A 144,179-nucleotide genomic window follows, 5' to 3' on the forward strand; every position below is an offset into this window, starting at 1 on the left:
TCTCGACCTCTAAAGGACAATCCAACATGCCCGAAGACTCAGGGAACCTCTTGCTAAGCGCAAGAGAGACAAATGATCGGGTAGCACCCGAATCAAACAACACCCAAACTGGGATACCGTTCACATGGAACGATCCTAAAGAAAACGTATAACATGGCACATCAATATCATAAACAACATATAATATAAGCTAGGGAGAAGAAATCATACCCGTCACCACATCAGGTGCGGCGTGTGCCTACTCGGTAGTCAACTAGAAGGCTCGGCTCCTCACCACTGGAGCCTCCGTCTTGCCCTGTCGACCATCAGTGATCTGCAAGGTCGCTGGAGCTGACGCCGCTACCGGCGCTGCTGCTGCTGTCAATCTCAGGCAATTGGCCTTTTTATGGCCCTTCTGATTGTAATGAAAGCAAATCAAGTATGATGTCTGAAAGGTGGGGGTAGGGGTAGTGCAATCCCTACCAAAGTGCCCAGTCTTGCGGCACTTATAGCAATCTGATGATCCCAGTCTACAAGCTCCCTCATGCGGCCTGCCGCATTTCCTGCAGTGGCTCTGGCCCGGCTGGCCCTTCGACCTAGAGTCGAATCCCTTGGGCTTCTTCCCTGAAGCCCCAGTAACCTGTCCCTCCTATTCCTTCCCCTTCCTGAGGTACTCCAAGTCAACATCCCTCTCTCTCGCCCTGGCAATCATAGAATCCAGGGTCGGGCACGCTGAGTAGCTGACGTTCTCCCGAAAGTCCGCTCTCAACATGTCATGATAGCGAGTCTTCCGCATCTCCTCATCCCCCGCATACTGAGGAACCATTAAGGCCCTCTCCCAAAACTTGGTGGTAATCTACTGTCTCTGTAGTCTGTCTCATGTCGAGGAACTCCCTGGCTAGCTGCTGAAGCTCCATTGTCGGCGCAAACTCAGCCCTGAACTTGGTCACAAAGTCCGACCAGGTCATAGCCTCAACGACTGAGGCTCCCAAGGAATTACCAACTGACTCCCACCAATCCCTAGCCCTGTCCCTCAAACAACCTGCAACATATCGAACCTTTGACCCCTCAGGGCAGAAGCTCGTCAACTGTGCAGACTCAATCTCTGTGATTTATCTCCTGGCCACGATGGGGACCTTCGCCCCATGGAAATCCGGTGCACCACTCCCCCTGAAGTCCTTAAAGGACAGTGTGGGCGCCCCTAACTGGCTAGCCGCCCATTCACTCCTAAACGCCCTGAGCCGATCCTCCATCAGCTCAATAATCCCTTCCTTGATCGACTCGAAAATCACCAGGGTCGAATCAAGGATTCCTCTAGTGATCTCAGAAGTAATGAACTCGCGTAGTCCCTCATCGACTGGCTCGGCACCTGATCCTGAACCTGATCCTAAGCCTAATCCTGACGCTGAACCTCCTCCTCCTCTATGTCGCGTAATCATCACCATTCTGAAACAAAACACAGAACCATTAAGGCCCTCTCCCAAAACTTGGTGGTAATCTGCTGTCTCTGTAGTCTGTCTCATGTCGAGGAACTCCCTGGCTAGCTGCTGAAGCTCCATTGTCGGCGCAAACTCAGCCCTGAACTTGGTCACAAAGTCCGACCAGGTCATAGCCTCAACGACTGAGGCTCCCAAGGAATCACCAACTGACTCCCACCAATCCCTAGCCCTGTCCCTCAAACAACCTGCAACATATCGAACCTTTGACCCCTCAGGGCAGAAGCTCGTCAACTTTGCAGACTCAATCTCTGCGATTTATCTCCTGGCCACGATGGGGACCTTCGCCCCATGGAAATCTGGTGCACCACTCCCCCTGAAGTCCTTAAAGGACAGTGTGCGCGCCCCTAACTGGCTAGCCGCCCATTCACTCCTAAACGCCCTGAGCCGATCCTCAATCAGCTCAATAATCCCTTCCTTGATAGACTCGAAAATCACCAGGGTCGAATCAAGGATGCCTCTAGTGATCTCAGAAGCAATGAACTCGCGTAGTCCCTCATCGACTGGCTCGGCACCTGATCCTGAACCTGATCCTAAGCCTAATCCTGACCCTGAACCTCCTCCTCCTCCATGTCGCGTAATCATCACCATTCTGAAACAAAACACATAATCATCAGGGTCATACATAGCCTCACGAGGTCTCACATACTACAAGTTTCCTGGTTCCATATCGGCCATCCTTGACTTGAGTACGGATCCTCTGCTTTCAGTAGTACGGGCCCATACTACCTTCCACATCTATCCGCACTTTCCTCAAGGATTTCCCTGACTTTACCAAATCTCTTCCACTACTACTGCTCTCTGCACTATTCTCATTCTAGGCTCTCCCTAGAGTAACTCTCCGACCTACTATCCGCCATCAGCTGCATAAGGAATCCCTGCTACCTTTACCTAACTAGCTTGCGAATACCATTACATATTACTAAGACCAGATAATTCTTTGAATGAGAGGTCTTACCCTACAACGGTTGGACTCAAATAAGAGCTGCGCAGTAGGGCTAGACCGGACCTTCTGAAATTATTCCGTCCTCGCAATATGTAACTTAACATATTCATTTAATAGTTAGCTAAAGATAACTAGAACTCCTAAAATCACAAAGCAAGCAGCATTCGAGCATTAAGTAACCATACTAAACATATCCTATTCAGGCCATCATATTACTGATTAATCAGCTCTAGCATATAATTCAATAGGCACATATAGCAGGCACATAAGGCATCTTCCTAGATCCTTAGCCCTAATCTAGCATGCAGTTCTCATATAAGGGCAACAAGCATATAAGGCATCATTCCTAGACCCTTAGCCCTAATCTAGCATGCGATTCTCATAATCATATCACATCATAACATAACATGTATGGGTATCTTGGGGAAAACTTACTTGACCTCGGCCGGTCGCACGCATCACACACACCTTGTTCTTTCTCAAAACTCCTTATTTTAAATCTTGGAAAAATTATTTCGTTTTAAAAATATTTCATACGCTCGATTTGAGTTCAGACACCCCCAAAAGTGTGTCCGAATCCCTCAAACCAGGGCTCTGATACCAACTTGTAACATCCCAAAAATCATGACCAAAAATTTTTGTTTTAAAATATAATACTTATAAAACCATTTACTGAAAAGCAACATCATCATCATTTCAAGTCATCAACCATAACCACATGTCTCAAAATCATAACAGAAAGTAGTAATAATGTTAGAGTACAAATCCCATGGATCTCAAAATGCGGAAATCATGTGTGTGCGATGTACTCCTACCGTGCCGGCTCCTTCCCCTTCGACGAAGAGATACCTGAAACCAAAACTAAAACCGTAAGCACAAAGCTTAGTGAGTTCCCCCATCATACCACATACCAACAACAGACATACTATCGGGCAGTTCTGGGGTGCCCGACCTACCCATGTCAGCCATTCTGGGGTGCTGACCTACCCATGTCAAGCCATTCTTGGTGCTGACCTACCCGTTTCAGGCCATTCTGGGGTGCCTGCCTACCCTCCGGTCTATCTCACCCGGTCAGGGAGACTATTTCACCCCTACTACTATCACATAACAACATATCATAATCATGCTGTCAAATATATCTGGGGTGTCCGACCTATCCTTCGGCCCTAACGACTGAACCGGGGACTATTCCCCCCCCCCCCCCCCCCCCCGCCTACTACCACTATCATATAGAACATATCATACTGAAACATAGAACACATCAAGTAATAGAAAACCAGACAATTATCACAAAGACAATCATCTTAACTGTAACCAACTACTAGTGGGTCGGCCTTGGTGCCTTAGACCCACTTCTACTGGAAGGTAACTCACCTCAATGTCGTGTAGTGTCTGCGCTGCCCTCAGTATGGAAATCAACTCTTCTCGAATCCTAAATCCCTACACAACATCCTTTCTACATTACCAATTCATACTCATAACCCCTACAAGGGTTAACTCAAGTCCAAGTCAAAGTCAAGGTCAGAACCTTGGTCAAAGTCAACATCTGGTTGACTCGACTCACCGAGTTGGTCCCACCAACTCGCCGAGTCCCCATGTCCACAAAATTCTACCATCTCGTCCCTACTCGTCGAGTCTAGTAAGAGCTCGACGAGTTTGCCTTCAACAACACATCAGACTATCTTCAACCGACTCGCCGAGTTCGTCCATGAACTCGTCGAGTTCATCTTCATCCATATGAAGGTGTTCAGTCTATGACTCGCCGAGTTCATCCTTGAACTTGTCGAGTCCGTCTTCATGTGGTTAGGACATTGCCTTGAACTCGCCAAGTTTTTTCTTTAACTCGTCGAGTCCTTTGATCTTCAAGTCCATCACAAACCCCTAACAGGCTGAGTGTTCCTTCCACTCAACCAAAGACCATTTCAAGAAAACATTTGGGAGAAAACGCGACCCGACTCGCCGAGTCACCCAAGCGACTCGCCGGGTCTCCCGACTCGTCGAGTAGATCATTAAATTCCCGGTAAATATCGAGTCTACTCGACGAGTTGAGCCTCCAACTCGCCGAGTCCCAGAGCGAAACATGAACTTACTTGAATTAAATACGTACCATGAATCAGGTGTTACAAATGAACTTCGTCGCTCTTGGTTTCTTAGTTCTTCTCCATTCCTCTCAAGGCTTCATCTGCCACCTTATCCGGCTTCAAGACTTCTAGCTGAGCCTCCTTGATTTGTGTGGACAGATGTGAATGGATTGTCATGGTTAGCGCCTTCACCCGACGACCTGAGTACTCCTTTCGACTAAGGGCATCCACTACCACATTGGCTTTACTGGGATGATAGCGAATTTCGCATTCGTAATCATTGAGCAGCTCTACCCATTGTCTTTGTCTCATGTTAAGTTCTTTCTGGTCAAAGATATGCTGAAGGCTTTTGTGGTCGGTGAAGATAGTGCACTTGGTACCATAACGGTAATGTCTCCAGATTTTTAGTGCAAATACCACTGCTCCCAACTCAAGATCGTGAGTAGTATTATTGACTTCATGTGTCTTTATCTGTCTCGAGGCATAGGCAATAACTTTTCCTCGTTGCATAAGTACACAGCCTAGCCCCTGATTGGATGCATCGCAGTAAACTACAATGTCTTCTGTCCCTTCTGGAAGAGACAAGATAGGTGCGCTACACAGGGCTTGCTTCAGAGTCTGGAACGCAATTTCTTGTTGTTCTCCCCAACTAAAGTTTACACCCTTCTGAGTCAGGGTAGTAAGCAGTTTAGCGATTCTGGAGAAATTATGTATAAATCTTCGATAGTAGCCAACAAGACCAAAGAATTGACGGATTTCTGTGGGTGTTCTCGGTGCTGACCAATTCTCGATTGCCTTCATTTTGGAAGGGTCCATATCTATGAATATATTGTTAGTGCTCTCTTTCTTCCCATTATCCATCTCGATGGTGAATGTTTCATTTAGTGATTGTGGTTTGTGTTTGAGCAGTTGTTTGATTTTATGGCTAACGAAACTCCTCTCCACACCACTATCAAATAGAATGCATGCATAAGAGTTATCGAGTAGGAACGTACCCGTGACTATGGTAGGATCAGCTACTGCTTCCTCCTGACCCATTGTCAGCACCCTCCCCGTGTTACCAGCAAATTTTTGCCTTCAGGAAATTCCTTTTGTAGTGCCCGGTTTCACCACACCCATTGCAGGCTTGGCCTACTCCAGCCCCGGGGGTCTGGTTGGTCGACTGTGCTGGTGTCTTGCATAAACGGATTGTGTGCCCCTTTTTGTTGCAATTACTGCATTGCATCTCACGGCAAGGCCCGTGATGATGGTGATTGCATTTGTCACACTTCGGCAGATTCCCAACATATAGACTGGGAGGTGTTTGAGTAGTAGGGACGACAACAGGGATAGTAGCAGCATGGACAGCCACTGTTTGCTGTTTCTTCGAGGGCTCTTGCGAAGATTGCCCCTTTCTTTTGTTCCAGAACATCTTCTTGCTGCCACCCTCCTTGGGTTGTTCAGGAATGATAGTCACGGAGTCTTGGCTATCTCTGTGATCTATCAGAGTTTGTGCCAGACGCTTGGCACTGTCGAAGGTAAGTGGTTTGGCAGGTAAAACATTCCCTTGAGTTGGGGGAGTTAGTCCCCAAATGTACCTCTCCACTTTCTTGCTCTCCGGGGTGACCATCTCGGGACAAAGTAGAGTCAGGTCACTGAACCTTGCAGTGTAAGCAGCGATGTCGAAACCCTTCATCTTCAGGTTCCAAATCTCCTGCTCCAGTTTCTGTATCTCATCCCTCGGGCAGTATTCAACCAACATTAACTCTTTCAAATCGTCCCAACTCATAACATTGGCTACCGGAAGAGTTAGGGACTTGACTTGGCTGTTCCACCAAGTGAGAGCTTTGTCTGTGAATGTGCATGCTGCAAACTTCACTTTTCTTGTCTCGGGGCACGCATAGGTCTTGAATATTGATTCGGTTTTCTCGAACCAACGGGTTAAAGCAATGACACCTTCGGTGTCATCGAAGGACTTGGGCTTCGCATTCGTAAAGTCCTTGTATCAACACTCCCTCGGGTGTCCATGACTGTCTCCTTGAGTAGAAGGGTTGGCACCACTACCCAACCCTCTATTGTCACTTCCATTGATTTGTGACATAGCGGCAGCCACTGCGGCTGTCACTGTTGCTTGGAAGACAGCAGGGTCGTACTGAGGAGGTGGCAGCGGTGGGGGATTTGTTGAAGTGTTGTTTTTCTTCCTGTTAGACTTCTTTGGAGCCTTCTTTCTCTAAAATAATTTAAGAGAAAATGATGATAAGTCCTATATAGTGGTCATGAGTCAGGTGCTAACGAACGAGATATATCTAATCCTGACAGTTATAGTGTTCTATTAAGCGATTTACAAAGGAAGTCTACTAATACAAGCAAACAATCGCCATGAATTTAATAGCAACACTTGGAATGAGTTTTTATAATGTGATTTGTACTTGATACCCCTATAATCACATAGTGTACACAAACTATATATAACTAAAATCAAATAGACCTTCGACTAAGTGTTCCTACTCTAAGTCCACAACCAAACAAGGAACAGGAAGTAAAGTTAAACCACCTATTCTTAGTCTATGAAATCTTACTTATATATAACTTTGATTTATACACTTAGAAATTATAGATCTATTAGTAAGGGTTCTTTATTTTCACGTGTTTGGCTCTAGTATCGTAGTTCTATAAAATACTCCTATAGTATTTTTAATTTCATGTTTTGGTTCTAAGGTTTCTCTTGTATGTATTGTTGGTAAGTTTTAGACTTGTTGCAACACCACAATCACTCCCAAACACATGTTGGTCGTATCTCAAATAAATATAGTTGATAAGGCTATATTTATTCCAGATATGATTACATAACTGTGTAGGTTTAACCACGGTGTCCAACATCTAAATACTTTAGTTTTGTTCTCCATGTGATACTGTTTCTGGTATGTATTATACTTGTATACTTCGTATAAAATACTTAGATTTTAAAAGTATACTTTTAGTCAGAGGACTCCGGCCCCATTGTGTTTATAGTTGTATATTTTGTAAGGTTTGATATACTTAGTTCACTATAAACAATGCTTTGATACCAATCTGTCACACCCCCAAACCAGAACGGCGGAAACGTTCGGGGGCGGAGGACGTCATGTACAGTATCACAACAATCGCATAATAGTAATCAAAGCAAACACAACCATTACATTGATAGAATATAGTATTTACATCTGTTCAATACATAGTTTGTATGACATCAAAAATGTATAACAAAATGTATAAAGACGTGACTCTAGAAGCTCTGTCTGCTCAAAACCTGCGGATGTACCTGTCTACCAGTTCCCTAAGAATACAAGTGATTTTGAAAGTGTATCAACATTTAACTTGGTGAGTTCATAAGTATGTTTTTGTAATGGAAACTTGTCTTTGATCTTTGAAAAATGTTCATATGTTCCTCAAGAAAATCCAATATTTTCTTTAGTAACCTTAAGACCAAAATGTATGTTTGTTACTGTATTCTGTAATTGTATATGAATATCTTTGTATGTATGCCTGGATACCACCAGCTGTTTTGTATGAAAACTCTTGTATGAAATACCTGGATACCACTAGTAGTTATGTGTAGTAATGTACCGTATGAAAACCTTTGTATGAAATCTCTAGATACCACCAGTAATGTATAGTATTGTTCTGTATGAAAACCCTGGAATCCTCCAGTTGTAGTGTATAGTAGCTCTATTAATTAAAATAAAACTAACTGAAGAGTTGAAATCCCGTAAACAAATGTTTTAGTTTATATTATTGTGAGTTTCGTATAACCATGCTTGATATGAGCTAGTGACCTCTACGACGTTCTTCAGGCGTCAGAATGTTATGACATTTGTCACCCCAGGCATGCCTGCCTAACTGTAGCTAGCAGTTCAGGTGTGGGATTGTCAGTCCCGTATAGATCTATACATAAATCTCACGCTCTCCCTCCATGAGACTCTAGTTATATTGTATAGGATTTAGTTCCGTACCATGATGGGTACAATTGAAGTAGTGCCTCACAACCCTGTATTAACTAGTTTACGTGTAGTGTTGTAGTGTTCTCTTGTACTTGAAAATGTATGTATAACCTTGTAGTAATGTACTTTGTAAAGTAAAATAATTATACTTAAATAATTATTTAGTAATGCATCCTTGTATTAGGAAATATAGTGTAGTGTGCCATAAACTATATCTACCATAGTTTACAGATTGTTTCTGAATTGTTAAAATAGTGTATTGTATCCCAAACTATACCTATTATAGTTTGTATGTATGTTCATGTTTCGTGTATTGTACTAGGTAAAAGTAGTGTAGTGTTCCCAAACTATACCCATTGTAGTTTAATTGTATGAATAGTATTGTACTGAAAACTTTGCAATTATGGTTGTATGTTGAAAACTACCCTTATGCTCAGCATGTTACAAAGGGGATAAAAATATCTGAATATTCTTATACAATGTAGTGATTTCTCGGTTTGTATCAATTGCAAAAGTTTTTAATCTGTTTGAAATCATTTGTATATAAAAACACAGAAATCATTGTGTTTTACTTGTATCCCCCCCTAAAAACATTGAAAACAGTGAAAAAGTAGGGGTATGAACTCACTTTTAGTATGTGCTCGTAACTGGGCAGCGGACTGTAGAGATGACCCTCGAGTTGGCGTACGCAGAACTAACGGTATCCTAATAATATTTAAACACATAATTGTATTTAAATTTGCGAAACCATTAAGTAAAGTGTTAGAAAACACATGTTTTGTGTTGAGGGTAATTACCGAAAATTGCACAAGTGTTGAAGGGTTTTCGGTTCCAATGAGTGTTCGGTTCAAGGGGGTTCTCGGCCGAAAACGGTTTGCGGTCCTGAGCTGTTTTCGGTCACTTGAAGATTTGAATGTTGTTCTTGGTGTGCTTGGTGAAAAATATGAAGATTCAAAGGATTGTTCTTGAAGATATGAATGTTCTTGGATGATCCTTGGGAGCAAAATGAGAGAGTTTTCAAGTGAAAGGAGTGAGAAATGATCTAGTTTTCGAGGGCAAAACCTTTATACCGGTTGAGATTTTGGCCGGAAAGGAGTTTCGGCCGAAATCACGTTTTCGGTCCGAAGGTTTTCGGCCGAAAACAGTTTGTTGTCACGAGGTTTGCGGTTTTGAGGGAAAAATCTTGGTTTTTCGAGTGTTTTTGATTCCGAAAAATTATATAAACTTTATTTATATAATTTAAATTATTTTCTAATCTTTATGAACTTAACGAAATAAATAAAGACTCGAATTTTATTTATCGGCTTTGACTTTTGTTGACTCGGAAAGTAACGGGTTGTTACAAGGCATGTGGAGTTCAGGATCGATCTGATCCCTGGTATGACCCCGATTGATAAGGAGTCGTATCGCCTCGCACCACCAGAGATGCAGGAGTTGTCCTCTTTGCTCCAGGAGCTATTGGGCAAGCAGTTTATTAGACCGAGCAGTTCACCCCGGGGAGCACCGATTATGTTTGTGAAGAAGGATGGGTCTCATGGTATGTGCATAGATTATCTATAGTTGATCAAGTTGACAGTAAAGAACCATTACCCACTCCCCAAGATTGATGATCTCTTCGATCAGCTGTAGGGTGCATCGTGGATCTCCATGATCGATTTGAGGACGGGTTACCACCAGATGAGAGTCAGGGAGGAGGATGTGGAGAGGACAACGTACTACACTCGATATGGTCATTACGAGTTCGTGATGATGCCGTTTGGGCTCACCAATGCACCTACGACATTTATAGATCTGATGAATTGGGTATGCATGGATGCTTGACCGGTCAGTTATTGTTTTCATTGATGATATTCTAATCTACTCCAAGACCAGGGAGCAGCATGAGGAGCACCTTAAGGAGCGACTTGGAGTATTGAGACTAGAGAGGCATTATGTCAAGTTCTCCAAGTGTCAGTTCTAGTTACAAGAGGTTTAGTTTCTGGGACACCTCGTCAATCAGAATGAGATTCTAGTTGATTCGGACAAGATTGAGGCAGTAATCCAGTGGGAGGTCCTGAAGTTCCCATCTCAGATTCGGTGTTTTTTGGGATTGGCTGGTTATTATCGAAGGTTTATTTAGGATTTCTCCAAGATTGTTATTCCCCTGACCCGCCTGTCGAAGAAGGGTGTGGATTTCTGTTGGCGGCTTGAGCAGCAGGCCGCATTTGAGACTCTAAAGAGGAGGTTATGCGAGGCTCCAGTGTTGACCCTCCCTGAGGGTATTGAGGGTTTTGTGGTATTTTGTGATGCATCGATCATAGGTTTGGAGTTAGTTCTCATGCAGAGAGGTAGATTCGTTGCTTATGCATTTGGACAGTTAAAGCGTGATGAGGTTAGGTATCCGACTCATGATTTGGAGTTGGGGATGGTGGTTTTTTCCCTCAAGATTTAGCGACATTATCTCTATAGGGTTCCGTTGTATTGTCTACATGGATCACAAGAGTTTGAGATACCTTATGGATCAACTGAATCTGAACATGAGGCAGTGCAGGTGGCTTGACGTGGTCAAGGATTATGATTGTAAGATTCTCTATCATCCGGGGAAGGCCAATGTGGTCATCGAAGCCTTGAGCTGCAAGGCAGCTGGTACTCCTTCCCAAGAGCACTGTTTCAGGATGACCATCGACTCCCCACTTTTGGATTTAATTAGGGAGGCTGTCACACGCCCAAACCAGAATGGCGGAAACATTCAGGGGCGAAGGACGTCATGTATAGTATCATAACAATGCATAATAGTAAAACAAGCAACAACATCATCAATTGCATTATTCATATAATTGAATACAAGTGTGTTATGTATAGTTTGAAAGACAATGTAACGACCCAAATTTTACAAAGAAAATTTTCATTTTTAATTAGTCAACCATTTTCATAAAACATAAAGATTACAATAATCGTTTTCAAAACCATCAACATTACAACATTATTATTTTCAAAACATCAGAGTGTCCCCCAAACCAGATCGGAAAAGAGAGATAGAGTGCATGCCGCATCATCACGCCTTGCCTTTACCCTTGGACTCCGATGTACCTTAAACAAATCCACAAACGGTAAGCTGAAATCTTAGCGAGTCCCCCAGAGCATACCCCACACAAACCACATATCGTATTAGCTATAAAGCTACCTCTACCACATATCACATGTCAATTAGCCATGAAGCTATCTCTACCGTTAGCCACAAAGGCTATCTCTACCATCAACCATAAAGGTTGTCTCTACCATTGGCCATAAGGCCGTCTCTACCATTAGCCATACGGCTATCTCTACCGTTAGCCACAAAGGCTATCTCTACCATATATCATGCACAAATACATATCACACCTCTACATAACAAGCAAACCAACTATCGCAAAATGGGCCGGCCTTGGTGCCTTAGACCCATTCGTATGGTGGGAAGACTCACCTCTCAAAGGCTGAACTGGCAAACTTGATTCAGGTATGCCTGTGCTACTCTTCCTAAACTGTTTATAATAAATGAGTAAATATCTCAGCATAGTCCCATAAATACCCCCAGGGTCAACCCTAGTCAAAGTCAAAGTCTATAGTCAAGGTCAACAGTCCATATTGACCTTGACTCGTCGAGTACAATCATTCACGAGTCGGGTTCCTTGCTTAACTCATCGACTTGACGAGTCACCCGAGGGACTCGTCGAGTTCCTTGGTGTTTATGGCCGTAAACCACCAACCGTACACCTTTAACAGTAAACCCTTGGCCGAACACCCTTGGCCGTACACCCTTAGTCGTACACCCTTGGCCGTAAACCCTTGGTCGTAAACCCTTGGCCGTAAACGAGAAAACCCTCTCGACTCGTCGAGTCATTTGCACGACTCGTCGAGTCCCCCAAAGTTCATCATGATTACGGTTTTTTCCAGTGGGACTTAAGGTCCCAAACTTTAGATCCATCATCTCCTATCGTAGATTTCACGTAAAGTTACAAACTTTATGTGCATGCAAGGCCTTTCATAACCGTAAACACCAATACTAATCCTCCAACAAGGTTTTCATTCATGGGGAGGGAATAAGCTTATAAAGCATGCAACTTTATGATATTTGGGACCTAGTGAGGTTCAGATCTGGAACCATACCCTTGTGATAGGTCCAGGTCTAGGCTTGCTTCCATTTCCTCAAAGTTGGGTCATGAACTCCCAATTAGAATATAGGCTTAAGGTAACAAATTCATACCTCAAATTGATGCCCAAGACGAACTAGATGCTAGATCCAATGTTTTCCCCTTGATTCTTCTTCTCCAAGCTTGGATTCCTTCCCAAATTCACAAAGTCAAGCTCTCAAATGCATACACTTCACACACCAGAGAGTTTGTGGCCGTACACAGTCTCTTATGATGTTAAGGGAGGCTACAAGAGCATTTAATGAGGCTTATATAGGGGCAAACCCCAAAATTAGGGTTTTTCATTAAACAGCCCTGACTTGTCGAGTTAGCCTTCTGACTCGCCGAGTAATTTCCGATTCGTGCCCCTGAAATACGACCCTACTCGACGAGTTGAGGTCCCAACTCGCCGAGTCCATGCTCAAATCCTTTCCAATTCAAACCAGGTGTTACAATTCTCCTCCACTTGAACTAGACTTCGTCCTCGAAGTTTGCTGACTCAAAAAAATTGGGGTAATGATCTCGCATATCCTCTTCCGGTTCCCAAGTCCATTCGGAGCCCTTCCGATGTTGCCATTGCACTTTCACTAGTCTTACTTCCTTATTCCGAAGAGCCTTCGTCTTCCTATCCAAGATGGAAACAGGCTTCACGATGTAGTTCAGGCTCTCATCCACCTGGATATCACCCAATGAGACAACCGTAGCCTCGTCTGTGACACACTTCCGAAGTTGCGACACATGAAAACGTGTTGTGAATCTGGCTAAGCTCCTCTGGCAGATTCAAGTGATATGCTACTTTGCCCACCCGGGCCGTGATCCTGAACAGGCCCATATACCGAGGCCCCAGCTTGCCCCTTTTCCGAAACCTGATGATCCCTTTCAAGGGTGACACCTTCAGCAACACGAAATCCCCCACCTAAAACTCAAGATCTGATCGCCATCGGTCGGCATAGCTTTTCTGACGGCTCTGCGCGACCCGGAAACCGGTCGCGCACCTGCTGAATTAACCCAGTAGTCTTGAGCACTACTTTAGTGCTTCCCATGACCGAGTGTCCAACCTCATCCCAATAAATGGGGTCCTACACCTCCGACCATATAACATCTCAAACGGAGCTCGATCGATACTGGCATGATAACTGTTATTCTACGAATACTCTACCAGTGGGAGATACATATCCCAACTCCCTCCAAAATCCAATACACATGCCCGCATCATATCCTCTAGTGTCTGGATCATTCTCTCACTCTGACCGTGGGTCTGGGGTGGACCTTACCATGCCGTTGATGCTCGGCCTTGACCAAACATCACGATCAGAGACTACCGACACAGGAACCCCATGTCTAGCCACTAGCACACACACGTAAATATCCGCCAACTTCTCAACGGATATACTTTCTGATATCGGAATGAAATGGACAATCTTTGTTAGTCTATCCACAATCACCCATATGGCATCCACACCCCTAGACGTTCTTGGCAACTTCGTAATGAAGTCCATCGTGATCTCCTCCCACTTACACATGGGAATGGGTAGCGGTTGGACCTTACCATGCCGCTGATACTCGGCCTTGACCTTCCTACAGGTCAAGAACCGCTCTACAAACCATGCAATTTCCCGCTGCATGCATGGCCACCAATAACTCAGCCTCAAGTCCCTATACATTTTTGTAGCTCCTGGATGTAATGAGAACCTGGCTTATACGCTTCCTCTAATATCTTTTGTCTCACTCCCCCAGTCGTCGGTACCCACACCCGACCACACTGCGTCAATAGGCCTCGACTATCCTTAACAAACAAAGGATACTGCCCTCGGATCCTTTCTACCTTCCAATTCTCTTTCTTTACTCCCTCAACCTGAGCCTCTTTGATCATCTCCAACAATGGAGAGATCATTGTCATCCTCAAACACACATTCCCAATCGGGGAACCTGTCGTCTTACGGCTCAAAGCGTCGGCCACTACGTTGGCCTTCCCTGGGTGGTATAGAATCTCGCAATCATAGTCTTTTAGCACGTCTAACCACCTTCTCTGTCGCATGTCGAGGTTCTGTTGGTCCATCAAATACTTCAGACTCTTGTGGTCGGTGTAAATGGTGCACCGCACTCCATACAAGTAATGCCTCCAAATCTTGAGGGAAAACACCACTGCCCTAGTTCCAGATCGTGAGTATGGTAATTTGCCTCATGAGGCTTCAATTTTCGCGAGGCGTATGCTATCACGTGCCCTCTTTGCATCAGTACCGCACCTAACCCTGAAATCGATAAATCATAGTACACCACCAGATAATCTAATCCCTCAGGTAAAACAAGGATCAGAGCCTCGCATAATCTCTGCCTCAAGGTCTCGAAGGCCAACTACTGATCCGTACCCTACCGAAACGTCACATTCTTCTTGGTTAGTCGTGTCAATGGCACAACAATCTTAGAGAAGTCCTGAATAAATCTCTGATAATAACCCGCTAAACCCAAGAAGCTACGAATCTCTGATGCATTCTTCGGTACTTCCCACCGCATCACAACCTCAACCTTGGCTGGATCAACCGAAATACCCTCCTGATTGATGATATGCCCCAAGAATTGTACCTCTCGCAGCCATAAATCACACTTGGAGAACTTGACATACAACTTCTCCTCCCTTAGGGTCTCCAGCACCTCCCTTAAGTGCGGTTCGTGCTGCTCCCTGGTCTTAGAATAGACCAAGATATCATCAATGAAAACGATCACCGACCGATCCAGCATCGGTCTACACACCCTATTCATAAGGTCCAGGAACGTTGCTGGGGCATTGGTGAGCCCAAACGACATCACTACAAACTCATAATGCCCATAACGAGTCCTGAAAGCCGTCTTCGGTATATCCTCATCCCGAATCCTCATCTGATGGTATCCCGACCGAAGATCAATCTTGGAAAACCAAGACGCACCCTGCAACTGATCGAACAAATCATCGATCCTTGGCAACGGATAACGGTTCTTCACCGTTAGCTTGTTTAGCTCTCTATAATCGATACACATCCTGTTGGATCCATCCTTATTTTTCACGAAAAGGATTGGTGCCCCTCACGGGGAACTACTCGGACGAATGAACCCTCGGTCTAACAACTCCTGAAGCTGTGTAGAAAACTCTTGCATCTCACGTGGTGCCAACCGACATGGTGCCTTTGCTATCGGAGCGGCACCCGGCACCAAATCTATGCGAAATTCCACCTGCCTCTCTGGAGGCACCCCTGGTAACTCTTAGGGGAAAACATCCCGAAAGTCCTGAACAACGGGCACACTGCCTACATCCTTCGTGATCTCTACCCTTGTATCCGAGATATATGCCAGAAATCCCGTATAACCCTGCTGTAGGAACCTCCTAACCCTTGCAGCCGAACATAGGGTCGGTCCCTGCAATGCCCTATCACCATGTATCACCAGTTCTCCCCCACTTGGGGTTCGAACTGTGACAACCTGATATTTCGAGTCAATGTAATGTTCAAAAAGTCAAATAATATTAAACTATTCTTGATGTAATAAAATGGCGTCAAAAATGAAGTGTTCTAAAAGTCTCATTTGTGTTGCATAAAATGTTAGATATATTGTCAAGGTTTCCAAATATATAAAGAACACTCAAATCCGAGTTATAACGAAAAAGTTATGACCAATCAAAAATCCGCAACACAACCGGTAAAACACTGTTAAGCGTAAAAAGTGAAACTTCAATAAAATACTTTTTAGCCTTAGGTATCTAAACGAAAGTCATAGATTATGTTAAACCGTGAGCATACATAAAAAGAACGCCCAAATCTGACTTCGTATGAGGAAGTTATGATTTTTCTAAATTTCGGAACAACAGTAGACAGCAAAAAACTCGAAATAAAGATCGAGCGATTTTTAGCCGACACAACCTAAACGAGAATTGAAGGTCTCGACAATAGTAGTACAACGGTAAAACGACAGACGAAAGCGGACGCCAGATGAAGAAGTTATGGATTTTTAGCGGAATTATCCTGTCCCGACCTATTAAATAAAATACAATTAAAAATAAATTCAAAATTAGCCGACGGAGTCAAAATGAAAGTTGTCGAGTATATTCTCACCTAAGCGTGGATATAAAGAACGTCAAAAACGGAGCTCGTTTGCGAAAGTTACGCATTTATGAAGTTTTTGGCACACATATCGAGGCTTATCGGAAGGGAACGCCCTGCGTTCCGAGGGAACGCGCCGCGTTCGTGCTCGCAGACCTGACTCTTCTCCGTCCCATCCGAGGTTCGTAAGCGATGACGTAATTTAGCTTCGGAACGCGCTGCGTTCAGGGGAACGCCTTGTGTACCCAGCAGGAACGCCCCGCGTTCGCACCATGACCACCCCCTATATAAAGGGTGCGAGGGTTCCGACTTTCCTTGCTCATTTCCCTCTTCTCTCTCACTTCTACTCTACGTTTAGCATCCCGAGACGACCCCGACACCCCGGTTACGTATCCAAGTTCCGACGAAGGTCCGAAGCTCCGAGAATCCCAAGAAACTTACCACTTTCCGATCGAAGTGCCGCCCGAGAAAATCTCGTTTTCTTCAAATCATCACACTTTCCAGGTGAGTTCATACCCCTACATTTTTACGTCTTTTTCATGTTTTAAGGAGGAAAAATACAAGTGAAATACGAGAAAAACTTATGTTTTAAGATATGCATCGGTTTATATAGATTCAAATACTTTATCTACATTTTTATAAATGTTAAATAGCATTGATACCAATGTTACACTTTACATGCAAAGTTGGTATTACATCTAGTTTTTATCACCAAACGGAACACACTTTCGAAAAACTATAATGGGTATAGTTTACGAGTTATTCATTACATCTTTACATAAACACTGTAAAATGAAATACTTTCGTCTACAAGAAATATAGACTTTTCTTTTCGTAAATCTATTAATACTAAGTCTTGTGAGACATTCAGCTTCAACGTACTCTCAAGTACGCATTTCAAGTCCTGTATTATAAACCATAATCTCTTGGAGGGAAAGCGTGATACTTGTGTATAGATCTATACGAGATTGACAATCTCGCACCTAAACTGTTAGCTACAGTTAGACCAGCAGGTCTGGGGTGACAAACGTCATAACACTGCAACGCCTGAAGAACGTTGTTACAGGCAGTCTGGGTCAATAGCATGGTTATAAAACTCACACGGAGTAATAAAATAAGTTTGATTTACGAGACTCTTAAATGCATTCAGTAATTACATTATATGGGTATAAATCCACTTTCACCATTTTAGCACGAAAGATACTATTGCATTCCAGTCTTTGGAACTTTTTCAAACTATCACACATACATAGAAAATATCGGATTTTCTGGAAAACACGTTCAACTATTTTTTTTACTAAAGGACATACAAATTTCAGTACAAAAACGCTTATGAACTCACCAACTTAATTGTTGACACTTTTTCAAAACTACTTGTATTTCTCAGGGAACCAGTAATACAGGTAACCATCAGTTTTTGGCGAAGGAACGCTAAGGCGTCTATTCTCAAAACATTTTAAATCATCATATTTGTAATATTCTTTTGAAACATGTATTATATGCAACAATGTAACTTTTTTTTATTATATTTATGATGGTTGTGTTACTTTCTTTACAATATTCAACTGTTATGATACTACGTGAAGTCATCCACCCCCGAATGTTTCCGCCATTCTGGTTTGGGGGTGTGACACGAACCCTCACCAATTGATGCTCGCAGTCAATCATGGCCCCGTTGGCCCCCAATCAATTCATTCCGATAATCACCTTCAGCCCTCGCAACGTTATCGGGACTAGGTCGACTCGAAATCTCTCACCAAGTACATTCAGGACACAGTCCCGATACACCCTCGTAGCACTAACGGTGCGGTCATCCGCAATCTCCACCTCGAGCGGGGAATCCAAAGTTCCCGGCGCTTCCCGGAACTTCTTGCTAAGTGTAAGAGATACGAACGATCGGGTTGCACCCGAATCAAACAAGACATGAGCAGACATACCATTGACCAAAAAGGTCCATATACAAGCATATAATACACATAAGCAAAACAGATACATAGAGCAGGGAAGAATAATCACGTACCAGCCACAACATCTGGCGCTGCGCGTGCCTCTTCGGTAGTCAGCTGAAATGCACGGCTCTTCACTGCTGGAGCTTCTGCCTTAGCAGGGTGTCCATCGGTAATCCTCATTGTGGCGGGCGCAAGCACCGCCACCGCTCCTCCTCCTCCCTGCAACTTCAGACAATTGACCCGCTTATGGTCGGTCTGGTTGCAATGAAAACAGATTAAGCCCTTCACGGGGCAATCCCTGCTCATATGGCCCTGTTGGCCACGTGCATAGCATCCCAAACCTGCGATATGGCAAGCTCCATTGTGTACCCCGGCTACACTTGGCACATCGGCCCCAACCCTGCTGACCCTTGCTGGAAGTGTCTAACGTCTTAGGCTTCTTAGCCTGTCCTACGGCTGCCTGAGCCTGCTCAGGCTTCCGTTTCGTGCGGGATTCCAGCTCCATTTCTCGTTCCCGGGCCTTCTCCACCATTTCATTTAGGGTCTTACACCCCGTAAAGCTCACAAACTCCCGAATATCGTTCCTCAGCATGGAATGATATCGGGTCTGCCTCATTTCCTCATCGGTAGCATATTGCGGAATCAACAAAGCTCGTTCCCGAAACTTGGAGGTGATTTCCGCCACAATCTCGGTGGTCTGCTGCAAATAATGAAACTCTCGCACTAAATGTTGCACCTCAATGGGTGGTACAAACTCCAGATCAAATCGCCGAACAAACTCGGCCCACGTCATCTCAGCCACTCCAGCTGGTCCCACCTGTCTGGTAACCTCGCCCCACCAATCCCGGGCTCTGTCTCTCAGCATGCAAGAAGCAAACCCAACCTTTGCCACATCCGAGCAAGAACTCGTGCGTTGGGCGTTTTCGATATCCGCCACCTAGCGGCGACTGATAATGGGGTCCCTGACCCTGAAAAACTCTGGTGCTCCACACGCCTTGAACTCCCGAAACGAGGGAGTTCGGGCCCCCAACTGGCCTGTAGCAATCTCAGTCCTGAATGATCTGTGTCTCTCCTCCATTATGCCCTCCTCGACCGTCCCAAAAATGATCGGGGTAGCGTCAAGGATGCCCCTGGTAACCTCGGCTGCAATAAGCTCGCGCAGCCTCTCATCTATGCCGTCTGTGGTGTCACCCGATCCATTCCCGGATTCAGATCCCGATCCTGATCCTCCTGCCCCGAAACGTGTCACTACCATGCTGAACTGGAATATCATAAATCATAACGATCAGGATTTTCATAAAACGGATCTCTCCACACCGGCCCTCCTTGAAGTTGTCAGATCTAACATTGGCTTGGGTACAGGTCCTATGCTTCCAGTAGTATGGGCCCAATACTACCTTTCACACCTACTTGTACCTTTCCCCAAGGCTCGACCTGATAATTCCAATTCGTCCCAAATAAACCATATACTACCAACCACCTCGTAACCCACATCCTAGACTGTTCTAAGATTTTCTCTACCCACATCAACAGACCAATGATCACAGGTTGCCTTTATGCATGCAAATTATACACAGAAGAGGATCAAATAGACTTTCGAATAAAAGATTCTACCCTAGGACCACAACCAAACAAGGAACAGGAGGTAAGGCCAAATCGATCATTCTAAGGCTATAAGCTCCTAACCATATATAATTTTAAAAGCATACACATAGCAAATTCCATACGATCATCCAAGTTCAAATATCAAAATAGCATGACTAGCATATTGGGGATATACTTACTTGGCTCGGCTGATCACGCGCGTTGCACTCTCATCTTTTCCTTCTTTACAAAAGCTTTTTATGTTATTTTTGAAAACAAATTTACCCTTTCCTTAGTTTGATTCCTGACACACCAGAGAGTATGCCCGAATCCCTCAAACCAAGGCTCTGATACCAACTTGTAACGACCCAAATTTTACAAAGAAATTTTTTATTTTTAATTAGTCAACCATTTTCATAAAACATAAAGATTCCAATAATCGTTTTCAAAACCATCAACATTACAACATTATTATTTTCAAAACATCAGAGTGTCCCCCAAACCAGATCGGAAAAGAGAGATAGAGTGCACGCCGCATCATCACGCCTTGCCTTTACCCTTGGACTCCGATGTACCTGAAACAAATCCACAAACGGTAAGCTGAAAGCTTAGTGAGTCCCCCAGAGCAAACCCTACACAAACCACATATGATATTAGCTATAAAGCTACCTCTACCACATATCACATGTCAATTAGCCATGAAGCTATCTCTACAGTTAGCCACAAAGGCTATCTCTACCATCAGCCATAAAGGTTGTCTCTACCATTGGCCATAAGGTCGTCTCTACCATTAGCCATACGGCTATCTCTACCGTTAGCCACAAAGGCTATCTCTACCACATATCATGCATAAATACATATCACACCTCTACATAACAAGTAAACCAACTATCGCAAAATGGGCCGGCCTTGGTGCCTTAGACCCATTGGTATGATGAGAAGACTCACCTCTCAAAGGCCGAACTGGCAAACTGGATTCAGGTATGCATGTGCTGCTCTTCCCAAACTGTTTATAATCAATGAGTAAATATCTCAGCATAGTCCCATAAATACCCCCAGGGTCAACCCTGGTCAAAGTCAAAGTCTATAGTCAAGGTCAACAGTCCATATTGACCTTGACTCGTCGAGTACAATCATTCACTCATCGGGTTCCCTGCTTAACTCGTTGACTCGCCGAGTCACCCGAGGGACTCGTCGAGTTCCTTGGTGTTTACGGCCGTAAACCACCAACCGTACACCTTTGACCGTAAACCCTTAGCCAAACACCCTTGGCCGTACACCCTTGGCCGTAAACCCTTGGTCGTAAACCTTGGCCGTAAACGAGAAAACCCTCTCGACTCGCCGAGTCACTCGCACGACTCGTCGAGTCCCCCAAAGTTCATCATGATTGCGGTCCTTTCCAGTGGGACTTAAGGTCCCAAACTTTAGATCCATCATCTCCTATCTTAGATTTCATGTAAAGTTACAAACTTTACGTGCATGCAGGGCCTTTCATAACCGTAAACGCCAAAACTAATCCTCCAACAAGGTTTTCATTCATGGGGAGGGAATAAGCTTATAAAGCATGCAACTTTATGATATTTGGGACCTAGTGAGGTTCAGATCTGGAACCATACCCTTGTGATAGGTCCAGGTCTTGCTTCCATTTCCTCAAAGTTGGGTCATGAACTCCCAATTAGAATATAGGCTTAAGGTAACAGATTCATACCTCAAATTGATGCCCAAGACGAACTAGATGCTAGATCCAGTGTTTTCCCCTTGATTCTTCTTCTCCAAGCTTGGATTCCTTCCCAAATTCACAAAGTCAAGCTCTCAAATGCACACACTTCACACACCAGGGAGTTTGCGGCCGTACACAGTCTCTTATGATGTTAAGGGAGGCTACAAGAGCGTTTAATGAGGCTTATATAGGGGAAACCCCAAAATTGGGGTTTTTCATTAAACATCCCTAACTCATCGAGTCAGCCTTCTGATTCGCGAGTCATTTCCGATTCGTGCCCTTGAAATATGACCCTACTCGACGAGTTGAGCTCCCAACTCGCCGAGTCCATGCTCAAATCCTTTCCAATTCAAACCAGGTGTTACAGACACCAAAATATGAATCATAATAAAAGACGAGTCTTGAACGTGCTCCGTCTTCTCAAAACTTGGTCATCTGTACCAGTCTATTGGTGACCTGAGAATACAAGTTATTTTGAAAGTGTAGATCAACATTTAAGCTGGTGAGTTCATAAGTATTTTAGTGTCAATGTTTGTATAAGTTTGATGAAAGTGTTTGTATGTATTTGATGTAAAGTTTGTAAGTGTTTGATGGAAATGTTTGTATACTTCCTAGAAAATCCTATATTTCCTACTAAAGTAGTCTTCTACCAAGACCCAACTATTCTTTGTGTTTGTTCTTTTGTAAAAGTGAGTGTTTTTCCCAAAAATGACTATTATTATCAGATTATAGTTTACATTACCGTTTATGTGAGAAGATCACTATATGAATGTAATAGGAAAATGACGATGTATAGTAGTATTGTATATAGTAACTACAGATGTATTAACTACCTTAAACCAATTGTTTAATTAAGGTCAAATGTAATGACATTAAAACCATACTCGATTGACTAGTGAAACATGATGTTCGAAGACGTCGAAATGGTATGGCATTCGTCACCCGTAGACCTGCAGGTCCCACTGTAGCTAGCAGCAAGGTGTAGGATGCTCAATCCCGTATAGATCTATACACAAACTCACGCTCTCCCTCCAGGAGACTCTGGTTACAAAACGTGACACAGCAGTATATTGCCATGCCATGAAGTAGTGGCTCACATTAATGTTATATTGTTCTTGTATTTGTATAATATGTTCTCTCTGTTTTAGTGTATAGTATGTTCTCTCTGTTCTAGTATATAGTATGTTCTCTCTATTCTAGTGTATAATATGAATTGTTTCTCGTTATAGTATGTTTGATCTGACTCATGTATGAACTGACTCTTGTATGTTTCATTGTTCTAGAAATAGTGAGTAGTAATCCTCTAAACTATACCTATTATAGTTTACTAGTACTGTTGTTTGAATGACTGATCATCTTTGTACACCTTTGCTACCCAAAGGTATTGAACTGATTGGAAGAACTTTTATATCTACATACATATACATAATATATAACTAAGATTCAAACGACACTCGGACCAACAACCGATACCCTAAGTCCACAACCAAACAAGGAACAGGAAATAAAGCGAGTTATCAGTCCTAAGCCCTTTCAACCTTATTTATATAACTATATCTATATAGACATGATTTTAACAATATATTAGTTTAAAAGAGTTTGATAAAGAATTTAGCATATAAAAGAGTTTATAAAATGATTTGAAACAGTTTGTTTGATAACACAACTTTGAAGTATAAGAAATCCTCTTGTTTGATAGTTATAAATCACATGTGATTGATACAATAACTATAATGTTTTCTACTTGTATCCTCCCATAAAAGCATTTAAAATCATTTAAAAGATAAGTTAGGGGTATGAACTCACCTGTAGTGAGTGATTCGAATGTAAGATCGATACAGGATGCTAAGTGTCAAGTGAAGTCTCGAGCACAAACGGATCCTATTAAGCATATAATGACACATATATATGTATATAATTAGTGTATATAACAACTAATCATGCTAGGGAACAACATTAGGGACTAGGAAAGACTTGGAATGAAGTGTTACAATCACATATGATTGTTCTAAAGGTTTTCACGGCCACACAATTATGTGTTCACGGCCTAGATGTGTTCACGGCCAAGTGTTTATGGCCAACACATGAACTAGCTAGGAGTTTACGGCCTAGACTTGAAAGGGTTTACGGCCATGCAATAAATCAAGAAGGGTTTACGACCGTAAACTCTTGATGTTCTTTCTAACATGGTTGTTTCTTGTATGTGAAACATGAGCTTGTAATGAATATCAAGTATTTGTAAAGGATACTTACGATTTGGAAGCTTGAAGGGGTGATTACGGCCCAAAGAAACTAGTGTGTATTCTTGGTGTTCTTGAAGATCTAACCCAAAAGAGATGAATTCACAGATGAATTCATAGGGTTTTACTAGATTATGAAAGATATCAACTTATAAATGGAAGAATCACTTACAAATTTGATGAGAAATGGAAGTGTTCTTGATGATACTTGAGAGATAATTGCGTGTTCTTGACTTGGAAGTGTGAGAAGTGAAGAAAAATGAAGGTATATCATACTTAAGAGGCTAGTTCACGACCAAACAAGATCTTACGACCGTAAGCTCTAGTTTACGGCTGTAAACTCCAAGTGATGGAGTTTTCCGGCTTGAATGTTGCACAACAAACTCTAGTAGATACTTCCTAACACTTAATCCTTGAAGGTACTAGGCTTAGAACACTCAAATAGACCCTTAACAGAGCTAAAAGATAGCAGAAACAAGTCTGACTTTTGATTAAATTGAATGGCTTTACAAGATAGAAATTTCGGGTTGTCACAGAGGCTTAAGCTGAGGAAGTCAAGAGGGATAATTGGAAGCAGGAGAGGATCAGAGGTGAGATTGACAGATTTTCTACAAATAGTCATGAACTTTTGTTCCGATGCGGTACGGTGCGGATGCCTTTTTCTGGAGGTGTTCGGCAGATAGTGTTGGAGGAGGCTCATAAGTCTAGGTTCTTGATCCATCCTGGAGCCACAAGATGTATCAGGATTTGAGACTTAGTTATTGGTGGCCCTACATGAAGTGGGAGATAACATGGTATGTGGAGAGATGCTTGACCTATTTGTCATACCCCGCTAAAGCGGAAACACGGGGCATGACAATATAAAAGGTTTCATAGCAAAAGATAAAGACAACACCAACCATAGTATTAAAAAGCATTACAAATTTACAATAACTTTTGAACAACTTTTAAAGAAGTTACAATACATTTGAAAAAAACACATGCGTAATGCTTCTACAAGTGATGTGTCTCTATGTGCCACTTACTAAATGATCCCTAAAAAAGCATGTAAAATGAGGGTCAACTATGGAAATAGTTGGTGAGTTCACAGGTTTTTAAAAATAGTAATATATGAGTTTTAATATAAGTTTCCATGAATGGAAGTTCATTGCAGAAATGAGTAAACAAGTTTGCATAAACAACTTGTTACATAACAATTTTTCTGTGAAATTTAGATTCCCAAGCTTATGACAAACATTTTTCTGTGAAATTTAGATTCCCATGAATCAATTTGTTACATAACAATTTAAGTGGAAAAATTCCCATTTTTGAAATGTCAAAATTTAACATTTTAGGAGGTGTTTCAAAGAAAATTGGTGAAACTTCATGGAAGATGTTTATTTACTTTATGGGCCATCCACGAATTTATCCATGATTTATAGACCTCAATAAATATTTTATTTGACTTATTGCCCTATTTCCTTGCAAAAATTACAATAATTCGAGAAAAATAATTTATTTTCTAAAAATTTCCATATCATCTTATTTTGTTGTTGAGATTCTAGGAAAAATCGTTTTTGGATAGAAAAAGAGTTTTATATATTTGCTTGTGAATAAATCCTTTACGAACATATTTGAAAGCTTTCTAGCAGTGAAATATGAACATCTAGCATCTAATCTTGAAGATTATCACATGCATGTTGGTTTGAAGTATATGCATGGCTTTGTTTTTTTAAAATGATGATTGTAAAAAGAAAATTAAGATGTGTGTGGTTTTTGATCTTTAAAACATATAAAAACTCAAGTTTTTGGGTTTGACATAGGTTTTGGTCCTTAGATTTCACCATCAAGCAACATGCATGAGGTTTTAGGGTGAAATCTTACCACCATCATCATCAAACTCGAAGTTCATGAACATGCACATGAAAAATCATGAAGAAATGTGTAGAAGGAGAAGAAATGCAAGAAAATTTTATGAAAACTTGAAGGGAAATGAAAGAAATTCGGTTTTACCTTGAAGATTAACTATTGATGACAAAGATATTTGAGTAACAACGGAGTTCTTTGGCTTCCAAATTCATGGGTGAAAGGAAGAGAATGAATGGAGCTTTTTGAGAGAAGAAAACAGATAAAAGAGAGATTATGTCTCTCTAAATACCCAATCTTCTCGTCATCTTTATCAGGTTTCTCTCCACCAAAATCGGTCACCAAAATACAAAAATGTATGTACACTTATGAATAATCGAATGGAAAATATCTCGTACTGATTTTTCTTCTAAGTTCATATTTTTCTAAAGAGAAGGAAGAGTGAAAGTTTTAGAGAGAAAAGTGGAGAGATGAAGTGTATAGGAGGGTAAACTGATTAGTGTTTTGGGATGAGTGATCTTCGGGGGGATGAGGCCGTAATTTTGAAGTTATGAGGGAGGTTCCCTCTCTATTACTTCTTTTAAAAATAAACCTATTAAATTTTTATAAATTTTTCCAAGCTTTTATAAAGTATGCATTTGTCTAGTTTTATTTTCATAAAATCATTGGTTTTTTTATCTTATAAATTTGGGATAGATATTGTCGATTTAAATTATATTTTCCTTGATTATATTCCCTAATATAAATATTTTAATTGGTATAATAAAGTCCATAATAATTTAATAGAATTCTTGATGTAAACCTTATAAATTTGAGTTTTTAAGGTTTGTAGGGTTTTACGGAGTGTGTAATCTTTGGATATCGGAATAATTTGAATTATTGAGACTTCAAATTATTTTAGAGTCTTATAACTATTTTATAGTTATAAATGATGCTTGAAACTTGTTTTTTTCGGTTTATTAGCATTTCTACGTAGTGGTTCCGAGATTCAAGTGAAATTGAAGAATCAAGTATACTAGTCCTAGTTTTAAATTTTGACTTAAGTTCCTATGAGACTCTGACCTAATTTCTACTACTAGGTCAAGTGCATGATGTGTCTATATGATTCATGCAAAGATTTTCAAGTCAAGGAATGACCCAAATTTGGATAGTTGTTACAGTTAAAGTAGCTATAGAAGTCACGTATCAATGTGAAATCTAAGTACACTATCCATCGTTTGTAATTGTTTCCAGTTTCTAGTAAGTTATAACTTAGCTTCTAGTTATGAAGTATATAATGTTTCATGCCTACACGTGAAACTAAGTTTATTTAAAATCTAGAACTGACTCGAATTTTGACGGTTGTCACAGTCTCCCCCAATTGAAAGAATTTCGTCCCGAAATTCAACTAGTGTCGTATTCGATTAGAACTTATTCATATACACGTATTGTTAGGGACATGATCCTCAATCCTATCCAGGATCCCAAATCTCAAAGATATCTAAGGATCCTTGAACTATCCAGGATCCCAGATCTTAAAGGAGTCTTAGGATCCCCAAACATACATCAGGATCCTGAACATTGCCATTATTATTTCCGAGTAAGTTTAATTGCTATATTTCTTTTTTATTTCTCACATGTGCAGAAATGGTCAACATAAGACTCATTCACAACGAAAAAACATTTCAACCAGGCTTAAAACCCAAGTCAAAGCACGTTGCAAATACCAGTTCAGCAGGATCCCATAAATATCAAACTTTTAGTTATTTAACCTAGAATATATATACACACTTGTAAAACACACAAAACGGGCACAATCTTTATACACCTTAGACACCTTAAGCTACTGAAACACTTGTATTCGTATCTTCATCATCTTTCTGTAATTTTCATCCAAATCAAGACAATCAAACAAGGCATTTGATTATTATCACCTCCTAAGGTTTTATGACGGAGATCCTATCAAGGATCAAGGGCTTTCCTTGTAAACCACTTGTGCAACATTGTTCTAGTTTTGTTAAACAATTCAACAATAACACCACATCCTCTCATACAATTTGGTTGATTTTCATTTGGTTGAGTTTTGACCAAAATAATTTGGTGCCCATCGTGGGGTCGTGGTGTTCATAATTCTCGAAAGTTCATGTCATTGTAATCGACCTTATCTTCTTACTCTATTCCTCATATTTCTTCTAAAATCTTCCACCATCTCCAAGTGGATCTCCCAGTCAGAGGAAAACTCTAGCTACGTCTAAAAAGAACACCTCTCCATCAGCCATGGGAATCCAGGATCCATGGGATTCCAGGATCCTCCTGTTCCGATCTTTAACAACAAACTCTTCTGTGTGGTGAAGATGGTAAAGCAACAAAGGAATCAAAAATAGTAGGACAACAAAACATTTCTCAAAGAAATGGAAAGAAGAAGAGTTGAGATCCACGAACCGCATGAAACAACACCTTCGATTTTGCAACCTAGCATCCTCTATTTTGACAACGCACGATCCTTAGGGAATCGTCAAGATACTACAAAATCGGAACCTGTTGTTGCTTCAACTTGGGGAGCAATCCCAAATTATCAATCCCCTATGATGCAGGATCCTAACAAAGACTTTACTACCCTTAAGAACCAAGACACTGGTAACTTACTAAATAATAATGCATTTAATACTAACTCTGAGGATCTTAATGCAGGTATAAGTCCTATCATGGTTAGGGAACTTCAACAACTGAGACTGATGATCTTGAAGTGTACCAGGAATAGTGCAACTTATACCAGAAGCATCCCTTGTAAGCCACAAGATCTCAAGATTTTCTCCCGCAATACCCGATATTTAAGTTACAAAACACTTCTAGACTCCCAACATGAAGCCTTATGACAGAACTACGGATCCTGAGGAACACATAACCCAATTACACTTAAAATAAACTTGTTTATGCAAGGGTTTTGGTTCAACCCTCACAAGATCATCCTTGAAATGGCTTCTAAATGTTCACCCTTATTCCGTTACTTCTTTTGATCATTTAGTTAACCTTTTTAATAATAAGTTCTCTTGTAATAGGACATTCGAAGGGATCACTAGTGATCTATCAAGTAGTCCAGGATCCTAAGGAATCCTTTAGAGATTTTGTAAACATGTTTGGTAGGGAAGTGTTGAACATTCCCAATATTGACATGGCCACTGCCGGGGAAGCTTTTAAAATGAGCCTAAAGAAGGATTCTCCATTCTATGAGGATCATGTGATGACCCCGTACTAATAGGAAGTCTGAGTCCTCAACCCAAAGATCCTACAAATCAAAACCGTACTCCAAATCGGGTCATCATAGGGTTAATGCCCTAGAAGATGAACGGGAAGAAGATGAATTCCCATAATCACTGACTATTGTTTTTCAGTGGATATTTCAGGTCTAATCTTTGCCATACATGATCTTGGCAAGAAAGCAAGGTGGCCAAGGAAAGGAGAGAAATCGAGTGGCTGGAAAGACTAATCTAAATGGTGTGCATATCGTAAACGTTTCGGCTACATCACTGAGGATTGCATAGCCCTCAGAAAGGAGATTAGTTATCTCTTGAGCAAAGGACATCTCAAAGAAATCCTAGGAAGACGAAAAGAAAGATTGAAAGAGAAGGAGCTGGATCATGCCAAGATCCTAGAAAAACTAGGATCCCCTCCTAATGACGCTAAGGTAATCAATATTATCTCTGGGGGTTGTGTATTTGTGGAACTTCTTACTCTACAACAAAAAACACGCTAAGATATCCAAGGCGGAGAAAGAAGAAAGTCCCCAGAATAACACATCGATTACAAGCAAGAAAGAAATCACCTTCAATGAACAGCACAGAGAGAACATTCAAGATCCTCACCGTGATGGATCGGTAATAACTCTCTACATCGCCAATCACTTCGTCAGAAGCATCCTGGTAGACAGAGGATCCTCAATGAACATCATACTCTTATATGCTCTGACCTGGATGAACATCCCAAAATCCGAGACAATAAAAAAATCCTCAGTGTTGATAGGATTCAACGCTGAAATGAAGCATATGGATCTTAACCAGGCATGTCCTAAGGATCCTTTCCATTTGCCATATAAAGACTCTATGATAGATGCCACAGCAGGTCATGAACTATTAACATTCATGGATGCCTCAGCAGGGTTCCAACAAATGGAACGATCTGATAAAGAGGATTTCGCCTTCATAACTCCCACATGTATATATTGTTATACTGCTATGCCATTTGCTCTTAAAAATGTAGGTGCAACATACCAAAGACTGGTGAATCGAATGTTCAAGGACAAACTGGGGGACACCATGGAAGTCTAAATTGATGACATGGTGGTCAAATCCAAAAGAAATGAAGATCACCTTAAGGATCTTGAAGAAGTCTTCGATATATTAGATGAATACAACATCAAGCCAAACCCGTCCAAATCTCACTTTGGAATGAACGCAAGCAAGTTCCTTGGTTACATGGTCACCAAGATGGGAATAGAAGCGAGTCCTGACCAAGGATATTCGAATGGGGAACCACTCCTCCTACATCTTTCAGTATCTTCGGATGCTGTAAGTGTTGTTCTGGCCAAGGATCTTGATGGCCAACAACAATCCATTTATTATATAAGTAAGAGTCCACTGGCTCTTGAAGCCAGGTACTCTCATCTCGAAAAAAATACTTATACTAGTTATAGCTTCTAAAAAACTAATACACTACTTCAAAACTCATAATATACATGTTCAAACTAACTATCCTATCAAGAATGTTATGAGAAAACCTGAGAGAACATGAAAAAGTGATCCTTATGTAATCAGAAGTGGAGAAAAGTCTGAGATGATGAGTTTCGAAATACAGACTATTCTCAAGAAGAAGACAAGTCCGATATGCATCTTGGTGATAGAATGTTTCTAAGTCTGTAATGAGTATTTATTGTTCCAAGTACTACTTTTTTTGTTCTTATTGTTTAATAGTATAGTACATGATACAAGATCAACAGAAGCGGCTGTGTCAGTTTGTTGATCTTCGGATGTTTGATAGTCCACACTTACTTTTTCATTTTGCCTTTTAGTTACTCCTCGGCTATTTAAGGAGTAGTCACTTTTGTACTAAAAAAAGTGTGGAACATACACCTTTTTCACATCAATCAAGAATTATCCACTCAATCATTATCTCTAACATTCTTATTGTTCTTGAATAGCTTTACATTGTCCATACATAATCCTTTTATACTTTTGAGCACTTTGTTGATTCACTTAATTCCGAAAAAAGACTGGTTTACGAGACTTGACTGGATCCTCATTATTAGCAGACATTGATATTAAGTTAATTCAAGGTTTGAGTTTTCAAACCTTATCTGCACACCCCGTTTAGCATTTACAATTAGTATCAGAGCCTAAGTGGTTGTCCTTTGAATCCATAAGAACATATTATAGTTGGTTGAATGTTACCTTGGTATCTCAATAATTTTTGTGTTCAGGATACTAGTTCTTCTATATACCACTTCAACTCTGATAACTTAACTTCAATTGCTGCTTCTAATCAATCTCAACAAATGTACTCAATGCAAAGCAGTTGGTCTCAGAAGTGAGTTTCTGAAGACAGTTGCTCGTCCCCTAAAGGAACTTCAAAACTTAACGTTCATGGAAGATATTTTCAAACACACTTATTCAGATACCCATGTCTCACCATTGTCGTCCCTTCATGAGACCTCGAATAAATATCAATATTTGATTTGTGAGTTCAAACCAATCACTATAAATGTCCTGATTCCATGCAACTTCCGCCTCTGATATCCCTGGACCTGAATCAGTCTTCAGAATCCTTACATAACACAGGCAGTACTAGAGTTTGTGCTCTGAACTCTAGTCCTCCGAACAATTGTGTTATCGAGGAAATCATTCTTGAGACAAATGGACATTACTCTGATCCATTCAACTCCTTTTGGGCTTCCCTTGATAGTGATGTAGAACTTAAGACTGATAACGAAACCTCGATCGATTCCCGTGTCTCAAACCCTAATGTAGTCTCAAAATCGACTCTAGTGCCAATTAAGCCTCATTTCAACAATCCATTAGTTGGAAAAACTTCTAAGTCATCATTTGAATCTTGGAAGAAACCTTAGTTGAACAAGAAGGACATTGTTCATCTAAAAATCGAAGCTAGGAAAGCTCTTGAAAAAGAAACCATGTCTAGGCAATGCTCTAGGTTCCTTGAAAAATCTGAAAAGAAAATGTCTCGAAAACTCAGTCCACTTACTAGGAATCATAATACCTTCATGCTTGTGAAGATTCATAAAAGAGCATCTGTTTATGTTAACTCGTACATTCGCAATACATCTATCACAAATGTGAAAAATGTTACAGTTGAGACATTATCCAAGAAAACTGACTCTCCTCGGAAAACATCCTCTTCTGTTTTTATTGCTACCTTGGAATAATTTTTTTTAAATCGCAAGAATTTCCAAAATCAAATGTGCCTACGAATGTAATGAACAGAGAAAAAGATGTTCGGAACACTAATGTTCAGAAAACTTCTAATGGTTCAAAACAAAAGTTTGTATGGAAAGTGAAAAATTCTGAAAATTCAACTGAAACACCTCTGAACATAGTTTTTCCAGCAATATCTCGGACAAATGTTCTTCCGAAGAAAGTTGTGCCTAAACAACCAATGGTTGAATATGACTTTTGGATAAATGAAAGGACTCTGACATTTTGCATCTTTCTAAATTAATCTCGGAAAAAGCATTCCGAGATACCAACTATTCAGAAATCTCAAACCAAGTCCAAAGCCCTTGATAAAGTCCTTAAATCTAACTCGGAGCCTAAAAACTCCAAAACTCACTGACTTTTGAAGGCTTTATGTGCTTCGGAACAAGATATAATATGGTATACTGATAGTGCTTGTTCCATGCACATGACTGGGCAGAAAAATTTTCCACGTGATCTCAAACTTTCTCCAAATGTTGGTTACGTTACTTATGGAAATAATTCAAACTCTCACATTCGAGGTTATGGCACCCTGACCAACGATAATTTTTCTATCTCCAATATGGCCTGTGTATCTGATATCAAGCATAATCTGATCAGTGTGGCTTAACTTACTGATGCAAATCAGTGAGTTGAATTCTGCAAGATGCATAACTACGTTATGACAGAAGATCGAAAAGAATGTCTCATCAAGTCTGATCGCATTAAAAACATTTATCCTTTGGACATCAACATGATCATCAAAAAGCATCAACGATGTCTTCTATCAATAGTCATTCCTGACGTCAGTTGGCTATGGCATCGGAGGCTCGCACATCTTAACTTCCGATACATGAGTGATCTGGTGTCTGGTGAAATGGTCCGAGGTTTGCCTCTCCTCAAATGTGAAAACGATCATCTATATGTTGTGTGAGAATATGGGAAGCAATGAAAGAAAGGTCATCCTGTAATAATTGAAAAATCTATTTCGGAATCACTTGAAATTATTCATATTGATCTTTGTGGACCATCTCCTGCAGAAAGTCTGCATCACAAAAAGTGCATTCTTGTGATTGTTGATGACTACATAAGGTTTACATGGGTCTTCTTCCTAAAGCTAAAGTCAGAAACCGCCTCCGAACTCATAAATTTCATCAATGGAATTGAAGTTCTGGTTAAACTTGCTTTTCGAAGAATCCGAGGTGACAATGGATCTGAATTCATAAAGGCCATAATTGAGAAGTTTCTTATCGACAAAAGTATTGAACACAATTTCTCTACTCCCTATATTCCTCAGCAAAATGGTGTTGTTGAAAGAAGAAATCAAACTCTTGTTGAAGCCGGTCGATCAATGTTGAACTTTGCAAACCTTCCTCTATATCTTTGTGTTGAGGCCATCTCTATAGCCTTCTCTACTCAAAATAGAAGCATCATCAATTGTCGTCTCAACATGACACCATATGAAGAAATGAATGATCGAAAGTCGAGTATCTCGTTCTTACACTTTTTGGTTGTAGATGCTTTATCAAAAACAACTGTGATCAACTCACCAAGTTTCAAAACAAAATCCGATGAAGCCATCTTTTTGGGATACCCAGCCAAGTCAAAAGCTAACAGGGTTCTAAATTGTCGGACTCGTGTAATTGAAGAAAGCTTTGATATTACTTTTAAAGATAATTTTGTTCGAAACTCAGAGCCCACTCATGTTACAACACATATCATGGAGTCCGATGCTCCACCTCCTGGGTCTCCAAATCATCAAATTATCTATGCAGTTGACTTCAAAAGCTTATTCGGACCAATAAAAAATGCTCTTCATTCAGAATCTCGATCAAGACCATCCTCATATGACGCTTCGGTTTCTCAAAATGTTTCTAGTCCGACCCCAACAATTCCTCAATTTAATTCTGATATGTTTCAACCTTCTCAGGTTGAGGGGGAGAATAGCAACCTAACCCTTGAATCAAATGTAGATGGATTTCAAGATGCAGCAGATCAATTCACCTATCCATGTCTGAACATCAATAAATATGATGTAAATTTCTTTAACTTTCCAGACACTGACGATGCTGACATATCTGGTTCAGAAGTTCAGGAGGAGCATCATCGTCAAATTCAAGTTTTTCAGGGGAGCAATACAACCTAGTGTTGACATCATATCATCTGCTGCTCATGAACTTTCGAGATTGCATATCTGGACAAAGGATCATTCTCCAAATCAAGTCACTGGAAATGTCAATACTGGAGTTCAAACTCACTCTGCTACTAACATTCAAAATGAGTGTCACTTCTCGGAATTCATCTCAATGGTTGAACTCAAATCCATCAAAGAAGTTTTAGAACATCCTGATTGGATTACAACCATGCAAGAAGAGTTAGTAGAGGTTGACAGAAATCAAGTGTGGACTCTTGTACCTCCTCCTCAGAATCACCCTATTGTAGGTATGAGATGGGTATTCCGAAACAAACTTGATGACGCCAGTTATAATCCAAAATAAAGCAAGATTGGTGGCTAAAGGATTTACTAAATTGAAGGACTTGACTACGACGAGACCTTTGCTCATGGTGCACGCCTTGAAGCTATCCGAATCATTCTTGCTAATACTGCTTACAAAGGCTTTAAAGTTTACCGAATGGACGTCAAGAGTGCTTTTCTCAATTGTGAACTCGATAATGAAGTATATTTTTCAACACCTTCATGGGTTTGTAAATCTTTCATATCCGAACTACTGCTACAAACTTCAAAAAGCTGTCTATGGCCTCAAGCAAGCTATCTGCGCCAGGTACGAGACTCTTACTGATTTTCTAAAGTGTTCTGGTTTTCAAAGAGGAGATCTCGATCTTACGTTATTCCAAAGAACAAATGGGAAACATATCATGCTAGTTCAAATATATTTCGATAATATCATTTTTTGGGTCAACTAATTCAACGATGGTTGCAGACTTTTCAAAACTGATGGTTAGTCGATTCCAAGTGAGTATGAATCGTAAATTAAGCTTCTTACTAGGACTGCAAGTCAAATAGACCAACAGAGGAATCTTCATTCATCAAGAAAAATATATTTCCAAACTTCTAAAAAGAAATATTCTATGGACTGTTCCTCTGCAAAAGTTCCAATGGGTTTCAGATAAAAAATCTTCTTGGATCCATCTGGTGTTACTGTAGATGAGAAGAAGTATAGGGGAATGATTGGATCGCTACTCTACCTTACTACAAGTCGTCCCGACATCATCTTCTCAATGTGACTGTGTGCTAGATTCCAGGTTAATCCGAAGATGTCTCATCATTTGGCAGTTAAGCAAATCTTTCAATATCTCAAAGGAACAAAGAACCTTAGAATTTGGTATCCTGCAAATGATAGTTTCCTTCTTCAAGCCTATTTCGAATCAAACTATGGAGGACTTCAACTTGATACAAAAAGTACATTTGGTGGTTTCAATTTTTGGGTGGAAGATTGGTTAGTTGGTCATCCAAGAAACAGAACTGCATTGCTCTTTCAACAGCCGAAGCAGAATACATCGTTGCCGCAAGCTACACCTCGCAATTTCTATCGATGAAATCTCAGCTTCTGAACTATGGTTACTAATTTCAACAAATTCATATATATTGTAACTCTCAAAGTGCAATAGCGATCTCTCATAATCCATTTCAGCACTCCATCACCAAGCATATTGATATTCTGCACCACTTTATTCAAGATCATGTTCTAAAAGTTAACATTGAGCTCATTTTTGTTCCATTTGAAGATGAAATTACTGATATCTTTACTAAGGCATTGGACGAAACCAAATTCAATGGGTTTCTGAACAAAATGGGAATAATGATGCATGCTCCTCAATTCTTCCAAGAAGTTTGTACTCTCTAATGGAAACATTAGAAAGTCAAATACTTATGAATTAAAACTTTTCTTCCTTAGAATTGTTTCTTCTCGGAATATAAAGGATCATTATATGTCTTTTTTGTCTGACCTTTTCTTATAGTCTTAAGATTCACAGGATATTGCCTTACTTGAAGTTTCATCCGATATTGTCACATCGGATGACTTGAGCGACATGCCTCAGAATGTTTTTTCTCTAAAGTACACCTCGGAATTCAAATCCGACATGGTAACATGATTTTTTCAATTATCTCCTTCCGAGCACTGTTCCTTCAGCTCTCGAAATTTCAAATATTTTTTCCTAAAAACTTGTCCTCTAAGATCTTCATGCATTGCTGCCTTTGATATTCATTTAGATATTATGCCATCTCCAAATCTATATCATGTACCAATGATGAGTTTCATTTCTTTCCAAATCACCTTATGACATTCTGTGACAACCCGAAATTTTTTGCCTCGTAAGTCCAACCATTCAATTCAACCGTGAGTCAGACTCGTTTCTGCCATCAATTAGCATTGTTTAGAGTATGTTTAACGATTCTAAGCTCAGTACATTCAAGCATTGGGTATAGGATTGAATTGCTAAAGTTATTCACATTAAAATCGAGCCGAACACTCCATCCAAGGGAGTGTACGGCCGTACACATGGGTGTACGGCCGTACAACCATGATGACCATACACTCATCATGACCGTACACCCACCCACATATATAAAGTATTTCTTCATTTCTAGTCATTTCCCACACTCCTCACTCAAGAAATCGGATTTTCTCTCAAGTATCATCGAGTTCTTCATCCTAGATATTCAAAAACGTAAGTGATTCTTACATCCTTTTGTTGATATCCTTCTTAATCATGTATCATCCTTTGATTTCATCCATGGAAATCATCTTTTTGAATAGATCTTCAAGATCTTCATCTTTCACCAAGAACACCAAGAACACACACTTGTTCTTAGTGGTTGTGAACACCCTTTTGAGCCTCCATAGTGTAAGTACTATTTTCCTATGCTTAATACATGTTAGGAACACTTGTTTAACACCTTAAATCGGTCCAGAACTCAAGAACATCAAGAGTGTACGGCCGTACACTCTAACTGTGGTCGTACATCCTTGTAAAGGCCATGATTTAGGGCTTTAAACTCTTGCTAGGTGCTAGTTACCCATTAGAACTCTTGAAACCTTGAACCCCTTTGATTAAAGACCCAAAAATACATCCATTTTGGAGAGTGTATGGCCGTACACTCTTGGTGTGGCCGTACACACCTCAAAACACCCCTAAAGGGCCTCCAAAGTGAGAATCTAGCTTCAATACTTGATGAGCAATAGTCCCACAAGCTTCCCTATCATTCAAGCAAACTTTTGTGCACTCTTTACCATGAGTGTACGGCCGTACACTCCATGTCCATACACCCATGGCCGCACACTCCGTTTTGTGGCCATACACTCCCCTTAGATGAATCACATGTGATTCTAACACTTGGTCCAAGTGTTTCTTAGTCCCTAAAGGTGTTTCCTTACATGTAGTTGCTTCTAAACCTTATATTCATGCCAATATATGCCATTATATGTCATTTAGGATTCGTTTGTGTCTCGAGACTTCATTCGTGGAACTTCTCATCCTTACAATTAGCTGCAATTGAATCACCCACATAAGGTGAGTTCATGTCACACCCCCAAACCGGAACGGCAGAAACGTTCGGGGGCGGAGGACGTCATGCTCAGTATCATAACCATAGTGCTCACAAAGGCTTTAAAGTTTACCGAATGGATGTCAAGAGTGCTTTTCTCAATTGTGAACTCGATAATGAAGTATATTTTTCAACAGCTTCATGGGTTTGTAAATCTTTCATATCCGAACTACTGCTACAAACTTCAAAAAGCTGTCTATGGCCTCAAACAAGCTATCTGCGCCTAATACGAGACTCTTACTGATTTTCTAAAGTGTTCTGGTTTTCAAAGAGGAGATCTCGATCTTACGTTATTCCAAAGAACAAATGAGAAACATATCATGCTAGTTCAAATGTATTTCGATAATATCATTTTTTGGGTCAACTAATTCAACGATGGTTGCAGACTTTTCAAAACTGATGCTCAGTATCATAACCATAGTGAAGAAAGTAAACACAACCATCATAAATATAATTTAAAAGGTTACATCGTTGCAAAAATACATGTTTCCAAATAAATTACATATGATGTCAAAATAGTTCAAAAGAAATCTGCGCCTTAGTGTCTTGCCTTCAAAAATCTTGTGGTTACCTGTATTACTGAATAACTGAGAATACAAGTTGTTTTTGAAAGAGTATCAGCATTAAAGCTGGTGAGTTCATAAGCAATTTACGAATGAAAATTGGATGTTGTTCCTTAAAGTTTGTTACAAGTTTGTTTCCAGAAAATCCAATATTTTCTAAAAGGTTTGTTGTAGTCTTAACTGAACCAAGACTTAGTATATGTAAGTAAATCGTCATACTTATGTGTGGTTTTATATTTAAATAAAACTCTTTTTTTGTGAAATCCTTAAATTCCCGTGAACTGTGTGTTTTGTTAATTCCCCATGTGAGTTGTTATAACCATGCTAAGACTCGAAGACCTCGTACTCGACGTTCTTCAAGCGTCGGAATGTTATGACACTTGTCACCCCAGACCTGCCGTTCTAGCTGTTGCAAGCAGCTTAGGTGCGGGTTTGTCGGACCTAATATAGATCTATACACAACTATCACGCTCTCCCTACAAGAGATTCTGGCTATAACTACATGAATTTTCTGTTGTACTTAAGAGTACCCTGAAGGTGAATGTCTTACAAATTTATTCATTAGCATGTTCACGTAGTTTGTAATGAAATACCCGTTTTGTAAATCGATTGTATTACAGTTTCTTTGTTAAATGAGGTGTCCAAACTATACCTATTATAGTTTATCAAGGGTGTTTTATGTTTTAAATGAAACCTTGTTATGCATGGCTTTATATTTCAATAAAATGACATTGAAAATACTAAGTATAAAATCTTACACACCTTGCTCAGCATGTTACAAGGTGTGAATAACTCTTAAACTTGTTTTGACAGTTTTACCCTTAACTGTTACTGTTTTAGAATATTTATAGAAAAATCATCGTAAGTCAAAAGCTGAATCCGTAAACTCGGAGAGTTTTGAAAAATAGTCTACTATGTTCATAAATTTTCCTATAATTTTTGGTGGTCTCAAACCAGTGTGAAAATGTTCATCTTCACAACCTGGTCCGATTTTGTTGCTGCAGTGATAGGCAGTTTTGTAAAAATCACCATAAATTGTAGAAAAATCGTATGGAAATGTGCAAGTAGTCATTTTAAAGGTATGAACCTGATCTATTTTCATAGTAAACAGTTTTGAAAAATATTAAGTTTAAGATTGGTAAAACAGTTCGTGAATAGGTCACAACTTTTCTGTTGTAAGCTGTCAAGTTAAGTTTCAAATATGTTTTGGTATTTTAACTTGTATTCCCCCCCTGAAAACTAAAGAAACCTGGAAAATGTAGGGTTATGAACTCACCTTGAGTGATTTCTTGAAGAGTGGAAGGTCGAAGACGAGGAGTATCAAGTCAAGAACACTTGATGAACACGTGACGTGTTGGATGATCCTAAAGGCGATTTTTGATGTTAAAATGTGTGTAGATGATTCAAGGATGTTATGAAAACATGGAATAAAACTTGAGTTTAGATGGAATACTTACCAAAAAGTGAAGTAATAGCTCAAGAACTCCTTCAAAAAGTGGCTGGAAGTAGAGAGAAAAAGAGGCTCTCTTGATGGTTTGAGAAGTGTATAAGTGTTTGAAAGTGATCAAAGTAAGCCAAGAAATCCTCTAGGGATTTCTTTATATAGATGTTGTTCGAGAAAATTGCTAAATTGAAAGGATGTTTGCCTTGGTTTGTGTGATGTGGATAGGGTTGCACTAATGAGAAGATGAGACATGGAGACAAGTGGGCACACTTGACCCACTTGTGGTGTAGAATACTCTTCTTAATGTAAAATAATGATTTGTAATTAATAAATCCTTGAGATATGAATAAAATATGAGTTTAGAGAGTTTAAAATGATAAAAATATGAATTTGGTGAAAAACCCCCGTCAAAAACGGGCTTAACAGGCGAAAGTTGTCGAAAACCGGACAACAGGAGCGAACCTGCGAGGGTTCGGTTCCTATAGATGAGGACCGAGAGAGGCAAAAAGGGAATCGAAGGAAGGGCTCGGGCCCGAAGGGAGGAAGGAAGGCGAGCTCGGGTCCGAAGGCAGGAGGGAAGCGAGGCTCGGATCCGAAAGTGATGGGAAGCGAAATGGACCGAGGGCTCGGTTCATTTCGGTTGCAGAGGTTTCGGTCCTGACAGCTTCGGTCCTGAAAGGAGGTTCGGTCTTGAGGAGATGAGTTCGGTTCTGATAAGCTTCGGTCCTCTTAAGGTGTTTCGCTTCTTAGGGTTTTGCTTCCAAGAGGTTCGGTCTTTAAGAAGGGTTTCGGTCCCAAAGGGCTATTTTTCAAGCAAACTTCCCGTTTTGAGTGATTTTTGGCCAAGTTAAGGGTCGGGATGACCCGGATGACTATAAAAAGTTGAGAGAGATTTTGAGAGAGATTTGGGAGAGATTTGGGAGATATTCATTTTTAGTCAATATTATCGTATTTACTCGCAATGCAAGGTTCGTGAACCTCGTTATACTTCGTTTATGATCATTTTAATTCCCCAAAAGGGTCCATAGTCGTGTTTTGATGCGTTTAACTCCCTTCTTAGGGTTTCACATTGATAAACACATAGATTCTCCGAGACACTTGGATTCTTGACATACAAATGCACATTTTTATACATAGAATGACTTTTAACATAGAAGTACTAGTTAAGTTTGACCGGTTTGACTTGTTGACTTTGACTTTGACTTTGACTTTGACTTTGACTTGAATTTGACGGTTGTCACAGTTCATACCCCTATAATCAATCTTTTAAACTGTTTTAAATGCTTTTAAGGGGGAATACAAGTTGAACACAATGATAATTGTGTAAATGTTTTGTTATAAACATCATTTTAAAGGATTGCTTATGTTTCAGGAGTAATCAAAATATTTCAAAAACTCTTTATAAGTTATGTTACTTTATAGTTTATAAAACTCCGTTTTTAAAAGTACAAACATAACTTAGTAGATAAATGATACTTTTATTCAAGTCAGTAACAGTTCAAGTAAACATACTAGTAAGCTATAATAGGTATGGTTTAGAGGTTCAGTTCATACTAGATACTAGAACATACTATAACTATAACAGAAGGAACATACTATAACTATAACAGAAGGAACATACTATAACTATAACAGAAGGAACATATTATAACTATCACAAAAGGAACATACTATAACTATCACAGAAGAAGAAATCATGAAATTACTCAGGAATACCGTATTTGCATAAACCAAAGTATGAATACCACGTACATGGGTAAGCAAACACGAGGTACAACGTCATACCGGATTTCAATAACAACGGTACAAATACAACGTACCAGGGTTAGCAAACTTGAAGAATGACGCTTACGTCATACCGGGTTTCAATAACAAAGGTACAAATACAACGTACCAGGGTTAGCAAACTTGAAGAATGACACTTACATCATACTGCGTTTCAATAACAAAGGTACGAATACCACGTACCAAGGTTAGCAAACACGAAGTATGATACAAGAAACACATAAATATATGTAAAATTCAAGTTAACAAATACGAAGTGATAGCATATCATTCCGGGTTTGCACAAACAACGGTACAAATACAACGTACCAGGGTTAGCAAACACGAGGTACAACGTCATACCGGGTTTCAATAACAAAGGTACAAATACAACGTACCAGGGTTAGCAAACACAATGTATGATATAGGAAAAACATTAAACGTAAGTAAATTGTGTAACATAAACATTCAGTTAGAAGGTGACTTATAATGCTAACTTTATAATTTCTCGGTAGATACATTTACGATATATATTAATTGAGTCCAGCAGATAGTAGAAATGTGTGCTTTCCGCTTGGTTTCCTGTTCCTTGTTTGGTTGTGGGTGTAGAGCAGATGCACCCAGTCTACTATCTATTCGATCTTGACTATATATATATATATATATATATATATATATATATATATATATATATATATATATATATATATATATATATATATATATTTCATATACACCAAGTAATCATAAGGAGTACCAGGTATAGGTCAGGTCATAATAGATAAATTCAATACATCGTTTTCTAGTACAAAAACATACTCTCAGATAGAACATTGAGTAAACTAAACTAGAAACTTAAAAGGTTTAATCCATTTTATTAAACCAATACAACTTAAAGGACCTTAATTTGTTAATTATGTAATACCTTAGTTTACACATCACGGTTATATATATGTAATATCCGACAAATAGTTAGATGTGTGCTTTCCGCCTTACTTCCTGTTCCTTGTTTGGTTGTGGGCTTAGGGCAGATTCACACAGTTAACTATCTGTTCGATATTAGATTATATATAACTAGTGTAAACTAAATGATTATAGAAGGAACTATTGTGGTTACTATTTTTAACTAAAGGAACTATTACAGTTAACTCCGTGAGTACCAAATGAATGCACCAGAGTTATATACAATGAAGGTCTAACAAACAATGGGATGTGTGACTTCCGCCTCATTCCCTGTTCCTTGTTTGGTTGTGGGATTAGGGCAGATTCATATAACTGATTGTTTGTTTGATCTGCATTCTATATAACTTATATTCATTTAGTACTCATAGAAAGGATTGTAGAGTCATTTATACTTATCTTTAAGCACATCAAAAGGTATAGGATCTTCTGAGGAACAGGCGAACTTTTCTAAAAAAGAGCTTTCAAGTTACTAATACATCACTTAAATACTTATGAACTCACCAGCTTAAATGCTGATCTACTCTTTCAAAATAACTTGTATTCTCAGGTAACTCCTGGTGAATATATAGCTTCTGCATCAAATCGGTATATGATCATGGTAAACGACATGACGGCACATGGAGTAGTCCGAACTCCATTTGAGTATAACCTCATGTTCATCAACAACCTAGAAAAAGGATGGCAAAATGTCAAGTCATGTATTCAGAGTAATGTATCTCTAAAGAAACTGAAGCTTTATCAGTTGTTTGACAAACTGAAAGGTCATGAATCCAACATTGCTTAAACGTTGAGAGAACTTTCAGAAGGTCCTATTGCCTTAGTTAGTTCATTCATTCCACTGATTCTGAACCCATCTGTTTCAGATCCTTTTGGAGTCACCCCACCTATTGCACCCGTTCAACCTACACCACCTGTTGCACCAACCTATTCGGTTCTGAACTATCCACTTGAAGAAAACCTTGATCCAAACTATGCTGGTTCCGAACTTCGTTTCCATCATGAGCTTGCACTTCTATCTGTGAAGTACAGACGTCCATGGAATCCCAATCAAAAACCTTTTCAAAACCGATTTCAAGCTCCTCATCAAAGCAATCCTCAACCCTACCCTAAACCCATCGAAAATCTACCTGCATACCGACCCAAAATCCACCTAGAACCTCAGGAAGTTACGAACTCAATCAAACCTAAGGTTACATGTCACAAATATGGTCTCGAACGCCACTATTCTAAGGAATGCTTGGCTGAAATTCCTCAAAAATCAAAACTGAAAGATTCTGCCTATTATGCTCAGCGAGCACAAGAACTTGCAAAAAGTGAAAAGGCATTTGTCACTATGGTTTCAAGAAATATTGATGGGTATTTGTCTTCTGGGGATGAAGGTGATGATAAGTCTTCAGGGAACTTGTGTCTTATGGCTAGACAATCAATTAAGTGTGAAGAGGGTTACTAGTCTTCTAGTTCAGAAGATGATGATGCTGATGTTGAGCCAAACTTTTGCTACATGGCTACAAAATGATCCACCTGGACGAACCATCATCCAGCTGGTAAAATCTATGATTACTGATAATAATTTTGATTTATCTATTTGTGAACCTTATCTAGCTCAAATTCAATTAGATATGTCAGTTATCTATAAATCTTATGAATCTGCCAAAGAAGTTAGTGAGAAGTTGGATAGTTAATTGACTAGACTTAGATTACGTTTTGAAGACTGAAAGCTTAAGATTAAATCATTAGAGAGAGATATTGTAATGGATAAGGATGAATGTATTATTTTGAATGAAAAATGTGAAATTACTCTTAGTGAAAGAAACATCTTGGTTACTGATAATAAACATCTTAATGCAAAAATTGATGCTATATATAATTCGATTGATGTTCTTGAAGCTAATGAAAGAATGGCTCAAAATTTTCGTCATCCCTGGTCCAAAGCACTTGGTCTCAGAAGTGAGTTTCTGAAGACAGTTACTCGTCCCCTAAAGGAACTTCAAAACTTAACGTTCATGGAAGATATTTTCAAACACACTTATTCAGATACCCATGTCTCACCATTGTCGTCCCTTCATGAGACCTCGAATAAATATCAATATTTGATTTGTGAGTTCAAACCAATCACTATAAATGTCCTGATTCCATGCAACTTCCGCCTCTGATATCCCTGGACCTGAATCAGTCTTCAGAATCCTTACATAACACAGGCAGTACTAGAGTTTGTGCTCTGAACTCTAGTCCTCCGAACAATTGTGTTATCGAGGAAATCATTCTTGAGACAAATGGACATTAATCTGATCCATTCAACTCCTTTTGGGCTTCCCTTGATAGTGATGTAGAACTTAAGACTGATAACGAAACCTCGATCGATTCCCGTGTCTCCAACCCTAATGTAGTCTCAAAATCGACTCTAATACCAATTAAGCCTCATTTCAACAATCCATTAGTTGGAAAAACTTCTAAGTCATCATTTGAATCTTGGAAGAAACCTTAGTTGAACAAGAAGGACATTGTTCATCTAAAAATCGAAGCTAGGAAAGCTCTTGAAAAAGAAACCATGTCTAGGCAATGCTCTAGGTTCCTTGAAAAATCTGAAAAGAAAATGTCTCGAAAACTCAGTCCACTTACTAGGAATCATAATACCTTCATGCTTGTGAAGATTCATAAAAGAGCATCTGTTTATGTTAACTCGTACATTCGCAATACATCTATCACAAATGTGAAAAATGTTACAATTGAGACATTATCCAAGAAAACTGACTCTCCTCGGAAAACATCCTCTTCTGTAAACATTTTAATACAATTGTTGTTTATTACTTTGATTACTATGATGCATGTCTTGTGATACTAAACATGACGTCCTCCGCCCCCAATTGTTTCCGTCGTTCCAGTTTGGGGGTGTGACACATTCCATCTTGGAATCTGATTATTCTGAAATTCTCAATAATAAATGAATTTTAAGGTTATCATTAAAGTTTTAATTCCGAAATTTTTTCTCATGATTAACCTAACAGTAATTTCTTTTATGATTATCCTCTTAATTCTCAATAACCACATCTTTTACACACGTTCCAATACAGTACTGAGTATTCTGAACTGAATACTAAACTTTCCCAAATTGAAGAAACAAACATCTACTCCAATGGATAATAACTGTCACATAGGAAGTCCTTTTGGGTTGTGCATGAAATGCAACCTGTTTCGGCTTTCGGGTGTCATCATTCCACTTTTCGACCCGACCCAGAACTTCCAACGTATATAAGGACTTTGAATCCTAACTGTTCGCACTTTTCACTTAGTTTATCGTCTTCTTAGATCATTTATCTTTCGTACTCTGTTCTTCATGCTTTCTCTCACTTCCTACAATGGCTTCTAAATCATCTTATGTGGCTCCCAAATCTTCAAAACATGCAACCAAGGAGAAATCCTCAAAAGGGTCTGCTTCATCTTCCTCTACTTAGATCATTCTTAGAGAAACAACCCAATTGTTCTCTCTTGACCCCATGGATTATGATGAGTCTGTGAGAATCGTGATTGAGTTCATCTCCCGCCATCCCATTGTTGTTCCTCTCATAACCCTAATTTTCGTCTCAGACTTCTTTATAAATCCTTCGAAGGAGTGAAGATTGAATATGGTGTTCATGAAGTGATAATTATTGATGATAGGATTGTGCCGGTTCACAAGTCTACCTTTCTTATAGCGATTGAAATTATAGAAAACCCCAAAGGTTTTCCATTGCAGGAACCAACGTCTGAAGAGTTCCAATTGTTGTTGACTCAAGTCGGCTATAATGGCCAGTTTAAGGCTAAGGAGTTCAAGAAGTCAGATGTTCCTGGTTGAGGTACTATCTTAATGCATTTCATTCTTAGGGTTTTGTTAGGTAAACATGGTGGTACATATATCATGAGCAAAGACTGGTTTTACGTGGTGTACAACATCTTCACCGGAAAAGCCAACGTCGTTGATCTACCGGAAGTGATGTGGCAAGATTTCAGAAAGTTTGTTGTAAAGAGGAAACATAAATAGATCCCAAGTGTGAGATTATGGGCTCTGAATCTGAAACAACTTTACTTCGAGAGAAATGAAGCCATTCCACTAAAATCCGATATCTGAGAGGTATACAGTTCTTTCAAGAATATCAAAACTTATAGGTTGCCTAGTTAAAATGCTTTCGGGTGTGTAAGGTGTTTACCTGAACATATGTTATGCACTATTCCTTCTGACTCGCCTCATATCAAAAACCATCTTGAGACCTCGTTTGTGTTCGAACCAACACAACCTGCCCTGTTCTCGGATGATACGTCTCAGAAGAGAATAGACTTGCTGCCTCAGAAGGCAGAGTGTAATAGATTGCCAAGCGAAAAGCATCCCCCTCCAAAGTCAAAGCCAGAAAGAGAACGAAAGCTGGTGAATCCTCTCAAAAGTATTCACAAATCGGAATTCGACCTGACTTTGGGTCTCAGCCTACCCCACCCGTCCATTCTTTCGAAGTACCTTTCAGAGTTTCAAAATCACTTGCACACACATGGGGAGTCTACACATAATCTATCCCCATCTTCTCAAAAAGGTGGTGTTGGTATTGAACAAAGTCCCTTGAAGCCCACTGGGATACACTCACGAGTCAACTTGAACATCCCTTTCTCTTCAACACAAGCACAATCAGTGACCCCTGTCACTGATTCCAAGCTTTCTAAAGCAGGAGTTGTCCATCCAATTTTGAAAGCCACACTGGTGTGATACCTAGATCAGGTAAAGGACGATCGAGTATTTTTGACAAGGATTGGGCAGATTTTGTTGACAAGTCTCATACAATGCATGTAGAGCTCTCAAGAGAAAAAGTGGAATACACGCTCATCTCGATGCACCAACGAGCAATCAGCAGCCGCATCCCCTTCGTGTATCCATTAAATGAAGAAATTCATCAAGAACTTCAACCTTATATCGATGCAATCAAGGCGATCTAGAGTTTCGAAGTTCACGTTCCTAACGTTTCTCCACAAGCCAATGATGATGTAATAGGAGATGTTCCCATGCAAACCAATGTCTCGGATGATCCTTTTCCAAAGGTTGTGAGTGTTGAAGATGTTTCTGCTCCTGATAACAATGATGAAGTCTCGCAAGAAATTCTTTTTGAAGATGACAATACATCTGTTGGTGTTCTTCTTGTTCGCACCTCGCTCAACATTTTTCAGAAGCCTTCCTCCTCCAAAGCTCATTTCCATTTCGGACTCACTTCGTCCTCGGAAGCTTCCGATGAAAATGCTGCACCTGGGCACAATAATGTTGTTCCTCCTCCTCTAGAAATCACACCTGAAGGTCATAAAAATTCTCCTACTCAACAAGCTCCACAAGATGATGACAAGAGTAAAGAAGATGTTGATCACAAGTCAGAAAGTTCCACCTCAGATACTGGTTCCTATGACGAAAACATTGAAAACCCATTTGCATTATTGGAACTCCAAGATAATGTTGCTACAACAAACTCTAAGCTCGACACAGTCACTAAACAAGTTGCAGGCCTTGAGTCAAAACTTGACGTGGTGCTTAAATCACTTTCTGAGATCCAAGCTGCCACTCCTTCCGAAATTGATCATGCAAATCAACTGGATCAGCTTATCTCACTTCGTCTAAGTCTCACTCTTGAAGATGTCGAAGCACATTATAAGGAAAACATGGATCATCACATCTCCACAGTCACCACTATGCTCAAAGTACACGATGAAATGCTTTTTGCTACTAACACTCTGATAAAGTAAACTCACGTCCGATATGAAAAACAAATTCAGAGGTTGGAGAAAGAAATTATTCACAAATACGCCATGAACATGGTTATGCAAGAAGTGCTTATCAAGGTCATTCGTATAGCTCAACATCATATGGATGTTCCGAACTACATGTTCGATGAAATGCTTCATATCATGGATGAAACCTTCAATCACCTCAAAGCTCAAGCTCCTACTGTCGAAGCCTATGATTCGCTTTCCAAGCAAACCAACACTAACTTTCAACGAGTTTTTGAACGCCTAAGTAAGCTCAAGTCTGCTCCAATGCTTGCATCAGAGGCAGGGCCGTCCTACGCAAGAGGGGGAGCAACAAGAACAACGTGTGGGAGAACAACGAACGGTACAATAGAGATCAATCTCGGAATTTGCTCTCCGAGATGAAGATGCTGACAAAGAAGTTGTGGAATTAAACACTTTTGAAGTTGTTGATGATGATGATGATGTGGATGATCTTGTTGATGATGCAGTTCTTGGATTACAAGCCATCAGAGAACCTCCAACCAAAGTCCTTTCCAAAGCAGAGAAAATGAAATGGTCCCCAGTCTCTTGGCCATCAACCTTGTCTGAAATGTTTAAAAGGAGATGAGACATGTCAAAGGTTAAAAAAAGCTGACAATTGATGCCTTCCAAGCCACTCAATCAATGTCTCCTCTGATTCCTACTACAAAGATTGTCCAGATTGACCAAGGTTCTCCAATCAGAAAACGGATGAGATTCCTAATGAGTGTTTGCTTCCTCCTCCATCCGAGTTGTTCGTTACTGAATCCGAACAAAAAATCATCTCCTTCATCTCATGTCAAGCTGATCTATCAACAGACAAAGGAAAACGAATAGTCACTGATTCTGATAGCCCAATAAAGTCGTTCAAAAAGCCTGAGGGCTGGTCAAAAGAACCATTACAACAAGCATTGGTAGAAATCATTTTGATTCAAGCTCTCAAGGATAATCCAAATCCGATGTTGGGTTTTTCTCCTCTTTTTTGATAAATGATTCTTCATGATATACATTTTGTGCACTTCGTGTATTTCGATCTTCCAACTCAAGATGTTGATCAACTGGACATACCAATCTCTCCACATGGATGCTATTATATCAAGTTCGCACCCCTGCATCCATCTGATGATCCTCAAATCATCATCTGAACTGAGCGTGAGAGATTGAGAACCTTTTACTATACCAATGCACGTCCTCAAAAGGAAGTGTGGTCCTGGAAGCGAATTACCAATATATTTGGTCATGGTAGAAAGGTCCAAAGAAAATTTGATCTAGACTGTCTTTTGTACAAATACTACATATCTCAGAACAAAGAATCCACCATTACCATTACTAATGAAGACTTCCCTTAAGTGAATCCAAATGACATTTTTTTCATACCTGCTCACCTCTTAGATCGTCAAACAAACAAATCGATCATCGGAGCTTACAACTCAACTATCTGCTTTCTGAAGGACTATATCGTTGAATTTTGTCGATCCGATGTGGAGTTCACTCATCTCTTCAGAACGGAAAACATTTTGGCCATGATCTCTACCGAACTTCCTGAAGCCCAGATCTTAGCAGAAGGACCAATTCAAGAACCAGAACTTGGTTACGTCTACCTAAAGAAGAAGACCATTCAAAAGGAGTTTTTCAGAGAGCTTGACAAACATCTCATTCCTAATAATATCCTTCAAAAAGTTCATTTCAAATGCTGCCAAGAGTGATTCTTCCAAGCACATCAAGAAGAAATTTATTGAGCATCTCCATTGGTAAATCGAAGTTCGAAGTAGGCTCCAGAGTGCCTACTTGTTTGTGTTTGACGAAGGGAAGTGATAAGTTGGATGATTGTAAAGGTCACTTAGGGGAGATTGATAGAACATGAAAAGTGATCATTATACAATCCTAAGTGGAGAAAAGTATGAGATGATAAGTTCCAAAATACAGACTATTCCGAAGAAGATGACAAGTCCGAGATGCATCTTAGTGATAGAATGTTTCTAAGTATGTAATGCGCATGTATTGTTCACATTACTATTTTGTTTTGTTCTTATTGTTTGATAGTATAGTACATGATATAAGATCAACAGAAGCGGTTGTGTCAGTCTGTTGATCTTCAAATGTCTGATAGTCCACACTTGCTTTTTCAATTTGTCTTTTAGTTACTCCTTGGCTATTTGGGGAGTAGTCATCTTTGTACTAAAAAAGTATGGAACATACACCTTTTTCACATCAATCAAGGATTATTCAGTCAATCATTCTCTCTAACATTCTTATTGTTCTTGAATAGCTTTATGTTGGTCATACTTAATCTTTTTATAGTTTTGAGCACTTTGTTGATTCACTTAATTCTGAGACAAGAATGGTTTAGCAGACTTGACTGGATCCTCATTATTAGCAGATATTGATCTTAAGTTAATTCAAGGTTTGAGATTTCAAACTTTGTCTGTGCACTCCGTTTAGCATTTACAAAACCTGAGATGTGAGGAAGGATAGAAAAATGGATTGTGAAGCTAAGCACTTATGACATCAAGTATGAACCAAAATCGACAATAAAGTCAGAAGCATTAGCAGACTTTGTGCCTTACTTTAGTGATGATCTACAACCAGAAGTAGAACTAGAAACTCGAGATCTCCTAGAAGAAGAAGATCAAGGAAAATGAACTCTATTCATAGATAGAGCATCAAACCAAAGGGGAACTAGCCTAGGGATCATACTAAAATCGCTATAGGGGGACATCCCACCCCAAGAAATTAGTTGTGAATTCAATGAAACTAAGAACGAAGCAAAGTATAAAGCACCAATCATTAGGCTACATCTAGCCAAGGATCTTTAGATCAATGATCTTCAGGTATATATCGATTCTTTATTAGTAACTAACCACTTTAATGGATTCTATGCAGTTAAAGCCGAAAGACTACCACTATACCTTCAAATTCTTAAAAAATTAGCCTCTGAATTTGAAGCTTTTAGTCTGAATCAAGTTCTTAAAAAAGATAACATCGAGGCAGACACATTAGCCAACTTAGAATCCTGTCATAGACCAGGATCCCAATAACCCTTCTAATGATCCTAGCAATAGAAGATCCCTCTAGGAGACTAGACGACCCCAGCGAACATGATCAGATGGCCAACAGAGCAGCAATCGGAGCCCCAATTCCTTAATCCTCCGACCAAGATCCCGCTGTTCATGATCCCGATCCAAACAGTCAAGATCCTTAGAGACATTTGAGATCCTGGACACAGCCCATCATAGAATAGCTCCATAATGGTACAATCCCAAAAGAAGAAAAAAGCGATAAAGTGTTCAAGATGAGGTTCTCACGCTTTGTAATGATCCATGGAGTATTATACAAGAAGTCCATGACAATTCCATATCTAAGATGAAGAAGCCATGGAAGTTCTAAAAGACATACATGAAGGGGATTGTGGCAACCACATTGGGGGCATATCCTTGTGTTATAAATATGTTTTGGGTAGATATTTGTAAGGATATCATGTTGGATTTCAAGAAAACATGATTAAGCAAAGTAAATACCTATATGAGAAAGTGGTCAAAAAGAGTCAAAGAAAAAGTTGTTTGAAAGGCCCAATAAAGCTTTTACACATAACATGAACATCGATGTCCTATATTTTTTATTTATCGCATAGAGTCTAAACACTTTTATAAAAGAAAATGTTTTTAAGTTTTCGAAAATGTGAAAAAATGGTAACAATGTTTAAAATTACTTATATGTCCTTAGAAAGCACATCTAGAATAGATTTGAAACGAATTTGTAAGGACAAGGTAAAAATCAACATAGGTTAAAGTAAGTTTTGAAGAAAAGTACTAAGTTAAAGTAAGTTAGCAAAAATATAGTTGGTTGTTTTTAGCGAGAAATATGGGATACATGGTTAGGAAAGGACTAGTAAACTATATGAAATGGTTATAAAGCATTGTATCGATGATAAATAAAACCGATGAAGCGAAATAAGTTTTTGATGAAAGGTTAAGAAGTAAGGAATAAGTGGATTTGTGTAGCTATTCGTAACTAAGTACTAATGCGAGTGCAAGGCGAGTACTAGTGACTTTTCCCCAAAATAAAGGACAAGAAAATTTGTTTGTAAAACGTTTTATGGTGTTGATGCAGTTTTGCACCTTTTATAGGGGGTCAAAGGTTAATATATGGGGTTGGTGTGTGGCGTAAAAGGATGTAATCCTTTATAACGATATGAATGTCAGTAATGTCGATAAGGACTCAAACAAATGTATGAAATCAATAAGGGTCGAAAGAGGATTCAAAATTATAGGAAATATTCGTACAACGAGGTAGCGCGATGTTTGATCGGGCATGAAAATTTAAGGTTGAAGTTTGGGTATGAAATATGTTAGTAATTTGGAAAGTGTAAGGTGATTGTATACTTGAGATGATCACTAGTGCATATGGGGGCCTCGAACTAAAACTTGTAAAATTTTCCATTAGGGTGATGGTTTGTGCTTGAATTAAGATATGCGAAGTAATGATGGTAGGGTAAGAACTAGCTAAAGAAAAGGTTTTAGGTCAAAGAGATATCCTAGGTTAAGTTTTAAGCTCAAGGTGGAAACAACCTAAAGCTAAAATCGTAGCGTAGAAGGAAGGTCTCACATATCGGTAACAATGGGTTAAACCATCATGTCTCCTCGTGAGTCATATCAAGGATGCTCGTCAATGGTATCCAAGTGATTTACTCGTGGTGACTCGTCTTCCTCCTAACGTGGTGCTCCTATTGTCACCCTTGTCGGTATCGAAACGCTTTTCCTAGTCGTAACTCTAGTACGTAGATGATAAAGAGGTATTGAGGTAATATTGATATTAGTGTCGACTTAGGATTATCTCTAGTGGCTCTCTAGCTACTAATCCTTATGTCGAGAATTAGTATCTATGGATGTATCCTCTTTCTTACTACTAGCTGGGTTGTTCCTATAGCGGCTAGGAATATAACCTAGCTGGTTAGCCTAGCATTTGATAAAGGGATAAAATTTATCTAAATACAGTTATTGTGATAAAAGTGTACTTAATTTCTAAGTGTACCTAAATGAATGCCTATCATATGCAATGCCTATACACACACCGAAAATTTTTGCTTTTCAAAAGTTTAAGTTGGAAATTGTTTTTAACATAACTCTGATATAACTGTTTCAAGTCTCAAATTACTTTTCCTTAACTTAGCATAGGTGGCCAGGATATACCAAATTAATGTCCAATAATGTATAATTAACTTAGTTATACCAGTAGTATGTTCAGTATTTTGAAAATTTTTAGCTATAGCTTGGGTTCTCCAAAGGAAAACTGATATTCTCTATAACCTTCGGCTCTGATACCATTCTCTGTCACACCCCGTTAAAGTGGAAACACGGGACATGTCAATACAGAGGGTTTCATAGCACATGAAAAAGTATGTAAAATAACACATGCATAATGCTTCTATAAGTGATGTGTCTCTATGTGCCACTTAATAAATGATCCCTGAAAAAGCATGTAAAATTAGGGTCAACTGTAGAAATAGTTGGTGAGTTCACAGGTTTACAAAAATAGTAATATATGAGTCATAATCTGAGTTTTAATATAAGTTTTCATCAATGGAAGTTCGTTGCTGAAACGAGTAAACAAGCTTGCATAAACAGTAGTTCGTTGCAAAAATGAGTAAACGAGTGTGTGTATGTATAATGAACAAACAATGAGTTCTCAACCAAGCCTATGATAGACGCCTTATCAAGATCTATGCTTATTGTTCCATAGATGGACATGGTAAAATGCACTCCACAATCGGGTAAGTGAGGAATTGTCAAGTTCCTAATTGTGCTATCCATAATGACCATTGGCTCAAAGAGTTAATGGTTGAAGTTAAGTGTAAGGGAGTTAGACGATAAGGCCTCATGTTTCACAAGCGTATACACATACATGAAGATTTAGCAACCAAATTGATACAAGTTAAATTACATACAACAAACATAAATAAATATTGGACATGCTTTTCCACCCCAAAACAAAAAACCGAAAAGAGGGGCTTCGCGATGATGTTAAAGATGCCTTGAACTAAGTTCCACTTATACCACTACTGATTCCAACACTGACATTACACACTAGTGAGTCTCTAGTTTAACTCTAACACTAGTATACTTAACTTCTACAATACAGCAATGCCAATATTGTGTCAAAATTTTGATATTGTTAAGTTACAAACATTTTTCTATGAAATTTAGATTCTCATGAATCAATTTGTTACATAACAATTTAAGTGGAAAAATTCCCATTTTTGAAATGTTAAAATTTAGCATTTTTAGAGGTGTTCCAAAGATTAGATATTCAAAATCCCAATCAAAGCTGATCTAAAAATCTCTAAACTTTATATTTATGTGTTTACTGTAATTAAGAATCTTCATGTAATTTTTCATGAATTTTTGATATGCCAAAGAATTTTTCACCAATTTAATTCCTTTAATAATTATAAAATCTTGGAAAAATAGTAAATGATCATGAAAACTTCTTAGACTTTTTGTGACACTTTTATACAGTGTCTAGAAGCTAGAAAAATTATTAAATGTTATTTTTAAATAGTAGAACTTGATTTTATAGTTTATGTGCATTAATTGACATAACAATTGATATATATATATATATATGTATATATATATATATATATATATATATATATATATATATGTTTAGATTCTATGGAAAACAAAAAACCCTAAAAATCAAAAAAAATGCATAAAAAAATACTTAGAGATTACAAAACTTTTTTTTGAATTTTTTTTATAAAAAATCGCAGCTTTTTCTTAAAATTCGCTGAAAAATAGTAAATGATCATGAAAACTTCTTCGACTTTTTGTGACACTTTTATACAGTGTCTAGAAGCTAGAAAAATTATTAAATGTTATTTTTAAATAGTAGAACTTGATTTTATAATTTATGTGCATTAATTGACATAACAATCGATATATATATATATATATATATATATATATATATATATATATATATATATATATATATATATATATATATATATATATATATATATATGTTCTATGGAAAACAAAAAACCCTAAAAATCAAAACAATGCATAAAAAAAATACTTAGAGATCACAAAACTTATTTTTGAATTTTTTTTATAAAAAATCGCAGCTTTTTCTTAAAATTCGCTGGAAAAAAAAATCAATTTTTTTTTATAAAAAAAAAATTTCAAAATTTTTTTCAGTGAATTTGTATAGAAAGCTGCGATTTTTTATAAAAAAATTCAAAAAAAAGTTTTGTGATCTCTATGTATTTTTTTATGCATTTTTATGACTTTTAGGGTTTTTTGTTTTCCAAATAACCTTTCCCTATATATATATATATATATATATATATATATATATATATATATATATATATATATATATATATATATATATATATATATGGTCAACAGTAAGGAACATTCACTAAACTTTTTATTCTTGGGTCTACACTAAGTTAAAATTACTTGGTAAGTTTTCTTGAATTTTAGACAAGTTTGACTATTATTCTTTCATTAAATCTCTTGAAATAACCAAAAAATCAAGTAAAAATACTAAAAAAGTTAAGAAAAATAGGCAATATCTTTTTTCAACTGATATATAATGCATATAAGATGGGAAAAATATCAAAAGTGATTTTCAAACAGTGGAGTCCGATTTTCGGATTTATGGGTGTTTAATCTTAGGAAAATAGAAAACAAATAGTAAACAGTAGAGAAAAATCACTAAATGTTTTTTTTGGCATCCTACTATACTATAAAATGTTTTGGAAAATGTTCATGAATTATGGATAAGTGTAACTATTTTCCGTGATTTAATCTATTAAATACACAAAAATCATGGAAAAATAGAAATAAGTTATGAAAACTTCTCAAAATATTTATCTGAGTTTTACGTAAGGTCTAGAAGCTGGGAAAATTCTTAGATGTTTATTTAATATTTGAGAACCTGGATTTATGATTTATTTGAGTTAAACACAAAAGCAAAAATAAAAATTATAGCAAAAAGTAACAGAAATTAGTGAAACTTCATGGAAGACGTTTATTTAGTTTATGGGCCATCCACAAATTTATCCAAGATTTATTGACCTCAATAAGTATTTTATTTGACTTATTGACCTATTTCCTTGAAAACTTTCCAATAATTCGAGAAAAATGATTTATTTTCTAAAAATTTCTATATCATCTTATTTTTTTGTTGGGATTAAGGGAAAAATCGTTTTTGGATAGAAAATGAGTTGTAGATATTTGTTTATGAATAAATCCTTTATGAACAAATTAGAAAGCTTTCTAGCAATGAACTTTGAACATCTAGAATCTAATCTTGAACATTATCATATGAATGTTGGTTTGAAGTAAATGCATGGCTTTGTTTGTTCAAAATGATGACTGTAAGAAGAAAAATCGGATGCATGTGGTTTTTTATCTTTAAAACATGTAAAAACTCAAGTTTTTGGGTTTGACATAGGGTTTGGTCCTTGGATTTTACTATCAAGAAACATGCATGAGGTTTTGGGTGAAATACTACCACCATCATCATCAAACTCGAAGTGCAGGAACATGCACATGAAAAATCATGAAGAAAAGTGTGGAAGGAGAAGAGATGCCAGAAAATTTTATGAAAACTTAAAGGAAAATGAAGAAAATTATGTTTTACCTTGAAGATTAACTCTTAATGATAAATATTTTTGATTAAAAATGGAGTTCTTTTGCTTTCAAATTCGTGGGTGAAAGGAAGAGAAAGAATGAGGGGTTTTAGAGACAAGAAAATAGAGATTTTGTCTCTCTGGATACACAATCTCTCTCGTCATCTATTTGGGGTTTCTCTCCACCAAAATCGCTCACCAAAATACAAAAATATATGCCGACTTATGAATAATCGAATGAAAAAATCTCTCCTGCTGATTTTGCTTCTAAGTTTGTATGTTTCTAGAGAGAAGGAAGAGTGAAAGTTTTAGAGAGAAAACTGGAGAGATGAAGTGTGTAAGAGAGTAAAATTATTAGTGTTTTGGGAGTGGTTGGTCTTGGGGGGATAAGGCCGAAATTTTGAATTTATGAGGGAGGTTCCCTCTCTCTTACTTTTTTTGAAAAAATTAACCATTTAAATTTTCATAAATTTTTCCATGCTTTTATAAAGTATGCATTTGTCTAGTTTTATTTTCATAAAATCCTTGGTTTTTTTAGCATATAAATTTAGGATAGATGTAGTTGGTTTAAATTATATTTTCTTTGATTATATTCCCTAATTTAAATATTTTAATTGGTATAATAAAGTACATAATAATTTTATAGAATTATTGATGTTAAACCTTATAAATCTAAGTTTTTTAAGGTTTATAGGGTTTTAAGGAGTTTGTAATCTTTGGATATCAAAATAATTTGAATTTTATAGACTTCAAATTATTTTAGAGTCTTATTACTCTTTTATAGTTATAAATAATGCTTGAAACTTGTTTTTGTCTGTTTATTGGCATTTCTACGTAGTGGTTCCGAGATTCAAGTGAAATTGAAGAATCAAGTATACTAGTCCTAGTTTTAAATTTTGACTTAAGTTCCTATGAGACTCTGACCTAATTTCTACTACTATGTCAAGTGCATGATGTATCCACATGATTCATGGAAAGATGTTCAAATTGAGGAATGACCCGAATTTGGATAGTTGTTACAGTTCAAGTAGCTATAAAAGTCACGTATCAATGTGAAATCTAAGTACACTATCCCTCATTTCTAGTTGTTTCCAAGTTTCTAGTAGGTTATAACTTAGCTTCTAGTTAGTAAGTCTACAATGTGTCGTGCCTACACGTGCAACTAAGTTTATTCAAAATCTAGAACTGACTCGAATTTTGACGGTTCTTACATTGTCGGATGGTTAAGGCAAAGCACCAGAGGCCGCATGGAATATAGTGGTTGGGATCCATAAATTTGCCAACTTTATGGATCTCCAGTGTCCCTTTGATGAAATAAGTGTTGGATTTGAAGTATGGTTAGGTTTTGAGAATCTTGCATGAGCTTCTAATGTTATTTATTTCTTTTATGCCCTAGCTTGTGTTTGGGACATGCATTGGACATGCATGTCCAAACAGCCATGGTTTTTATGATGTTCTAGAGTAAATAAGACGTTCTGTAAGTTTTGGTTGGTTGTCTAAAAGGATTAAGAGCTTATTGCATCAAGCTGTTCAAAGCGCTTGTCACGACGTGAGCATTTATAGATCAGGACATGAGAATGGAATATCCCCTCTATCTTGTCTTATTAGGTCACAACGTGACCACTAGATGGTCATGACGTGACGAGTCGTTGGGTGACTTTTTAGTGTCGATTTTGACCATTGACCGTTGACTTTTGACCATTGACCAAGTTTGACTTTAGGTTAAATAGAGTGATTTGCGTAGTCGAGTGAGGCTTGGTCCCTATTTGTGATATAGGTTGTTGGATTAGATGTCTAAGCCCATAACTATTATTGGTATGTACTCGACCTGAGAGTAGCCTGGTCCATTTCGGTTGCATAACATAAGGACAATTTGTTAGGATGGACTTTTGAGAAGAGGTTATATATGATTTACTAATATATTATAAGTTCTAATATATTAATATGAAATCATATGATTTAATTCGTATTGATCAAGAATTAGTTTGGAATTAATTAGGTGATCAAAAGAGACTAATTAAATCTATGGGGACTAATTATGGTAATTGGTTATATTTATATGTGTTGGGCTTATGATCCATATTGGACTAAGTTTATGTATGGATACATAAAGAGTTGGGCCACATGAACCATGGGTCATAAAACCCATGGGTATGGATTTGGGTTATACACATGACTCTTGGAATCCTATGTCACACCCCACAACCGGAACGGCGGAAACGTTCGGGGGTGGAGGATGTCATGTACAGTATCACAACAATGCATACTAGTAAACAAGCAACAACATCATCCATTGCATTAATAATATAATTTAATACAAGTGTGTTCTGTTAAGTTTAATAGACACTAAAAATATGAAACAAAATAAAAGATGAGTCTTAAACGAGCTCCATCTTCTCAAAACCTGGCACCGGTACCTGTCTACTGGTGACCTGAGAATACAAGTTATTTTGAAAGAGTTTATCAGCTTTAAGCTGGTGAGATCATAAGTATTTTAGTGTCATTGCTTGTATGAAAGTGTTTGTATGTACTTGATGTATAAGTTTGTAAATGTTTGTATCTCCTAGAAAATCCTATATTTTCTACTAAACGTAGCCTTCTACCAAGGCATCAAATGAAATGTATGTTTGTTTCTTGTAAAAGTGTGTATTTTCCCAAGTATGACTATCATTAACCAAAAATATAGTTTTTACATTACCGTTCATTGTGTGAAGATCACAAAGTGAATGCAATGGGGAAATAATAAAGTACTGTAGTGTTGTATTAAGTAACTACTACTGTACTAATTACCTTAAACCAATTTGTTATTTAAAGTAACATGTGATATGCCTGTACCATACTACCGACTATAAACACGACGATGAAAGACGTCGGAAGAAATGACATTTGGCACCCTTAGACTTGCAAGTCCCACTATAGCGAGCAACAAGGTGTAGGATAGTCAATCCAGTATAGATCTATACACAAACTCAACGCTCTCCACTTAAGGAGATTCTGGATACAAAACGAGCCATGACAGGTGATGCCATGCCCCGTTACGTGGCTCACATACATGTTGTAATGTTCTTGTATATGTATTGTATGTACTAGCTGTATTATATGTTCTCTCTCTTTCTAGTATGTATGTATGTTCTCTCTGTTTCTCATAATAGTATGTTCTCTCTCTCTGTCTAGTATGTATGTATGTATGTTCTCTCTGTATGTTATCGTTTGTCTCTCGTTATAGTATTCTCTATCTGTTTCTCGTTATAGTATGTGTTGACTCATGTATGAACTGACTCATGGTATGTTTCATTGTTCTAGTAATAGTATTAGTAACTTCCTAAACTATACCTATTATAGTTTACTAGTAATGTTGTTTGTATGTATGAACATGTTTGTATACCTTTGCTACCCAAAGGTATTGAAATGAAAGAAGTAACTTTTATATCTATATACATATACATAATATATAACTAGGATTCAAACGACCTTCGGACAAATAACCGATACCCTAAGTCCACAACCAAACAAGGAACAGGAAGCAAGGCGAGCTATCAGTCCTAAGTCCTTTCAATCCTACTTATATAACTATATCTATACAGATACACATTTGACAAAGTATAAGTTTAAAAGAGTTTGAATAGAAAGTATTTAACATGTAAAAGAGTTTGCAAAACAGTTTGAAGTAGTTTGATTGATAACATAGTTTGAAAAGTAAGAAATCCATTTGTTTGGTAGTTATTAATCGCATGTGATTGATATAATAACTATAATAGTTCAACTTGTATTCCCCCCATAAAAGCATTTAAAATCATTTAAAAGGTTGATTAAGGGGTATGAACTCACCTGTAGTGAGTGGTTTGGATAAACGGGTGGTATAGGATGCTAAGTGTCAAGTGAAGACTTGAGCACACACACGGATCCTATTTAACATATAATAACACATATATGTATCCAATTAGTCAATTAACAACTAATTTATCAAGTAAAGACACCCTAAACATGGATAACACTTTGATTCAAGTGCTAGAAGTACCAAGGGTTGCATCTAAGGGTTGTATAGCCACTTAAAGGAGTTTTCGGTCCAAGTGGTATGTTCCTAGGAGCTTTCGGTCCAATGACCTTTCGGTCCATATGGCTTTCGGTCCAATGACCTTTCGGTCATGGAGTTCTCGGTCTAAGGAGGTTCAACCGAAAACTCATCAAATCTTGTAAAAATGATGTTTTTCAAGGGTTATGCTCAATGGGATCGGTCTCTAGGGTTCATGCTTAGTCTTAGTAAGGTTTAAGGCTATAAGAACCCCCTTTAATGAGGGTTTTCGGTCTAAGGAGATGCACCAGACCGAAAACCCCTATTGTTCTTGGGTAAATGATGATTTCAAGGCTCTAAATCAAGTATCCTTACTAGATAACAAGTATAGGAGATAGATACTTACAATATGGAAGCAAAGAAGGGTGTTTTCGGCCCAAAACACTAGTGTGTGTTCTTGGTGTTCTTGAAGAACACTTGAAGATCTAAGAAAACGGAATGATTTCATTAATGAAATCATGTAAGATCACTAGACAATGGAAGAGATCAACTAAACAAGGAAGGAAACACTTACAATCTTGAAGATCTTGAAAAAAAATTGGATGATACTTGAGAGAGAATTGTTCTTGACTTGGAAATGGGAAAAAGACTAAAAATGACTAAGTGTCATTTATATACCCTTTAGGGTTTTCGGCCCTAACACTATTTTGGGCCGAAAACTCCAAACTCTTGGAGTTTTGTGACTTAAATGTTGCACAATTAATCCTAAAGTATACTTCCTTTCGTTTGTTCTCTCGAAGAATTAATATAAAAACAAAACACCCAAACGGACTTTAAACCGAGCGAAAAATTAGCAGAAATGAATTTGGCTTTTAATTGAAGTGTTTGACTGTAGAGTTCGTACAATTGAAAATTTCGGGTTGTCACATCATCCCCCCGTTAGAATGAATTTCGTCCCGAAATTAGAGTTTAAGCAAATAAGTAGTTACAAATAACTAAGTAAAAAGATAAGGATATTTTAGTTTCATTTGATCCTCTCGTTCCCAAGTGAATTCAGGTCCTCGCTTGGCGTTCCAGCGAACCTTCACTATCGGGATATGGCTTTGTTTTGTTTGCTTGACCTCTCGGTCCATGATCTCTACAGGTTCTTCCATGAAGTTGAGGCTCTCGTTGATCTCGATCTCGTCGAGTGGGATTATAAGAGTGTCGTCGGACAGACACTTTTTCAAGTTCGAGACGTGGAAAGTAGAATGTACGTTACTGAGTTCACGAGGTAAGTTAAGTTTGTAAGCTACAGGGCCGATTCGAGCGAGAATCTCGAAAGGCCCTATGTATCTTGGATTTAGCTTTCCACGCTTTCCAAAGCGTATCAAGCCTCTCCAGGGTGAGACCTTCAATAGAACACGGTCGCCCACCTGGAATTCCAACGGTTTCCTTCGTTTGTCTGCGTAGTTTTTATGTCGGTCTCTAGAGGCTTTCAATCGTTCACGAATCTGAATGATCTTCTCTGTCGTTTCCCGAATGATTTCCGGACCCGTGAGAGTGCTGTCAGGAACTCGTCCTTTAGCTAATTGGGTATCACCCACCTCAGCCCAGCACAGAGGGGATCTGCACTTTCGGCCATAGAGGGCCTCGAATGGAGCAGCCTTTATGCTCGTGTGATAACTGTTGCTGTAGGAAAATTCGACAAGGGGTAAATGAGTATCCCATGCCTTCCCAAAGTCGATCACACAGGCTCGCAACATATCTTCCAAGGTTTGGATAGTCCTCTCACTTTGTCCGTCGGTCTGTGGATGGTAGGTTGTACCCATGTCCAGCCTAGTTCCTAGGGAACTTTGTAGCGACTGCCAGAACCTCGAAGTGAATCTACTATCTCTGTCCGAGATAATGGATATGGGAACACCGTGCAGTCGTACAATCTCCCGTATGTAGGTTCTTGTAAGCTTCTCCATCTTGTCTGTTTGTTTGATAGGCAGGAAGTGTGTGGACTTGGTCAATCTGTCGACGATGACCCATATGGTATCAAGTCCACCCGTTATCTTGGGCAACTTGGTTATGAAGTCCATAGTGATCCGCTCCTACTTCCATTCCGGTATCTCCGGTTGTTGTAGTAGACCAGAGGGTTTCTGGTATTCGACCTTGACCTTGGCGCAAGTAAGGCATTTACTCACGAAGGTAGCAATCTCTGCTTTCATGTTAGGCCACCAGTATAGCTTTTTAAGATCCAGATACATCTTATCTGAACCTGGGTGGACGGAATAACGAGTGTTGTGCGCCTCGGTCATGACCAAGTCTCTGAAACCACCGTGTTTTGGTGTCCAGATCCGATCCATGAAATATAAGGCTCCGCCACCTTTGACTTCTAAGTTCTTATCCATCCCTCTCAGGGATTCACTCGCCATATTTTCAGGTTTCAAAGCGTCGAGCTGAGCCTCCTTAATTTGCGTGGACAAATGTGAATGGATAGTCATAGTCAATGATTTGACTCTACGACCAGAGTATTCTTTCCGACTTAGGGCGTCAGCTACTACGTTGGCTTTACCCGGATGATAACGAATTTCGCATTCGTAATCACTGAGTAGCTCGATCCACCGTCGTTGTCTCATGTTGAGCTCCTTCTGGTCGAATATATGTTGTAGGCTTTTGTGGTCTGTAAAGATAGTGCTTTTTGTACCATACAGGTAGTGTCTCCAGATCTTCAGAGCAAACACAACTGCTCCTAGCTCAAGATCGTGAGTGGTGTAGTTAACCTCGTGTGTCTTCAGCTGTCTTGAGGCATAGGCGATGACCTTACCTCGATGCATCAGAACACAGCCGAGCCCTTGATTTGACGCATCGCAATAGACAACGAAGTCTTCTATCCCTTCGGGGAGGGATAGTATTGGTGCGGTGCACAAGCCTCGCTTGAGCGTTTGGAACGCTCTCTCCTGCTTCTCTTCCCAGTCAAAGGCTACGCCCTTCTGGGTCAGTGTTGTAAGAGGTTTCGCAATTCAGGAGAAGTTCTGAATGAACCTGCGATAGTAGCCAGCGAGGCCTAGAAATTGACGAATTTCGGTAGGCGTCTTCGGTGCTGACCAGCTCTCAATGGCTTTGATTTTGGAAGGGTCCACGTGTATTCCCTCTTCGCAAACCACGTGCCCTAAGAATTCGACTCTTCGGATCCAAAATTCGCATTTCGAGAACTTCGCATAGAGCTTCTCCGAACGCAGCGTTTCTAAGACTAGTCGCAGATGTTGACTATGCTCCTCCTTACTACGAGAGTAGATAAGTATGTCATCGATGAAGACGATGACGAACTGATCCAAGAGACGGAGATGGGACTATTTCATACCTGCTAACTCCTAGGATGAGAAGTGGGTCCCTTGTTTTTGGCAGGAAGAGTTTCAGCCTTTGTTGCCCCTGGGTAGAGTGAGTCTACTTAGTGAACTGGCAGGACGCGAAGATCGATTGATCCATATGAATCTCGAGATTGGATGGTTGATCGCCGCCTCCTTGTCCTGGTAAGGACGACACACCCTATTCATTAAATCCATGAATACCGTGGGCGCATTTGTTAATCCGAACGGCATCACTACGAATTCGTAGTGCCCATAACGAGTTCAGAAGGCTGTCTTCGGAACATCCTCCCTTAGCACTCGTAGTTGGTGATATCTGGATCTTAGATCGATTTTTGAAAAGAAGTTCGCCCCTTGCAGTTGATCAAATAAATCGTTTATGCGAGGCAGAGGGTAACGATTTTTGATGGTTAGCTTGTTGAGTTCCCTGTAGTCGATGCACATACGAAACGATCCGTCTTTCTTCTTGACGAACAAGACTGGAGCTCCCCAGGGTGAGAAGCTTGGTCTTATAAAGCCCTTGTTGAGCAGTTCGTTAAGTTGACTGGACAGTTCTTGCATCTCTGCAGGTGCTAGACGATAGGGCGATTTGGCTACTGGGGTAGCCCCTGTAACTAAGTTGATTCTGAACTCGACTTGACGTTACGGAGGTAATCCTGGGAGTTCTTCCAGAAAGATGTCGGGAAAGTCGCGTACTACTGGAATGTTCTTAATGTCTTTCGCTTCTTGGCTCACATCTACAACATGAGCAAGGAATGCGCGACATTCCTTTCGCAAGAATTTCTGGGCTTGAATGCTTGAGATGATATGAAGGTTCGTGTCGGGTTTGTCGCCATAAACTACCAGAGTTTTGCAAGACGACAGATTGAGGCGAACAGCCTTTTCATAACACATGATGTCGGCCCGATGTACACTCAACCAATCCATGCCGATAATGACGTCGAAACTTTTAATTGAGACCGGCATGAGGTCGATCGAAAATGAATGGCTATTTAGAGTTAGGGTACACCCTATGAATATACTACTAGTGCTCTCTGTCTTCCCATTAGCCATTTCTACAGTGAACGGTTCTTTAAGTGCTCGTGATTTTTGCTTAAGTAAATGAGCAAATTTTTGGTTCACGAAACTCCTCTCCGCTCCACTATCAAATAGTATGCATGCATAAGAGTTATCGAGGAGAAACGTACCAGTGACCACTGTGGGGTTGGCAACCGCTTCCTCGTGGCCTATGGCCAGAACTCTTCCCACTCCGCCGGCGTTCCCTGCCTTCAGGCAGTTCCTTTTGTAGTGGCCCACTTCCCCACAGCCGTAGCAAGCTTGGCCCACTCCAGCACCGGGGACTTGGTTGATTGGCCTTGCTGGAGCTTTGCAGAAACGGGCAGTGTGCCCCTTCCTGTTGCAGTTTGAACACTGCATTTCCCGGCAGGCACCGATGTGGTGGAAGTTGCATTTGTTTCACTTAGGCAAACTTCCAGCGTACTGCTTTACCGGAGCAGCAGCGGCAGGTGCTATCGCAGCATGAACTGCCATGACCTGCTGCTTTTTGGCAGCTTTCTTCTTCTTCTTGTCATCCCAGAACTTCCGCTTGGAATCAGCGGATTTGGAAGGTTCTGAGATGGCTAGGGTTGTTGTTGCGGCCGGGGTACGAACCCCATAGTCAATGAGCCGCTGTGCCAACCGCTTGGCACTATCGAATGTAGTGGGGTTTGAAGCCAAAACATTCCCTTGAAATGGAGGCACCAGCCCCCATATGTACCTCTCTATCTTCTTTCCCTCTGTGTGCACCATGTTGGGACAGAGGGCCACCAGTTTGCAGAACCTGGCGGTATAGGTCACGATGTCGGAGCCCTTCATGGTTAGGCTCCGAAGTTCTTGCTCCAGCTTCTGGATTTCGCCCCTCAGGCAGTATTCTTCAATCATTAGCTCTTTCAGAGCTTCCCAGCCCATAGCATTAGCCGCTATGAGAGATAGTGACTTGACATGGCTATTCCACCATGTCAGGGCTTTTGCCTCGAAGGTGCACGCAGCAAATTTGACTTTGCTTCCTTCTGGGCATGAGCAGATCTCAAAGATCGACTCCGTCTTTTCGAACCATTGCGAGAGGGCAATGACTCCGCCAGTCCCTTTAAAGGACAGTGGCTTGCAGTTGGTGAAGTCCTTGTAGGAGCACTCTCTCAAGCGCATAGGGGCTTCACCATGGTTAGAATGAACAGGTGTTCCTCCTCCAGTGGAACCAGAAGAATGATATTGAGCCATGGCTGTTGCCACAGCCACAGCTACTACAGCATTTAGAGCTGCCGTATCGATTTGAGGAGCAGGTGGTGTTGCAGTTATCAGAATATCGCGCCTCGTTGATCTGCGTGGAGGCATCTTGTAGCTGTAGGTTTACAAAGATGAAGATATTGATAAGAATTTAATGGGGAGAATTTGATGAGAATGACTCATGGACTAACTCTCCATAGCCCAATAGCACAAATGATTAGTATGATTGAATGTAGATTTAGTACCAAAAGATGAAAGCATTTGGATATAATTTCCATGAGATTAGATATCTGTCAATAATACTGGAATTACAGATGTAACAAGTTTGGGAAAAATGGCCTAGAAGTAGGCCTTACATCAACCAAGATGGGAAAATTTTGACAGAACTACGACCTAATCAAGACCTAACAGGTCCAAGTTTTAACAAAGATAGGAAATTAGACTAGAGTTTTTACATAAACTAGGTTATATCCAAAAGAGAAGTCGAGGAGACTCTATCTGCGACGAGAACTACTAGAGTGAGTTCTTGACTCCGACAGAAGGCATTCTATGTCCCTCATGCGCCTTTCGGATCTTACTTGCTGAGCTCGAAGTTCCCTGACTTCAGCTTGGGTTTCAGCAAGTTCTCTCTGCAGAGCTGCATTCTGGTTCTGAGTCCTTTCGCGAGCAGACTCCAACTGACGAATACGGACTGTGTTGACTCCAGAGTTGGCGTCAATTTCCATGACCCGGTCGATAGTTGCTCGACCTTGTTCCACATTCCGAGCTATCCTACGGACCATGATGGGTAGGACTCGATCAGCTGAACCTCCCTCTATTAGGTTGTAAAAGCTTCTGTCCCCATTGTAGGGAATGGGTTGACCCTGTTCCTGACTCCATCTGTTCAAGTTTGTGGCCCACAGAGGTGTGAGTCCTCGAAATGCTAGACGAGGGTTTGGGTTTGGAGCTACTGGGGGTAGGTTGTTGACTTCTGGCTCTGAGTCAAAACCATCAGAAAAGCCTTCAGCTTGGTGGTCATCCAAAGGGATTGGGTGATCATCTTCTGGCTCTTCTCCCAGCCATCATGCATTGCCGTTGTTGGGATAGTATGGGTCTCCGGGGATATGGAATCCAACCATGATATCTACGCGAGAAAAAGGGTATAAGAATTAACTTAAATAGACGCACTAATTAGATAATTATAAGATGATCTTTATCAGTTACTTCAACACTTGTTTAGTGCATACCAGTTATATGTACTCAAAATAGGATAGACTTTCGAATAAGTGACCCTAACTCTAAGCCCACAACCAAACAAGGAACAGGAAGTAAAGCAAAGATCACAGATTCTAAGTCTATGACATCCTAGTTACATATAACCTTAGCGTATCCACTCAACAACTATTGACATACTAATAAAGACCTTTAGTTCTCAGATAAGTAATTATAGTAACACAAAATACTCCTATAGTATTTTAAGTTTATGTTTTGTTCTAACGTTTTCGTTGTAGTATTTTTGGTAAGTTTTTAGACTTGTTGCAACCTCACAACCATTCTTAGGCACATGCTAGTCACTCCTCGGATAATATAGTTGATCAGGCTATATCTTCCTAGATTTGACTATATGTCTCTAAGTCTACTTGTGCTCCCAACAATCGTAATACTTTTGTTCTGTCCTAGTGACATTGATTTTAGTATGAATGCAGGTAGGTATACTTGGTTAAATATTTTATTATTTAAAAGTATAAACTCTTGGTCAGAGTATTTTAATCCCGTTGTGTTTATAGTTTGTATATCTTTTATGGGTTGATATACTCGATTCACTATAAGCAATGCTCTGATACCAATCAGTCACACCCCAAAACCGGAACGGCGAAAACGTTCGGGGGTGGAGGACGTCATGTACAGTATCACAACAATGCATAGCAGTAAACAAGCAACAACATCATCCATTACATTAATAATATAATTTAATACAAGTGTGTTCTGTTAAGTTTAATAGACACTAAAAATATGAAACAAAATAAAAGATGAGTCTTGAACGAGCTCCATCTTCTCAAAACCTGGCACCGGTACCTGTCTACTGGTGACCTAAGAATACAAGTTATTTTGAAAGAGTTTATCAGCTTTAAGCTGGTGAGATCATAAGTATTTTAGTGTCATTGCTTGTATGAAAGTGTTTGTATGTACTTGATGTATAAGTTTGTAAATGTTTGTAAATGATTGTAAATGTTTGTAAATGTTTGTATATGTTTGTATCTCCTAGAAAATCCTATATTTTCTACTAAACGTAGCCTTCTACCAAGGCATCAAATGAAATGTATGTTTGTTTCTTGTAAAAGTGTGTATTTTCCCAAGTATGACTATCATTAACCAAAAATATAGTTTTTACATTACCGTTCATTGTGTGAAGATCACAAAGTGAATGCAATGGGGAAATAATAAAGTACTGTAGTGTTGTATTAAGTAACTACTGCTGTACTAATTACCTTAAACCAATTTGTTATTTAAAGTAACATGTGATATGCCTGTACCATACTACCGACTATAAACACGACGATTAAAGACGTCGGAAAAAATGACATTTGGCACCCTTAGACTTGCAAGTCCCACTGTAGCGAGCAGCAAGGTGTAGGATAGTCAATCCAGTATAGATCTATACACAAACTCAACGCTCTCCACTTAAGGAGATTCTGGATACAAAACGAGCCATGACAGGTGATGCCATGCCCCGTTACGTGGCTCACATACATGTTGTAATGTTCTTGTATATGTATTGTATGTTCTCTCTCTATCTAGTATGTATGTATGTTCTCTCTGTTTCTCATAATAGTTTGTTCTCTCTCTCTGTCTAGTATGTATGTATGTATGTTCTCTCTGTATGTTATCGTTTGTCTCTCGTTATAGTATTCTCTATCTGTTTCTCGTTATAGTATGTGTTGACTCATATATGAACTGACTCATGGTATGTTTCATTGTTCTAGTAATAGTATTAGTAACTTCCTAAACTATACCTATTATAGTTTACTAGTAATGTTGTTTGTATGTATGAACATGTTTGTATACCTTTGCTACCCAAAGGTATTGAAATGAAAGAAGTAACTTTTATATCTATATACATATACATAATATATAACTAGGATTCAAACGACCTTCGGACAAATAACCGATACCCTAAGTCCACAACCCAACAAGGAACAGGAAGCAAGGCGAGCTATCAGTCCTAAGTCCTTTCAATCATACTTATATTACTATATCTATATAGATACACATTTGACTAAGTATAAATTTAAAAGAGTTTGAATAGAAAGTATTTAACATGTAAAAGAGTTTGCAAAACAGTTTGAAGTAGTTTGATTGATAACATAGTTTGAAAAGTAAGAAATCCATTTGTTTGGTAGTTATTAATCGCATGTGATTGATATAATAACTATAATAGTTCAACTTGTATCCCCCCCATAAAAGCATTTAAAATCATTTAAAAGGTTGATTAAGGGGTATGAACTCACCTGTAGTGAGTGGTTTGGATAAACGGGTGGTATAGGATGCTAAGTGTCAAGTGAAGACTTGAGCACACACACGGATCCTATTTAACATATAATAACACATATATGTATCCAATTAGTCAATTAACAACTAATTTATCAAGTAAAGACACCCTAAACATGGATAACACTTTGATTCAAGTGCTAGAAGTACCAAGGGTTGCATCTAAGGGTTGTATAGCCACTTAAAGGAGTTTTCGGTCCAAGTGGTATGTTCCTAGGAGCTTTCGGTCCAATGACCTTTCGGTCCATATGGCTTTCGGTCCAATGACCTTTCGGTCATGGAGTTCTCGGTCTAAGGAGGTTCAACCGAAAACTCATCAAATCTTGTAAAAATGATGTTTTTCAAGGGTTATGCTCAATGGGATCGGTCTCTAGGGTTCATGCTTAGTCTTAGTAAGGTTTAAGGCTATAAGAACCCCCTTTAATGAGGGTTTTCGGTCTAAGGAGATGCACCAGACCGAAAACCCCTATTGTTCTTGGGTAAATGATGATTTCAAGGCTCTAAATCAAGTATCCTTACTAGATAACAAGTATAGGAGATAGATACTTACAATATGGAAGCAAAGAAGGATGTTTTCGGCCCAAAACACTAGTGTGTGTTCTTGGTGTTCTTGAAGAACACTTGAAGATCTAAGAAAACGGAATGATTTCATGGATGAAATCATGTAAGATCACTAGATAATGGAAGAGATCAACTAAACAAGGAAGGAAACACTTACAATCTTGAAGATCTTGAAAAAAAATCGGATGATACTTGAGAGAGAATTGTTCTTGACTTGGAAATGGGAAAAAGACTAAAAATGACTAAGTGTCATTTATATACCCTTTAGGGTTTTCGGCCCTAACACTATTTTGGGCCGAAAACTCCAAACTCTTGGAGTTTTGTGACTTAAATGTTGCACAATTAATCCTAAAGTATACTTCCTTTCGTTTGTTCTCTCGGAGAATTAATATAAAAACAAAACACCCAAACGGACTTTAAACCGAGCTAAAAATTAGTAGAAATGAATTTGGCTTTTAATTGAAGTGTTTGACTGTAGAGTTCGTACAATTGAAAATTTCGGGTTGCCACATCCTACATATAAATATAAGCTCGATAACCTAAAAACGCCACTTGGAAATACTTCTAGTTCTTGGAGTTCATGAAGGCATTTTTGGTGCATGGAAATTCTCTCTCAAGAGTCACCTTTGTCCTAGGTGAGTTGTGATTCCATTTGAGGTGCAACACTTGGGGCTCTAAGTTCTTAAAGGCCAAAGTCTTTCTAGCAACATCAACAACATCAAGAGGTATGTCTAAAACTTGTCTTATTATACATATGTTATTTGTATGCTAGTTGTAGGCTTAAAGCTTTGGAAACCATATGCATGTATAATTAGAGAAAACATAGATCCAAAGCTTTTAGGGTTGTATGTGCACCATAGGATGTTGTAGTATACAAAACCCAACAGTGGTATCAGAGCCATGGGTTGTTTTCTATTATATTTGATGTTTGGTTCTTAAAAAAATCGTTTTTTTACTCTGCCTTATCACCACGAGGTGGTCAAAATTACAACGAGGTGGTGATGGGTCTTGCATATTTTTGGATTTCTTGGCTTAATTTGGATTTGGATAATTACTATAAAATGTTTTCTTGATAAAAATTCGATTTTATGTTGTGAAAATAATTATCCTCAGCCAAATAAAAGATAATTGTCATAGTTTCAATATTTTATTATTTTATGTAATAGACTAATTACTTGTAAATAATTGATATGAATTATCTTGTTATTATGAGTTTAATCAACATCATGGAAAATTTATTTGATTATTGTGTTAATTGGAATATTTGATCTTAATGGTTTTTATGAACTCCATAACTTGTCCTCAAGTTATGGATTATGAATAGTTTTCCTTTTAAAAGATTCATTAAAGTTCATAGGTTATGAAAAATGAAAAGTCTTGTTTTTAAATGTCATCATAAAATAGTTTTATGTCTTCCATAACTTGTCCTCAAGTTATGGAACTTGAAAAGTCTTTCATAAATACCATATTAAACTCATAAGTTATGGAAACCAAAAGTTTTTGAATTATTCAAAACTTGCCCTCAAGTTTTGGAATTTGTAAAGTTACCCCCCATGTATACTTTAATTCCAACCCTTAGAATTTTAAAAGTTTAAAATTCAACCCTTATACTATTATAATATTATAGACTTAATATTTATATATATGTATAAGAGTAAGTCAGTCTTACCGTTAGTAGGCCTCATTCACGAATCCGGTCTATAAGGGGGGTATAAGGTTACTGCCTATAAAATGGCAGTTTAATGGCTGTCCATTCTCACCCACCGCTTCCTTGACTGGTGGAGGGTCGTTAGCCAAACGGGTAGGACATGACATTAATTCTCCCTTCATTAAAAGTATAATGATAAATATAAAGTAACTAACTTTATTAAATTCCCAATCTTAGTTACTTTAGGAAAATGTGAATTTGGTGCTAACCCATGAAATTGCACTTTGCACCTTGTTAAGTCGTTAGTGGAGCGTGTGTGGTTAACCGACACACTAATCTGGAACTGACAATGTGTAGAAAAGGGTAGCTTGATGTTAATCATAGATCAATGGAGCGTGTGTGGTTAACCGGCACATTGATTAGGTGGTTGTAACATTAAGTGCACCAAGTTAATTTGCATGGTTATTCACTCCTTGTTTGTGATCCTCGACATCCCAGTCACAAACTTGAAGGGCACAATCGAGATTTAAACATGCCATTGAATAGTTCAATGAATCTCAAAAGATCTAGGAGTTTCAATTCATTTAAAACCTAATGTTAAATTTCGTTTTTCATGGTGGAAATTGGTAAATCGTCATTTACCTACCTTCAAATATTTTGTAGCTTGGATTACGACATCCCTCTTCCAAGTTATAAAGTATTGTGTTGGGTCCTAGCCTTAATATTTCATATTGGGTGTTATATTAAGGAATTAAATCAACTAAACTTGAATTTCTCCCTCACAGATGTCTAGTTATGACAACTATGGTCTTCCTTATCCTTTTGGATAAAGCGATCGTAATGAAGATGATATCCCAAATGGCAATCAAGGTGAAAGATTAATCCATTTGTTGTGCATTAATGGGACTGGAAATCATACTTCACTTCCTCCACCTCCTCCAATTTTTCTCCTTAACCCACAAGTTCTTGAAAGTTCAAGGTCACTCAATCCCTATTGGCAAGCAGTGTCTATATGTACTCACATCTTGGAGATGAAGTCTCATATTGATGGGAGAGTTGGGTGTCGAAGTCTCAAGGAAGTTGACTGTTGACTGGGTTCTTAAATCACTTTTCGAGTCATATAGCGGGTTCTTTAAAGGAGTACTATGTGACAGATCATGACATGACCCTTATCGATCTTACCTATTTACTTGTTGCTGCTGAATCAGCAATGATTTGGAGCACTGGTTGTCACACCCCCAAACCAGACGGCGGAAACGTCCGGGGTTAGAGGGCTTCATTTGTAGTATCACAACACATGCATTATAGTAATCAGAGTACAAACAACCACTGTATTTAAAAAGTATAAATATTTACATGTGTTTCAACATTTTATACTGAAACTAAATAGTTGTACAAAAGAAGAAGACAAGACATAAATAGCTCCATCTTCTCAAAAGCTCGGGGTGTACCTGTCTACTGGTTCCCTAAGAATACAAGTAATTTGAAAAGAGAGTATCAACATAAAGTTGAGTGAGTGCATAAGTATTTATGTTTTGAAAGAATGTTTTCTATTTCTTGAATACGTCAACTGTTTCCAGAAAATCCTATATTTTCTGCTGTATATGAAAAGTAGTTTTAGTTCCATAAAACTGTTCTAATTGTAAACCAATGTTCTTTATTTGTAATCCTTTTTTAAACTTGTATCTGAGAGTATATCTAGTTTCACCAACTGTTATTGTAAACTGTAATGTATTACTATAAACTGTATCTTGTAAACTAGTACTTTGAAAAAGTACATAAGTTTAGTTAATTATACACTAACGTATTGTTAATATCTTTTAGTGAGTTATTATAACCATACTGACTAGATGGCCTTACCCAACGCTATGAGTGCGCTGAAAACATGTTGATAACAATTTGTCACTCACAGGCGTGTATGCCTGACTGTAGCTAGCAGTCTAAGTGCGGGGTTGTCAATCCCAATATAGATCTATACACACATTGTTTCGATCCCCGGCTGGAGATTCTGGTTATAATGTCAAGACTTTACTATATTGTTTAAATAAATTAAACAGCCTGTACTACTTGACTCATAAAAGCATATAAACGTTACATGTATAATACTTATGAAAAATCCAATCATTCTGAAATAAATGACTGATAGTATGTTCTTGAATTAGTATTCTTAACATGTATTTGAAAGAATGTATAGTCTTGACTACTTTTGAATCAAACCTTTGTTCTTGTAAAACAATGTATTCTAGTATACTTGAATCGTTAATTAATGTTCTGTGAATCATAAATTATACCTATTATAATTTATAAGTACTTTCTGTATTGATACTTAGTATGAATGCAACCCCTTGCTCAACTTGTTACAAAGGGTAATTGAAACTAATTGAACAAACTTTTATACTTGTATACATATATATATATATATATATATATATATATATATATATATATATATATATATATATATATATATATATATATATATATATATATATATATATAAGTAAAATTTAAATGACACTCGGACAAATAACTGATACTTGTAATCCCACATCCAAACAAGGAAAAGGAACCAAAGTGGGTTATCAGTCCTAAATCTTTTAAATCTTATTTATATAAATATATGTATACTAGTATGATTTTTGGGGAAAAATATAAGTTTATAAAAACATTTAAAAGAAGTTTGATATTTTGAAATCCATTTTGATGACTTGATGTCATTTTGAAACAATCATTTAAAACCATTTGATTTGATGATAACTAAAATCCATTTTGATAAGATATTTGAAAATCACTTGTTTATAACACAAAAACTTTGTGTTAGACTTGTACTCCCCCCCCCCCTAAAACAGTAAAAACTATGAAAATACGGGGGTACGAACTCACCTGTTGTAAATTATTCAAATGTAAGATCGGTGTAGGATGCTAAGTGTCAAGTGAAGTCTTGAACACAACGGATCCTATTAAGCATATAATGATATATAATTAGTGTATATAACAACTAATTATGATAGGAAACCAATTTAGGGACTAGGAAGCACTTGAATTTAAGTGTTACAATCACATGTGATTGTTCTAAAGGGGTTTACGCCCACACAATGTGTTCACGGCCATGGAGTTTACGGCCAATGATGTTCACGGCCTAAGAAGATCTTGAGTTTACGGCCAAGGGAGATGCTCATGGCCGTAAACTCTTATGTTCTTGGGAAATGGTTGATTTCAAGGGTGTATGTTATGAGCTTCTATAGAATAACTAGTATTCGGATGTATACTTACGTTTTGAAGCTTGAATGAGGTGTTCACGGTCTAAAGAACTAGTACGTGTTCTTGGTGTTCTTAAAGATCCAGTCAAAAGAGATGATTTCATGGATGAAATCATAGGGTTTCACTAGATTAAGCAAGGTATCAACAAATGAATGGAAGAAACACTTACTTATTTGAAGCTCAAGGTGTAAATCTTGATGATAGTTGAGAGAAAAATCGAGTTTCTTGTGTTGAAAGTGTGAGAAATGGAGTAAAATGAAGAAAATCTATATATGTATGCGAGGGTTTACGGCCGAGGAGTTTGCGGTCCGAAGTCGGCAAGGCGTTTACGGCCGAAGCCTCGTTTACGGCCCGCGAGGAATTTACGTTCCGAAGAATGTACGGCCGTAAACTCTTTGTGGCCCAAAGTGTTTGCGGTCCGAGGCAATGAATAGTATGCGAAGTTTCTCGGTTTTCAAACCCTTTCCTTCTAAATTCAACTATAGATATTTTAAGGATATTAGAAAATACAGGTTATTATCATAACCTTAATAAATACCCAAACAATAAAAAGGACTATAGTTGACCTTTGTTTGACTTTGGTAGAATAGAGTTGACTTTACAAATAGAAAATAACGGGATGTTACATTATCCCCCCGTTAGAGAGAATTTTGTCCCGAAATTAGAGTTTAAGCAATTAAGCAATTACAAACAACTAGGCGAAAAGATGAGGATATTTCAATTTCATTTGATCATCGCGCTCCCAAGTGAATTCAGGTCCCCGCTTGGCATTCCAGCGAACCTTCACTATAGGAATACGGCTTTGCTTTGTTTGTTTGACCTATCAGTCCATGAGATCTACTGGTTCTTCCACGAAGTTGAGGCTCTCGTCAATCTCGATTTCGTCGAGTGGGATAACAAGAGTCTCGTTGGACAGACACTTTTTCAAGTTTGAGACGTGGAAAATAGGATGTATGTTACTTAGTTCTTGAGGTAGTCGGAGTTTATAAGCTACGTGACCGATTCTAGCAAGAATCTCGAATGGTCCTATATACCTTGGATTCAACTTGTCACGCTTTCCAAAGTGTATCATGCCCTTCCAGGGGGAGACCTTCAGCATGACGCGGTCACCAACCTGGAACTCCAAACGTTTTCTTCTTTTGTCAGCGTAGCTTTTCTGTCTATCTCTGGAAGCTTTAAGCCGCTCCCGGATTTGTACGATTTTCTATGTGGTTTCGCGAATGATTTCCAGACCAGTGAGAGTACCGTGAGGAACTTGACTTCTAGCTAGCTACGTGTCACCCACATCAGCCCAACACAGAGGTGATATGCACTTGCGGCCATAGAGAGCTTCGAAAGGAGCAGCCTTTATGCTAGTGTGATAACTATTGTTGTAAGAGAATTCGACAAGGGGTAAATGAGTATCTCATGCCTTAACAAAGTATATCACGCAAGCTCGCAACATATCTTCTAAAGTTTGAATCGTCCTCTCACTTTGTCCGTCAGTTTGTGGATGGTAGGCTGTACTCATGTCCAGCCTAGTTCCCAAAGATTTTTGTAAAGACTGCCAGAAACGAGAAGTGAATCTACTATCTCGGTCGGAAATAATAGATATTGGGACACCATGCAGTCTAACGATTTCTTTGAGGTAGGTTCTTGTTAACTTCTCCATCTTGTCGACGATTACCCAAATAGTATCATAACCACCCGATGTCTTGGGTAACTTGGTTATAAAATCCATTGTAATCCGCTCCCACTTCCATTCAGGGATTTCAGGTTGTTGTAATAAACCTGAAGGTTTCTGATATTCTACCTTGACTTTGACACAAGTAAGGTACTTGCCCACAAAGGTAGCAATTTCGGCCTTCATGTTTGGCCACCAATATAGTTTCTTGAGGTCCAGGTACATCTTGTCTGAACCTGGATGAATGGAGTATCGGGTTTTGTGTGCTTCATTCATGACTACGTCTCTGTAACCACCGAACTTTGGTGTCCAGATTCGGTTCATGAAACAATACACTCCATCATCCCTGACTTTGAAGTTTTTATCCATTCTTCTCAAGGCTTCACCTGCGACTTTTTCAGGTTTTAAGGCCTCAAGTTGAGCCTTTTTGATCTGTGTGGACAGATGTGAATGGATTGTCATGGTCAACGACTTTACTCGGCGTCCCGAGTATTCTTTTCTACTAAGGGCGTCAACTACTACGTTAGCTTTATCAGGGTGATAAAGAATCTCACAATCATAGTCGTTCAATAACTCCACCCATCGTTGTTGTCTCATGTTCAGCTCTTTCTGATTGAAGATATACTGGAGACTTTTATGGTCCATGAATACTGTGCATTTCGTACCATATAAATAATGTCTCCAGATCTTCAGAGCAAATACTACTGCTCCTAGTTCAAGGTCATGTGTTGTATAATTGACTTCATGTGTCTTTAGCTGTCTTGAGGCATAGGATATAACCTTTCCTCTCTGCATAAGAACACATCCAAGCCCTTGATTAGAAGCATCACAGTACACTACGAAATCCTCTGTCCCTTCAGGGAGAGACATGATCGGTGCACTACACAAAGCTCGCTTCAGCGTTTGGAACGCTGTTTGTTTTTTTTCTCCCCAGCTAAAAGTTACACCCTTTTGTGTCAGGGTGGTAAGAGGTTTAGCTATTCGAGAGAAATTCTGGATGAATCTGCGATAATAGCCAGCAAGACCTAAGAATTGACGGATTTCTGTAGGTGTTTTGGGTGCTGACCAGTTTTCAATTGGCTTAATTTTGGAAGGGTTGATGTGTATTCCTTCTGAACTGACCACGTGACCTAGGAATTCAACCTTCCTGATCCAAAATTCACACTTTGAAAACTTCGCATAGAGTTTCTCTGTTCTAAGAGTTTACAAAACTTGACGAAGATGTTGGCCATGTTCCTCTTCACTTCTTGAGTAGATAAGGATGTCGTCAATGAATACTATGATGAATTTATCCAGAAATGGACGACACACTCTGTTCATTAGATCCATGAACACAGAAGGTGCATTCGTCAATCCGAATGGCATCACTACGAACTCATAATGACCATAACGAGTTCTGAACGCGGTTTTGGGAATGTCATCCTCCAAAATCCGTAACTGGTGATACCCGGATCTTAAGTCTATTTTTGAGAAGTAGCTCGCACCTTGAAGTTGGTCGAACAGATCGTCAATGCGAGGCAGAGGGTATCGATTCTTAATGGTAAGTTTATTCAGTTCGGTAGTCTATGCAAATACGGAATGATCCATCCTTTTTTTTCACGAACAAAACCGGTGCTCCCCAGGGTGAGAAGCTTGGTCTTATGAAACCTTTTCTAAGGAGTTCGTTAAGCTGACTGGATAATTCCTGCATTTCAGAAGGTGCAAGACGATAGGGAAATTTGGCTACTGGGGTAGCTGTAACAACCCAAATTTCGAGTCCAAAAATTCATTTTTAAAGTAATTGATTTGTAAAACTTTCCATAGGAAAACATCGTAAAGACATATCATTTCGTAAAGCCAATATCTCATGTCTGAAAACCAAACCATAAACGTAACAATGTCAGAGTACAATCCCAAGAATCGCGTAATGTGGAAACCCAACGTGTGTGTGTATGATGTGCAGCTACCGTGCCGGCTCCTTCCCCTTTGCTGAAGAGGTACCTAAAAACAAAACTGAAAACTGTAAGCACGAAGCTTAGTGAGTTCCCCCATCGTACCGCATACCATGCAATCACATAACATACATATACTGTCAGGCATATCTGGGTGCCCAACCTAGCCCTTCGGTCCTCTCGACCGGATACTGCCTAGCATATCTAGATGCTGGCCTCCCCTTCGGTCCTCTCGACCGGATACTGCCTAGCATATCTGGGTGCTGGCCTCCCTTTCGGTCCTCTCGACCGGATACTGCCTAGCATATCTAGGTGCCGGCCTCCCCTTCGGTCCTCTCGACCGGATACTGCCTAGCATATCTGGGTGCTGGCCTTCCCTTCGGTCCTCTCAACCGGATACTACCTAGCATATCTGGGTGCTGGCCTCCCCTTCGGTCCTCTCGACCGGATACTGGGGACTATATCACCCCTCTACTACTACCACATAACATATAACACATAATCATATTCTATCTAGCATGACTGGGTATGACTACCCCCTTTGGCCCTATCGACCGGAAATCTTGGGGACTATCTCCCCTACAGCTACCAGCATATAACATCATATCATACTAGCACATAACACATTAGGTAGTAGCAAACCTAGATGAATATCACAAAGACAGTCATCTAACATACAACTCCTACTGGTGGGCCGGCATTGTGGCCGTAGACCCACCGCTACTGGAAGGTAACTCACCTCGCAAGCTTGACTGCTGAACAGCTGATCGGCAGATGTCTGACCGCTGCTCAGGTGATCCTCCGGCTATAAATCCATAAAACACATAGTCAGACACCGATAACTACTCTTAGGGTAAAATGACTGTTTTACCCCTGACCAAGTCAAAGTCAAAGTCAACTTCCAGTTGACCTGACTCATCGAGTTGGGCCGCCAACTCGTCGAGTCCCTATCCTTCCATTTTCCCTTCTTCACGCCCCTACTCGTCGAGTTTAGCAAAGACTCGACGAGTTCTCCTTCTAAAACATCCTCGAATGGACCTTCTGTCACACCCCAAAACCATGAACGGCGGAAACGTTCTGGGGTGGAGGACGTCATGTACAGTATCACAACAATGCATAATAGTAAAGACAAGCAACAACATCCATTGCATTAATATAATAATTGTAATACAAGCGTGTTCTGTATAGTTGTAAGACACCAAAAGTATAATCAAAATAAAAGATGGGTCTTGTATGTGCTCCATCTTCTCAAAAGCTTCATCTGTACCTGTCTACTGATGACCTGAGAATACAAGTTATTTTGAAAGCGAGTATCAGCATATTGCTGGTGAGTTCATAAGTATTTTAGTGTCTTTGCTTGCATAAAAATGTTAGTAACAATGTAGTTTAGTAATTGATTTCTAATGTTTTGTGAATAGTATACTCCCTAGAAAACCCTATGTTTTCCAGTAAAAAGTAGTCTTCTACCAAGACCCAATTGTTTGGATAATTGTTCTTTCGTAAAATGTAAGGGTTTTTCCTTAGTAAAAATATCAGTATGAAAATATAGTTTTAGACTTCATTCAGATAATGATCACAAAATATACGTAATAGGGAAAATAGTGTTTCACCCTAGCAGTATCACTGCTAACTAATAGTAATGAAAATGCAGATTTCAGGTAGTATTAAATGTACAATACACCCCAGGGAAGTCTGTTTTACCTTAAATTCTTAATAGATTAATTAAAGGTTTGAATGTGAACTCGTATGTAACCATGCTGATCGACGGCTGAATAACTGATGACCCTCCAGGTCATATGTAGAAGTGTGACATTTTGTCACCCTTGGGCCTTATCGGCTCGGACTGTAGCTAGAAGTCGGGATGTGGGAGTGTCTGTCCCGTATAGATCTATACACATAATGCCTGCTCTCCCCCCAGGAGACTCTGGTTACACGGTGATAACACAACGAAGTATCGTATCAAGAAGTAGTATGTCACATTCTGTTTTAGTATTTAATGTTTGTATAGTGTATAGTATGTTCTATCGTATAGTGTATAGTATGTTCTCTTGTATAGTGTGTAGTATGTTCTCTTGTATAGTGTATAGTATGTTCTCTTACTCAATGTAGTACTTATGTAGTGACTCATAAATGTATTGACTCTTGTATGGGTCGTTGAAATAGTAGTACTGAATAGTAATCCCTTAACTATACCTATTATAGCTAAGTAGTAAGGTTGTTTGGATGCCTTTGTTACACAAAGGTACTGTACTGAAGTAAAAGCTTTTATATCCAACACACACACACACACACATATATATATATATATATATATATATATATATATATATATATATATATATATATATATATATGATATATAACTAAGAATTCAACGACATTCAGACAAATAACAGGATACCCTAAGTCCACAACCAAACAAGGAACAGGAAGTAAGGTGAGCTATCAGTCCTAAGTCCTTCAAGTCTTACTTATATAAATATACTGGTGTAGACATGGGTTTGAAAATATTGTAAGTATAAAAGAGTTTGAAAACAGTTTTAGCATCTAAATAGTTTAATAAAAGGTTTGAGGGCTTAAAAATCCATAAGTTTGATAACAATTTGAAAGGAATAGTAAATCTTTCTATTTGTTCTAGTTATTAATCACATGTGATTAAAACAATAACTAGAAATGTTCAACTTGTATTCCCCCCCATAAAAGCATTAAAAATCATTTAAAAGATTAATTAAGGGGTATGAACTCACCTGCAGTGAGTGGTTTGGATGGAAGTGCCGGGTAGGATGCTAGGTGTCAAGTGAGGACTTGAACACACACACGGATCCTATGTAACATGTAGTGATACATAACTGTATCTAATTAGTCATTTAATAACTAATTAATCAAGTAAAGACACTCTAATACATGGAAACACTTAGTTTCAAGGGCTAGGAGTGCTAAAGGGTTGCATCTAAGGAGAGTATGGACTCTCTTTGGAGTTTACCTCCCATTTGGCACCAATACATGAGTTTACCTCCCATTTGGATCCTATGTAACATGTAGTGATACATAACTGTATCTAATTAGTCATTTAATAACTAATTAATCAAGTAAAGACACTCTAATACATGGAAACACTTAGTTTCAAGGGCTAGGAGTGCTAAAGGGTTGCATCTAAGGAGAGTATGGACTCTCTTTGGAGTTTACCTCCCATTTGGCACCAATACATGAGTTTACCTCCCATTTGGATCCTATGTAACATGTAGTGATACATAACTATATCTAATTAGTCATTTAATAACTAATTAATCAAGTAAAGACACTCTAATACATGGAAACACTTAGTTTCAAGGGCTAGGAGTGCTAAAGGGTTGCATCTAAGGAGAGTATGGACTCACTTTGGAGTTTACCTCCCATTTGGCACCAATACATGAGTTTACGGTTTTTGGTCAAAACCCCCATGATTTTACGGCCGTAAACTCATGGTAAATGGTACCATTGTATGATTTAAGGTCTTATACCCCTCAAGGAAGTGTTCTAGGTTTGAATCAAAGGCTTAGGAGGGGTCTAGGGCACAAAAGGGATCATCTTTGGAGGTTACGGTCCTTGGACCACTCCTTGGGAGTTTACGGTCGTAAACCCATGAGTTTACGGCCGTAAACTCCTGGTTACCCCAACCATTTCGTGTTTTGTGGTTTCTAGTTCATGCATGCAAGGTTCTAGTTCCATATCCAAGCCTTAGGAGGTGTTAGGGGCACTTAAACACCATTAGATGGTGTTTACGGTTCAAGGATATCCCTTGACCGTAAACACAAGTGTTCTTGAGGGTTTTTGATGTTCTTCAAGGGTTTAGCAAGTATTCTAAGCAAGTAACTAGTTAGGAAGAGTGTACTTACTTATAGGAAGCTTGTAAGAGTGTTTAAGGGCCAAGAACACTAGTGTGTGTTCTTGGTGTTCTTGGTGTTTTGAAGAACACTTGAAGATCTAAGTAAAAATGAAGGATTCATGGATGAAATGATGTATAAACACTAGATAAAGTGTTATAACAATGAAACAAGTGAAGAAAAACTTACATTTTGGGGGATTTGGAAGAAGTGTGTGATCATACTTGAGAGAAAAGTGGTGGGTGTTCTTGAACTTGAAGGTGTAAAGTGAGGGAATAGTGGGTAAACTCATGTTATATGAATGAGTTCTTGGTAAAAAGGAGTTTACGGCCCAAACTCCTCATGTTTGGCCGTAAACACCTAGCTAAGGTGTTGTTTGATTTGTTTGTTACACATCACTCATAACGATACTTCCTTTTATTTATTCGTTTGGCGAAAATTAAAATAAAACACCCAAACGGACTTAAAACCGGCTAAAAATTTCCAAAAATGAATTTGACTATTATTTGTAGTGTTTGACTGTAGAGTTTATACAAGTGAAAATTTCGGGTTGTCACAACATTCCCTCGTTAGAGGGAATTTCGTCCCGAAATTAGAGTTCAAGCAACTAAGTTATTACAAAACAACTAAGTAAAAAGATGAGGATATTTATGTTTCATTTGATCCTCGCGCTCCCATGTGAATTCCGGTCCTCGCTTGGCGTTCCAGCGAACCTTCACGATTGGGATACGGCTTTGTTTGGTTCGTTTGACCTCTCGGTTCATGATCTGTACAGGTTCTTCCACAAAGTTGAGGCTCTCGTTGATCTCGATCTCGTCGAGTGGGATTACAAGAGTCTCGTCGGATAGGCACTTTTTTTCAAGTTCAAGACGTGGAAGGTAGGATGTACATTACTGAGTTCACGGGGTAAGTCGAGTTTGTAAGCTACGGGGCCGATTCTAGCGAGAATCTCGAAAGGCCCTATGTACCTTGGACTTAGCTTTCCATGCTTTCCGAAGCGTATCAAGCCCTTCCAGGGTGAGACTTTCAAAAGGACTCGGTCTCCCACCTGGAACTCCAAAGGTTTCCTTTGTTTGTCTGCGTAGCTTTTCTGTCGGTCTCTAGAGGCTTTCAATCGTTCGCGAATCTGAACGATCTTCTCTGTCGTTTCCTGAATGATCTCCGGACCCGTGAGAGTGCTGTCAGGAACTCGTCCTTTAGCTAACTGAGTGTCACCCACCTCAGCCCAGCACAGAGGGGATCTGCACTTCCGGCCGTAGAGGGCTTCAAATGGAGCAGCATTGATGCTCGTGTGATAACTGTTGTTGTAAGAGAATTCGACGAGAGGTAAGTGGGTATCCCACGCCTTCCAAAAGTCGATCACACAGGCTCGCAACATATCTTCCAAGGTTTGGATAGTTCTCTCACTTTGTCCGTCGGTCTGTGGATGGTAGGCTGTGCTCATGTCCAACCTTGTTCCTAAGGAGCTTTGTAGTGACTGCCAGAACCTCGAAGTGAATCTACTATCTCTGTCGAAGATAATAGATATAGGAACACCATGCAGTCGTACGATCTCCCTAATGTATGTTCTTGTGAGTTTTTCCATCTTGTCGGTTTCTTTGATGGGTAGGAAGTGTGCGGATTTGGTCAATCTGTCGACGATGACCCAAATGGTATCGAGTCCACCCGTTGTCTTGGGTAGCTTGGTTATGAAGTCCATAGTGATCCGTTCCCACTTCCATTCAGGTATCTCTGGTTGCTGAAGTAAACCTGACGGTTTCTGGTATTCGACCTTAACCTTTGCGCAAGTAAGGCATTTACTCACGAAGGTAGCAATCTCTGCTTTCATGTTAGGCCACGAGTATGACTTCTTGAGATCCAGATACATCTTATCTGAACGTGGGTGGACGGAGTATCGAGTGTTGTGCGCTTCCTTCATGACCAAGTCTCTGAAGCCACCGTGTTTCGGTGTCCAGATCCGGTCCATGAGATATAAGGCTCCGCCACCCTTGACTTCCAGGTTCTTATCCATTCCTTGTAGGGATTCTCCCGCTACATTTTCAGGTTTCAAGGCTTCGAGCTGAGCCTCCTTAATTTGTGCGGGTAGATGCGAATGTATAATCATCGTTAATGACTTGACTCTTCTACCAGAATATTCTTTCCGACTTAGGGCGTCTGCTACCACGTTGGCTTTACCCGGATGATAACGAATTTCGCATTCGTAGTCATTGAGTAGCTCGACCCACCGTCGTTGTCTCATATTGAGCTCCTTCTGGTTGAATATGTGCTGTAGGCTTTTGTGGTCTGTAAAGATAGTGCTCTTTGTACCATACAGGTAGTGTCTCCAGATCTTTAGGGCAAACACGACTGCTCCTAATTCGAGATCGTGGGTGGTGTAGTTGACCTCGTGTGTCTTCAGCTGTCTTGAGGCGTAGGCGATGACCTTACCTCGTTGCATCAGAACACAGCCGAGCCCCTGGTTGGATGCATCGCAATATACTACGAAGTCTTCTATCCCTTCGGGGAGGGACAGTACCGGTGCGGTGCATAAGGCTCGTTTCAGGGTTTGGAATGCCTTCTCTTGCTTCTCTTCCCAGTCAAAAGCCATGCCTTTCTGGGTCAATGTAGTAAGGGGTTTTGCGATTCGAGAGAAATTCTGTATGAACCTGCGGTAGTAGCCAGCGAGGCCTAGAAATTGACGGATTTCTATAGGCGTCTTTGGTGCTGACCAGTTCTCAATAGCCTTAATTTTGGATGGGTCCACGTGGATTCCTTTTTCGCTAACCACGTGTCCTAAGAATTCGACTCTTCGGATCCAAAATTCGCATTTAGAGAACTTCGCATAAAGTTTCTCTGATCGTAAGGTTCCTAGGACTTGTCGCAAATGATCGCTATGCTCCTCCTTACTTTGAGAGTAGATAAGTATATCATCAATGAAGACGATGACGAACTGATCCAAGTAAGGACGACATGCTCTATTCATTAAGTCCATGAATACTGCGGGCGCATTGGTCAATCCGAATGGCATCACTACGAACTCGTAGTGTCCGTAACGAATTCGGAAGGCTGTCTTCGGAACATCCTCTTCAAGTACTCGTAACTGGTGATACCCGGACCTTAGATCGATCTTTGAAAAGTAACTCGCCCCTTGCAGTTGGTCGAATAAATCGTCTATGCGAGGAAGAGGATAACGATTTTTGACTGTAAGCTTGTTGAGTTCCCTATAGTCGATGCACATACGGAACGATCCGTCCTTCTTCTTGACGAACAAGACCGGAGCTCCCCAGGGTGAGAAGCTTGGTCTTATAAAGCCCTTGCTGAGCAGTTCGTTAAGTTGACCGGATAGTTCCTGCATCTCAGCAGGTGCTAGACGATAGGGTGATTTTGCTACTGGGGTCGCTCCTGGAATTAAGTCGATCCGGAACTCGACTTGACGTTGCGGAGGTAAACCAGGTAGTTATTCAGGAAAAACGTCGGGGAAGTCGCGTACTACGGGGAGGTCTTTTAGGTCTTTTGTTTTCTGGCTCGTATCTACAACATGCGCCAGGAATGCACGATATTCCTTACGCAGGTACTTTTGGGCTTGAATACTTGAGATGATACGAAGGCTTGTACTGGGTTTGTCTCCATAGATTAGCAAGGTTTCGTTATTCGGTAGATTCGGGCGGACTGCTTTTTTGAAGCACAGAATGTCGGCACGATAAAGACTCAGCCAGTCCATACCTATGATGACGCCAAAACTCTGGATAGCCACTGGTATGAGGTCGATTGGGAATGAATGATTATCTAGCGTGAGGGAACAACCTAAGTAGATCTCGTGAGAACTCTCTGTCTTGCCGTTAGCCATTTCTACGACGAAGGTTTCTTTTAGTGTTTGCGGTGATTGTTTAAGTAGGTGTTTAAATTTTTGGTTTACGAAGCTTCTTTCTGCCCCACTATCGAATAGGACACAAGCATAAGAGTTATCGAGAAGGAACGTACCCGTGACTACCGTGGGGTCTGCCACGGCCTCATTGTGGCCAATAGCAAGTAGTCTTCCAGCTCCTCCCGCATTCCCAGCCTTAGGGCAGTTTCTTTTGAAGTGTCCTGTCTCACCGCAACCATAGCAGGCTTGACTCACTCCGGTACTGGGAACCTGGGTGATGGGTTTGGGTTGTGCTCTGCAAAACCGGGCGGTATGGCCCTTCCGGTCGCAATTAGTGCAGTGCATCTCGCGGCAGGGGCCGTTATGATGGAAAGAGCACTTAGTGCACTTGGGTAGGTTCCCTGCATATGTTTTGGCTGGTACAGGGGCAGCAGGAGTAGTGGCAGCATGGACAGCCACCGTTTGTTGTTTCTTGGAAGGGTGTTGATTTGATTTTTCCTTCTTTCGGTCCCAACGCCTCTTCTTGTTGTCAGCCGCGTTGGTTGGTGCGGAGGTAGTAGTTGTGGTTGTCGTTTGAGTAGAAGGAGTTTCATGGTCGATGAGCCTTTGGGCCAATTCCTTGGCACTATCAAAGGTCGCAGGGTTGGATGCTAGAACATTCCCACGATACGGGGGCACCAAACCCCAGATGTATCTCTCGATCTTTTTGTTTTCGGTGGGGACCATGTTAGGACATAGAGCCACCAGGTCGCAGAACCTGGCTGTATAAGCCACTATGTCGGAACCCTGCATTTTGAGGTTCCAGAGTTCCTCCTCGAGTTTCCGAATTTCACCCCTCGAGCAGTACTCCCTTGACATAAGGTCCTTCAGTGTGTCCCAGCCCATGGCGTTGGCTGTTACCAGTGAGAGTGTTTTGACATGGCCATTCCACCACGTCAGGGCCCTTTCCAGGAAGGTGCAAGCAGCGAACTTTATCTTGCTTCCTTCAGGGCATGAGCACATCTCGAAGATTGCTTCTATTCTCTCGATCTATTGGGACAGTGCAAGGATCCCTCCGGTTCCATTGAAGTACGTAGGTTTGTAGCTGATGAAATCTTTATAGGTGCACTCTCGTGTACGTGGTTGGGTTTCACCATGGCTAGAGATGGTGCTCATTCCACCTCCACTGGCGCCACCAGAATTTACTTGAGCCATGGCCGCATTTACAGCTGCGGTCACAGCTGCTTGGAACATAACCGCATCGAACTACGGAGGAGGTGGTGGTGGTGGTGTTTGAGTTGCAGGTCTGCCCCTAGTCGGACGAGGACGAGGCGGCATCTTTTACTGAAAATTGATAGAGATGATGATAATAGTAAGAATCGATTGTGAGTATGATGAGTGGGTTCCATGGACTAAATCGCCATAGTCCAAATATCAGATAGAGTCATAACAATAGAGTAGGGAAATGCAAAAGAACAGGCTTTCCCATAGATTAGACCACTGCCAATATTACTGGTATTAATGATGTAAAATGAATTCATGAAAAGTGACCTAACAGTAGGTCTTACATCAAACCATAAAGGAAAATGTTGGCAGTTTAGTAGTCTAGTTAGAGTACTTTCAAGGTTAGGAATGTTTACAGACAAGTGAAACAGAGATACTGAAGAGGAAGGCTATCCTTTTAACAAGAGGAAGGATGAGTAAATAATCTTCTACTGGCGACGGGCACCCTTTGGGCTAACCCTCAAGTCAGCCATGGAATTTACGCGAAGATGGGGAAAGAATAGTTAATAGACGTACTAACTTAAGATAATTATAAGATGATTGCTATTAGTCGACTCAACACTTGCCTAGTGCATACCCATTACATGTAACCAAGGCAGGATAGACCTTCGAATAAGTGACCCTAACTCTAAATCCACAACCAAACAAGGAACAGGAAGTAAAGCAAAGATCACAGATTCTGAGTCTATAACACCTTAGTTACATGTAACCTTAGAGTATCCACTTAGCAACTATTGCCCCACTAGTAACGACCTTTTTAGTTCTCACATATGTAATTTACAGAAATGCAGAATACCCCTATGGTATTCCGTTCTAATGTTCTCGTTGTGGTAGTGTTGGTAAGTTTTTAGACTTGTTGCAACATTACAATCATTCTTAGGCACATGCTAGTCACTCCTCAGAAAATATAGTTGATCAGGCTATATCTCCTTAGGTTTGACTATATGTCTCTAAACCTAATTGTGATGCCCAACAATCATAATACTTTTGTTCTGTTCTAGTATGATACTGACCCTGGTATGAATAGATGTATATATATACTTAGTTAAATATTTTATTATTTAAAAGTATATATTCTTGGGCAGAGTGTTTTAATCCCGATGTGTTTATAGTTCGTATATCTTTTATGGGTTGATATACTTGATTCACTATAAACAGTCCTCTGATACCAATCTGTCACACCCCAAAACCATGAACGGCGGAAACGTTCTGGGGTGGAGGACGTCATGTACAGTATCACAACAATGCATAATAGTAAAGACAAGCAACAACATCCATTGCATTAATATAATAATTGTAATACAAGCGTGTTATGTATAGTTGTAAGACACCAAAAGTATAATCAAAATAAAAGACGGGTCTTGTATGTGCTCCATCTTCTCAAAAGCTTCATATGTACCTGTCTACTGATGAGCTGAGAATACAAGTTATTTTGAAAGCGAGTATCAGCATATTGCTGATGAGTTCATAAGTATTTTAGTGTCTTTGCTTGTATAAAAATGTTAGTAACAATGTAGTTTATTAATTGATTTCTAATGTTTTGTGAATAGTATACTCCCTAGAAAACCCTATGTTTTCCAGTAAAAAGTAGTCTTCTACCAAGACCCAATTGTTTGGATAATTGTTCTTTTGTAAAATGTAAGAGTTTTTCCTTAGTAAAACTATCAGTATGAAAATATAGTTTTAGACTTCATTCAGATAATGATCACAAAATATACGTAATAGGAAAAATAGTGTTTCACCCTAGCAGTATCACTGCTAACTAATAGTAATGAAAATGAAGATTCCAGGTAGTATTAAATGTACAATACACCCCAGGGAGTCTGTTTTACCTTAAATTCTTAATAGGTTAATTAAAGGTTTGAATGTGAACTCGTATGTAACCATGCTGATCGACGGCTGAATAACTGATGACCCTCCAGGTCACATGTAGAAGTGTGACATTTTGTCACCCCTGGGCCTTATCGGCTCGGACTGTAGCTAGCAGTCGGGATGTGGGAGTGTCTGTCCCGTATAGATCTATACAAATAATGCCCGCTCTCCCTCCAGGAGACTCTGGTTACACGGTGATAGCACAACGAAGTGTCGTATCAAGAAGTAGTATGTCACATTCTGTTTTAGTATTTAATGTTTGTATAGTGTATAGTATGTTCTCTCGTATAGTGTATAGTATGTTCTCTTGTATAGTGTGTAGTATGTTCTCTTGTATAGTGTATAGTATGTTCTCTTACTCAATGTAGTACTTATGTAGTGACTCATAAATGTATTGACTCTTGTATGGGCTGTTGAAATAGTAGTAGTGAATAGTAATCCCTTAACTATACCTATTATAGCTAAGTAGTAAGGTTGTTTGGATGCCTTTGTTACACAAAGGTGCTGTACTGAAGTAAAAGCTTTTATATCCAACACACATATATATATATATATATATATATATATATATATATGATATATAACTAAGAATTCAACGACATTCGGACAAATAACAGGATACCCTAAGTCCACAACCAAACAAGGAACAGGAAGTAAGGTGAGCTATCAGTCCTAAGTCCTTCAAGTCTTACTTATATAAATATACTGGTGTAGACATGGGTTTGAAAATATTGTAAGTATAAAAGAGTTTGAAAACCGTTTTAGCATCTAAATAGTTTAATAAAAGGTTTGAGGGCTTAAAAATCCAAAAGTTTGATAACAATTTGAAAGGAATAGTAAATCTTTCTGTTTGTTCTAGTTATTAATCACATGTGATTAAAACAATAACTAGAAATGTTCAACTTGTATTCCCCCCCCCCCCCATAAAAGCATTAAAAATCATTTAAAAGATTAATTAAGGGGTATGAACTCACTTGCAGTGAGTGGTTTGGATGGAAGTGCCGGGTAGGATGCTAGGTGTCAAGTGAGGACTTGAACACACACACGGATCCTATGTAACATGTAGTGATACATAACTGTATCTAATTAGTCATTTAATAACTAATTAATCAAGTAAAGACACTCTAATACATGGAAACACTTAGTTTCAAGGGCTAGGAGTGCTAAAGGGTTGCATCTAAGGAGAGTATGGACTCACTTTGGAGTTTACCTCCCATTTGGCACCAATACATGAGTTTACAGTTTTTGGTCAAAACCCCCATGATTTTACGGCCGTAACCTCATGGTAAATGGTACCATTGTATGATTTAAGGTCTTATACCCCTCAAGGAAGTGTTCTAGGTTTGAATCAAAGGCTTAGGAAGGGTCTAGGGCACAAAAGGGATCATCTTTGGAGGTTACGGTCCTTGGACCACTCCTTGGGAGTTTACGGTCGTAAACCCATGAGTTTACGGCCGTAAACTCCTGGTTACCCCAACCATTTCGTGTTTTGTGGTTTCTAGTTCATGCATGCAAGGTTCTAGTTCCATATCCAAGCCTTAGGAGGTGTTAGGGGCACTTAAACACCATTAGATGGTGTTTACGGTTCAAGGATATCCCTTGACCGTAAACACAAGTGTTCTTGAGGGTTTTTGATGTTCTTCAAGGGTTTAGCAAGTATTCTAAGCAAGTAACTAGTTAGGAAGAGTGTACTTACTTATAGGAAGCTTGTGAGAGTGTTTAAGGGCCAAGAACACTAGTGTGTGTTCTTGGTGTTCTTGGTGTTTTGAAGAACACTTGAAGATCTAAGTAAAAATGAAGGATTCATGGATGAAATGATGTATAAACACTAGATAAGGTGTTATAACAATGAAACAAGTGAAGAAAAACTTACATTTTGGGGGATTTGGAAGAAGTGTGTGATGATACTTGAGAGAAAAGTGGTGGGTGTTCTTGAACTTGAAGGTGTAAAGTGAGGGAATAGTGGGTAAACTCATGTTATATGCAGGAGTTCTTGGTAAAAAGGAGTTTACGGCCCAAACTCCTCATGTTTGGCCGTAAACACCTAGCTAAGGTGTTGTTTGATTTGTTTGTTACACATCACTCATAACGATACTTCCTTTTATTTATTCGTTTGGCGAAAATTAAAATAAAACACCCAAACGGACTTAAAACCGGCTAAAAATTTCCAAAAATGAATTTGACTATTATTTGTAGTGTTTGACTGTAGAGTTTATACAAGTGAAAATTTCGGGTTGTCACACCTTCATCCGACTCGCCGAGTTGTATGAACAACTCGTCGAGTTCATCCTCATCCTATGAACAAATCCGCCCTTGACTCGCCGAGTTGTATGAACAACTCGTCGAGTTCATCTTCGAATGTTGGGAGATTGCCTTGGACTCGCCGAGTCTGTTCATACACTCGTCGAGTCCTATGATTCCCAGGTCTATGGCTAAGTCCAATGCATTGGGTCTTTCCCCCGGACCTCTCTAAGACCACTCTAACACTCATTGGGTTCCTTCGAACCATCACAGAAAGGGAAGTCAAGCCATGGACTCGCCGAGTCCCAAGAACGACTCGCTGAGTCGAGAATGACCAAGTCTTATTTCTCGATTTCTGACGTACAACAGTTGACCAAAAGATAGATCCAGGCTTCTAGGATCGATCTAGCACGTAAAGTTACAAACTTTACGTGCATGCATGGGACTATGAGCTCAAATGGCCCTAAATGAGACTCTTATGATGCATGGGGCTATCCAAGGCTCCAAAATCAGTCCCTTTCTGCTTTGTAACCCCTCAAAGACCTTGGATCTGAAGTCTTAGCCCCCAACCGTGCTTGCATTCATGGTTGGTCACCAAGAATGGCTCCTAAAAGCCCTAAATCACCCCAAAAAGGGATCTAAAACATGAAAGGGCAAGGTATCAACTTTATACCTCTAAAGAACTGTAGAGGGTGCACAAACTCGAACACCTCTGGCCTCCTTTTGATTCCTCAAGCCTTTCTCCTCCTTCTTGTGTTCCAAAATCACCAAAAACCACCACAAAGGCCTTAGATCTTTACACAAACGATTAGGGTTTGATATGGAGAGTTCTGAGAGTAATAGGGACGAAGGGAGGTTGAATGAGATGCTTAAATAGGGTGCAAACCCTCAAATTTAGGGTTTCTCCCAAACAGCACCTACTCGTCGAGTCGGTTCGCCGACTCGTCGAGTAGGTCACTAAACTCCCGTGTCCAAAGTCGATTCTACTCGACGAGTTGGGCCTTCAACTCGCCGAGTCCCAGACCAAAATATTATAAATACTTGAATGAAGATACGTACCAGGAACCGGGTGCTACAGTAGCCCCTGGAATTAAGTCGATTCCGAATTCGACTTGTCGTTCAGGAGGACTCCTGGAAGATCATCAGGAAAAATGTCGGGAAAGTTGCAGACTTCAGGAATGCTCGATATGTCTTTCACTTCTTGCTTTTTGTCTACTACATGAGCTAAGAAAGCACAGTACTCTTTGCGAAGGTACTTCTGTGCCTTTATGCAAGAAATGATCTGGAGGTTCGTTCCGGGTTTGTCTTAGTAAATAACAAGAGTTTCGTTAGTTGGCAAGTTCAGACGAATGACTCTTTCATAGCATAGAATGTCAGCATGGTTAGGACACAACCAATCCATACCTATTATGACGTCGAAACTTTTGATAGAGACCAGCATAAGGTCTATTGGGAACGTAAAGTTATTAAAGGTAAGAGTACATCCTATGTATATATCGATGGTGGATTCAGATTTCCCGTTAGCCATTTCGACTGTGAATGTTTCTTTTAATGGTTGAGAGTTTTGATTTAGCAAGTGTTTGAAATTATGGCTTACAAAGCTCTTCTCAGCACCACAATCAAATAGAATGCATGCATAAGTGTTGTTGAGAAGGAACGTACCCGTGACTACAACAGGGTTTGCTACCGCTTCTTCGTGACCTAAGGCTAAAATTCTCCCATCTCCACTGGCATTTCCAGCTTTAGGATAGTCTTTCTTGAAATGTCCCACTTCACCACAATTGTAGCACGCTTGTCCTACTCCAGCAGTAGGTACTTGGTTAAGTGGTTGGGGTGGTGCTCTATAGAATCGGGCAGTATGCCCTTTTCTGTTGCATTTGGGGAGATTACCAGCATAAGGCTTAGCTGGTACTGGGTTAACAGGAACAACAGCAGGTACAGTAGCAACATTAACTGTAACTAGCTGTTGTTTCTTTGAGGAATCCTGTGAAAATTTGCCCTTCCTCTTTTTCCGACCCTTCTTCTTGCTATTGTTGTTGTCATTGTTGTTGTTGTTGTTGTTGTTGTTGTTTCCCTTCAGTTTTTCTGGTGCAACAACCACTGAGTTTTTACGGACTCCGTGGTCAATAAGAGATTGTGCCAGCTCTTTGGCACTGTCAAAAGTAACAGGCCTCGAAGCTAAAACACTTGACTGAATTTGGGGCGACAGTCCCCAAATATATCTCTCAATCTTCTTGCTCTCCAGAGAAACCATATCCGGGTAAAGAATTGCCAGATCACAGAATCTACTAGTATAGGTTGATATATCAGAACCAACCATTGTGAGACCCCAGAGCTCCCGCTCGAGTTTCTGAACTTCTCCTCGTGGACAATATTCCCGCATAAGCATGGCTTTAAAGTTCTCCCAGCTTATCGAAGTAGCCACTACCAGAGTAAGTGACTTAACATGGCCATTCCACCACGTTAAAGCTCTATCTGAAAAGGTGCAAGCAACAAATTTGACCTTGCTGCTTTCAGGACAGGAGCAGATTTCGAAAATTGCTTCTATCTTTTCTATCCACTGCCTTAATGCCATAACTCCTCCGGTTCCATTAAAGGTCCTGGGTTTAGCATTGGAAAAATATTTATAAGTGCACTCTCGTGAGTGCCCATGACTCTCGCCATGGTTAGAAGGATGTGCACCAGCTCCCGACCCATTAGCACCAGGAGTATTAATATGAGACATGGAAGCCGCTACAGCCGCCGTGACCGTCGCTTGGAACATAGCAGGGTCGAACTGAGGAGGTGGTGGCGGAGGTGGCACCGGTGTTTCATTAACACTGTTACGTTTTAGATTTCTACGAGGAGGCATCTTTTTCTATAAAAGTCAAAAGATACAAGGATGGTAAGATATCAAGAGTGAATATGAATTTTGATATCTCTGAACTAAAACATATAGTTCAACCTGAATCTTGTAATGACTTAGAAATAGAAGTCTACGACAAGTACAACTTGTAACAGAATGATATGAAATTGAATGGTCATTTTTCAAAGAATAAGCAAATGCATGTCGATTAAATTGGTATATTGAATACATAAAGTCTGGAAAATTTAACCGTAAACAGGTCTACAATACACCAAATTCTGGGAAAACATCGACATCATACAGACCTACCGAAATTAAAATTTCCGTGGTCTTACTGAAAAACATGAAAAATAATGCTAGAACCTATCCGTAGACTTAACTATAACCAAAAGAGTGAACATGAAACGAGTAGAGCATCTTCTACTGACGGCGGGTATCTCTTGGATGAAACCTCAACTCAGCCAGTTGACGCTCCACAGCAAGCAGATGTCTTTCATATACTGTCAGTCGTGCTCGGAGCTCTATGACTTCTGCTCGAATTTCTGCTAACTCTTGCAGTAGATACTCATTGTCTCTCGTAGCTCCTTGCTAGCATATTCAAGACGATGATTGCGGACCGTATTAATTCTCGCATTAGCATCAACTTCCCTGATTTGGTTGATGGTTGTTCTACCCTGAATTTTATTTCGGGCAACCCTGCGGACTAGAATTGGTAGGACTCTGTCTGCTGAGCCTCCTTCGCTCAGGTTGTAGAAGCTTCTGTCTCCATTGTATGGGATAGGTTGACCCTGTTCTTGACTCCATGTTTCTAAGCTTTCTACCCACGGAGGTGTCAGGCCTTGGAAAGTCGGACGAGGGTTAGGATTTTGGGCTACTGGTGGTGGATTATGAGCTTCTGATTCAGAATCATTTTCTTCAGGAAAATTTTCCGCAAAATCATCATCTAAAGGAATTTCGTGATTTTCTTCTGGCTCTGCATCTTGTTCTTGACCGAGGAAGTAAGGATCTCCGGGTAAGTGAAATCTGGCCATTGTTATCTAAGCGAGAATAGGGATAAGAGATATAGAATATAGTTAGTAACGATTGATTAAGGATATAAGTTTCTACGAGAGAGATTTACAGTTAACAAATATTGTATTCTGTATAACTTGTTCTAGGTCTTACTATAACTATAAAGTGTATACTAATTATATATAACTTGGGTATAATCGACCTTCAATTAGATGACCCGGCTCTAAATCCACAACCAAACAAGGAACAAGAAATGAAGCTAGATCATATATTCTAAGTCTATATAACTTTAATTATATATAATTGTAATATACCCTTAATATTTATAGTTCTACCCTTAATTGCTCTATTGTTTTCACATGTTTGTTATTAGTATGTAGTGCCTAAAATGCTCCTATAGCATTTTAACATTTATGTTCTATTCTAGAGTTCTTCTGAATATATATATGACTGGTAAGTTTTAGACATGTCACAACACCACTATTACTCCCAAACACATGTTGGTCATATCTCAAATCAATATAGTTGATCAGGCTATATTAATCCCAGATATGATTACATAACTGTCCAGGTTTGACTATAATGTTCAACATCCAAATACTTTTAAGTTCTTATGATTGTGATACTGTACTTATAGATATGAATGTTAGTATACTTCTTGTAAAAATACTTAAATTTTTAAAAGTATACTTGTAGTCAGAGCTCTCAGCCCCAAATATATTTATAGTTTGTATATCTTTTATGGATTGATATACTGTGTTCACTATAAACAATGCTCTGATACCAATCTGTCACACCCCCAAAGCAGACGGCGGAAACGTCTGGGGGTGGAGGACTTCATTTGTAGTATCACAACACATGCATTATAGTAATCAGAGTACAAACAACCACTGTATTTAAAAAGTATAAATATTTACATGTGTTTCAACATTTTATACTAAAATTAAATAGTTGTACAAAAGAAGAAAACAAGACATAAATAGCTTCATCATCTCAAAAGCTCGGGGTGTACCTGTCTACTGGTTCCCTGAGAATACAAGTAATTTGAAAAGAGAGTATCAACATAAAGTTGAGTGAGTGTATAAATATTTATGTTTTGAAAGAATGTTTTCTATTTCTTGAATATGTAAACTGTTTCCAAAAAATCCTATATTATCTGTTGCATATGAAAAGTAGTTTTAGTTGCATAAAACTATTGTAATTGTAAACCAATGTTCTGTATTTGTAATCCTTTTTTAAACTTGTATCTGAGAGTATATATGGTTTCACCAATTGTTATTGTAAACTGTAACGTATTACTGTAAACTGTATCTTGTAAACTAGTACTTTGAAAAAGTACATAGGTTTAGTTAATTATACACTAACGTATTGTTAATATCTTTTAATGAGTTATTATAACCATACTGACTAGATGGTCTGACCCAACGCTATGAGTGCGTTGAAAACATGTTGATAACAATTTGTCACTCACAGGTGTGTATGCCTGACTGTAGCTAGCAGTCCGAGTGCGGGGTTGTCAATCCCAATATAGATCTATACACACATTGTTTCGATCCCCGACTGGAGATTCTGGTTATAATGTTAGGACTTTACTATATTGTTTAAATAAATTAAACAACATGTACTACTTGACTCATAAAAGCATATAAACGTTACATGTATAATAGTTATGAAAAATCCAATCATTCTGAAATAAATGACTAATAGTATGTTCTTGAATTAGTATTCTTAAGATGTATCTGAAAGAATACATAGTCTTGACTAGTTTTGAATCAAACCTTTGTTCTTGTAAAACAATGTATTCTAGTATACTTGAATCGTGAATTAATGTTCTGTGAATCATAAATTATACCTATTATAATTTATAAGTACTTTCTGTATTGATACTTAGTATGAATGCAACCCATTGCTCAACTTGTTACAAAGGGTAATTGAAACTAATTGAACAAACTTTTATACTTGTATACATATACAAATATATATAAGTAAAATTTAAATGACACTCGGACAAATAACTGATACTTGTAATCCCACATCCAAACAAGGAAAAGGAACCAAAGTGGGTTATCAGTCCTAAATCTTTTAAATCTTATTTATATAAATATATGTATACTAGTATGATTTTTAGGGAAAAATATAAGTTTATAAAAACATTTAAAAGAAGTTTGATATTTTGAAATCCATTTTGATGACTTGATATCATTTTGAAACAATCATTTAAAACCATTTGATTTGATGATAACTGAAATCCATTTTGATACGATATTTGAAAATCACTTGTTTATAACACAAAAACTTTGTGTTAGACTTGTACTCCCCCCCTAAAACAGTAAAAACTATGAAAATACGGGGGTATGAACTCACCTGTTGTAAGTTATTTAAATGTAAGATTGGTGTAGGATGCTAAGTGTCAAGTGAAGTCTTGAACACAACGGATCCTATTAAGCATATAATGATACATATATAGATATAATTAGTGTATATAAAAACTAATTATGATAGGAAACCACTTTAGGACTAGGAAACACTTGAATTTAAGTGTTACAATCACATGTGATTGTTCTAAAGGGGTTTACGACCACACAATGTGTTCACGGCCATGGAGTTTACGGCCAATGATGTTCACGGCCTAAGAAGATCTTGAGTTTACGGCCAAGGGAGATGCTCATGGCCGTAAACTCTTATGTTCTTGGGAAATGGTTGATTTCAAGGGTGTATGTTATGTGCTTCTATAGAATAACTAGTATTCGGATGTATACTTACGTTTTGAAGCTTGAATGAGGTGTTCATGGTCTAAAGAACTAGTACGTGTTCTTGGTGTTCTTGGTGTTCTTGAAGATCTAGTCAAAAGAGATGATTTCATGGATGAAATCATAGGGTTTCACTAGATTAAGCAAGGTATCAACAAATGAATGGAAGAAACACTTACTTATTTGAAGCTCAAGGTGTGAGTATTCACCACTCCCCTATTTTCAGTTTTTATGTTTTGGGGTGGAAAAGCATGTCCTAAACTATTTATGTTCGTTGTATTTATTTGACTCGTATAAACTTGGTTGCTATATTTTGCATATTGTGAGTATTCACGACTCCCCTTATTTTTGGTTGTTATGTTTTGGGGTGGAAAAGCATGTCCAAAAAACTATTTATTGTTCGTTATATTCAAATTAATTTGTATCAAACTTAATTGCTATATTTTGCTATGTATGTTTATGCAACTTGAAACATGAGGCCTTATCGTCTTAAGTCCCTTCTCTTATACTTTAATCCAACCATTAACTCTTTGAGCCAATGGTCATTATGGATAGCGCTATTAGGAATTGACAACTCCTTACTCGCCCGATTGCTTGAGTGCATGATACCATATTAATCTATGGAACGATAAGCATAGATCTTGATAGGGCATCAGTCATAGGCTTGGTTGTGAACTCATTGTTTGCTCATATACATACAAACTTGTTACTTATTATAGTAACAAACTTGTTTATTAATTATAGCAATGAACTTTGTTTCTCATTATAGCAATGAACTTTGTTTCTCATTATAGCAATGAACTTTGTTTCTCATTATATCAATGAACTTTGCGACATTAGATGATGAATAAAAGGTGTTTTATTGATGAGTAAAGTGTTGCTATCTCTTGTCGATCGTTTACTATATTTCTTTTGCATGTTTTGACTTCCAGAATAATTATGTTTGGTATATCATATTATTCGAACCTCCACAGTCGGTCATATGTCGGAAGTGGGTATGAATCAAGACTGTCATTATTGATTGCAGAGGTCTAAGGTGTTGGACATGGCTACAACAATCATGAGTGCTCATAAGTTCTGAGCATTGGACTCAACCCACGCTCACTGGAATCACTTCATGGAATTTATCTCGAGTGATCGTGAGACGGTAATATCATATGAGTCTTCAAACCTAGAGATATGATTTGTTACTTATGAGTTGGTTATGCATTGATTGTACGAAAACGCATTGGTAACTCGATGTTATAAAACGTGCTCTTGTGTATAATTCAATGAGTGGTAGAACAAACATATGAGTCGAAGTTTATCTGTTCCTTCTTGGATTAGAAGCTGATATCTGGGCCCCTCGATGATTTTGTTTTGACCTATGTACCGGGCCCGGTCAGAACTAAGTTGATGTGTTCAATTAAGTTCTTTGTCAAAGAAATCGGAAATCGGGAAACAAACTGCTGGACAATAAGTAAGACATTGTTCCATGTGTTTATCCGGCTGATATCTCGAACAGAGGATTATATGATCACTTATCTTAAATGGCGTATCATCATCTTCTCAGTTCCGAGAGACCTTGAAAGAGCTATGATTGTCGTTCGGTTCCTGAAGTATTACGGTTATAGTTATTAGACTTATCCAAGTGGGAGACTGTTGGATAAGGTGTCTAAGTCCATAACTATTTCTGGTATGTACTTGACCCGACCCGGCATGGTCCATTTGGGTTGCATGGCACCATGCAATTGGATAGACTAAATGAGAGAAATAACACTTGTGGATTATTAATATATTATAAGTTCTAATATATTAATAATATTATTTAATTAGTTTGATCAAGAATTAATTTAGAATTAATTAAGTGATCAAAAGATAACTAATTAAATATATGGGTTGATTATGTAAATTATGCATAACTTGTATAGTGGGCTAAGAGGCTCCATGGATTATCAAGTTGGGTTAAACCCATAGGATGCTCCATGGATGCTCCATGGGAGTTACAAACCCATGGGTCATGGAAATGAAGAGTCATGACACATTAGGGTTAGATGGTGTAACCCTAGATGTGTCAACACTATATAAAGAACCCATGCTCCACCAAAATCGGTTGCACACAAGAATCAAGAGGGCTAGAGCCGATTTTGCAAGTGTAATATTCTCTCAAAAGTTTACTCCAAAAGCATTTGGTGTTGTGTGAAGCATTTGAGGCATCACACTTGGGTGCTAGGCTCACAAGGTTTCAAGGATCATAAGCAACAACAAGGTAAGTTATTCTATCTTTCATGCAAGTTAAAATTTGTTCCCCATGTATGCTAGATAGGAATATAACCTTGGAATTCAACTTTGCATGATAATTAGACAAACATAGATCCAAGGTTATTATGGTTGCATGTACACTTAGGAAGTGTTAGAATGCTCAAAACCCATCAGCCTTGTCCAGACCTATCACACCCCGCTAAAGCGGAAACACGAGGCGTGGCAGTACAAAGGGTTTCATAGCAAAAGTTAAAAGACAACACCAACCATAGTATTAAAAATCATTACAAATTTACAATGGGTTTGAACAAATTTTAAATGAAATTACAATGTAAATTGAAATACAACACATGTGAATGCTCCTAACAGTGATGTGTCCCTAAGTACCACTTACTCAATAATTCCTGAAAAAGCATGTAAAATGAGTGTCAACTATAAAAATAGTTGGTGAGTACTCACAGATAAACAAAATAATATTGGTTCCATGAATTGAAATCAAAGTTTTGATAAAAGTTTCCAATAATAAAAGTATATTGTCAAAATGAGTAAATAAGTTTGTAAAAACAAAGTTCTTTGTCATCATGAGAGATAAAGTATGTTGCCCAAATGATATGAAATGTTCATCTTCTCATGGAATATAAAGTTCGTTACTCAAACGAATAATAAAGTTTCATTGCTAAAATGAGCAATCAATTTCGTTGCTATAAGGAGCAAACAATTTCATTGCTAAAACATGTATATAAGTTTCCAGTAATAAAAGTTTGTTGTTATAATGAAAAACAAAGTTTATTGCTATAATGAGAAATGTGTAAGTCTTGATGATAGTTGAGAGAAAAATCGAGTTTCTTGGGTTGAAAGTGTGAGAAATGGAGAAAAATGAAGAAAATCTATATATGTATGCGAGGGTTTACAACCGAGGAGTTTGCGGTCCGAAGTCGGTAAGGTATTTACGGCCGAAGCCTCGTTTACGGCCTGTGAGGAGTTTACGGTCCGAAGAGTGTACCGTCGTAAACTCTTTGCGACCCGAAGTGTTTGCGGTCCGAGGCAATGAATAGTATGCGAAGTTTCTCGGTTTTCAAACCCTTTCCTTCTAAATTCAAATATAGATATTTTAAGGATTTTAGCAAATAAAGGTTATTATCATAACCTTAATAAATACCCAAACAATAAAAAGGACTATAGTTGACCTTTGTTTGACTTTGGTAGAATAGAGTTGACTTTACAAACAGAAAATAACAAGATGTTACACTGGTAAAGCAAATTTGATTGGAAGATCTACTTCCTAAACTTACATGGACATTGACAATGGAAACATTGGAAGTCCAGAAAAGTCTTCTCTTCCCAATGGAAAGGGATCGGCCATAGTCAACCCGGTTGACAAAATGGTAAAGAGAAAGACTAAGTTTGAGATGGTCCCATGTACCATTACTAAAGAGTCCATATGTTTCTATTGCCAAAGGAAGGGGCATTGGTTGCGAAGCTGTCTTATTTACCTGAAAGTTCACTAGGATGGTAAAAGTCCAAAATTTGACTATGCTTCAGGTAAAGTCCACTATCTAACTCTATTAAGTTCCTATTTGGAGATTCTTATTACATGATGTGACTAGGTCGCATTATGATCTTTTGTAGAATCGGAAAAGGAGAGGAAGGTTAGAAAAAGAGTATGCTGAATCTGATCGCGAAAATGGATTTCGATCGCATGATTCGAAGATTAGAATTTTGAGCTGCTGCTTAAGAGTTATGATAGATTGCTTAGGAATAGATAACAACATAGTTTTCATATGTATTTGCATTGTAAGGATAAGTTTTTCCGCAATTTTAAAATAAAAGGAAAATTTTTGATTTTATTTATTTTAAGTATCCTTACAATGGGATTTATGAAAATTGTTGTTTATATGATTTCATTGATAACAATATTGGAAAATGGATTTGATTCTTTCGTTTGTGGTAGTGTCATAATTTACCAAATAAGGAAAGATTCTCATCACCCAAGTTTCAGTTGGATAGAAACTTGGAATCATGCAACTTGTATTGTATGATGAATGAGAATTTTCATCTTTGGGAAATTAAGACTAATTCCTTGTTCACATGTATATGTGAGTCAAGTGAAGGACTAGGATATCGGGTACACTTGGTTGTCCGGTGATCAGGTACACTTGGTTGTCCGTTAAATAAAAAGATGAATCATACTTCGTTCCAAAATTGAGTCTTAGAGTAATACTCCAAGATCGAGCCTTGAGTAACATAATGTTAAGAAGGTTTAAAACACTTATCAAATGTAGAGTAAAATGATTTCTGCTCTTGTACATTTGAAATTGGTGAGTTGTGATGTTTTAGATAAAACAAATACCAACTAAGGCCAATTGTGTGAAGTGTTTGTCTTGATAAGAATCCGCACTAACTATTGAATATTTGCTTTGTCAAGGAATGGTTCTTGACAAGAGAATCTTATATGTCAAGAGGTCAGTAGGAGTCTTAAAGATCTTGAAAAGTTTCAAGAACTAATCAAGGGTATTGTTTATCACTAGCACACAACTTGAGGTTTATAGCCTATCATGTTGACATATTCTTGTTTTTGTGCCCATTCCAGTTAATGTTGACTATGCATGTGAGTTCTATTGGTTCTCAGTTGTTTGCATAACTACTTGAAAGCAATGGTAGGCCCTTGTGCTGCCAGCTGACAAGAAGTTAAGATTGAACGAATTCAGTTCATATGAGTTTGGATTTGTCACTAACCTCCTCTTGTATTTATGGTTTTGACAAATTCAAATGGATAGGAACACATACACCATAAAATCTAAGTGTCATAAGGTTTCTCTTCGATTCATGAAAATGATGGTGAGGAAATGCTTTCACTAATTAGATTTTAAGGAGATAGAAATTGTGATATTTGCATTCTCAAATTCAATTATGATTACGGCATCCCTTTTCATAATTCAAATTGTGAGAAATGGCAAAGGTCTAAACATTTGAGACTATGATTGCGGCATCTCTTTTCATAGCTCTAAAATTTTTTAGACACACATGTGAGCTATCAAAGGAAAGGTGTATGATTTTGGGAAGCTTAAATAAAGTCTTATCGAAGCATCTCGTATCAGAAACCTGAACTTTAGTAATGACAGTCAATAAAATTATCATGTTAGTGGGAGCATGATTATTATGTTAAGTGGGAGCTGATTTCTGGATACATGTCAAAGCTAGTGGGAGCGTAAGTGTTATGCTAATAAGAATATAATTATCATGTTAGTGGGAGCATGATTATTATGTTAAGTGTTGCAAGTTAGCAATGTTAATTATAAAAAACAAAAGTTTCAATTTGCAAAGTTGGAGGGTTTGAAAAGTTGTTTTGCTATAATTAAGGGAGAGGAAATTATAATTCATTCCAATTCTAAAAGCTTAAATTGAGATTTTAATCGAATTTAGTCAAGTATATATATATATATATATATATATATATATATATATATATATATATATATATATATATATATATATATATATATATATATATATATATATATTTATATGAATGTTATGCTGGAATGGTTCAACATAAGGAAATTTGATATATGGAAATATTAATTGCGTTCCCAATATTCGATTATGATTATGGCATCCCTCTTCATAGTCTGAATTTTAAGAACATGGCTAATAGAAAAAGTTATAGCAAAAGACTGGTCTAGGATCATGTCTTTATCTGAGACATTATGAATCGTATTCCATATGCTTCGGGTATAGGATCGATTGCATATGCTATAATATTTCTATGTGTTCTGAACTTTCCAAATGCCTAGGGCATTAAGAGGGAAAAAGGACCAGAACTGTATATGACTAAAATGATTAAGCAATTGTCGAGGACAATCTGAGGCTTACTAAAGATTGGTTACTCATGGACAATTGGAAGTATAGTGTTAATTTTCGAAGGACCATATTGACTTATTCTGAAAAGAGGCAACTCTTGTTCAGAAGTGATAGTCAAAATGAGAATATAGAAATGTTTCCATAAGTGGAAGTTATTCTTTAAATCTGTGTAAGATTAGAAAACATAATGCAAGAAGGATGTTCAAAGGAATGTACTTTGAATGTGAGACTTCATTTCCATGGAATTGCTCTCCATTGGAATACTTTGTAATGTATGTTGCCAAGTCTTTGTGACTTTTGTGCATAGACATTACAAGAGGATCATTGCATATAAGTTTAGAATCTAACAGATTATAGTAAATGGCAATAATTTGATATTCTTACATTTACAGTAAGGAATTGGGATTGTGAAATGAGCATCATTAAAATATTGTCAATTGATCTATTTTACAAAGTAAGGACCATAGAAAAACATAGTGTGCATGCTTGGAGCATGGCATAGTTACTGTTTAGACAAACATAGTGTGCATGCTTGGAGCATGACATGCCTATTATTTTAATTCAAGTATTGATTTGATTATTTGAAACATTATACAATGAATAATGAGTAATCAATATGACTCAAAAGTTTTTTGGGCCATATAGGATTAGGATTATTCTTGTGTTTAACTTTGCATGTTTTGACTTCCTGAATAACCAGGTTATTCAAACCATCCACAGTCGATCATACATTGGACGTAGGTTTTGAAGTAAGACTGTCATGAATGGGTCTATAGTATGTCTAGGTGTTTTAGACATAGCTGTAGTATTCATGAGTGCTCCTGGAATAAGATTCGAGTATTGGATTAAACCCACGCTCATTTGAATCACTTCATGGATTTTATCACGAGTGATCATGAGACGATAATATCTTATATTCTTCAAACGGAGACGTGTGATTTGTAGTTGCGAGTCGGTTACACATTGACATATGTAAACGCACCAGTAACTTGGATGTTATAAAACATATCGTTGTGTGTAATTTGATGAGTGAGTACAAGCGAGCATTTGGGTCGAAGTTTATCCATTCCTTTTACCCCATGTGGATAAAAGCGATATATGTGGGCCCCTCGATGATTTAGTGATGACAACCCTAAGTGCTTAGCCGGGACTGGACTGATTTGATTTGTTCAATTAGTCGGTCGTCATAAATCAGAAATCGGGAAACAACAGATGGACAGAGAGAATGATTATAATCCATGTCTCAGTCCATATGATATCTAGAATGGAGGAATATATGATCTTTTATCTAATGGACACGTCATTGACTAGGTCAGAGTTCGACAGCGACTTTTAAGAGCTCAATTGCTAGTCGGGATTTTGGAGTCATATTTGCATTAATAGTTTTAGACTTATCCAAGTGGGAGACTGTTGTATTAGATGTCTAAGCCCATAACTATTATTGGTATGTACTCGACCCGAGAGTAGCCTGGTCCATTTGGGTTGCATAACCTAAGGACAATTTGTTAGGATGGACTTTTGAGAAGAGGTTATATATGATTTATTAATATATTATAAGTTCTAATATATTAATATGAAATCATATGATTTAATTAGTACTGATCAAGAATTAGTTTGGAATTAATTTGGTGATCAAAATAGACTAATTAAATCTATGGGGACTAATTATGGTAATTGGTTATATTTATATGTGTTGGGCTTATGATCCATATTGGACTAATTTTATGTATGGATACATAAAGAGTTGGGCCACATGAACCATGGATCATAAAACCCATGGGTATGGAATTGGGTTATACCCATGACTCTTGGAATCCTACATATAAATATAAGCTTGATAACCTAAAAACGCCAGTTGGAAATACGTCTAGTTCTTGGAGTTCATGAAGGCGTTTTTAGTGCATGGAAATTCTCTCTCAAGAGTCACCTTTGTCCTAGGTGAGTTGTGATTCCATTTGAGGTGCAACACTTGGGGCACTAAGTTCTTAAAGGCCAAAGTCTTTCTAGCAACATCAATAACATCAAGAGGTATGTCTAAAACTTGTCTTATTATACATATGTTATTTGTATGCTAGTTGTAGGCTTAAAGCTTTGGAAACCATATGCATGTATAATTAGAGAAAACATAGATCCAAAGCTTTTAGGGTTGTATGTGCACCATAGGATGTTGTAGTATACAAAACCCAACATAGGTGACATGTAGAACCAATATTTGGAGCAGCGTTCAGTTCAACAATCTTTCGAATATTGATGTGAGTTTTTGCTCACTGTACCCATGGGTCGAAGGCACCAATATCGACCCATTAGGTTGTGTTGGGTGTCCTGGTTTATAGGATATTGTTATGCTATAGTAACTTGTTATATTGGTAGAACTGTATGGTTACCTGTACTTGCTTATTATTGTTTATCTGTTGCATATGTGGACATATTAATGGTTGGGTTGAGGCGGGAGGCGAACAAACCCTGAATGGTTGGGTTGAGGTGGTACTGCTTCATGCTGTGGACCAACAAACCCAGGATGGTTAAGTTGAGGCCGTAAGCCAACAAACTCTGGTTAGTTGGCTTGAGGAAATATGCCAACAAACCATGGATGGTTGGGTTGAGGCCATGGGCCAACAAACCCTATTGCATGTATTGTACTAGTTATTATCATGTGGAGTATGTCGGGGGAAACTCACTAAGCTTTGGCTTACAGTTAGATTTTATGGTTTCAGGTACATTAGAGGATAGGGGCAAGGTGAAGGCGTGATTGTGTATATCATCCTAGATTTTATATGACTTATGATTTTGGGATACTCTGATTTATGTTTATGATTTTAAGGAACTATGTTTTGATGTAACTAATAGGTTTTGGATTGGTCTTAAAATAAATTTGTTTTTCATGATTTTGGGATGTTACACTCTCCTTATAGTTTGTCCCCTCATATCTATTTTTTATTATACTCTTTTGAGTTCATTGGGTGTGAACCAAGAGAGGGATTTTGGGTTGGGTCCTGATAAACAAAACAATGTGGCACGCACGGGAGCTCAAGCGCAAAGGTCTTTGGGTACAAAAGAGGTATGTGATTCATTTTTGTGTTTTCGTATTCTAGGGTAGATGAAATTAGTATGAAACCATATATCCATAGGTTTCATGTGCACTTAGGTATATCATAGTTTTTATTTTTCCGCTACCTAGTTTATAGTGTACTTGATGCGTAGAAAGCCTAACATCCCATTCCACATTCCACATGGTGTTGTGGCATCTTAGTTGGTGAGAGATTTAGGATATTAGAGGCCATCTCTAGAGCGTAGCCTCCAAAAGTTATTTGAAGAGCAGCTCGAGTCATCATATATTAAACCATATCAAGTAGTGTTCAATTTCTTCTCTCGTCAACAACATTCAGTTTTGGTGTTATGGAAGGAGAAAATTGTGAAACAATTCCACAATCCTTTGGATGATCGATGAATTAGACTCAAGTATTTTCCACCCCAATCAGGTCGAAGCATCTTGATCATTTTTCCCAGTTGGTTTTCAACTTCCTTTTGGAACTCTTTGAACACTTCAAAAGTTTCTGCCTTGTGCTTCATTAAATAGATATAATCATATATACTAAAATCATCAATTAAAGTTAGAAAGTAAACCATGTCTAGTGGCGGATCTGAACGGTCCACATACAATATGGATAAGTTCTAGTAGATCCTTGCCTAATTCATAGTTTCCTATGAAAGGCAATTTCATCATCGTTCCAAGTAAGCGAGACTTGCATACATCATTCGAATCTATATCAAATGATTCCAAGATCACATCCTTCTGGATCTTGGCGATGTTTTCTTGTTTATATGCCCAAGTCGAAAATGTCATAAACATGATTTATTCAACACATTGGAATTGGAAGAGCCAAGGTTCAACATTATATTATTAGTGTTGCCAACATAAACAACACTTTCATAAACAACTTTTCAATAACTAACTTTAAAAATAAAAGAACCATTTCTTTATAAACTAAAATGTCACCATTATTATTATCAAAACAATAACGAAAACCGTCCTTAAAAAAGCGTGAAATGAAATTATGAATCTTGCCATATTTGGCGAGTAGAAACAATTAACTAAACAAATGGAAACTTCATTATTCAACATAAACTTGTGTGCCCAAACTTCCTAACAGGTGCAATTCCTCGTCTTTAAAAATAAAAGAACCATTTTCTATAAACTAAAATGTCACCATTATTATTATCAAAATAATAACAAAACCCATCCTTAAACAAAGCGTGAAATGAAATTATGAATCTTGCCATATTTGGCGAGTAGAAATAATTAACTAAACTAATGGAAACTTCATTATTCAACATAATCTTGTGTTCCCTAAACTTCGTAACACCTCATTTTCATTTTACAGTGTAATTTAATATAAACATTTGTATATGAAATTCAAAGTGGAATATATTACTTTTTAGCCCTATTAATCTATATGAAAGTATTAGTAGATATAAATACGAACCCATGGATATAAAGAACGTCGAAAACGGATTTTGTATGAAAAAGTTATGGTTTTTCAAAGATACAACACGTTGGTCATTGTTTATAATTATAAAATGAAAATAGATTTCGATTTAGTTGTTGAAATCTAATGGAAAGCTTTAGTACTCTTAATTACGAAGTCGTGGATATAAAGAACATCGAAAACGGAGCTCGTATGAGAAAGTGGCAGCAGAAGAACCAGGCACCCCAACTACCATGATAACATGTCACAACCACAGACCACTTCTTCCAAAAACCAAAAGAGAGACACGCCTAAAGAGGGACGCGACGCACCCTCCAGAAGACCCTATAAATATGAAGATATCCTTCCTCATTTAATGCACCATTCTCTCTCGGGATCTCTCTCTCACCCTCGAGCATTCAGTCCCCCGTGATTCAACTTCTCTTTTTGTAATTTCAGTAGTATCGATAGCAAAACACTGGAGGTTTCAAAAAGATAAAAAGTAAGCATCAAAGTTTTTCTCGCAGATACTTGTATTTTGTTAGATCAAGTAAGTTATACTTACTTCTATCTCTAACGGATCATACTCTTACTAGTTATTTTAAACCCTAATAAATACTAGATTAATTGTTGACTCCAGTTATGTACTGATTAGTTTACTTACGAGATATGTGTCTAGGATAGACACGTTGGCCAGGTTGTTGGATTTTAGAAAAGCTATACGCTGAAATAGTTCTGCCTCCAGACTGTCCTGACTGGTTGATCCTTACTTGAGAGCAGAGCCATGAAAGTATATTTTGGGATTAGTGAATGATCTAAATATTTAGTTGTTATGCTCAAATAGTCAGTAATCAAAATGGTATATTATAATTTATTGTGTGATGGTTGAGCCATCTGCAAACGAACCAACTTAGCTACTTTGAGATTGTTCAAGTGAGTTTTCTCACTATACTATGTATAGTAGTATGTATCCTCTATATGTTAGGATATAGTAATGGTGTAGAATGCTGTTAGGCAAGTAGACTAGTTTAGTCAGTTGTTTGTTGTGTTAAGCTATTTGTTCTTTTTTTTGTTTGTTATATATGTTAACTTACCATGTGGTGAGTTGAGGGCGGCCCAACTTTGTGTTGAAGGCCAAGACACTCGGGCGGACCAACTTATGGCCAAGGGGGCAGACTAGATTTATGCTGAAGGCCAAAGGGCATGCTAACTTTATGCTGAAGGCCATTTGTGTATGCATTGTGTGTGTGTGTGTCTATATATATATATATATATATATATATATATATATATATATATATATATATATATATATATATATATATATATAATGGTATGTGGTATTTTGGAAAACTCACTAAGCCTTGGATGACAGTTGTTGAATAAATGTTGTTCAGGTTGTTCATTTGATCGGGGGAAAGTTCTACCATGACTGTGATGGATAATAGTACATATAGTCATAACAAACCCGATAATATTACTATAAATAGCAATGTCCTTTTGGGTTACACACAAGAACAAAACAAAAGAAGAACTGGAAAGATATTTATTTTAGGGACTTGTTTTGTTAAATAATTAATATTTTAATTAATTAATAGTAAATAAAGGAATATGGAATATTCCATAATGATTTGAATACCATAGATAATCACTATTATTAGTAATTATATTTAGGGTTTCAAATCACATCCCTATAAATAAAGGGGTCAAATCCCAATTTTGGATGGATAAAAACTTAGCCTTCTCACTCCAAAAGTCGGACCCCTTGAGAAAACCCCAGAAAACCCGAAGGTTCGATGCCACCTCCATTCTAGATATCATATGGACTGAGACATGGATTATAATCATTCTCTCTGTCCATTTGTTGTTTCCCGATTTCCGATTTATGACAACTGACTAATTGAACAAATCAAATTAGTCCAGGCCCGGCCGAGCACTTACGTTTGTCATCACTAAATCATCGAGGGGCCAACAGATATCGCTTTTGTCCCTCTAAGGGTAAAAGGAATGGATAAACATCGACTCATATGCTTGCTCTATATACGCACCAAATCACACACAAAAATGTGTTTTATAACACCAAGTTACTGGTGCGTTTTCACATAATCAATGTGTAATCGACTTGTAGACTGCAACTCATATCTCTTTGTTTGAAGAATATAGGATATTATCGTCTCATGATCACTCGTGATAAAATCCATGAACTGAGTCAAATGAGCATGGGCTTAATCCAATACTCGAATCTCATTCCAGGAGCACTCATGAATGTTGCAGCAACTTTTGCTATGTCTAAACACTTTAGACATCTACAAACCTAATTCATGACAGTCTTGCCTTAATACCTACTTCCAACGTATTATCGACTGTGGATGGTTTGAATAACTTAGTCATTCGGAAAGAATAACCTAGTTATTCTGGAAGTCAAAACATGCAAAGTGAAACACAAGAATAATACTAATCCTATATGGCCCCAATCACCTTTGAGAGTAAATAAAACACCTTTTATTTAAACACCATATTGATTACTCATTATTCATTGTATAATGTTTCAAATAATTAACTTTATACTTGAATCAAAACAATAGTCATGCCATGCTCCAAGCATGCACACTATGTTTGTCCAAACAGTAGTTATGCCATACTCCAAGTATACACATTATGTTTGTCTATGATCCTTACTTTTGTGAAATAGACCAATTGAACATGATTCCAATGATTCTCGTTTCACTATCCCCAAACCAAATCGTAAATGTAAGAATTCCAAATTTCTGCCATTTATCGAAATCTGTTAGATTCTAAACTTATATGCATTGATCCTCTTGTAAAGACTATGCACAAAGTCATAAAGACTTGTCAACAGACATTACCGAGTATTCCAATGGAAAGTAATTCCATGAAAACAAAATCTCAAATTCAAAGTACATTCATTTGAACATCCTTCTTGCATTAAGTTTTCTAATCTTACCCAGATTTAATGAATAACTTCCACATATAGAAATTTCCATATTCCCATTTTTTACTATCACTTCTGAACATGAGTTGCCTTTTTTCAGAATATGTCAATGTGGTCCTTCTAAAATTTACACTATACTTCCAACAGTCCATGAGCAGCCAATATTTGGTAAACCTCAGATTGTCGTCGACAATTACTTAATCATTTTAGTCATATCCAATTCTAGACCTTTTCCCCTCTTAATGCCCTAGGCATTTGGAAAATTTAGAAAGGATAAATATTATAGCACATGTAATCGATCCTATATCCGAAGCATATGGGACAAGATTCATGATGTCTCACATAAAGACATGATCCTAGACCAGTCTTTTGCTACAATATTTTTTATTTGCCATGTTTTCATAATTCGACTATGAAGAGGGATGCTGTAATCATAATTCAATTTTGAGAACGCAATATATATAGAATTTCCTTATGTTGAACCATCCCAACATAAAATTCATATATGTGTATATATATATATACATATATATATATATATATATATATATATATATATATCCTTGACTAAAGATGATTAAAATCTCAATCTAAGCTTTTAGAATTGAAATGAAATATAATTTCCTCTCCCTTAATTATAGAAAAACAACATTTCCCAATTGAAACTTTTGTTTTCTATAATTAACATTGTTAACTTGCAACACTTATCATAATTGATTATGCTCCCACTAGCATAATAATTACTATTAGCATAACACTTATGCTCCCATTAGCTTTGACATGTATCCAGAAATCAGCTGGACTTCTAGAAATCAATACTTTATTGACTTTCTTACCAAAGTTCAGATTTCTGATACGAGATGCTTTGATAAGACTTTATCAATATCATACACCTTTCCTTAGATAGCTCACATGTGTGTCGAAACAATTTTTAGAACTATGAAAAGGGATGTCATAATCATAGTCTCAATTGTTTAGACCTTTGCCATTTCTCAAAAGTCCATGTTAGTGTTCCGGTTAACCACACATGCTCCACTAACGACTTTGAGAATGCAAATATCACAATTGCTAGCTACTTAAAATCTACTTAGTGAAAGCGTTTCCTCACCATCATTTTCATGAATCGGAGAGAAACCTTATGACACTTAGACTTTCATGGTGTACGTGTTCCTATCCATGTGAATTTGTCAAACCACAATCGTAAGACAAGGTTTGTGACAAATCCAAACTCATATGGACTGAACTTGTGCATTCTTAACTTCTTGCCACTTGGCAGCACAAGGGCCTACCATTGCTTCCAGGTTGTTATGCAAACAATTGAGAACTCATAGAACTCACATGTATAGTCAACTTAACTAGAATGGGCACAGAAACAAGAATATTTTAACACGAAAGGTTACTAACCTCAAGTTGTGTGCTAGTGATAAGCAACAGTTTTTATTCTTGATTAGTTATTGAAACTTTTCAAGATCTTTAAGACTCCCACTGACCTCTTGACATATAAGATTCTCTTGTCAAGAACCATTCCTTGACAAAGCAAATATTCAAGAGTTAGTGCGGATTCTTATCAAGACAAACACTTCACACAATTGGCCTTAGTTGGTCTTTGTTTTATCCAAAACATCACAACTTACCAATTTCAAATGCACAAGAGTAAGAAACATTTTACTCTACATTTGACAAGTGTTATAAACCTTCTTAAGATTATGTCACTCAAGTCACAATCTTGGAGTATTACTCTAAGACTTGTTTTAGAACGAAGTATGATTCATCTTTTGATTTAACCACTTCAACAATTCATGAGTCCTCTTCTTAGTCAAACAATTGCACTAAGATGTCCTTAGATGATCAATTGTGATATGGTTTTTCATAATCATTAAATGATCATAAAACATGATACTGGAGTACTCTCCCATCTTTTCAGATAGGAGAAACTTATATCTTTCTGCCTAATTTGATTCTTCTCATTCGTCCTGCCATACATTGAAACTTTTCCAATGTTTCAGAATTATGCTTAAACTTATAAGTATAACCATATTTACTAAACTTTAGTAAATCATGACGAATAGTCTTATCGTTCTTTGTGGTGGACCTGATCAGCGCACAACCTAGCGTACCCGATCTCCTAGTCCTTCACTTGATTCACATATGCATGTGAACAAGGAATTAGTCTTAATTTCCCAAAGATGAAAATTCTCATTCATCATACAATACAAGTTGTATGATTCCAAGTTTCTATCCAAATGAAAACTTGGGTGATGAGAATCTTTCCTTATTTGGTAAATTATGACACTACCACAAACGAAAGAATCAAATCCATTTTCCAATATTGCTATCTGGAATCATATAAACAACAATTTTTCACAAATGCCATTGTAAGGATATTTAAAAGTAAATAAAATTAAAACCTTTTATTTTATTTTAAAACTTGCGGAAAAACTTATCCTTACAATGCAAATCCATATGAAAACAATGTTATTATCTATTCCTAAGCACTATATCATAACTCTTAAGCAACAGCTCAAAATTCTGATCACTGAACCATGCGATCGAAATCCATCTTCGCGATCAGAATCAGCATATTCTTCCTTTAAGCTTCCTCTCTTTTCTTTGATTCTTAAAACATCAACATGCGACCTAGTCACGTCATGTAATAAGAATCTCAACATAGGAACTTAATAGAGTTAGATAGTGAACTTTACCCGAAGTAGAGTCAAACTTTTTGACTTTACCATTCTTATGATCTTTCAGGTAAATAGGGTAGCTTCGCAACCAATGTCCCTTCCTTTGGCAATAGAAACATATGGACTCTTTGGGAATGGTACATGGGACTATCTCAAACTTAGCCTTTCTCTTTACCATTTGGTCAGCCGAGTTGATTATGGCCGATCCCTTTCCATTGGGAACAGAAAGCTTTTCTGGACTGCCAATGTTACCATTTTCAATGTCCATGGAAGTTTGGGAAGTAGATCTTCCAATCAAATTTGCTTTACCAGTGCTCTAAATCATTGCAGTTTCAGCAGCATCAAGCAAATATGTAAGATCATTAAGGGTCATGTCATGGTCTGTCATATAGTAGTCCCAAAGGAACTCACTATGTAACTTAGGAAGTGATTGAAGAACCTAGTCAACAACCAAATTCCTCAAGACTTTGACACCCAACTCTCCCGGCCTGTCTATATATGACTTCATCTCCAAGATGTAAGCACACACAGACTTTCCATCTTGCCAATAGGGCTTGAGTGACCTTGAACTTTTTCAAGTCTTTGAACTTGTGGGTTTGGGAGAATAATTGGAGGATGTGGAGGAATTGAAGTATGATTTCCATGATCCAACCATGGGACATCATCTTCATTAGGAAATCTTGTTCCAAGAGATTTGGGAAGATCATAGTTGTCTGAACCAAACATCTACAATGGGAGAAATTCAATTTAGTTGATTTAAGTCCTTAATATAACAACCAATATGAAATATTAAGGATAGGACCCAACACAACATTTTATAACTTGGAAGAGGGATGCCGTAATCCAAGCTATAAAATATTTGAAGGTAGGCGAACAACGATTCACCAATTTCCACCATGAAAAACGAAATAGGTATTTGGTTTTAATTGGTTTGAAACTCCTAGATCTTTTGAGATTCATTGAACTTTTCAATGCCATGTTTAAATCTCGATTGTGCCCTCTCAAGTTTGTGACTGGGATGCCGAGGATCACAAACAAGGTGTGAATAACCATGCAAATTAACTTGGTACCCTTAATATTTATCACCTAATCGATGTGTCGGTTACCCACACGCGCTCCACCGATCTATGATAAACATTAAGTCACCCTTTGCCACTGTTACTAGTCCATGTTAGTGCGCCGGTTACCCACACACGCACCAGCAACGACTTGGTAAGGTACAAAGTGTAATTTCATGGGTTAGCACCAAATTCACATTTTACTAAGTAACTAAGATTGGGAATTTATAAGTGTTTAGTTACTTAGTATTTATCATTATACTTTTAATGAAGGCAGAATTAATGTCCTGTCAAACCCGTTCGACTAACGACCCTCCACCAGTCAAGGAAGCGGTGGGTGAGAGTGGACACTCATTAAACTGCCATTTTATAGGCAGTAACCTTATACCCCCCTTATAGACGGGCTTCGTGAATGAGGCCTACTAACGGTAAGACTGACTTTGTTCTTATTCATATATATAACTATTAACTATTAATATTATAATAGTATAAGGGTTGAATTTTAACTTTTAAAATTCTAAGGGTCTAACTTGGAATTAAAGTATTCATGAGGGGAAACTTTACAAATTCCAAAACTTGAGGACAAGTTTTGAACAATTCATAAACTTTTGGTTTCCATAACTTATGAGTTTAAAGTAGTTTTAATGAAAAAACTTTTCAAGTTCCATAACTTGAGGACAAGTTATGGAAGACTTTAAAGCATTTAAAAAAATGAGACTCTTCATTTTCATAACTTATGGAAATCTTATGAGTTTTAAAAATCATAAATGTGACCTTTTATATAACTTGAGGACAAGTTACAAAAACACATTTTATGAACAACTTTTAGATCAATTTGGATTGAAAACAAATTATCACATAATTTTTCTATTAATCTAAACTAACTCATAAGAACTAGATAATTCAAATCATCAATCTTCATGAAATTAGCATGAACATATAAAATAATACAAATCTTGAAATTATGACAATTATCTTTGAAATTGGATTAGCATGAACATTAACACATCAAAAACAGGTTTATAAGTTCAAAAACATCTTAGGGTAATGTTCCTAGTCTAATTCCAGCCAAAAAACTCGAAAATATGTTGTCAGGGGGTCCAACTCGCCGAGTGCAAGAACAAACTCGACGAGTTGGATCAGTTTGTACATGAAAGAGAATGAAGCTACAAGTCCTTTATGGCTTGTAAACCTAAGGAATTCCATGGAAAGGAAGGTGCGGTCGGGTTGCTGAAATGGATTGACAGCATGGAATCGGTCCTTCACATTAGCAAATGCCTCAAACGCAACAAAGTGGAGTATGCAACTTGTCTACTCCAGGATAGGGCAATAACCTGGTGGAATACCCTAGTGCAAACCTGTAACACCAGTCAAAATAGGTCAATAGACAATCACATGTGATTATGCCAATCATGTAATGTGATTTTGTTAAACTCGTAATGTGATAAACTTACAATGTAATTCATGTTAAAGTATGAACTTTCATACATAATTTATGATACAACTCTAAGTATACATCCGTACGATTCCAAAAATATAGAGAACGTCTAAATCTGACTTCGCGTGAAGAAGTTATGATAAATCCTAACACTATAAATCTCTATAATAAGATGAATTTAAAATAGACTTAGAATTAGCTATTAGAGTCTAAAACAAAGTTGTAGTACTCGGAAATACCTACACGTGGATATAAAGAACGTCAAAAACGGAGTTTATATGCAAAAGTTATGACCTTCCGAAGATGCAGCTGTCTAAGGACATGACACGTGGCAGAAACCCTAGCCGCCTTAAGTCACGACGTGAAAATGAAGTTCACGACGTGAAACGTGTCAGGGACACTAATCAGGGCTAGAAAACACGTGTTAAAGCTACGGGATGACTCATGGAAGTTCACGACGTGAACCTATCATGTTCACGATGTGAAATGGCCCAGAACAGCCTATAAATAGCGATCAAAGCTCATTCATTCCTTACACCTTTTCCTTTCATTCTGACTCGTTTCCGAAGGCCGTTTCCCTTCCCGAGCCTGACAACGACGAGCTTCTGTCCGTTCAGATTCTATATATCACGCTACTAGGGTGAGTTTCACGGCCCCACTTTCTAATATTTTCGGGGGGAAACGCATGTTAAATATTGTATATACGTTATTATTATGTCTATATGATAGAATATTAGTATCAACGTAGATAGTTATAATAACCCGGATATAGTTATTTCATATCTGAAAATATACAACTATCGTAAAGTTGTTAGCATGTTATTGTTATAGTAGTTTACTAATGTAGATCTTGAGTTATACTTAGGATTCTATATATATGTTGTGTGCGATATAGTTCCGAAGTTATATTCGGAAGTTCTATATGTTAATTTATAAACTATGTTGCTATTATTGGTTTTATGTCAAGATAAAACTTGGTATGTTATATGTTGTTATTGTTGGTTTTATGTTAAGATAAAACCTGGATTTTCCTCAAGTTATAGCTGTTGTGCTGCCTAAAGTAATGTGAACTTAGGAGTAATGTTTAAAAGCATAGTCTAATAACTTAGGGTTTTGGACACGAAAATGCTTTTGTTGTTAGAGCTATAGGAAGCCGTTGAAGTCTACATGAGTAATTGTATTCATCAACTAAGATTGGGGATCTTAGCAGAAATCCTCTGAACTGTAACCGTTAATCCCGTGTGAGCGAGGAAATCGTGTATAATTAGTATACAGGTTGACAACCCCACTCGTGAGTGCTAGCTACAATCAAACATAAGCGAGTGACGATTTATCCTTTTATTTGTTTATTGTTCCGGCATCGATGAAGCGTATGGTGTTCCTCATGGAAATCATGAGTGGGTTGTCCTCATGGAAATCATGAGTGAGTTGTCCTCATGGAAATCATGAGTGGCTTTTATCAGAGGTATTATGTCAAAGCAGGGTTTACAGGCTCATGGTAGCAAATTTTAGAAACATTATACTTTGTCGATATACAAGTATGAGTGTTAAGTATAAGTTTCCCAAGGACTTATACTCTAGATACAAAATCTGGTAGGTATATTACTTGTATATTAAGTAGACCACTATACCTATTCTACTTACTCGTATAGAATTGAAATAGATTTATAGATAGCGGTTTTTCTCGTATAGAATTGAAATAAGATTTATACGTAGCAACTTAGTTTGTATGGAATTACAAACATTTATATTTATAATACAAAAGACTTATATGTATATACTTATTTGGTAAGTAAACCATTATACCTAGGTTATATATACTAAATATTTGAGAGTCAAAATGATACTTTCAAAACTAAACTTTTGAACTCAGAAAAAGTATTATTTTTATATGAAGTCAAAACCTGTGAACTCACCAACTTTATTTTGACGTATTTTTAAAATTCATGTGTTTTCAGGATGTTGGTAACTATGATACAAGAAATGACGTTACACTGCCTGGTGTTTCCGCCGACGGTCGGGGTGTGACAAAACCCGAGGTCGTGCAGCGGCATATCAGCTAACTTGGGAAGACCTGAAAAAGCTACTGATAGAGGATTATTGTCCCAAGTATGAAATTCAGAAGCTTGAATCTGAGTTCTAGAACCATTCTATGGTTGGAACACAAATAGAGAAATACACAGTCCGATTTCATGAGCTAGCAAAACTGGTATCTCACATGGTCACTCCTGAGGAGAAACGGATTGATCGCTGCCTTTGGGGTTTGGCACCTGAGATTCAAGGAATGGTTACTGCAGCTAACCCAACCTCCATTCAAAGTGCAGTAAGTCTAGAAAATCGACTAACCAATGATGTGATAAGAACGAGAGCCTCGAAAATGGAAAACTCTAGTAGCAAGTGGAAGCCAGCAGATCAAGGAGAGAAGAAGTCTGGAGGCAAGTCAAGGAGGAAGCAGAAAGCCTAAAGAAACTTTATGGTAAGAGCCCAGGAGCAAGAACTAGTGAAAACTCAGGAACAAAAAGTCATGGAAACTCAGGAGCGACAGCAGTACACAGGACGGCATCCGAAGTGCAGTAAGTGTAACTTCCATCACAAGGGAGCTTACCCTGTGTGCCAAAAATGTAACCAGACAGGCCATTACCCAAAGTATTGTAAGCTGAATAAGGATGGAAAAAGGGCATGTTACGAGTGCGGGAGTACTGATCACCTCCTTAATGCTTGTCCCAAACTAAACAGGGGGCCTGGTAACAACGGACAAGACCAGGCTAGGCAAAATTTCCAAGGAAATCAAGGTGGGCGGCCAAGAGGTACAAGCCTTTGTGATTGGTGAAGAAGAAGCTCGTCAAAACCCTGAAGTGATTACAGGTACGTTCCTCCTAAACAATCACTTTGCATCAGTAATATTCGATGCGGGAGCAGATAGGAGTTTCGTTTCTTTAGCATTTAGACCATAAATTGATGAGGAATACTTATGCTATTGAACTTGCTGATGGGTATGAAATTAGGGCTAATGAAATAATTCCAGGTTTTACTTTGAACTTAGCTGATAAACTCGTTAGCATTGATCTAATTCCCATAGAGCTAGGTAGTTTTGATGTAATAGTTGGAATGGATTGGTTATCCGAGAATAGAGTGGATATTGGTTGTTATGAGAAAGTCATTAGGGTACCTCTCCCCAATGACGAAACCCTTATGATACACGGTGAGAAGCCAGGAAGAAGTTTAAACATTGTGTCAAGCATAAAGATTCATAAGTACCTGAAGAAGGATTGTATTGCATTCATGGCCCATGTGGTAGAAAGAGAACCTGAAGCTAAGCAAATCAAAGAGATCCTGGTGGTTCAAGACTATCCCGAAGTGTTTCCGGAGGAATTACTGATGGGTTTTAGTATAATAAAACATCCTATGGTGCACATACAACCCTAAATACCTTCAATCTATGATTTCACTAATTATACATGCAAAGGTGTTTCCAAGGTATTAAGCCTATAACTAGCATGCAAAGATGTAAACTACACAAGATACTAGTTAGTGTAACATACCTTTTATGTGGCTGGAAGTCTTGATGTATTTGGCCTTAAGAGCTTAGCCCCAATAGTGTGGAAGCCTCAAATGAAGTCACAACACATCAAGGACGAAGGTAGGACTTGAGAGAGAATCTCCATGCACTCTAAAACCTTCATGAACTCCAAGAACATGCACACACACATAAGGGTGGCGGTTTTAGGTCAAGATGCTTGTATTTATATGTGTGGTATTTCAAGGGTCATGGGTATAACCCAAATCCATACCCATGTGTTTTATGATCCATGGTTCATGTGGCCCAACTCTTTATGTATCCATACATAAACTTGGTCCAAAATGGATCATAAGCCCAACACATATAAATATCACTAAATACCATAATTAGTCCCCATAGATTTAATTAGTCTCTTTTGATCACTAAATTAATTCCAAATTAATTCTTGATCAATACTAATTAAAACATATGATTTCATATTAATATATTATAGCTTATAATATATTAATAAATCATATACAACCTCTTCTCTCAAAAGTCCATTCAAACAAATTGTCCTGATGATATGCAACCCAAATGGACCATGCTACTCTCGGGTTGAGTTCATACCAATAATAGTTATGGGCTTAGACATCTAATCCAACAATTACCCGGTGTACCCCCACACAGACAAGTCGAATTTCGGATCGACTTAATTCCCGGAGCGGCACCAGTAGCAAAAGCACCATATCGCCTCGTGCCATCCGAGATGCAAGAATTGTCCGGACAACTTCAAGAACTTCTAGACAAGGGGTTTATACGACCAAGTTCTTCACCTTGGGGAGCCCCGGTGTTGTTCGTCAAAAAGAAAGATGGGTCATTCCTAATGTGTATTGATTATAGAGAACTGAACAAGTTGACAATCAAGAATCGATATCCTCTTCCTCGTATTGATGACTTGTTCGATCAGTTGCATGGTGCTTCATACTTTCCAAAGATCGACCTCCGATCTGGATATCATCAACTAAGAGTTCACGAAGAAGACATTCATAAAACAAAGTTTAGAACCCGTTATGGACATTATGAGTTCTTAGTCATGCCTTTTGGACTAATGAACGCGCCAGCTGTTTTCATGGATTTGATGAACAGGGTCTGTAGACCATACCTAGACAAGTTCGTAATCGTATTTATTGATGACATACTTGTTTACTCACAAACCAAAGAAGAACATGAACGACATTTGAAGTTAATATTGGAACTATTGAAAGAGAAGAAATTGTATGCCAAGTTCACTAAGTGTGAATTTTGGATTCGGGAAGTACATTTCCTTGGCCATGTGGTCGGCGAAAAAGGAATTCATGTAGATCCAGCTAAAACTGAGGCAATCAAGAAATGGGAAGCCCCCAAAACCCCGACAGAAATATGACAACTTCTAGGATTAGCTGGGTACTACAGACGCTTCATTGAAAATTTCTCAAGGATTGCTCAACCATTAACATCCTTGACCCAAAAGGACAGAAAATTTCTCTGGGAAGAGAAACACGAAGAAGCTTTCAAATCCTGAAAAAACAAACTATGCAATGCACCAATTCTGGCCTTACCAGAGGGATCACAGAACTTTATAGTGTATTGTGATGCGTCTCATCAAGGTTTAGGATGTGTGTTAATGCAAAAAGATAAGGTCATTGCGTATGCTTCCAGACAACTCAAACCGCATGAGAAGAATTATACAACCCACGATCTAGAACTAGGAGCAATATTTTTCGCTCTTAAGATATGGAGGCATTATTTGTATGGAACCAAGTGCATCATTTATACCGACCATAAAAGCCTTCAGCATATCCTAGATCAAAAAATGTTAAACATGCGGCAGAGGAGATGGGTAGAGTTTTTTAGTGATTATGACTGTAAGATACGATATCACCCAGGCAAGGCTAACGTAGTAGCCGACGCTCTTAGCAGAAAAGAAAGAGTGAAACCTTCTCGTGTGAGGGCTTTGGGAATGGTAATTCAGATAAACTTGAAATCTCAAATCATTGATGCCCAGGAGAAAGCCTTGATCAAGGAAAATCTTCCAGGTGAAACTTTACATGGTGTAGAAGTAAGATTTGATACCAAACCCGAAGGAGTATGTTGTTTTAAGGGCGGAGTTTGGATTCCAAGAGTTAACAATCTGAGAGACATAGTACTAGAGGAGTCTCATCGATCTAAAAACTCAATCCACCCTGGAACGAATAAGATGTACAAAGATCTTAGAGAGTACTATTGGTGGCCTGGAATGAAAAAGGATATCGCCTTGTATGTTGGGAAGTGTTTGACATGCTCAATAGTCAAAGCTGAACATCAAAAACCATCCGGCTTACTGCAACAGCCTGAAATTCCACAATGGAAATAGGAGCAGATATCCATGGATTTCGTTACCAAACTCTCTAGGAATTCTAAAGGTCATGATTCGATTTGGGTCATAGTGGATCGACTGACGAAATCTGCTCACTTTCTCCCTATTCGGGAAGACTTCAAGATGGAAAATTGGCCCAAGTCTACATCGACAAAATTGTTTCTCTGCATGGTGTAACTCTATCTATCATTTCTGATAGAGATAGTCATTTCACATCACGATTTTGATGGATGTTACAAAAGGCTCTAGGAACCTACATAAATTTAAGCACATCTTACCACCCTCAGACAGATAGTCAGACGAAGAGAACAATACAAACCTTGGAAGATATGCTACAGGCATGTGCCATTGAATTCAAAGGAAATTGGGATACTTATTTGCCTCTAATCGAGTTTTCCTACAATAACAGTTACCACACGAGTATCCAATGTGCTCCATATGAAGCATTGTATGGACACAAGTGTCGTTCTCCATTGTGTTGGACAGAAATAGGAGATAGACAATTTGTTGGATTAGTGTCTAAGTCCATAACTATAATTGGTATGTACTTGACCCGATTTGGCATGGTCCATTTGGGTTGCATGGCATCGGAACAATTGGATAGACAAAATGAGAAAAAGGATACTTATGATTTATATTAATATATTATAATTTCTAATATATTAATATGAAATCATATTATTTAATTAGTATTGATCAAGAATTAATTTAGAATTAATCTAGTGATAAAAAAGGAGCTAGTTAAATATGGACTCTTATATATATATATATATATATATATGTGGTGGACCAAGTTCATTTAGGTTGGGCTAAGTTTTCATGGATAGTCTATGGAGTGTTTAACCCATTGATCCTATGGAAATGAAAGGTCATGGGTATTAGGGTTTACATGAATGTAACCCTAATCCTCCACACTATATAAAGAGGGCTATGGTTCATGAAATGAGGTTGAGAATGCTAAGCACTAGTATGGGTACACAAAAAGGGAAAACCGATTTCATCAGGGTGAACCTAAGTATCCTTATTCTCTAGTTATTCCAAGGGTTCTTGGTGTTATGTGAACCATTTGAGGTGTCACACTTGAGGCACTCAGCTCTTAAAGCTCCAAGGAATCAACCACAAGAAAAGGTATGTCATCTAACTTGTTTTATTACCCAAGTATCAAACCTTTGTATGCTAGTTAGGGTAATACCTTGGAAACTTCATATTTGCATGTATAATAGAGAAAACATAGATCCAAGGTATTTAGGGTTGCATGTACACCTTAGGAGTGTTAGAATGCTCAAAACCCTTCAATGGTATCAGAGCCTAGGCTTGTTTTCTTGATACTTGATGCAAACTTGTTTTTCCAAAACCAAAATCTGCCCAAACTGGAAAACTCGACGATTCTGGCCAAAAACTCGTCGAGTTCATGAGTTAATACATGAACTCAACGAGTTCCTTAGAGAACTCGACGAGTTTTGTCTCCCAGTTGCAGATTTTCGACTTTGGCTGTTGGAAATGGACTAGAAACATTACCCTAAACTATTTTGGTCTTATAAAACGTGTTTTAGATGGTGTAATGTTTATGCTAATCCATTTTCAATGGTTATTATCAAATATTTCAAGTTTTATGTGTGTTTATGTAATTCTTGAAAATTGTTGATTATGAATGTTCATGCTTATGAGTTTTGGTAGATCATAGGAATTATGTGCGAATTGTTTGTTAGTGTAATTCTTGATCTTAATGGCCTTTAATGGATTCCATAACTTGTCCTCAAGTTATGGAAAACCAAAAGTTTTTCTTTAAAAGTATTATTAAAGATTCATATGTTAAGAAACTTGAAGAGTCTTTTCCCATAAATTGTTTTATGAGGTCCATAACTTGTCCTCAAGTTATGGATTTTCAAGAGTCTTGCCATTAAAGGAACATTAAATTCATATGTTTTGAATATGAAAGGTTTTGAATAGTTTCAAAACTTGCCCTTAATTTTTGGAATTTGTAAAGTCTCACACACACTAGTGCTTTAATTCCAAATCAAACCCTAGAATTTTAAAAGTTTAAAATTCAACCCTTATACTATTATTATAATTTTAATTATATAGATATGTATAAGATAAAGTCAATCTTACCGTTAGTAGGCCTCATTCACGAAGCCGGTCTATAAGGGGGTATAAGGTTACTGCCTATAAAATGGCAGTTTAATGCGTGTCCACTCTCACCCACCGCTTCCTTGACTGGTAGAGGGTCGTTAGCCGAATGGGTAGGAAAGGAATATAATTCTCCCTTCATTAAAAAGTATAATGATAAAAACTAAGTAACTAAACACTTATTAATTCCCAATCTTAGTTACTTAGGAAAATGTGAAATGGTGCTAACCCATGAAATTGCATTTTGCACCTTTGTTAAGTCGTTAGTGGAGCGTGTGTGGTTAACCGGCACACTAACATAGGACTGGCAATGTGTGGCAAAGGGTAACTTAATGTTTATCATAGATTAGTGGAGCGTGTGTGGTTAACCGGCACATCGATTAGGTGATAAAGTTAAGGGTACCAAGTTAATTTGCATGGTTATTCACACCTTGTTTGTGATCGTCGGCATCCCAGTCACAAACTTGAGAGGGCACAATCGAGATTCAAACATGCCATTGAAAGTTCAATGTATCTCAAAAGATCTAGGAGTTTCAAATCCAATTCAAAATTAATTATATTTTGTTTTTCATGGTGGAAATTGGTAAATCGTCATTTACCCACCTTCAAATATTTTATAATTTGGATTCCGACATCCCTCTTCCAGTTATAAATAGGTTGTTGGGTCCTAGCCTTAATATTTCATATTGGGTGTTATATTAAGGACTTAAATCAACTAAACTTGAATTTCTCCCTCATAAATGTCTTGTTATGACAACTATGGTCTTCCTTATCCTTTTGGATAAAGCTTTCCTAATGAAGATGATATCCCAAATGGCAATCAAGGTGAAAGATCAAGCCCTTTGTTGTGCATTAATGGGACTGGAAATCATGCTTCTCTTCCTCCACCTCCTCCAATAATCTCCCTAACCCACAAATTTCAAAGTCTTGAAAATTTCAAGGTCACTCAATCCCTATTGGGAAGTAAAGTCTATATGTGCTCGGGTCTTGGAGATCAAGTCACATATTAACAGGCCGGGAAAGTTGGGTGTCAAAGTCTCAAGGAAGTTGACTGTTGAATGAGTTCTTCAATCACTTCCCAAATCATATAGTGAGTTCTTTAAGGACTACTATGTGACATACCATGACATGATCCTTAATGATCTTACCTATTTGCTCGATGCTGCTGAATCAACAATGATTTGGAGCATTGGTAAAGCAAATTAGATTGGAAGATCTACTTCCCAAACCTATTTGGACATTGACAATGGTGACATTGGAAGTCTAGAAAAGCTTCCTCTTCCCAATGGAAAGGGATCGGCCATGGTCAAGTCGTATGACTCAATGGTAAAGAGAAAAGCTAAGTATGGGCAATCAAGTGTACCATTTCCAAAGAGTCCATATGTTTCTTTTGCTAAAAGAAGGGGCATCGGTTGCGAAGCTGCCAAATTTACCTGAAAGTTTATAAGGATGGTAAAAGTCAAAAGGTTTGACTTTGCTTCAGGTTAAATTCCATTATCTAACTCTATGAACTCTCTTTTGGAGATTCATAATACATGATGTAATGTAATTACATTTTGATGTTTTGAAGAATCAAAGGAAACCGAAAGAAAGAGTATGCTGATTCTGATCGCGAAGATGGATTTCGATCGCAATGTTCGGTGATCAGAATCTTGAGCCGCTACTTAAGACTTATGATATATTGCTTAGGAATAGCAAAAACATGTTTTTCATATGTATTTGCATTGTAAGGATAAGATTTTTCCACAAGTTTTAAAATAAAAGAAAAGGTTTTGATTTTATTTATTTTAAGTATCCTTACAATGACATTTGTGAAAATTATAGTTTATATATTTCCATTGATAAGAAATATTGGAAAATGGGTATGATTCTTTCATTTGTGGTAGTGTCATAATTTACCAAATAAGGAAAGATTCTCATCACCCAAGGGTCAGTTGGATAGAAACTTGGAATCATGCAAGTTGTATTGTATGATGAATGAGAATTCTCATTTTTGGGAAATTAAGACTAAGTCCTTGTTCACATGTATGTGTGAGTCGAGTGAAGGACTGAAGGATTAGGTACACTAGGCTGTGCGCTGGTCACGTCCACCATAAAGGTCGATAAGATTATTCGTCATGATTTACTAAAGTTTAGTAAATATGGTTATTCTTACAAGTTTAAGTGTAATTCTGAAACATTGGAAAAGTTTCAATGATTGGCAGAATGAATAAGAAGAATCAAATTAGGCAGAAAGATATAAGTAAGAGATGGGAGAGTACTTGACTATCTTGTTTTATTATTATCTTAGTGATTATAAAACCATATCACAATTGATCCTCTAAGGACACCTTAGTGCATTTGTTTGACTAAGGAGAGGAATCATGAATTGTTGAAATGGTTAAATCAAAAGATAAATCATACTTCGTTCCAAAATCAAGTCTTAGAGTCATACTCCAAGATTGTAACTTGAGTGACATAATCTTTAGAAAGTTTATAACACTTGTCAAATGTAGAGTAAGATGTTTCCTATTCTTGTACATTTGATATTGGTAAGTTGTGATGTTTTGGATAAGACAAAGACCAACTAAGGCCAATTGGGAGAAGTGTTTTAACTTGATAAGAATCCGCACTAACTCTTGAATATTTGTTTTGTCAAGGAATGGTTCTTGATAAGAGAATCTTATATGTCAAGAGGACAGTGGGAGACTTAAAAGATCTTGGAAAAGTTTCAAGAACTAATCAAGAATAAAAACCTATTGTTTAATCACTAGCACACGACTTGCGGTTTGTAACCTATCGTGTTGACATATTCTTATTTCTGTGTCTATTCCAGTTAAAAGTTGACTATGCTTGTGAGTTCTATGAGTTCTCAATTGTTTGCATAACAACCTGGAAGCAATGGTAGGCCCTTGTGCTACTAAGTGGCAAGAAAATAGGATTGGGCAAGGTCAGTCAATATGAGCTTGGATTTGTCACTAACCTTGTCTTATGATTATGGTTTTGACATATTCACATGGATAGGAACACATACACCATAAAAAATCTAAGTTTCATAAGGTTTCTCTTCGATTCATGAAAATGATGGTAAGGAAACGCTTTCACTAAGCAGATTTTAAGTAGATAACAATTGTGACATTTGCATTCTAAAAGCCATTAGTGGAGCGCGTGTGGTTAACCGACACACTAACATGCACTTGTGAGAATGGAAAAAGGTCTAAACATTATGATTACGACATCCCTTTTCATAATTGTTTAGACACACATGTGAGCTATCTAAGGAAAGGTGTATGATTTTGATAAAGTCTTATCAAAGCATCTCGTATCAGAAATCTGAACTTTGGTAAGAAAGTCAATAAAGTATTGATTTCTAGAAGTCCAGCTGATTTCTGGGTACATGTCAAAGCTAGTGGGAGCATAAGTGTTATGCTAGTAAGATAATAATCATTGTGCTAGTGGGAGCATGTTTATTATGTTAAATGTTGCAAGTTAGCAATGTTAATTATATAAAACAAAAGATTCAATTCGCTTTGAAAAGTTGTTTTGCTATAATTAAGGGAGAGGATTTTATACTTCATTCCATTTCTACAAGCTTAGATTGAGATTTTAATCAACTTTAGTCAAGGATATATGAGAATGTTATGTTGGAATTGTTCAACATAAGGAAATTCTATATATGTTGTGTTCTCAAAATTTGATTATGATTACGGCATCCCTCTTCATAGTTCGAATTGTGACAATATGGAAAATAAAAAAATATTTTAGCAAAAGAATGGTCAAGAATCACGTCTTCATGTGAGACATCATGAATCGTGTCCCATATGCTTCGGGTATAGGATCGATTGCATGTGCTATAATATTCATCCATTCTAAATTTTCCAAATGCCTAGGGCATTAAGAGGGAAAAAGGATTAGATCTGGATATGACTAAAATGTTTAAGCAATTGTCGAGGACAATCTAAGGTTTATCAAATATTGGTTGCTCAGGGACAGTTGGAAGTATAGAGTTAGGACCATATTGACATATTCTGAAAGGAGGCTACTCTTGTTCAGAAGTGATAGTCAAAATGGAATATGGAATTGTTTCCATAGGTGGAAGTTATTCTTTGAATCCGTGTAAGGTTAGAAAAACTTAATGCAAAGAAGGGTGTTCAAAGGAATGTACTTTGAATGTGAGACTTCATTTCCATGGAATTGATCTCCATTGGAATACTTTATAATGTTTGTCGCCAAGTCTTTGTGACTTAGGATTACAAGGGGATCATTGCATATAAGTTTAGAATCTAACAGTAAATGGCAAGAGTTTGGTATTCTTACATTTACAATAAGAATAGGGATTGTGAAATGAGCATCATTGAAATATTGTCAATTGATCTATTTCACAAAAGAAAGGACCATAGGTAAACATAGTGTGCATGCTTGGAGCATGGCATGACTATTGTTTTAATTCAAGTATAAAGTTGATAAATTCGAAACATTATACAATGAATAATGAGTAATCAATATGGTGCTTAGATAAAAGGTGTTTTTTATTTACACTCAAAGAGTTTTGGGGCCATATAGGATTAGTATTATTATTGTGTTTCACTTTGCATGTTTTTACTTCCAGAATAACTAGGTTATTCAAACATCCACAGTCGGTCATACGTTGGAAGTAGGTATGAAGCAAGACTGTCATGAATGGGTTTGTAGTTTGTCTAGGTGACATAGCTGCAGTGTTCATGAGAGCTTCTGGAATAAAGATTCGAGTATTGGATTAAACCCATGCTCATTTGTATCACTTCATGGATTTTATCACGAGTGATCATGAGACGATAATATCTTATATTCTTCAAACCTAGAGATATGAGTTGTTGACTACGAGTTGGTTATACATTGATTGTACGAAAACGCATTGGTAACTCGATGTTATAAAACGTGTCTTTGTGTATGATTCAACAAGTAGTAAAACAAGCATATGAGTCGAAGTTTATCCATTCCTTTTACCCTTGAAGGGGTAAAAGCGATATATGTGGGCCCCTCGATGATTTAATGATGACACCCCGAAGTGCTTGGCCAAACCTGGACTGATTTGATTTATTCAATTAGTTGGTCGTCATAAATCGGAAATCGGGAAACAAAAAATGGACAGAGAGAATGATTTTAATCCATGTCTCAGTCCATATGATATCTAGAATGGAGGAATATATGATCCCTTATCTAGTGGACGCGTCATTGATTTGTTCAGAGTTCGACAACGGCTTTAAGAGCTACGATTGCTAGTCGGGTTTTGGAGTCATACGCAATAATAGTTTTAAACTTTTCCAAGTGGGAGACTGTTGGATTAGTGTCTAAGTCCATAACTATAATTGGTATGTACTTGACCCGATTTGACATGGTCCATTTGGGTTGCATGGCATCGGAACAACTGGATAGACAAAATGAGAAAAAGGATACTTATGATTTATATTAATATATTATAAGTTCCAATATATTCATATGAAATTATATTATTTAATTAGTATTGATCAAGAATTAATTTAGAATTAATCTAGTGATCAAAAAGGAGCTAGTAAAATATGGACTCTTATATATATATATATATATATATATATATATATATATATATATATATATATATATATATATATATATATATATATATATATATGTGTGTGTGTGTGTGTGTGTGTGTGTGGTGGACCAAGTTCATTTAGGTTGGGCTAAGATTTCATGGATAGTCCATGGAGTGTTTAACCCATGGATCCTATGGAAATGAAAGGTCATGGGTATTAGGGTTTACATGAATGTAACCCTAATCCTCCACACTATATAAAGAGGGATATGGTTCATGAAATGATGTTCACAGTGCTAAGCACTAGTGTGGGTACACAAAGAGGGCAAACTAATTTCATGAGGGTGAACCTAAGTATCCTTATTCTCTAGTTATTCCAAGGGTTCTTGGTGTTGTGTGAACCATTTGAGGTGTCACACTTGAGGCACTCGGCTTTTAAAGCTCCAAGGAGTCAACCACAAGAAAAGGTATGTCATCTAACTTGTTTTATTACCCAAGTATCAAACCTTTGTATGCTAGTTAAGGTAATACCTTGGAAACTTCATATTTGCATGTATAATAGAGAAAACATAGATCCAAGGTATTTAGGGTTGCATGTACACCTTAGCAGTGTTAGAATGCTCAAAACCCTTCACAATTGTCTAGACTCGACCTTATCCAAGAAACAACTGACAAGATTGTTATCATCAAAGATGGGCTTAAAGCCGCCAGAGATCGTCCAAAAAAGTTATGCGGACAATCGTCGATAGAATTCCAAGTTGGAGACAAGGTACTTCTAAAGGTGTCGCCTTGGAAAGGGCTTGTACGTTTTGGTAAGAAAGGAAAACTAAGCCCAAGATATGTTGGACCCTTTGAGATCATTGAAAGGATCGGTCCGGTGGCATATAAACTCCAATTACCCCAAGAGTTAAGCGCCATTCACGACACATTCCACGTCTCCAATCTTAAGAAATGTTTAGCCAACGAATCCTTGATAGTGCCTTTAGAGGAGATCAAGATCAATGATAAGCTGAATTTCGTTGAAGAGCCGATAGAAATCCTTGACAGAGAGGTGAAACAACTAAAACAGAGTAAGATTCCGATTGTGAAAGTTCGATGGAACTCAAAACGCGGGCCAGAGTACACCTGGGAGCGTGAGTACTTCATGAAGGAAAAGTATCCACAACTTTTTCCATGTGATGACAAACAATGACATAGAATGAATTTCGGGACGAAATTCTTTTTGAGTGGGGGATACTGTGACAACTGTCAAATTTAGGTCATTCTCGGACTCATTCAACTTTTTATAAACCATAAATGCAGATCATGCCATGACCTAGTAGTATAAATTAGGTCAAAATCTTGTATAAACTAGGATCCAACTAAAATCTAGGACTAATATACTTGACTCTTACGATTCTAGTAAGTTGTCTAGCTACTGTAGGAAATGCTAATACCTGAATTAGAACAAACTCTAAACAATTGTTACAATTGAAATGGGTATAAAACCCTAAAAATAAATTAAAATCTTCTAATTTCATTTCAACATGATGGTAAATATCTAACAAAGTTCCAAAAGCCCTAAATATCCCAAAAATCCAAATTTATAAACTATAAAACCTAAAAACTCTATAAGATTTGTTATAAACCTTATTATATTAAATTTAAATAATTAAGTTATGGGATATAATCAAAGACATAAAAATTTAATTATCAAACATACATCATATTTTATGAGCTAAAAACAAAGATTTTTAATAAGTCAAGAATTAAATAAAGAAGCCTTTTTATAAAAATTAGGATTTTATAAAAATTAAAGAGTTATATAAAAATTTAATTATGAGAGAAAAGACCCCTCTCATACTCAAAAAAATCGTCCACCACATCCCACGCTCCCTCTTCCCTACGTCTTTCAATCATTTTATCTTCTCTTACACTCCAACTTCCCTTCACTCTCTCTCTCTCTCTCACTCCATTCTTTACCACACTCAAACTCTCTCTTTATATCTCAAAACCCATGAAATTCTCCAGCCAAGAACATCTCTCAACCTTCAAATCTTCATCTTCTAGGGTTGTTCTTCAAGGTAATCACGAAAATCCTTCATCTTCCTTCACTTTCTTTCTTGTTTTAAAGGTTTTTCTTGCACTTCTTCTTCTTCTACACCATTCTTTATGAACATTCATGAACATATCCATGGATTTCGAGTTTGATGATTACGGTGGTAGGGTTTCACCCAAGAACAACATGCATGTTGTTTGATGGTGAAATCCAATGACCAAAACCTATATCAAACCCTAAAATACGAATTTTTGCAAGTTTTGAAGACCCATCTACCTTATGCATTCAAGTTTTTCCTTTGAAAAGATCACTATGAACAAAATATGTCCATGCATGGTCTTCAAACCGTGATACATGTGATGAACATCAAGTTAAAGAGCTCGATGATCAAAGTACATTGTTAATAGTGCATGTAAATGATTTTATTCATAAAAAATCTAGATAGTCTTTTCTGTTCGAAATAAAATTTCCTCAGATTCCCAGTAAGATGATATGAGGATCTGGAAAATCCCAGGAGTTTTTATCATTTCTTTAATTATTAAAATTGTTACAAGAAAACAAGGCCATAAATCATTTAAAATACTTTCTGAGGTCTATAAATCCTAGGTAAATTCATGGTTGACCCCTAAAGTAAATGATGACATCTCAATAAGTTTCATCGATTTTGGGTACTGTTTGGTATGGTTTTGAATTTTCTTTTTTTTAATTCAAATAAATCATAAAACCACTTTAGGAAATGTGAAAAGGCTATCTAAGATTTTTCTCAGATCCTACCTCATGTCTAATACTCAGAAAAATATTTTCAGAATTTTTCATAATGCATACCTATGTTTCCCCGATTTTTGTATTTATAATGGACTAATAATGGGAAAAATAGTTCTACTCATCCAAAAATTCATGAAAATTTACCAGAAGACCTTATAATATATTATAACTCTAAATAAAATTTTGGATTATTTTTCTATTCAGTATGCTATTTTTCTTCTATTTTCCAAGATTAAATACACTTAAATCCACAAAATCGGATTACAGTATATAAAAATCACCATTGGTATTTTTTACTGATTATGTATAGTGTAAATGAAGTTTAAATGTTTTTTGTTAATTTACTTTAACTGTTTGATAATTATTCACCAATTAATGATTATTCAAAAGAATAAAACAAAGAAAAATAGCAAGACTAATTGAAAAATATCTTTTATATTTTTTAAAGCTTCTATATGTATAATAATAATGCTACAAAAAGTTTGGGTAATTTTGGAAACTGTTTTCTATTTATTTCCATTTTTGTTAGAATAAATCCACAAAAATAATAAAATCGGGTTAAACTGTTTAGAAACCCATTTTTTTATTTTTCTCGGATTACGTATGTTTAATGGCAGTATTATAAAAAGTTTGAGAATTTTTATCATCTGGATGCTATTTTTCACGAATTTATATTTTTATGAAGCCTTAAAATTTTGGAAAAATAGTAAATCACATCAAAAATTCAATGGAGAATTTCTGAAAGACCTCTACTGTATTTGGAACGAAAATGTAAATTTTGATGAACTTTGGAAACTGTTTGATAATATTTTTGGATTTTTAGGTGTTTAAAACACGTTTAAATGTGTTGAAATACCCTCAATTAATATTACAAAAACCTGGAAAATAATATCCAGAATTTTCTTAATCACATAAGTTATAAAATATCATCATTTTAGAAAAATTGTTACCCATTTAATATAAAACCAATATTAGAACAAAAATTTGGCATTTCTCTATATGTATAATTTAGTATATTAGCATTAGATTTCGACATAGAAACTCACTAGCGTGTGTTTGATGTCGTAGGATCCTGGTAGTAAAGGCATTGGTGTATTCCGAGGCACCACTTGTAGCTACTTGAAACATTGTGAGTATTCACGACTCCCCCTATTTCCGGTTTTTATGTTTTGGGGTGGAAAAGCATGTCCGAAAAACTATTTATTGTTCGTTGTATTTAAATTGATTTGTATCAAACTTGATTGCTATATTTTGCTATGTATGTTTATGCAACTTGAAACATGAGGCCTTATCGTCTTAAGTCCCTTCCCTTACACTTTACTTCAACCATTAACTCTTTGAGCCAATGGTCATTATGGATAGCGCTATTAGGAATTGACAACTCCTCACTCGCCCGATTGCTTGAGTGCATGATACCATATTCATCTATGGAACGATAAGCATAGATCTTGATAGGGCATCAGTAATAGGCTTGGTTGTGAACTCATTTTTTATTCATATACATATGAACTTTCTTATTAATTATAGCAATGAACTTTGTTTCTCATTATAGCAATGAAGTTTGTTTCTCATTATAGCAACGTACTTGTATTTATGGAAAGTTTTATACCAAATCTTGATTTTGTAAACTTGTGAACTCACCAACTATTTTCATAGTTGACCCTCGTTTTACATGCTTTTTCAGGAAATAATTACTAAGTGGGTATAAAGATTCATCATCATAGAGCATGCTGCATCGTGTAGAAGTTATTTTTTGAATTTATCTTTTTAACAATGTCATTTTGGAAAACTTGTATTTTGTTTTGTTTGAATTATGGGTTGTAAACTTTTAACTACTACTATGGTGATGTATTTTTATCTTTTGCAATGAAACCTTTATCGTTGTCATATCTTGCGTTTACGCTTTAGCAGGGTGTGACATCATAGGCTCGGTCGATGCTAAACATGGATAGCGACTATTTTCGTCGCTACATCGTGGTCTCTTCTTGGCTACGTTATGGCTAGCTGACGAGAACTAAAATAATAATTTAATAAAATCGCATGTTTTCTGTGTGCCACAACGTGGTTGTTCCTTCCCCACGTCGTGGAACCTAAAGTGCCAGAGTCTTCTAAATTTATTTTTATTTTTGGTTGCTCATCCTTTATACTAAAAGATAAAGTTACATTCTATTTAATTATAAGATTAATTAAAAGACAAAAGATTAGAACTCATATAACTTAATTGTTGACTTTTTAGTCAATAGAATTAAAAGAAAAATAATCCACAAATGTGTATTTATATATAGTAAAATAGTATTTATATGTATAACACTAAAATAAACATTGCGTTCTCGCATGTTTTTAACGTGCATTGTTAGTCTTACCACAACTAGGCTCATCCACTTTGATTGCTATACGGAAGATTTAAGGTAGGTCTCTTTGATTCCTAATGAGGTCGGATTTTAAGTGGCATTCATTGCTCGCTACCCTCACCGCCTTCTTGCATTTTGAAGTTGAGTTACCAAAAGGGCTTGATAAGAGAATTGTGTAAAATAAAAAGTATTAACTTAATAATGTAATGTCACACCCCACTAAAGCGGAAACACGGGGCGCGACAACACAAATGGTCTCATAGAAAAAGTTAAAAGACAACACCAACCATAGTATAAAAAAATCACAATTTACAATTTACAATAAGTTTGAACAACTTTTAAAAGTAATGACAACGTATAAAAAAATCACACATGCGATTGCTCCTACAAGTGATGTGTCCCTACATGCCACTTACTCGATGATTTCTGAAAAAGGCATGTAAAACGAGCGTCAACTATAAAAAGAGTTGTTGAGTTCACATGTTTACAAAAATATTGGTTTCATGAATCGTAATCAAAGTTTTGATAGAAGTTTCCATAAATAAAAGTACATTGCTAAAATGAGTAAATAAGTTTGCATAAATAAAGTTCGTTATCATCATGAGAAATAAAGTACTTTGCCAAAATGAGATGCAAAGTTTATATTCGCATGGGAAATAAAGTTTGTTGCTAAAACAAGTAAACAAGTTTCATATTTTCATAATGGTTCCATCCATGAGTTCAGCCTAATGAGCGAATCGTGCCCTATTGATTATTATGTGTATCGCTAACATAGTGAATAAAATGCTAAAATGCACTCCGTGAATCGTGCGAATGAGGAGTTGTCTACCTTCTAATAGTGTTATCCATAATGACCTTGGGCTCAAAAGAGTTAATGAGTTGTGTCAAATGATTCCAGGGACCTAACCGTGATACATGCCTAATGAATTAAAGTAACATACACATACACGCAAAATATAGCATCAAAGTTTGATACCAGTCAAATTAAATACAACGAACATAAATAATTTAGGACATGCTTTTCCACCCCAAAACGTAAAAACCGAAAATAGGGGCTGTGAATACTAACAATGCTTTGAGATAATGCAAATGGTGCCTTGAACTACGCTCCACTCGTGCCACTACCGATTCCTACAACGATGTTACACACTAATGAGTCTCTAATTGAAATCTAATATTAGTATACTTACTACTACAATAGAGTCAATATTGTGTCAAAATTTTGATATTGATAAGTTACAAACATTTTTCTGTGAAATTTAGATTTCTATGAATCAATTTGTTATATAACAAATCCAAGTGGAAATTCTTATTATTGAAATGTTAAAATTTAACATTTTAGAAGGTGTTCCAATGATTAAATATTCAAAAACTAAATCAATTTAGTTCTAAAAATTTCTAAGCTTTAGATTTTAGTTCTTACTATAATTTAGAACCTCCTTGTAATTTTTCATGATTTTTGAATATGTTTAACTATTTTTCCACTTTTTAATTCCTTGAAAATATCATAAAATTTTGAAAAATACTAGCTGTTTAGAAAAATTACCAATACTTTTGTATAGCTTTTATACAATGTATATAAGATGGGAAAATAATTGAAAGTCATTTTTAAATAGTGGAAAATCATTTTTTGGATTTATGGGTATTTAATCTTAGGAAATTGGAAGTAAATAGCAAGCAGTTGAAATAAATCTTTGACCTTTTTTTACAATTTTTATTTAACGTATAAAAACTGAGAAAAACATTGAAGTTGGTTTTTAAATAGTGTAACCCATTTTTATGATTTTTGTGTATTTATTCTAGCAAATATAGAAATAAATAGCAACATTTTAGAAAATTGCCCAAACTTTTTATTTGTTGTTAAACTGTAATATACGATGTTATTATAACTTATTGTGATTTGTTGAATAGTTTAACTCTTTTTCCTTGATTTATTCTCATAAATAAGCATTAATTCATGAAAATATACTAAACAGTAAGTACAATTCATTAAACTTTTTATTTACAATACATATTTATTATAAGATATTTTGATAAAGTTTTATAATTTTTGGATAAGTGTGGATATTTATTATCACTTTAATCCCTTAAACCTTCATTAAATCAGGAAAATACGACATATGCATGGAAAACTCTGTAACGTTTGTTATGGAGTCGTTATGATGAATAGAAGGTGCTAAAATTATCAACTAAGGTTTTTGACATTCATAACTGTATTTTACTATTTTATTTCTCTTCATCAAAAATAAAATCAAAATAAGCAGAAAACAGTCATATGCCATCAGCATACCTTGGATGTTAGAATGATTGTTGGAGGTCGTCTCCTTTAGAGTGGGTTAATTAGGATGCACTATCTGTAGCATGCCTGTGAGGGGCTTGGTAGTGCCTCGCTAGTTCGGGAAGGTGTCGATTGGAAATGGATCGGTTAGATCCCCAGTTGTGCTAAGTCGGGTTTTCAGCGGAGTGACCAGGGGAGGGTAGGAAGAATTGGAAATTCTTCTGAGCTGTGAGCTGTGAGGAGCTAGTCAAGTCGAAGTGGGGGAGGGCCATCCGTGTGGCCAAGAATAGAAGTAAGTACAAGACTGGGGTGATTTCGCAGTCTTGGTAAGGAAGGAAGCAGCTCAAGTGGCTGTTTGGATTGAGGATCAGGTTAGTTGGGAGTTGGAGAAACTTTCCAACCTTGAGTTTGTGTATTCATGTTTAGCTGATGACTGGTTCGGGGAAACCAGGTCGCAGAGCCTTCGCCAGGTGCGGGTTTAGGCGGGATATAAGGCTGTGGGGTAGCCGCAACATTCCCCAGCAGCGAGTCGTGAGGAAAGTGTCGTAAGACTGCGGGTAAGTTGTAGCGTTCATTAGCAGCTGAGTTAGCGGAGTGTGGGCAGGGGCCCGTATCTCCGAGTTAGTATGATAAGAGTCAGAAAAGTTTAGCAAGATGAGACTAGAGGAGGAGTGGGCCTGCATAGCCCTGGATAGGTGAGACCTTTGGGAGAGGCCACTCCGAAGTGTAGTTGCGTGAGACTCGTGGGCGGGGCCCGTGTTTTTATAGCAGCAGGTGGGACCTGGTAGAGACCTTAGGGTAAGGTAGGGGATCGAGGATCCAGGATCTTCTAGAGCCAGAGTGGATAGGTTGGTAGAGCAGTTCAGGTAGTTGCGGTATCTTCTTAAGTCGCTGAGAGCGGCTGCGGACATGTTCTTGCGTTCGGTAACCGGTGGGGAACCGGTATTTTATTTTCGGTAGTGGTAGATCGGTTGGGACCAGAATGGTCTCGGTTCATCCAGTAGGTGGATGGAATTCAGGAGGACTTCAGTCAGGAATGATGTTAAGGGACTTAGGGCGGAGAGCAGTGAGCTGATCGGGTAATGCTAAGTTGCTCTCGGTGAGATCAGGTAATCTCAGAGCAATTGTATGGACTCTGTGGTATAGTTCTCGGTTGAGTCTTATCGGTAGCAGAGAGGGATCTGCTACTCGAAGGAAGTAAGCCGTGAGTATTGGTGTGGTGGCCAACACTGGGAGTGGTCGGGATTGCGGTTTCAGCAGAAGGTTTTTCATTGATCGAGATCGGAAAGGTTGTTTGCTTGTGGGAAGTGCCTTGGAAAGGCCAGTGTCAGTGCAGGGAAAAGGGGGTGAACCCCTTGTGTATCAGTGCAAGTGTACTAGGAATGCCGGTAGGGTTACCGGTTGGGTGAAAGTGTTGTACTCGGAAGTAGTGGTAGTGGTATGCGGTTTGTAAGGAAGTTAACCGTGGTGGACTTCGAGGACGAAGTCTAGTTTAAGTGGGGGAGAGTTGTAACACCTTGAATTTAGAAGGCTTGGAAAGAGAAGGAAGTCTCTTTTGAGGAGTGACTCGTCGAGTAGATGGGTGACTCGACGAGTTGGGACGCGATTTGGTCGCGAGTTTAGTGACCTACTCGACGAGTCAGAAGACTGACTCGACGAGTTGGCCAGGTTTTGGGAAAACCCTAAATGCGGGACTTGTACCCTATTTAAGCATCTCATTCTCTTTCTATCAGCCTCATTTGTAGCCCCCATTGTCCAGAAGCTATCCCACGAAACCCTAGTGCTCCCTTTGAGTGTGTGAGCCATTATTGAAGGATTTTGAGTGTTCTTGGAGTCTAGAAGAAGAAGAAGGAGTTGAGGGTTCAAGAGGAAGGTGGTGGATCCAGAAGATTCATCCCATTTGCTGCTCATTTTGGTAATCAAGTTCCTTCCTTGCCTTGTTATTTGTTAGATCTCTTCATGTCCCTCTTTATGAAATATTGGACCAAGATTGATGCTTTGTGGGATTTGGACGTCCCCAGGCTAGATCCCTTCAGATCTAGAGGTGTTTGGAGAAGGGAAAGCATAAAGGTGGGAGCTTTATGCCCCTAGGACTCCCCATGCAAGGCTTAAGGGGTTGTTTTGGCCTTTTGAGCAAAAAGGGCCATGCATGGGTGCAAAGGTGGTGACTTTGTGTGATATCCTAACCCCTAGAGGCTAGATCTGGATCTTGGATACATTGAGCTTGTCTGAAATCGTCTGAATAGGGTTGGACATAGATGGACTCGGCGAGTCCGTTCTGGGACTCGGCGAGTCGGACCAGTTTCTTACCCCGAAACCCTTATGCTAAGGGTGTGAGTTGAGTTGGTTAGGGACTCACCAGCCTGAGTCCATAATGGTCTTGATGATCATCGTACTCGACGAGTTCAAGGAGGAACTCGGCAAGTCCGGGGCAATCTCCTTAGTTATGAAGGCGGACTCGAAGAGTTGTTCATACAACTCGGCGAGTCATGCTCTAGACATTTATGGGATGATGATGAACTCGACGAGTTCAAGGATGAACTCGGCGAGTCGGTTGAACTTAGTCCCGAGTGTATGGTTGAAGGAGGACTCGTTGAGTTGTTGCTAGACTCGACGTGTAAAGTTGGGGTTGTTTTGGAATTGGAGGACTAAGGACCCGACGAGTTGGTAGAACAACTCGGCGAGTCGAGTCAACTGGAAATTGACTTTGACCGTTGACTTTGACCAAGTTTGACCAGGGTTGACTTTTAGACTATTGTGGTCTGAATGTTGTTTTGGGTATTGATAGTTCGGGAAGCCGAGGGATCAGCGGTTCAGAAGTGTCTGTTAGCAGTCAGAAGTGTTCAGCAAGTCTTCAGCGGTGCAAGGTGAGTTTCCCTTTGTGTGGATGGGTCTACGGCCACAATGCCGGCCCATGTACTTATGAGTAGAAAGACCCGGGGGTTAGCCCTAGGCACAGTATGCTAGTATGACATTCGGGACTAAGGTCCAATGTTAGCGGGTGGGTGGCCAAGGAATGGTTTGTATGATAGTTATACTTGTTGTCTGTGTGATACATGTATGTGCCTGGTAGGGAGATGAGTGTGGGCGAGGTCCCGTATCTCACCACTAGCAGAGTGTGGACGGTGTTCCATACCTTATTAGCAGCAGATCAGGGGCGAGGCCCAAGTTAGGAAAAGAGTGAGTGTGGGCTAGGCCCGTATCTCACTATCAGTAGGAGCGTGGACGGGGTTCCATGATTCATCAGTAGCAGGACAGGGGCGAGGCCCAAGATAGGCGAGGCCTTAGTACAGTAATCCAGTAGAGTATGTTAGTTATGTGTTGTGATATGATTGTATGCTAGTATATGTTAGCGGGCGGGGCCCGGAGACAGGCCGGGCCTAAGGAAAACAGATCTGTACGCCGAGCGGGGCTCGAAGCCAGGCGGGGCCTGGTGACGGACGGGGTCCGATAGCGGGCGAGGCCCAATGCAGCGGGCGGGAGCCCAGTATATGGTTATGTGCTCAGGATTACGTATGGATCAGTAGATGTGTATGGTATGTGGTAGGTTGGGGAACTCACTAAGCTTCGTGCTTACAGTTTATAGTTTTGGTTTCAGGTACCTCTTCAGCGAAGTGGATGGAGCTGGCGCGGTAGCAGCACATCATACACACTCGCATTGATTTTCCGCACTTGATATATTCTGGGATTGTACTCTGACATGATACTATTTTATGACTTGGGTTTTCAGACATGATATATGGATTTACGGAATGATATCTTTTATGTGGTTTTCTTATGAATGCTTTTATAATCAGTTAATTAAAATGAAATTTTTGGACCCGATTTTTGGGATGTTACAGGTAGTGATAAACCCTAGTATTTTAAAATATTAAGTTACTTTAAAATTTTTAGAGAATTAGTTTAAGTGAACTAGGAATTTTGAGAATTTCTAGACTTAAACATGGATTGTTAAGTGATGATGATACGATGTGTATCTAGTATACTTTAGGTTGAATACCTAAATGGACAAGCACTAGAATATTAGAGGAGATATGTCTTATATTCTAATATGTGCTAAATAATAAATGAATATAGCATGCCTTAGGTTGCTTACCTATATTGTTATTACTTGAGAAAGTTTAAGGTCTGTTGTCGACCATAGTATGGAAGAGGAAATTTTATGTATTCCGGATTTAAACATTTCTATATTAGAACTAATATGAAACTTTTCGAAGTGATAAAAAGACTTATGATAGTTGACATCGATAATTTTATAGATAAACGATCGAGGGATATCGTAAAATAATATTTATCAAGTGATATCATAAATAGTGTATTAATACATATATAGTGGTGTTGTACATTCAAACTATGTTTAGTGAAATAATAACACCGCTGGAAGAATGTTGTGTATTCGAAGTACATTCGGACGAGATGAATGTTTTGGCATAACCGATGAAGTTGTTCCACCGCTGTCCAGATTGAAGCAATAATTACTTATAGAGTAGGAAGAACCGAAGATGGTGATCAATACTTCGGCAGTATCGAAATTGATGTTGTGCAAGATTTAGAAGAATTAAATGAAGATCAAAGAAAAGGCTAATGAAGTTTTCAGACTCAATAGGCCAAGACCTTGTCAAAACATTGTAATGTAGTATGCAGTTCGAGTAGTAACCCTATATAGGATGCTCATACTTAGTATTTAATAATACTGAGTGACGATTGACTTCTATCACATCCTTATGAAAGTTCCATTGTGTGTTAAGCCGACTTTAACATACATGATTAGGATGGTGAATTACGTGATTTAGTGGTAAAAGGCTAAGTAACTTACTTGTCCAAGTAAGGTAGAATGCTTAGTTGAAGAAGATATATACTCATAGTGTTGTATGAGAAGAGATGTTGTAGTTAGGAATGAAAGAGAACTAATTTGAAAATAGTAGAACATGCTGAGATGCAGCTATAATGTAGACTTATTTAAATAGACTCCTATGAAGAAGACTTAAAAGATACAACCATGAGAAGAAGACTTTCTCATATACAGGAATGACGATGTCATAGAAGGATAATGAAATAAACAAATATGCATAATGACTTGCATGAGTTAGAAGATGATACAGGTAGTTGGAAACCGTTTGTCTCCACACTTCTAGAATAAATTTTGGTGTAGTGTGTCTTGCAGAGTAGACACTACCTGAGGAAGAATTTCTATGAAGAATTTGGAAGTGAAATTCCTATCGATCTAGGAAAAGTATTAGGATATACTAAATCGAGCATATACGTAAAAAGGATTCTAGAAGGCGAGTATAAGAAATCCAAGATATGTTTGATAGAAATATGAAATCCCTAGTTGAGTCTAGGAGAAATTGTCATATGTACTTGTTTGAACACATTCATGTGTAATAAGTCGCTTTGTGAAAACTTTTGAAGGGTGA

Source organism: Lactuca virosa, chromosome 3 (genome assembly GCF_052849685.1).
Source record: "Lactuca virosa cultivar CGN04683 chromosome 3, Lactuca_virosa_CGN04683_v6, whole genome shotgun sequence".
In the NCBI taxonomy this organism is placed as follows: Eukaryota; Viridiplantae; Streptophyta; class Magnoliopsida; order Asterales; family Asteraceae; genus Lactuca; species Lactuca virosa.